This window comes from Myotis yumanensis, unplaced genomic scaffold, assembly GCF_028538775.1.
Source record: "Myotis yumanensis isolate MYYU_CA2020_CCGP unplaced genomic scaffold, mMyoYum1.0.hap1 SCAF_5, whole genome shotgun sequence".
NCBI lineage: Eukaryota > Metazoa > Chordata > Mammalia > Chiroptera > Vespertilionidae > Myotis > Myotis yumanensis.
Genome location: NW_027223756.1, coordinates 68249200 through 68393378, shown reverse-complemented (window position 1 = coordinate 68393378; position 144179 = coordinate 68249200). Strand labels below are relative to the sequence as shown.

General features: G+C 41.4%; 2 protein-coding genes, 1 long non-coding RNA gene and 1 pseudogene across 6 annotated transcripts; 3 read left to right on the top strand and 1 right to left on the bottom strand.

The window, feature by feature from the left end:
• Positions 1-34574: 34574 nt before the first annotated feature.
• Positions 34575-57307, top strand: AADAT (aminoadipate aminotransferase). 2 transcript variants are annotated; one of them, XM_070415468.1, is made up of 13 exons: positions 34580-34953; positions 35550-35718; positions 37289-37421; positions 39771-39845; positions 42804-43013; positions 44877-44942; positions 46642-46724; positions 47535-47631; positions 49035-49096; positions 49348-49412; positions 50876-50982; positions 54022-54123; positions 55806-57307. In XM_070415468.1, the coding sequence occupies exons 1-13, from the start codon at positions 34887-34889 to the stop codon at positions 55845-55847; spliced, it is 1278 nt and encodes a 425-aa protein (XP_070271569.1). In that variant the 5' UTR covers positions 34580-34886; the 3' UTR covers positions 55848-57307. The 2 variants fall into 2 exon arrangements, with proteins under 2 accessions (XP_070271570.1, XP_070271569.1); XM_070415469.1 differs by lacking the exons at positions 46642-46724; positions 47535-47631 and having other exon boundaries at positions 34575-34953.
• Positions 52711-83757, bottom strand: LOC139010687 (uncharacterized). Its single transcript, XR_011471559.1, has 3 exons — positions 83606-83757; positions 57805-57972; positions 52711-52823 (listed from the first exon to the last, which is right to left on the bottom strand). It is a non-coding gene; the product is annotated as an uncharacterized lncRNA (long non-coding RNA).
• Positions 80756-81101, top strand: LOC139010059 (protein BEX4-like; annotated as a pseudogene).
• A 125-nt stretch (positions 83758-83882) lies between the features above and the next one.
• MFAP3L (microfibril associated protein 3 like) lies at positions 83883-131963 on the top strand. Of its 3 annotated transcripts, none has more exons than XM_070415466.1 (3): positions 83883-84382; positions 113102-113530; positions 126156-131963. In XM_070415466.1, the coding sequence occupies exons 2-3, from the start codon at positions 113233-113235 to the stop codon at positions 127133-127135; spliced, it is 1278 nt and encodes a 425-aa protein (XP_070271567.1). In that variant the 5' UTR covers positions 83883-84382; positions 113102-113232; the 3' UTR covers positions 127136-131963. The 3 variants fall into 3 exon arrangements, with proteins under 3 accessions (XP_070271567.1, XP_070271566.1, XP_070271568.1); XM_070415465.1 differs by lacking the exon at positions 83883-84382 and adding an exon at positions 84810-84996; XM_070415467.1 differs by lacking the exon at positions 83883-84382 and adding an exon at positions 99246-99261.
• The last annotated feature ends 12216 nt before the right edge of the window (positions 131964-144179 follow it).

The following is a 144179-nucleotide window of genomic DNA, read 5'->3' as shown; positions in this document are numbered from 1 at the left end:
TATGGAGTCTACGCTGTTTTTTCATATTTGCAAGAATATAAAACTCATTGTCATAAGTAGGTAAACCAATATTTCAGTTGCTCGTTTTGATTATTTTAAATGTGAGGGGAAAACATTTCCCCTGGCTGTACAACAACTTGGCTCTTAACTTGTTATAAATGAGCAATTTTACTAAGTTCCCTTTCACCAACTGCATCTCCACTTCTATCCCCTTCCCCAAAGTACAAAGAAGTCTAGAAATTAACAAAAACAGAAAGGGTTTGTTATTTGATTAGCTCTCTAACCACCCGCAGCACAACATGCACACACACAAATAATTAAAATGAGGAATAGTGCCTGAGTAGCAATCTGAAAGATACACAGACATATTAATAGCACTAACATTTGCAAATGTTCTCAGCAGGCGTTTATCTTAATGCATATGAGACCCCACTCCACAGGTGGAAGAGTCAGATAAGACAAGGCTATGTCTACTTTCTCTAACCTTCTAGAAGGAACAAATTCATTCACTCCTGAGAGAGAATAACAGGACTGTCAGGAAAAGAACCTGCCTTTCGATGCTCTGAAATCATACACATCACTCCTTCAATTCTTCATTCTCCCGGCGCCCATAGCCTGAAACACAACGCATACACAGGAAGCCCTTGAGATAGTGCCCTGCATTGCACACCTCACCCGAAAGACAGGCAAAATCAGGGTAAGCGTAAGGTCCCAAAGATGCATCCATTTTGATGTCTAAAATGAAAAAAAAACAGAGTAAGTCGGTGATTCCAAGAGTGTAGTTTGATTTTCATCCCATCTAGTAAGCATGCTCTCATTGCTACAAGAGGTCGTATCTCTTCCCTCAAGCTGCATGAATCATTGTTTGCAAAGCTCTTCAAGGCAAGCTGGGAAAGCATGTTTGGAAAACAAAGGACCTTTTAATTGCTGCTGACATGAATGAACTCTCTGGAACAACAGCTGTGTCTTGAGATTGCATTACAAGGCATGTGAGCAGGATGCAAAGCATCCTCATAAAAAGACAAAGCCAAAGAAGCCTTTCATTGTTTCTGAAAAATATTCCCAAGCCTCGGATGCCTAATTTCAATTCCTGCAGGAAGCAGCAATCATATGTTTACAGAAAGAAATTGAGAAGCAACCTTTCTATCTTCTGTGGCTGATAAAAAGCAAAATCCAGGTAGACAGTCTGGGTAAGACTAGGACATCAGTTCTGAAGGTTATCCTGTGCACGGCCTAAAAGCTGGTTAGTGACAATGACATTTGGCTATTAAAATATTGGCCCAGGAGATTATTTCCTTTCTGTCTTTCTAGTCAAAGAATGTCTGCCTCGAGGTATAAATTATGGACAAAAGAACTCATCTGGAGAAATATTGACCCAGTCATACTTCATAGGTTTATTGCTACCCTGAGAGAAATGAACCTTGCGAAATTATAACTGCTGAACTACAACCAAGATCCTTTCAAAGACAGACCTCCAGGGAAGGGAAGAGAAGGTTAAGGGTGGGGGAGAGGAAAATCAAGAGTGCTTAACGAGGAGAGGAAAGGGCCAAGGAGATGGGAATTTAGTGAACATATCAATGGATCTGGCACCAAGGTAAGGATTTTAATACTATTTCTGTAATTTCATTCATCAAGCAGCTTTACTGCAGATATTCAAATCTTCAGTTTAAATGTTTCCACCAAAACTGCACACAAAATGGTGATGAGAGTGCATTTTCCCTTAACCTTCATCACATTCTCAGAAGGCTCCAGAAACTCAACAGTTAAGAACCATTGTAGGAAGGATTAAAGAAAGCTGCAAGACCTCTGGTCCTCCTTCCATGGAGAATTGGGTTCTATTTTCCCTCCCCTCAATCTAAACTGGACTACGGCTGCTTCCACCAATAAGGAGCTTCAGGGATGATGAGACTCTAGTTCCAGGCTCAGCCTGGACAAGCAGCTTCTGCACTGGTGTTCTGAAGCCCCGAGCCACTATCCTTAGACCACTGTAAGTGAACGGCTCAGACCACATGCAGAAGGCCCTAGAGCAGCGGTTCTCAACCTGTGGGTCGCGACCCCTTTGGGGGTCGAACAACCCTTTCACAGGGGTCACCTAAGACCATCGGAAAACACATATATAATTACATATTGTTTTTGTGATTAATCACTATGCTTCAATTATGTTAAATTTGAAACAATGAAATTGGGGGTCAACACAACATGAGGAACTGTATTAAAGGGTCGCAGCATTAGGAAGGTTGAGAACCACTGCTGAAATGCTGCATGGGAAGAGAGGCCAAGAAGCACCAAGGCATCAGCTATGTGAAAGGAGAAGCTACCTTCCAGCTGGATCCTACAGCCCAGTGGCTGCCAAATCAATCAGAGATGAATCACCAGCCAGGCCCTTCCACAATTCCTGACCCACTGAGTCATGAACAAAAAGAAATGGTAGTTTTGTTGTTGTTGTTGTTGGTGGTGGTGGTGGTGGTGGTGGTGGTGGTGGTGGTGGTGGTGTGTGTGTGTGTGTGTGTGTTTGTGTGTGTGTTTAAATATATTTTTATTGATTTCAGAGAGAAAGGAAGAGGGAGAGAGAGAGAGAGAAAAATATCAATGATGAGAGAGAATCATTGATCGACTGCCTCCTGCACACCCCATAATGGAGACCAAGCCCTCAACCTGGGCATGTGCTCTGACCAGGAATCGAACTGTGACCTCCTGGTTCATAGGTTGAGGCTCAATCATTGAGCCATGCCAGCTGGGCATGAAATGGTAGTTTTAAACCATGGAAATCTGGGGTAAGTTGTTTTAGAACAAGAGATAATCATAACACACTTTTGAAGAGACTTAATACTGTGGTATAAAACTTAAAACTTTTGGGTAGTCTGTGAAATTATAAACTAAAACCTAATTCTAAACCCAAACTTTTTATAAGGTGTTCCTATACAATTTTTGCCTTGCATGTTGCTTGCCAATGACTTACTTAACAACTCTTTATTTTTTTTTAAGTTGCCAAAACAAAAACATGTAAAAAATAAGAACTCATCAACTTCAAACTACCTGTTTTCCATGCAAATGATATTTAGTTTTATTAACTTTACATTGTGCCTGATTTCTTTCCAGTCCTCAATCTAACTTCTTTGTATGTTCTGCTCGCTGTTGTTCTTTGTTGACCTTGCCTTTTGATACTTTATTACATGAATTAATTGATAACGCTTATAAAATACTTTTGTTCTCAGAGGACTTACAGATGAGGTTCCTTCTTGAACAACCTGTAGATTTTTTACTGCCTAATAGATAGTTCTCATTTTATTTTGCTAAAGATTGGTTCAGGTAACTTGCTAACACCGAAGGATGAAATCCTGATATTTTACTTGTTTAAGTTTAAATCCTATTTTTTCTCTATAATTTCTTATGACATTTCCTTTCTAGTCCTTTGTGACAAAAGGAAATGTTAACTATGAAAGTCTCAACCTGATTAATCTGACTACATTTGCATATAATTTCCTATCCTCCCACTTACCTGGAATGAAAACTTAGAAAGATTGGGTAAAACTTATGCAATTACATGTCCTACAACCCAATTTAAAACTCCAATCCTGATTCCAATTTTAAAACTGGATTGTCTAATTCCATATAACAATCAAAACTCCATATTTATTTTTACATTAATTTCCCATTTATTTAGTCAGAGCCTGCTGCAAGTGAAAAACCTAAAAACATCTCTCTGATTTTTCTTTGTTTCCCATCAATTCTTGCCTTCGCCTGCTAACTTTGGCTTCTGCATCTTCCAATGATTTGGGGAGAGGCGAGTGGTAGAAGAGGAAGAGATCATGAGGAAGAGCTCTTACCTAACTGGCATTGGTAAGGTTGCTTCATGCTTTCTGGACTGAGCCGTTTTTATAGCCCACTCTCTCTTTCGTGAGGTTCTTCAGAAATTCCTTCATTTCTGCAGTACCCTGGATGTGAATCATGCACTCACCAAAGTGGACATACAAATGGCCAAGAGACATGTGAAAAAAATACGCAAAGTCACTAATCATCAGAGATGTGCAAATTAAAATCACAATGAGGTATCACCTCACACCTGTCAGAATGGTTATTGTCAACAAATCAACAAATGACAAGTGCTGGCAAGGATGTGGAGAAAAGGGAACCCCAGTACATTGCTGGTGGAAATGCAGACTGATGCAGCCACTGTGGTGAACAGTATGGAGTTTCCTCAAAATAATTAAATATGGAACTTCATTTGACCCAGTGATTGCACTAGAACATTTTTAATGTGGCTTTCATCTAGGCTCGTTTTGTAAAAATATTTTTTTTATTGATTTCAGAGAGGAAGGGAGAGGTTGAGGATCCAGCCCTTGAGTCCACACAGGCTGACGCTCTATCCACTGAGCCAAACCAGTTAGGGCCCACCTAGACCAGTTTTTCAAACCCTGTGACTCGACTGCCATCTAGAGAAGACTAGAGATACTGACATTGATGGGTTTACTATTCTCTAGCCCTTTGGTGAAAAACCATAAGGAAAAACAGCTGAAACAAGAAATGCAGAAAATATTTAAATGTTTTATTGTGGCTTTGGATGGTGTCATTAATTTGTTCTTTTACAAAGCAATATGCAGCAATTGCATTGTTCCTATGGAGAAATTACACTATTAGTGATAGCAATCTGCTTGCCTTCAAATTTATTTTATGAATTCCTTATGAAAATATACACCAAGGTAATGTAATTATTGTATCTGCACATTTGTGATGCTGTAATTAAAACTGGGTGGTTGTTCTCATTAAATTCTCCAGATTGTTTGTGGCTTATTTCCTCCTGTCATAAGGGTTTTTATCTTAAGACAGGTTTTAGAACATCTCTAAGCTGTTCTTGTCATATTAGTGCTGATGTTACTGGATAAGAAGTTGCTTCAGCTTTGTAAAACGTCCATTTAGCAATTTTATCATGAAATGGGTTCAATAAAACTTAAAGACACAGGAAATTAAAAAATGATTTCTCACAGAAAATCACCCAAAAGTTTCTTCTGTTTATATACAACAAATATATGTATATATTTTTTTCTTGTGGCTTCGACTACCTAGAAACTAAAAGAATTGTCTTACACACTATACTAGGAATTATCTGCTACTCAAGTGCCAAGAAGTTAACACTTAAACTTACTGAAATTCTGAACCATTTCCACAACAGGATTTTTGTTTGTCACAATTTGCAAATAATGGTGATGAGAGTGTTAAATTCAGGAAACTGGAAAACTGAAATGCATTGGGATGAATTACAATGAATGGTACACATCTTAAGTTTGTACATTGAAATAAGAAAGCATGAAGGGACATGAAGAGTTCACAGAGTATTAACAAAAAAAACACACAAAAACACACACAAAAAAAACAAGGACTAAATTTTGATCCCCTCCTACCGTATGTTGCCAGGTGCCCAATTTTTTGAGCGTTGCATCCTCTTCAAAGGTTTCAGATTTAAAAGCTGAGTCACTTGAGTTTATGCGAAAGAGAATGCCTATTTGTGAAAGAAAATGCATCTTTGAACACCTATGGATGCAAATGTAGAAAATCTAGAAATTGTAAATATTCCACTTTTCATCTTCTATATCCCAAGGACATTGGCTTATTTTTAAATATGATTAAAGCAAAGTGTCATTAATGCACCATTGGTATGGGAAAGTTCTAGTACAAGGTAATTTATTTTATGATTGACTCCAGGTAAACTTAGATGAAGGTGCTCCCAATAGGGGTCAGCAGACTTTTTCTTGAAGGTTCGGGTAGTAAAAAACCGTGACTTTCCAGATGATATGGTCACAACTAATCAAATGCCACTGTAGCATGAAAGCAGCACAGGCAACACATCAACAAATGGGAGTGGCGGGGATCCAATAAAACTCTACTTACAAAAACAGGCAGCCAGAGTTTGCTACCACTGTGTTAGAGCAAGCATCTTTCACTTGCCCAATGTAATGACTGTCAGATTGTAAAGCCTAGGAATTCTCTATATTCAAAGAGTCAAAACTTAATTCAGGAGATTTTAAGTGTGGTTTACAGTGGAGCCAATCTACTAGAACTAGTCCCTTTTTTTTTTCATGCTTCTGGTATATCTTCTAACAATATCAAACTTAAAATAGTCTCAGGAAAAATAACTTTTTCTCAGATAGTGAAGAATTCAACAATCTCAGAGAAACTCAGCCACCTCCCCCCCCCACACACACACACACACATTCTTCTCAGATTAGTAATGAAGCAGAAGGTGAAAGACAAGTAAATGTGGGGTGGACAAATATTTATCTATTTATGTGCATCTCCAAACCTGTTTTAGATTACCAGTAGTATCCTATGACTAGATTCTGTACGAACTATCAGATGCATTTTCATTTTAGAACTTAACATATTTATTTCATGATTGGTATTCCCCCATAAGGCATGCCTATAAAAAGGACCTCAGGAAAGAATCATTCCCCTAAAAAGCTAAATACCGGAGTAACTGTACTGCACTGGGAATTTCCTTAGAGCCCTTGCACCTAAACAGCTGCTGCTATCACATGAAGCACATCTGCCGTCAGGCTATGGAGCAATTGTAAACTAGCAGAATAAAAGAAAAAAGAAAACAAGCAGAGACTGACAAGTTCTGCTTTAATCAAGTACAATATTTTCCATTGTTTGTTTGTTTTGTCAATGTTTTACCATCTCAAAGACGATTAAGAGCAAGTCTGATCGCCAATTTGATAGATTATCAGTTTCACCTTTTTTTTTTTTACTCTTTTTATAACTGCCTCCTTCCTCTCTGAAGGCACACTACTATGAATACCTATGATCCTTTATGCCAGTGATACTATCTTCTTTCTTCCTGTTAGTGGCCAACGCGTGTACAGACAGAGCACACACTGTAAAGAGGACAGAGCTGAGCTGAAATCCCTGCTCCTACCCATTCTTGCCTGGGACCACGGGGGTGCCACTGCACTGAGACTTGGTTTTCTATGTATAAAATAAAGATAATATTAGGTATCATGCAATATTTTGTTAAGATTAAATGAGAACATTTTGTGAGAGATCCTGAATTGCTCAATGAATGTTAGTTTATCTCTTCTCTATCCCCAACCCCCTAAGACCATGGTCGGCAAACTGTGGCTCCCGAGCCACATGCGGCTCTTTGGCCCCTTGAGTGTGGCTCTTCCTAAGCCTTAGGAGTACCCTAATTAAGTTAATAACAATGTACCTACCTATATAGTTTAAGTTTTAAAAATTTGGCTCTCAAAAGAAATTTCAATCGTTGTACTGTTGACATTTGGCTCTGTTGACTAATGAGTTTGCTGACCACTGCCCTAAGACATAGATGGCTGAAGTTGGGCACTGATTTATTCATATCCCACCTCCCTATGGTGTCAGCTACTAGATTGGACACAGAATAGGTGCTTCATGAGTATTTTTTGAATAAGCAGTGGATTTTCATATTTTCCACTGTTATTGAAGATCTTGCCATTTTAAGCTGCTGTGAAGATGAGTCAAAAGGTATTTTCTGAGTTATGTAAAGAGAACATGTTTCATAAATAAAAACAAACAAAAGAACATACTCATAACATACACATGCTACCCATAGAATAGGTACTGATATGTAAGTGTGTGGATTGCATTAAAAAGATACAGCCATGATATTTCACTCTGCTCTTAAGGGAGATATATGATCCACAATATTACCAAAACTGAGGAATGACAAGATGCTTTATCATGAGGTTTTATTACTTATTGTTAACTTCTGTAATTCACACCATGGTTCATTGGTCAAATTTATACACTGCTGAGTATTGTCCAAGGAAGAATATTTATGTTTATGCTTCCTGTCAAAACTGGCCTCACTTTTTTTTTTAATCACAGAGTACTAAAGGCTGAAAAGTTAGTGGAAATGTCATTCAGGGAATCAATCATCAAGATTACATATGACTAATTTGGAGTCATCCAGGCAAAGGAGCTTTGATCAGAAGAGGATATTAAACTAAAGGATCATCTGGGGGATAAACATGGGAAGAGAATAGGACCCAGAAGTTATATAAGGGCTTTATCATGAGGAAAAGAAATTGATCCAGAGTTATTGAGAATGTGAAAAAAATCACTAGCTGTGGGACACATGAACAGAGTAACTAAGATGCCAATAAAAATAAAATAGGATTTGTGAAATACCTAAAGGTATATAAAAAGAATCCAATTCAATAGAAATGTCTCCTTTGTTTTTCTGTATCCATCCTGATTCTAAGGAATATGATTACAAATTTGTCTCCTTCTCTTTGCATTTCTAGTTCTAGAAAACATAGGAGAATTGAGTTATGCTAAATAAGAATTAAATTTTTATTAGCCACTTTTCTAACTTGAATTTTTCCTGTGAAACACAACTACTGCCTGTTCTGGCTATCATTGTATATATGATTTTCTAGAGTAGCATCATGAAAATAAAGTTAATTGTCATACGTAAGTTACATTAATGGACCTCCCAAACTTGTATAGTCCATGCTGTTCAACATCCCTTATTAGTCTGGCCATAAAAGTCAGCTGATGTTTGCAAAAGTGATTTTACTTATCAAGAATCTCGGAGGGAAGGGGAGGGTGGGTGATTAACCAAAGAACTTATATGCATATATGCATAAGACACGGACACAGACAATAGTGTGGTGAAGGCCTGGGGTGGGGGGGAGTGCAGGCTAGAAGGGGTCAATGGGGGGAAAGGGGGCATCTGTAATACTTTCAACAATAAAGACAAAATTTTTAAAAAGAATTCATTATCATTGCATCCACTTTTAAAGGGATATTTATGTTCTTAGGGGTATTTATGTACACAGAAAAAAAAGATTTCCATTCTAGCCCGGTGAAAATCCTAACTGTTCATACATACCCCTACCTACCTACAAGTCATTGTACAAGTTATATCTGGACGACTCTGTGAAATGCTAACCTCTCCCGTCATTTAAAAACTAACTATGCATTGCTTTTCTTATTGACTCCCTCCTATACTGGACAATAACCACATATCTAAAATGTGAGGGCACTTAAGAAAGAAAAAATTGCAGCTTGATCCACTAACAACTTTGCTTAGGAGCAGTGTTTGTTTTTTTTCCAGAGAAGTAAAAGTCCATACAAGCAGCAGAAGTCACTCAATATCTGTTAATTGTATTAGGTTCTTCAGAATAACTGATATCCTAACTATTTTTCAGCTAAAACAATCAGAGCTAACACTCGTGGATTGTGTATCATGTGTCAAACACTGTTTTAAACATTTTTTACATCATGAAGTAATCCAGTGTTCACAGGCACACCAATAAATAGGTTATTACTACTATTCTCATTTTGCAGATGTAGACCCTGAGACCATATGGTTAAGTAGCTTATGAAAAGACGCACAACTGGTAGTCAGGCAGTCTGGCTCCAAAGTTCACACTCTTAACAGTATTCTCCCAGGCAGACTGCTGAGGGGATGGGGATCTAATATCTTAGCTTTTTAGAAACCAGCTTAGTACAACCTAGTATTACAAATAAATACAGAAAGGAAGGGAAAGGAAGGGAAGGGAAGGGAAGGGAAGGGAAGGGAAGGGAAGGGAAGGGAAGGGAAGGGAAGGGAAGGGTACCTTGCTGTAAAGGAATTTTTAGATAAAATTAATGAAAGAAAGGAAGGAAGGAAGAAAGGAAGGAAGGAAGGGAGGGAGGGAGGGAGGGAGGGAGGGAGGGAGGGAGGAAGGAAGGAAGGAAGGAAGGAAGGAAGGAAGGAAGGAAGGAAAGTTAGCTAGATGAGCATCTTTTTAATATGGTTCTAAAAAGAAAGAACATGAGTGGAGGAAAAGGCTTTACCATTAAAACCTTAATAACCCACAAATTTCTCCCAAGGCCTGTGAGTATTTTGCTCTTCAGAAACATAGTCAAACTTCTGTGTCCCTTTCAGTTAATCCATGACTCAGCATAATAGAAAATGTCCCACAACTCAATGTCCTTAAAACAAAAGAAATTAAACAAATCACAAAAAGAGGAACTCTCTACTTATAGTTTAAGCAATACAAGAAATGCTTCAACTGAAGGTTACAATTAACCAAAGGCCTTAACCCAAACTGATGAATCAGCAACAGTAAAATTTTTAAAAATAAAGAATCATTGGTATCAAAGAGTGATATATCTGTCCTTTTTTAGTCAGGCACTTAGCCAGTGTTACATAAATTTTTATCAACACACTAGAGGCCCGGTGCACAAAATTCGTGCACTGGGGGGTCGGGGAGGGCGGGGGAGGGGGGGCCTCAGTCCAGCCTGTGCCCTCTCACAGTCCGGGACCCCTCGCTCCTTACCACCCACCTGCTTGCTGCTCCCTACCTCTCAGCTTGCTGCTCCTTAGTGCTGCCACAAAGGATCCTGCCACCGCTGCTGCACTTGTTAGCCGTGAGCCGGCTTCTGGCTGAGCGGTGCTCCCCCTGTGGTAGTGCACTGACCACCAGGGGGCAGCTCCTATGTTGAGCGTCTGCCCCCTGGTGGTCAGTTCATAGCGATCAGTCATTCCACCGTTCAGTCGATTTGCATATTAAGGTTTTATTATATAGGATTCCCCAAGGGTTTAAAGAAAGAACTCAGGCAGGATAGTGGAATTTATTTCCCAATTTAAACATTTTAAAAGAGTTACATCTTACCCTTAGATTGCTTTTTCATGTATGCCCTCTTCTTATAACCGTAATATCTTTTTGTAAGATAACTGCAAGCAATTTTCCAACAATAATCATCTTGAATGATCTTGAAAACCTAAATTAAGGTTTTGATCTTGTTCACAAATATCTTCCAAGTAAATTAGTCTTTGTAGTTATACAACAAGAAGGAATAACTGCCCTACAGAAGCCAAACAACTCCACTATGGCCCTGGTTTGTACTTGCTGTCAGATTCAACTCAATAGTAGCTCATAGAATATCAATCCTTTGAGCAAAAACTCCACTGGATCCCCACTATCGGCAGAATGAAGTCAAACTACCCATGGAATCCCATGATTCCTCTTTCAAGTTTAATTCCCATCACTCCCTTTCTTGTTCTCTTCCAGCCAAGGAAACACTATAATTTTTCATACATACCCTGTTTTTTTTCTCACTTCCATCCTTATTTTCATGCTGCGCCTTCCATTTCCAATATTCTTCCTCAACTCATTCTTGACAATTCAGCTTGAGTACAATTTCTTGCACATACACACATTTCTCTAGCTATTTGTATGTGTGGTTAATTTTATATGTCACCTTGGTGAGGCTGAAATACCCGGTTTTAGGTCAAACACAAATCTAGATGTTGCTGTGAAGGTATTTTTTTTTAGATGAAATTAACATTTAAATCAGTAGACTTTGAGTAAAGCAGATTACTCTCCATAATTTGGGTGGGCCTCGTCCAATCAGCTGAAGGCCTTAAAAGAAAAGACTGAGGTCTCCTGATTGGAGTGTGCAACATCAAGTCGTTCCTAAATCTCCAGACTGTTGGCATGCCCTGCAGATTTCAGACTTGCCAGCCCTTCACAATAATGTGAGACAATTCCTTACAATAAATGTCTATCTCTCAATAAATACCCAGAAATAGACCATGAACATAGATAGATTGAATGATAAAGAGATTTATATATACACACCAATAAGAGGTTGTGTGTGTGTGTGTGTGTGTGTGTGTGTGTAGGATATATATGGCCAGATTATAATGACCACCTGATGTTTGTAGGCAAATTAGCTATAATTTCGCGCTGAAGTTGCTAGAGGGCCAGACCATTATAAATAGGGAAGCGGGTTGTTTACCATGACAGTAGAAGTGATTTTTTTTCTGAAGATATGGGTAAACAATGCGATTTAACAGCCTTTGAATGTGGGATATATTTGAACGTGAGTGGCCAGATTATTATGACCACCCCATCAGTACTTCATTGGGCCACTTTTTGCCTTCAATACTGTAGCGATTCTTCTTGGCATTGACTCCACGAGATTTTGAAAGGTGATGCGAGGAATCTGACACCATGCCTGATGAATAGCACTGTCTAGTTCTGTGAGATTTGATGGTTGTGGAACCAGCTGCCTGATGGCTCTTTTAACTTTGTCCCACAAATGCTCAATTGGATTAAGATCTGGTGATTGTGGGGGCCACTTAAGCAAGGTAAAGTCTCCCACATGTTCTTGAAATCACTCCTGCACAATACAAGCACCGTGGCATGGCGCATTGTCTTGTTAGAAGAAGCCATCTCCATTGGGATACGCCATCAACATGATAGGATGAGCTTGATTAGCAATGATACTTAGGTATGTTGTGCTATTCAGACGTTGTTCCACACGAATTAAAGCGCCCAAATCATGCCAGGAAAACACGCCCCAAACCATAACACTGCCCCCACCAGCTTGAAGGGTTGTACTCATGCATGTGGGGTGCATGCTTTCATGCTGTTTCTGCCAAATTCTCACTCTGCCATCTGCATGATGCAACTGGAAACGTGATTCATCGGACCACATGACTTTTTTCCAATGCTCGACTGTCCAATCCTTGTGTTCCTGTGCGAATTGGAGACGTTTTATTTTGGTAACTGCAGACAGCAAAGGTGTTCAAACAGGCCTTCGGCTTCCGTATCCCATAAGATGCAGTGTATGGCTAATTTGCCTACAAATGTCAGGGGGTCATAATAATCTGGCCGCTCATGTTCAAATATATCCCACGTTCAAAGGCTGTTAAATCGCGTTATTTACCCATATCTTCAGAAAAAAATCACTTCTACTGTCGTGGTAAACAACCTGCTTCCCTATTTATAATGGTCTGGCCCTCTAGCAACTTCAGTGCGAAATTATAGCTAATTTGCCTACAAACATCAGGTGGTCATAATAATCTGGCCACTCAGTGTATATATCCTATTGTTTCTATTTCTCTGGAGAACCCTGACTATACAGTATGATGTCTGATTTCTCTACTGGGCTGTCAACCCCTCAAAAGCAATCACTTTTATATTCCTCAAAGAACAAGGCTTTAATAATAGAGTGTGTTAAGGAAATAATAAATTAATAGATTGACTATTTAGATAATAAATGAATAAGTATTTGGTTACTTCCACCTGAAGTATAACAAAATTTCATTCTCTCTTTCCTTTAGCAGTACTGTAATTCATACACTTACCCTCTTTATCTACATTACTTGAGATTCCAGACCCTTGCAACCCCTATCCAAATGTATCCTTCACATTGCCACTTAGGATTCTCTAGAACCCCTCTATAGCTCTCATCATTTCCACTTTGCCTTCATGGCAAGCGCATCTTACCAATCTCTCTTACACAAATGCTCTTAATAGGCTGCTTGGTTAAAAACAAGTTATCTGTGTGCATTATGTATCTTATAACTATCAAAAGTAACTGAAGAAAAAGTGATTGAAACGTTTTAAGCTATTTCCACTTTAGGAAGATGGCCCTTATTATAAACTGTCCCAGAAGGCTGGGCATTTGGGCTGTGTGCTCTACCATCTTGGCACCTACGTTGGCCAGACAGTTGCTTACTTACCTTTGAAGTTATGAGGTTACTGCCTCTGTGAGCACTTCCTTCCCTTCCTCAGTCACGTGGTTGCTCCTCCATCTCCCATATATATGTTCCATGTATTTTTCATGTGTTTTCCACCTAGGATGTGAGTTCCTCCCAGAGCCTATTCTCATCTCATTTATTTGGAATCCCCAAATATCTAGCCAATTGCCTGAGATAAGCCCCCAACCGCTCCCTAAAGTAATTTTATGTTTTATAAGCATGCAGGGATGTGTTAAAGTCAGTTGAAAAGCATAAATTACTGGCTTTTCCTTGGAAATTCTTTCCTAAAACCAGGAAAAAAAATTAGGCAACACAAAGAAGCATCTGATGCTGTGCACCGATGAACAAACTACTTTTTCCCTTTTCATCGGGGCATTTTGACATGGTATTGAAATGATAACCTCCAGGTTTCTCATGTTTGATGAGAATCCTGCAAGAATCCAAGAGTTGTCTCCTCTGCATCTAAGAAAACCAACTGCCATTAGTTTACACAAAGTTTAAAGTGTTGTCTGTGGTGTGTCATCCAGTCAGTAGCCGTGAGTTTGTCAGGTTAAAGAGTTAACATCGCCATTTGTTAGAAGTACCGCTGTTTTGTGAATGCCTAACTTTTAAGATGGCTGAGCACAAACAAAGCCAGGTACAACGCTGAAATCTTTTGATAAATGTAAAGTTGCCATTAGAATGCTGCTCATTGACTTTAGGGCACAGTCAATTGTCATCACTCTCACCAAAGAAGCAATTGCTTCCTCTCGATACCTTGACAGATCTGCGTGGGTCCACAGGTTATCACTGCCCTCGGAACTATCATGCTTAGATCTGTTGAAGTATGAAAAAAAAATCAAGTGTGCTTCACAAAACAGGACTGTAAAAACAAATTTGGCTTCAGCTGTCTTTGATGGAAGATTTTGAATCATGCCCCATACAAATAAATTTTTTTAAAAGATGGGGAAATCAGCTGAAACATTCATGTGCACTAAATGCAAGAAGACAGGACTGTTCCATTAAGGGAAGACAAACATCTGATACAAAATAAAACCAAACTTTTGAGGAAATTGCTGTGCAATATTGTCAGTATAAATTAATCTACATTTGAGCCCTTGTACAGCTTAGATGAATATTATATGCCTTAAAGGTAAATGATTAAATACTGTTTTCATTCCACATACAAAATGAGATCTCTTCAGTGCCTTCTACTTTACGTACTCGCTTAAATAGGTGAAGTCTCATTATTTCTCTGTAACACATTCTGACTGCCCATGACACATGGGTGCTTCTCACTTGCTTTCTATACTTTTCCTTTCATCCACACTACTTATCAGTGTGCTTTCTCACAACATTATACGCGTCCCTAGACCTTGTTGTCACTAACATTTTATTAGACATGTAAACTGATAGGATGAAAATGTAAAAGGAAAGCTGAGTTGAACATAAGAAAAAGCAATGAAATTTAGTCACTGAAAACACGCTATTATTTCATGTCTGGTTAAGATCATTGTAGCAGTAAAAACATGAAATTCAGCAATCACATTGTTTGACAGAAGATAAGGGAAGGGAAGGGAAGGGAAGGGAAGGGAAGGGGAGGGGAGGGGAGGGGAGGGGAGGGGAGGGGAGGGGAGGGGAGAGGAGAGGAGAGGAGAGGAGAGGAGAGGAGAGGAGAGGAGAGGAGAGAAGAGAAGAGAAGAGAAGAGAAGAGAAGAGAAGAGAAGAGAAGAGAAGAGAAGAGAAAAAGGAAAGGAAAGAGAATGAAAGGGAAGGGAAGGGAAAGGGAAAGGAAAGGAAAAAGAAAAGGAAGAAAGGAGAGGAGAGAAGAGGAGAGGGGAGGGGAGGGGAGAGGAGGGGAGGGGAGAGGAGGAAATCAATAGGCACTCAGAGATGCTGAGCTGTAGAAAGGGAGGTGGGTCTCGAACTCCCTCTGTGCCTTCCCAGTCCAGGTGCCGCAATGCTCGAGCATTAAGTCTGCCCAGTGCTTCCTCTTGTCTGTCATACCGCCGGCTTATTGAGCTGCTTGTGACGACCACTAATGAGAGACATGCATGCCCTTTCCATTGTTACCTCAAAAATATGCAAAACCGCTCCACTGGGCTCTCAGCCTCTCCTAATTTCCCATCAAAGAAATGGAACTCCAGCTACTTGACTGACTTTTCATATTGAATTCTGAGACATCAGAGATGCTTCATGTATCTGCAACACTCGAGGAAATAAAATAGCTCACGCTTGGTCATATTTGATGTCTGGATTCACAGCCCTTTCGATTTTAACATAATTCATCACTCTGCTTTCTATTTTATTTCCCCTGGTCTTGATTCAATATCAGGATTTCTATCTTTTTAACCTCAAAAATTTACCAACTATGACAATTGCAAATATATCAAAGCATAAAATTAATGCCAACTTCATTTATTGGCTGTGTGTATGTATTATGTTTTAGTTCGGTGGGTATTGTTTTGACAATTTTGGAATTTGTGGGGTTTCTGAATAAATGATTTCTATAGAATTATGTTTATGGAAAATATTTTAAACCTCTCAGATTAACTATTAAAGATGCTGTTACTTCTGAATTGAAAGAAATTCATTATCCTTATATTTGGAAAAAAGTAATCAAATGGCACTTCAGTGACTATACATGACAAGAATGAGCTTTGTCCTTCTTCCATTCCTTTATGTGACAAAAATGCACACAGTCATAGATAACAAAAAAGAAATACAAAAGAATAAAATGCTAATAAACCATAACTGCTAATCTACCAGAGCAGCTAGGGAAAGAACTAATCAGGCAAAAGGCCTGATTCCCTGGGTGACTTGTCACATAAAGAACAAGACAGACCCTATCCTGTTTTGCTCAGTGGTTAGAATGTCGGACCTCAGACTGAAGGCTCCAAGGTTTGATTCTGGTCAAGGGCATGTACCTCTGTTGCAGGCTCAATCCCCGGCCCCAATCGGGGTGCATGCGGAAGGCAACTGATTGCTGTGTCTCTCTCATATTGATGTTTCTTCCTCTGTGTCTCTCCCTCTCCATTCCACTCTCTAAAAATCAATGGAAAAAATATCCTTGGATGAGGATTAACAACAACAACAAAAGAACAAGAAAGAAGTCAGCAACATGGAAATGAGGATGAGAAAGCCAAGAAGAATTGAAATTCAACCAAGAAAATGGACACTGACAAAACCATGGTGAAAACATTGAAGGAATGTTTAAGACTGAGACCTACTGATTGATTCTTCCACTAAACTACACTATGAATTTCCGGGTAACTGTGCTAGAAACTACCAATAGTCAGACTCTCTGTCCTCAAGGAGTTCATAGTCTAGGACAGAGACAGAAGAGCAAACCAAATACAATGAGCAGAGGGCTCAATACAACAGAGATGCACATTCAGGCACAGCCAGAAGAGCAAGTTCAATTATTCTCCCAGCTGGTGAGGAATGTTTCTTACACTTCCTGTTTAGAGATAAGTGAGTCTGTGGACTAAATTGTGTCTCCCTGAAATTCATGTGCTGTAGCCCTCACCTCCAATGTGATGGTATTTGGAGGAGGGGCCTTTGGGAGGTAATTAGAGTTAGATGAGGTCATGACAGTGGGATCCTCATGATGAGATTAGTGCCCTTACAAGAAGAAACACCAGAGAGCTTGCTCTCTCTCTCTCCCCCACCACATGAGGACGTAAGGAGAAGGCCACTGTCTATAAGCTAGAGAGAGCTCTCGCCAGAAACCAACCATGCTGGCACCGTGAATTGGACTTTTAATTATTTGTTGTGGGTATTAATCCTCACCGGATGGTACTTTTCCCATTGATTTGTAGATAGAGTGGAAGGAGAGAGTAAAGGAGAAGAGAGGGAGGGAAAAAGAGGGGGGGGGGGACAAGGGAGGCAGTAAATGGGGAGAGAGGGAGAGAGCAGAAAAGAGAGGGAGAGAGGGGAAGAGAGAGAGAGAGACATTGATGTGAGAGAGAGACTCATTGATTGGTTGCCTCCCGCACATGCCCTGACCAGGGGCCAGGAATCCAACCTGCAACCCAGGTATGTGCCCTTAACTGAGAATCAAAATCGAAACTCTCCAGCACTGAGCACACTGGCCAGGGCTTAAATTGGACTTTTAGACACTAGAACTGAGAGAAAACAATTTTTTATTATTTAAGCAATCCAGTCTATGGTGTTTTGTTACTGCAGCCCAAGCTGGCTAAGATAGCATTCTTTAAAAATTAGAAAGAGCCCTGGCCGGTGGCTCAGTTGGTTGGCGCATTGTCCGGTACACCAAAAGGTTGCTGGTTCAATTCCTGGTCAGGGCACATCCCTAGGTTGTGGGTTTCCCCTAGGGAGCCTCAGAGCCTATACCCCATGCATGGTGCAGCACAGAGCACTTATCTGGCTCTGGGAACATAAAGTAGCTGAACCCATGATGAACTGCCACAGCTTGAGGAAGGTGTTAAAGAAACATAAATCCTGATTCCAAAATCTGGAGAGTTTTCACATAACAGCCCTCCAAAATGTCCGAGCACTATCTCAAGGTTGAACATATCTCCTCTGATGTCAACAGAGACTACACAGCAAGCAATTTCCCACTCACTGCTGCCGAGGAGTGATTCCATAAGACAGCAGACACTCTAAGGCCAAGGGTAGAACTGGAAAAGCTCAGGAACCCAATTCTTTGTTTTTTCCAAACTCATGGGGAAAAGTAAGAATCCACTGCCTTGGAGTCATAGTTGTAAACATATATATTTTATTTCCAGCCTAGTTAGCTTCATTTATTTTCTTTTATCATCCTGTGCAAATCCTCTATGATCTGTAGCACTCTCCTACTAACATGCATTTAGATCCTTACCTCTGGGAATTTGCCCATGACATCTCTCATCTAGACTGCTTCCTACTTTCATTTGTCTACCTACTTCCTACCCAGCCCTCAAATATAGTTTCAAATTCTATCTCATCTTAATAGTCTTCTATAACGATTCTGCAAATGATTTCTTCCTTCTATGGGCTTAATAGAATTAGTGTTGGAGCACATCTGATTCTATAGTTCACATTTGACTTTTAATTGTCTACTTCATAGGGTAGTTTTAAAATGAAATTGAGAGCTAAAGTAATTAATGTAAAGAGTTTAGGACAGTTTGTGACCTACAGGAAGATTTCTGTGTTGCTATTATTATAATGATTTCTGATATTTCTCCCATTTACATTATTAAACTATGATATTTTATTTGATTTCATTATAGGTTTCCTTTGCACTTACAACAAGAATAAAATCAATATTATATCTAATTTTCCCATAATTCCCTAAATTCCTAACATTGCACTAAACACAAAAAGTATTAGATGGTTAAAAACAGAACACTAAATTGTTGACAAATACTATATTTTACTCTCTGCAATTTCTGAACCATGTTCAGGTAGTAAAACAGGTGGGACATTCTTACCAAAGATTTACAGCACAAAATAGTTGTTAAAATCTCTGTCAAAGCAATAAACTGTCATTCCAAGTAATAACTAGGTGGTCTTGACCCCAAGATTTCATGTGAGCTGTAAATCCTAGGGAGAAGATGATGTATAGCCGACCATCAATCTGTGGACATGTTTCCACATAAAATTGCAGTAGGATTGATTGGCTCACAAATTTTATCGTCAGATGTAGTCCACAAGATTCTAAAACTAAGGAGGCAGACACATTTGACAATGTACATAATTGTGTTTTAGAAATAACCAATCTGAAAACAGCTTAGAAGAAATGAATTGCATGTGGAGCTAAAAACAAGAAAAACATTGGAGGCTACTACAAGGGCCCAGATGAGATACATTGAAAGCCTGATCTGAAGGAATGCAAGTGCTAATCCAGAAATCTGAAACGCCACTCTCCTGTGCCTTTCCAAATGCTACTTTCTCTATGCTCAAGTCCCGCTCCTTTACGAAGGATTTCAGTATCTGGATTCGGAGTGCAATGAAGTCTACCACTATGGAGGTCATGTCTCCCATCATAGACCTCTAATTTTTCTCTTAGCTTACAAATTAACGTATCCTTAGAATTCATTGATATCACTCAAAGCACAATTCAGCACTGAGAATTTCCATTTGATGTCTTCTTTTTATACAGGTCTCATCAAATGTTCTCAACCCACATGCTTTGTTTGCACTTGTGGAAAGAGGTGGACATTGGAATAATTAGAAAAAGAAGAACTATAAAAAGAAATAAATAGCTGGCTAAAGTCATGAAAAATGGAAGTATATTATACATTATCTACAGAGGTACATGGTACTGTTTCTAGGTGTCTCTAAGTAAAATGGAAAATCTATTTGAAATGCACACAAAAAAAACAAACTTTAGGTAGCAGACAGTAATTGTCAAAGAAACATTGTGAGTCCTCCATTAATTTAAAAATTCTTGAAACAAATGTGATTGAAGAAATCTCAAAAAATGGAAAGATATCCTATGTTCATGCATAGCAGAATAAATATTATTCAAATGTCCATACTACCCAAAGCCATCTACAGATTCAATGAATCCCTATCAAAATTACAATAGCAATTTTCACAGAAATGAAAAATACCCTAAAATTTGTATTTGTATTTTTCCAAAACCCCATGTAAATTATTTTCTAAAAACGTAAAAAACAAACAAGAGAAATTACCTAATCAGGTATTCATTTCTTACAAAAACTTTCTGCTTAGGACAAATCACTGACTCTCAAGGTTAGAAGAGTCCAATCCACTTTCAGCCCCTGAACACCTCCCAACCGCATTCCTCATTAGTGACCATCTGCTTGTGCTTGTGCCGCCAAGTTCAGGCCACTCTTGCCCTGGAGTCACTCTCATCCGAGTTGTAATGGCCCTGGCAGTGACAAGTGCTTCTGCACCACACTGTCTCCCTATAACTTCAAACCACTGCTACTAAATATTATACTGTAGAGGCACATAATTCCTCTTCTCTTCATGACAGGCCTTGAAATATGTGCAGAAGTTTGAAACCCCATTTTTCTCTTTTTATTTTCAATTATTCTCTTGCAAGTTTCTCCAATGAAAGAGTTTCTAGCCCCTCCATAAAATAAAATAAAGACGCTCTCTTCTGAACATACTTCATGTGTCCGTGTACCTCTTCAAGAATGATATCAATCCCCTTTTTATCCAGAAGTTACACTCCTGAGAACTTTCTCCAGGAAATTTACAGTTCTAAGAACCTTCTCCAGGAAATTTACACTTCTAAGAACCTTCTTTAAGGAAATAGTTAGGAATATGAGCAAATATTTACATATCATAATGTTCATCACAGCATTCATTACTTACAGTATTTTAAAGTAATGGTATGGTCTAATATACATACATGATAAAATTAAAAAGTATGTTGAAGAAGTAATTGAATGGCATTGAAATGTTTACTATATGTTGTCGAGTAGGAGGAAAAGATTACAAAAAATGTGTAAGATCACTTATGCTTATGTATGTATCTCTGTGTGTGCATAAACCTGAAATAATATACAACAAAATGTTAACAATAATTCTCTCGAATCAATTGGATTATAGATGATCTTAACTTGATGTATTTTTGGTATGTTTCAGATTTTCTGCGGTGAAAACACATTACTTTGTAATATAAACAAATAATATTCTTTTTAAAAGAAAACTGTATTGTTAAAAACAAAAACTGAAAGATGGAAGTAGATTACCACCCCCTCACTCTAACCCATTTCTACTAAGATGTATAATATGCTGATGCTTTTGCAGCCACTTTCCACAGTTAATTCATTTTGAGAATAGTCTTCATTATAGCCTCTAACACATTTTCAGAAATATGACTGCTGAATTTCCTTCATCTTGTTCTTGAACATTAGTTGTTTTTGGGGGTCTTGTTGGGGGGCTTTTTGAAAATCATAAAATGTTTATTCTCAAAATAAGTGACTTCCATTAGCTGGCTTGCACCCCCACCAACTCACCCAAGCCTGCACCATGCCCAACACTGCAGCGTTCAGCAGCAGCTTACCCCCACACCTGTCTCAGAAACTGGGGAAGAGGTGGGCCTGGGTCTGAGCAAGGTGATCACCGAGTTCAGCAATCAGGACACCCAAGTACAGAGTAGTGACAGTGTAAGAGAGAAAGCTGTCTATATCATAGGGTGTGACTGTGAATAAATTAGGATAACTCGGTGGAACCTATTATCATAACTAACACTTGCAAAATTGCATCATCATCCAAAAGGATGTTTCCATCTACCCAACAAGATAAAAAAACAAAACAAAAAGAAAAACCAGGAGCTATGCTTCAATTTCTGCAAAACTTGTAACCAATACCACTTCAGTAAGGAGGGAGAAGGAACACTTCTCAGGCAGAGTTTTGGGTGGTTTTTTTTATTATAATATTCCTGCAGATAGTTTATATGCAGAATCTACAGTCTGCAGTGGATTCAAGAAAATGCTGCAAAGTAGAGGAAGGTATCATTACTTCTCTTCATGCAAGTGGTTCCAAACGTGCTACCTAATTGCAGATAAACAGATTCAATGTGGAATGTACTGTGATTCACAAAGAGAGAAAGAGAGTCAACGAGATAGATGGGGTGGTTTTGTCTGTTATGTCAAAAAGTGTGTGACTACCCTTGTGAATGACTAGACGGATGCTTTCAGCCAGTATGCACAATGTAGATAAGCTACCCTTGATTGGAACAGTGAAAATTGAAGCTATTCTTACTCATGGAATCTTCTCTCCCCAGCTGTTTCCAGAGTATATAAGTTGACTCTGAGGCTGTCATTGTCAAAAATGTAGTTCTCAAAGAGGACAAAATGAGGCAGTTGTCCAAGATTCAGGCTGTTGCTCTTTTAATGATCTTGCTGCGGTCAAGGTGAATCTGTGTCTGATCTATTTAGCCATGTCCCACTGTAAAATGTTGTGTTTTGAACCACCACACTAGTCTAATAATAAAATATGAGTTTTAACTATATAACTATGTCTATATATATATAAATATAATGTTTTGAACTAATATACTCTGATATGCTTTGCTTGTGTTTCTTTTTGTTATGCTTTTAATGATGAGATTCAATAATACTGAAGCAAAAAAAAATCCACACAATTATATAGTGCTTGCTATTTACTCCTATCAAACTATTTTTAAAGTTTGGTTCATCTCTCTACCACGTGAAGGCCTCTTTCATCTGATTCTGTCATTTTGGTTTTTTATTAATCCTCTTGACTCTGCATCACTCACAGATTTGATGAGTGTGTCCTCCACACGTTTATCTAAATCCCTGATGAATGTATCAGACCGAATATGGGCCAGGATAAGCCATGACACCTGCAGAAAGCTGTCATCGGATCTGACACCTCCTGGATGCAGGTATTCAACCAGAAACTCATCAAGCTGGCAGCATTAGGATTCAGACTATAATTCTCCCTCTGTGTAATGTCACACATCAACAACAGACTTTACAGAGACGATGTGACTTTTTAAAGAAATTTAGAAAGTGACCTTTTTGTTTCACGCATATACCAGTGAACTTGGGTCAAAAATGTATTAAAACACAGCAGAGGTCTACCTGAGAATTGAAGAGACCTGTCTCAAATAGGCAAATATTTCACCAATGCATTCACTTCCTGACCTGACATTTCACCATAGACGCACAGTATTTCTTCTGCCCCATAAATATGAATCAGACAGAAGGACCGAGTCTTATTCATTTCCATTTGTTCCACAATGCCTAGCACACAGCTTCATACATGATGCTCCGGTCCAAATAGAAGCTCCTGCCACTGCCCATCTCACTGGAAGTCCAGGAATCATTGCAGAGAGAATCACATGTATAGGATGCCAAAACATGTGTCATGCTCAAGGTATGGGGCATAACACTGATTCCCCACTTAACAGATTTGAGATAATTTGCTAAAAATATCTGTATGTGTAGGCAGGGAGAAGTTGCTACCACTATCCAATGAACATCTTAGTTGTTGATATTAGCTGTAGGGGACTTTGAATGAAGTAGCATAATGCCTCCATTTATATTTGTTGTTGTTGTTATTGTTAGTCCTCACCCGAGATATTTTTCTATTGATTTTCAGAGAGTGGAAGGGAAGGGGAGAGACATAGAGAGAGAAATGTTGATGTAAGAGAGGTACATCAATTGGTTGCCTCCTGCACGTGCCCAGACTGAGCCTATGATGCACATAAAACACAAACTCAGTAAATGCTCTGTGACTGAATCGATGACACCACATACTGTATATAAGAAACCGTGGACCTACTGAGTTAAAAGAACTGTGGATAGAAGTCTAGGCATGTTACATGAAAAGAGATTTCTGAGAAAAGAAGAGCAAAAAAATGTCAGGTTAGGAAGCAGTGAAATGGGGAGAATCGGGGCATTCTCTCCATCAATCGACCAGGGAGCTGCAGGGGAAGAAGGAGGGGTAAGCAGGAGACTGGCGCAAACCTCAGAGAAGAACGTCTCAGTGCAGGGGAAAGTGCAGAAGAATCTAAACCAGCCGAGCTGAACGGTGTGGGCAAACGCAAGTGCGGGGAGACATCTAGTGTTCCAACGCGCAAACGCAACTCGGTCTGACCGCTTCCTTTCCACATCCGCGCTCCGCACCCGCGCACAAAATACACAAATGGATGCGTCAGAGATTAAAGCGTCAGAGGCGTCTTTAACCCGTGGCATTTCATAGCCCATCCACTCCCTTTAGATAGGGGAGAACAATTCAAACGAGAAAACAGCTTGCTATATAGAAGCGAGACGCGAAACCCGCAGGACCAGAACCCAGACCGCCTTCCCTCGCTCTCCCTAGGCTTTGCCTCTTACTTGACCACCTCCAACACCCCAGTAGTCTTTTCAAAGTAGTCTGCTGTGGAAACTAATAAAAGCAGTAAACGGCTGATGAAATATATTTGTGTAAAATAAATTTTGATTTCCTCTCTTGAGCTCACCTTGAGAAGATATTAAACCCAGAATTGCTATCTTTTTGTTTTTTATATTTTAGTGTTCAATTATAGTTGACGTACAACATTACATTAATTTCAGATGTACAACCCCGTGATTAGACATTCATATAACTTACAAGGTGATCACCCAATAAATCTAGAACCTATCTGACACCATATATAGTTACTACAATCTTATTGACTATATTCCCTATGCTGTACTCTACATCCCCATGACTATTTTGTAATTTCCAATCTGTACTTCTCAATCCCTTCACCTTTTTCACCCACTCCCTACCCCCTTCCCAGCTGGCAACCTTCAAAATGCTCTCTGTATCCATGAGTCTGTTTCTGTTCTGCTTATTTATCTTGTGGTGTGGTGTGGTGTGGTGTGGTGTGGTATGTGTGTGTGTGTGTGTGTGTGTTTATTAGATCCCACATGTAAGTGACACCATACTAAACATGTTTCTCGGAAAGTTAGCCCTGTACTTTCCCGGCCGCCCTCATAAACTAGGGCTAGTTAATGGCTCCCTCCACAGCAATGCTAATATGAGTGCATTAAAAAAAGAGGTTTCTGAAGGAAAAGGCTCTAATGCAGACATATTGCTTAACTATTATTAATAGTTATTAATAACAATATCTGCTGATTCCACATTGAGGGCTGTATGTGCTATTCACTGTACTAAAGACCTGATCAGTATTATCTCAAATCTTTACAGCAGCCCTGCAAAGCAGACATTATCCTACAGAAATTCTATGTGTGGAAACTGCAACTTGGAGAGTGTAATTTACCCAGACACATATCTAAATTGCAGATTTAAACCAAGGTCTGTCTCCCAAAATTCAGGTGCCTCCCATATGCCCCACTTCCTCTCTGGACTCTGTGCAGTGTAGGAAAACTGGTCTAAAGGGAACATGTCATCATGGACATTTCATGATCTCTTTTCTCGTTAGAGGTGTCTCTCTCGGGGTCTTTCCACTTATTTCTTAGCCTTCAAATCAGTATACACCAAACATCATTTTAACAACTCTTATAATTTTATTAGCACTTATTTCTATATTCATTTTCAAATGAAATATTTAATATTTCTTCTCAATTAAGGCTTCCTAATTTTCCAAAGAAAACTTAATTAACTTACACCAGCTAAGGTCACACAACCAAGCCAAAAATACATCGTTACAGTAAGTCCTCACTTAAAGTTCTCAGGGTTTTGAAACTTTGGCAAGGTGAGCCGGCCAGCATGGCTCAGTGGGTGAGCATCGACCTATGAACAAGGAGGTCACAGTTCTATTCCCAGTCAGGGCACATGCCTAGGTTGCAGCCCAATCCCCAGTGGGGGGCATGCAGGAGGCAGCTGATCAACGATTCTCTCTCATCATTGATGTTTTTATCTCTCTCTCCCTCTCCCTTCCTCTCTGAAATCAATACAAGTATTTTTTTAAAGCATCCGGGGGAGATGATGGTGACCCTGGGTTCTGAGGTTAGAGAGAAAAGTTTATCCTCTCAGCACCATTCAGTCCTCAAAACAAAGGAAGCTCTGCTGTCTTTCACACTGTAAGCTTCTGGTTGTCCTCTTATCTCTCAGACTGTTTTATTTTAGGTTCCTCTAGTTACTGGCTGAAGTGGGTTAAATAATGACCCCTCCCCCAAAAGCACATCTCTGCACAGAAGCTGTGAATCTGACCATATTTATAAAGAGGGTCTTTGCAGAAGTAATGAAGTTTAGATGAGGTCATCCTGAACCAAGTTGGCTCTAAATCCAATGACCAGTGTCCATATAAGGAGAGACACATAGCATTCAAGGCCATGTGAAGACAGAGGCAGAAACTGGACTGCTACAGCTACAGACCAAGGAATGCCAAGGATTACAAGCAACCACCAATGTCCTACTCTGTAGCCAGAGGGACCTTTAAAACACAAAAACGGATCCAGAGACAGAGAAGCATCGATCAGACCATCAACCCTCAGAGGGAAGGTAGGGGAGGGTGGGGGGGTAAGGGAGAGAGATCAACCAAAGGACCTGTATGCATGTATATAAGCCTAACTAATGGACACAGACACCAGGGGGGTGAGGGCATGAGTGGGGGTTGGGGCGCAATGGGGGGATAAGGACACCTATGTAATACCTTAATCAATAAAGAAAAAAAGTTTTTAATTAAAAAACACACACAAACACAAATCTGAACACAAATGCCGCTCTCTTGAATAAAACACACCCTTTGCAAATAGGATAAACACTAATATCTTCAATACAGATAACAAACCCTTTTGGAATCTAGCCTGCCTACCACCCCAAAGTCAACCGTCAGCACCCTCTTCACTACTCTTTCAACTCCAGTTATACTGGGCTTCCTCTGGCTCCTCAGAAGAAGAACCATGCTTTGTTGCCTCTTCTTACTCACCTTCTATTGCTCAACACACGTTTAGTTATGTGTGTAATGTATAAATTCCACAATTGCATAGACTGCATCTGTCATATTTGCTAGGATATCCCCAGTGCCTACCATTTACCTGAAAAAACTGCTCACTAAGCACTTTTTGAAATAATGCCACAGAAGGCAATCACATTTCCTCAAGTTACACTAGCCCAAACCTGATCAGAGGTATTTTTCCCATAAATCCAAGTTTCAACTCAGAATAAATGTTAACAGAAATAATGTTTGAAAAATTAAATCACTATTTATAACATTGTTTCTAGGGGAATAACAATATTAAGTTTCATTCAAGCAGCCAGAGAACTAACTTTGGCCCACCATCTGTTTGAAAATCAGGAACTCTCTCTACTTAAAGCATGCTCATTAATCATTACCACCTTGCCTTATCATTCAAGCCAAATCCTCAAGCTAAACATGTACACATGCATGCTTTGGGGATGCCAGGTAGAACCATAGGTCTTAACCCTTCCTGACATAGGGTGCCACTACCCCAGAGAGTTTAAAGACCAGGCAGAAGGACAATGGGCGTCAATATTTCTCAGCCTGACAGGGGAAGCACATTACTCCATCTTTCCCTTCCTTCCTTCCATTCATTCAAACAGTAGTATCAGCTCCACACAAACACTAATGTCAGCTGATAGCTTCGAAGAGATCTCTGCAAATAAATATGGTCCTTTTTTTTCTCTTCTCCTTTACTGCATCTTTCTATTACTTGCCCAAACCAGCAAGAAAAACCAATGCAAATCCTGTTCTCACCTAATCCATTCAATACATTTGTGATTACAATGTCCACCATCCTTTGCCCTGATGTCCTAACATGTGAAAGTAGTAGAAGCACTGTCATACTCGCAATAGTACCACTCAAATCTAACCTCACCCCATGATCCCTAACTCAGTTAATAGTACCACTGTCCACCTAGCTCTGCCAATCAGAAACCTCGAAATCATTTTGTCACTTCCTTCTCCCTTGAGTCCATTTCTAATCCATCAAGTACTACCCACTTTACTTCCTAATCTGTCTACTCCTCTCAATTTACACCATCATAACCAATTTCAGCCAAAATAGACTCTCATCTGGATTATCAGAGTGATCTCTTAATTGATCCTTCTTCATCTACTTTTGCTTCCTCTAACTCATTCTGCACGTTGAAAGCAAAATGCACTTATCATCTTGCCCCTCCAATCCTTCTATATCTCCCACAATATCTCTTCCATCCTCCAGCTTGAACTCTTCAATATTTTCCCTTACTCTTGGGATAAGAACTAAAATTTTCACTAGAGCCTAAAGGATCAGTGAGATCTGACTTCTGGCTATCTCTCTAGTCTCAGCTCTTACCATCAACTCTTTAATTTCTAGCTTCCTTTCACTTCTTAAATAAACCATATTTCACTCACCCAGGAAGCACTTGCACATTCTCTTTCTGCCCAGGACAAGCAAAGTTATGCCAACAGAGCCGCCTAAACCCCCAGCATTCCCAGCAGTGTGCCACGTGATTGGGGATGTACCACCACACCGCTCAGAACGACGACGAGCTGGCCTTCAGTAACGACCAGATCATCAACATTCTCAACAAGGAGGACCCCAACTGGTGGAAGGAAGTCAACAGACAAGTGGGGCTCTTCCTGTCCAATTACCTGAAGCTGACCACAGGCAGCAATGAATGAATCATATGTTGTCCACCCCCCACTCAGGCTTAAAACTCCTCAGAGACTCACTTTCCCATATCACTACCTGGAGAGATGATGGGAGATGCAGCCTTGATCATGTGACTTCCAGCATGATCACCTACTGCTTTCTTTTTTTCTTTTTTAATATATTTTTATTGATGTCAGAGAGGAAGAGAGAGGGAGAGAGAGATAGAAACATCAATGATGAAAGAGAATCATTGATTGGCTGCCTCCTGCATGTCCCACACTGGGGATTGAGCCCACAACCTGGGCATGTGCCCTTGGCTGGAATAGACCCAGGACCCTTCAGTCCGCAGGCTGACAGTCTAACCACTGAGCCAAATTGGCTAGAGCAATCACCTACTGCTTTCTAAGTAGAAGAACTCACTGCAGAGCAGTTTACCTCATTTGCCCTTAGCTGCATGTGATGGCAATGTGGAGTTATTACTTATAGAGATAGAAGCAAAAATTACAAAATCACACAGGGTAGTGGTTCCTTTTGTGGCTTTCTTGGTGACTAACACTGACTTCCCCTCACCTTTGCACAGGTGCTTCCTCAACAGTTTTTTAAATTTTTTAAATATATATTTTAGCCTTTCAAATAAATAAATAAATAAATTGCTCTCTCACCCACTCTATTTTTGCCTACTTCTACTCAACCTTTATATCTCAGTGGAAACATCACTTTTTTGAGGGACTATCTCCCTTCAAACCCTAGGACTACATCACTATGCCATCCTATATAATAAAGGCTAGTATGCAAATTGACCAAAGGGCACAATGACCGGTGAAATGACGGGTCGCTATGACATGCACTGACCACCAGGGGGCAGACGCTTAATGCAGGAGCTGCCCCCAGCCTGCAGGCCCCAGGCCGGCCAAGGTGGGTGCCAGGAGGGGCCCCCTGATCGCCCCACAGATTGGCCCTGATCACCGGCCAGGCCTAGGGACCCTACCCTACCCCGTGCATGAATTTCATGCACCAGGCCTCTAGTTATATATATAGCACTGTGTGCCTTTCTTCTCAGCCCTTACCAGTGCCTATTAAAGCACTGGACATAGGAAATGTCAAACAATTGTTTTTCAAATCAATCCTTGTCCTAGGGGCTTTGATTTGAAAAAAAGAACAATATCTTGCTGCCCACCTTAAATCTTGCTTCAGCTGTCACCTGCATACTTCTTTTTGCCAAGAAAAAAGTCAACAGCCCACAAACCCCTATTTCTGTTCTAAATTAATGTCCATACTGCAGATCTGATAACAGAGTACATGAGATAATATTGCACATCTCTCTTTGCTACAGATTTTAGGCCAGAATGCTCACAATAAATTTGGTTGTCTAAAACTTAAATCTCTCTCAGATTATGGATAGATTCTGTGATAAATGTGTTGAATGAGAAATAAGTATCTCCTTTAAAATTAATCACTCCTATCTCTGTGTTTTATATATGTACTCTGATCAGAAAATTGTACTTTTCACGTTGTTCTATCATTATTTGTTGACTTTTAGCACCCACTGGATATACCTACATGTATACTTGCTCATCAAAAATAGGAACTCGATGTTATTTGTCTTAGTAAACTCAGTCCACAGTTTGTATTTGGTAAGCATTTGATACTTTGTTTTAGTATAACTGATTTACTCCCCTTAAGATTTACTAAATCCTTGAGATAAATCTTTCTTAAGTAGTATTTCTCAGAATATTCTGAGTTACCCCTTTTATCATTATTACTATTGCCAATAATAAGAATGAAAATAGCTGACATTTATTAGGCACTTATTATATATCAGACCTGCAAGGCAAATTATATGCACTTGATACTCATAATAATCCTATGAAATAGGTAACAATTTTATCTTATTTTACAGGTTAGGTGACTTAGACATAAAGAGGTTAAGTAATTTGCCCAAGGACACACAGAGTGGTAAGCCTAAGATTTGAAACAGGGCAGTCTAATTCCAAAGCCATAACCACTAACTACACTATACAGTCTCCCATCCCTTTAAAAAAAATCCACAGCCATAGGTTTACACTTTGGATGTAATCAAACATGTTCCTACTGGACCCAAACCTCCTGCAGCTAACAAATATAAGTTCTGTGCAAAATACAAAAAGGAAGGAAAGAAGGAAGGAAGGGAAGGAGGGAGGGAGGGGAGGAGAGAGGGAACAGAAAGAAGGGGGGAGGACCCTGAAGTTTCCGGAAAGTAAACAAAAGCCTGAAAAATCCTGTGGGAATCTACACTTGGGAGAAGAGATCTTCGTTTTTACAACTTCCAGCAAAGAACAGACTAAAATCAACCCTTCCTGAGGCAGCTAACTCCAATAGAAAACCTCCAGTCTCTCTGGTCTAAAGAACGAACGGATAAAAAGTTCAGGGCAACTACAGATGCTGGAAAATGAAGGGCAAAACCCCATCAAGGAGAGACACTGAGAGGGGGCATCCCAAATTCTCTACATAAACTCTGCTCAAGTCCCTGGCTGATCCTTGAGCCATGTATGCACAGCGAAGACTCAAAGCAGCCGAGCTAAAGGCAGAACAGCTGAACTGAGATTTGAACTGCTACCCAAGAGATAGGAATTACACTTTGATTCCAACCAAGGTAATTACCAGCTAAAACAAAAACCTCAACACTCTTTGGAGGAAGATAACAGAATTCAGAGCCTCAACAGAATTACATTCACAATGCTGAGGTAAATTCAAAATTCCTCAACATGTAAAGGACCAGAAAAGTATTACTTAGTATCGGGGGGAAAGACAAAGGAAAGTAACATCTGAGATGACCCAGATGCTTGAATTAGCAGACAATGATTGGAAGTAAGTATTATAACTATGCTAAGCCAACTATTAGTGTTTTCCTTGGCCCAGAATGTTCTAGGAAAACATGCTTCCATGAATGAAAAGACAGTTAATCTCAACAGAAAAAAAGAAACTTTATAAAGGACTAAATGGAAATTATAGAACTGAAAAGTACATCATTTGAAATTTTTAAAAGGAATAAGGTAGAACTTTATGCCCCAGAAGAATGGAGAAAAGGGAAGCCTCGTGCACTGCTGGTGGTTATGCAGACTGGTGCAGCCACTGTGCAGAACAGTATGGAGTTTCCTCAAAAAATTAAATATGGAACTGTCATTTGACCCAGTGATCCCACTTCTAGGAATATATCTCATGAAATCAGAAACACCAATCAGAAAGGATATATGCACCCCTATGTTCATAGCAGCACAATTTACCATAGCTAAGATTTGGAAACGGCCCGAGTGTCCATCAGCAGATGAGTGGATAAAAAACCTGTGGTACATTTACACAATGGAATACTACTCAGCTGTAGTAAAAAAGAACCTTTACCATTTGCAACAGCATGGATGGACCTGGCTTATTTCATTTATTATGCTAAGCGAAATAAACCAGTCAGAGAAAGATAAGTATCACATGATCTCACTCATATGTGGAATCTAATGAACAAAATAAACTGATGAACAAAATAGATCCAGCGACATAGAAACATGGAACAGAGCGCAGAATCTCGGAGGGAAGGTGGGGGTATGGGTCCGGGAGGGGAGTAATTAACAAGGAAACTTGTATGCATATATGCATAGCCCATGGACACAATAGAGTGGTGAAGGCCTGGGAGGGCAGGGTGGGTGCAGGATAGAGGGGGTCAGTGGAGAAAAAAAATTTGTAATACTTTAAACAATAAAGATAAATTTTAAAAAGAAAAGGGAAATTTGGACACAGAGACATGCACAGAGGGAGAATGATGTGGTGATGATGGCAGAGATCGGGGTGCCACAACTATAAGCCAAGGAACATCAAAATTTGCCAGCAAAACACCAAAATCTAGGAGGGAGGCACATTACAGATTCTCCCTTGCAGTTCTCTGAAAGAGCCACCCTGTTAGACCTTGATCTTGTATTTCTAGCCTCCAGAACTGTGAGACAATAAATTTTCTTTTTTTTTTTTTTTTTTTTTTTTTTTGGTACTTTGTTACATCAGCCCTACAAAATGAATACATTGTGTGAATGAACCACTTTTAAAAGCAGATAGATCACCCAATCCCAACCAGGCTTTCAGATGACTGCAGCCCTGACCATTATCTTGACTGACACTTCTTGGGACACCCTGAGCCAAAACCACCAGCCAAGCTGCTCCTGAATTCCCAACCCACGAAAACTGTGAGATTAATGTTTGATGTTTTAACTTCTGTTAAGGACTTAATGTGTCCCCCAAAATTCATATGCTGAAGTCCTAACCCCCCCCCCCCCCCACAGTGACTATATTTGAAAATAGAGCTTTGAAGGAGGTAATTATGGTTAAATGAGGCTGTTAGATGGGGGCTAGTCCAATATGACTGGTATCATTATAAAAAAGAGGAAGAGATAGCAGGGATACGTGCTCACACAGAGAAAAGGCCATTGAGGACACGGTGAAAAGGTGGCTATCTACAAGCCAAGGAGAGAGGCCTCAGGAGAAACCAGACCTGCCAACATCGTGATCTTGGACTTCCAGCCTCCAGAACTGTGAGAAAATTAATTTATGTTGTTTGTCACTCAGCCTGTGGTGTTTGGTATATGTGACATAACTAAAGACACAATCTACCTTAAAAACGATCACATAGTTTCTCTAGCCAATAACATGCGAAGGCTGAGTCCTTAAGTTCTGCTAAAGGCATTGTTACTACTCATCATAACAGCTAATATTCACTGAGTGCTTTTGCAGTGTGCCAGCCACCATGCTAATCAGTTTAATAAGGATTATCTCATTTAATCCTGCTAATAGCCCTGTGAGAAAACTGATGCACAGAAAGATTAAGTAAGTTGGCCAAAGACATCCAGCTGGTAAGCCATCAAGTGGGATTTAAACTACTTCAAATCTCTGAATCCAGAACCCTACTGCCTCTTGGGTTTCTAGCAGCTTTACTAAAGCTATTCCCTTGTTACCCAGCCGTTGGCATAAAGATTTTGCCGGTTACCTCATCTTTCTGTTGCAGTGACCTAGATAAGTACAGTTAGCTAAGTCTTCTCTGGACCAATCTACAGTACTTACCTCTAGAAGGGAGCCCTGTGGCAGTGTCATTACTCATCCAGGAAGTACTTAATCAAAGTTTACTGAATGAATGAATCCAGTTTTGAATTTGTATATTTTTTTTAAAGTAAATGACTTTTTTTATACCCATTGAAGAATATGAGAGATTGTCTCAAAATCATTTCACATGTACTCACATGGAAACCCTGTGCATCCCCTGTTGGTGGTTCAGGAAGGAGAAATCACGGAGAAAACCGGGTGGCGAGGAGAGAGGTAGAAGGCAGGGAGGATTATTCTGTAAGAAAAGAGGTGAGGTGCTTGACTCAACTAGATGAATCTCTTTGGACATATGCATCTAACCTAAGGCCATATGAATGGTCAAAAAATTCAAGGGGGAGAGACACTCTAAAACTTGAGGAGACCCTCAGAGTGATTCTTCTAACATTTCTATCAACATTCCACCCTCTCCCTAAAATGCTCAGATCTTGGAGAAAGTGACACTGGCAATCATCTTCTCCCCGTTGCCTTCCCAGAGTAGTGCCTATAGTTGTGTTTTGTTTTGTGTGTGTGTGTGTGTTTTGTTTTAAAAGGACAGTATTTTACACAACAGTGGTCCAAGGGTAAAATGCACTGTCTGCGTGGCCAGAGACCAGCCAGATAACCACCAGTGCAGAAAAGCTGCGCGCAGCAAGCGCCTGGCTGAAAGCAGTTCGGGGAGCGGCTGCAATGGACCATAGCAGCCGCCAGGTGGTACTCACGGACCAGGATGGCGGCGGGGGTGGGGGGGGGACTTCCGGGCCCCACTCCTGGGAGCCTTTCGGCAGGAGGCCACCCGGTTGCGTTTGCCTACTGGGACGCTTCCTTGCAGCGATTCCCAGCCGCAAGGTCAGGAGTCGTACTCGCTTTGAATGGATTCAGGCACCGGCCCAGTTCTGCAGGTGCCTCGCCCCCAAGGCCGGTGCATCCAGGGCCATGACCCAGGCGGGGCGGTGCACGCGGCCCGCCAGCTATAGGCTGCGGCGCGGGGCGGGAGGGGGCGCGGCCTCGGCCAATGCTGCGGCCGCAGCACGTGGGGTGCGGGATCGCGAGAACGAGTGGACCGATTCTCCGCCGGTGGACTTTGCTAATCTTGCCTCGCGCCCGAGGCCCGAGAGAACCCAGGCTCGCGGTGCCGCCTGGATCCAGCCCGGAGTTTCGGAGGCGCTCTGCCGGCACTGCGCTCCAGGACCCGGGCTAAGCCTGGCGGTCAGCCACGTCGTCTTTTCAAGATTGAAGAGGCAGCCCTTGGCGCGGCTGTTCGGTGGTTCTAGTCTGCAGCCACTGAAGAAGGCGCCTGGTGCTTGGGAATCGGAGACATGAATTACGCACGGTTCATCACCGCGAGGAGCGCAGCCAGACGGCCTTCTCCCATCCGCGTCTTTAGTGAGTGCTGGGGGCGTCCCTCCCCCCGGGGTGCGGGTGATGCCTACAGTCACCACTTGGTTGCATTCATTCAACCGTGAAAGCTCACTGTGAGCCAGGCTCTGAGTGCAGACATGCACTGGAGTTAGAACTGAAGGCGGGGAGGGAGCAGCAGCAGCGAGAACTGGCTGTTGTGGGACTTGGCCCTGTAAGGTAGAGGATGTGCTGTCTACAAAGGCTCTTCCCGGGACCTAAGGAGGGATTAGACACAGTGTGCAGCCGCGTGCAGTGAGGATGGCCTGGTAAATTGGAGAGAAAAGGGGAAGCCACGAAGCTAGACAGACAGGTGGGGGCTAAATGGAGCAGGGTTTTCTGGTATTGTGGCTCTTTGCTTAACTAGATAATCCTGATCACTCTGCCTTCTTAGTTGGACACCTCCACTCCTCAGCTCCGCCACCGGTGAAGTAGGTCCCGACAAAGTTATTTTATGTCTATTTTAGATTATCATCCTATCACTAGAAATTGTTTAACTTGACAGTGTTATTGAGCGTAATGCAACATACAGAACTAGGAATGTGTTCCGTGCAAGTTTTTCTTCTCTTCCATGTTCATTGTAGCTGAGCTACAGAACAGGGCACCGAAATCTGTCATCTCCTTGGCTACTGGATCACCAAATCCAAACACGTTCCCTTTTAAGACTGCTGCTATCACCATAGACAATGGGAAGACCATCCAGTTTGATGAACAGATCATGAAGAGAGCCCTTCAGTATTCTGAAAGTGCTGGGTAACTATAGATAATACAATTCTGCTGGCTCATTTTCAATATTCTAAAGGCCACTGATAAAGTGACTTGTGTCTTTTTTCTTAACTGGAGTATTCAACAGTTAGGAAGGTTTGGGGAAGAGTTTTCAAAGAAGAATGAAAAGCAACAGGATATTGAATGCTCCTTGGTGACTTCTCACCAGAGACAGAGAGAGAGAGAGAGAGAGAGAGAGAGAGAGAGAGAGGGAGGTGAAGAAGCAAGTTAGAAGAAGGGAGGAAAACGATGATCCAGGAAGCAGCAATTTTAAATGCTGGGCAATTTTCTAAGAAGTTTGTTCCCTTCCCAGCTATGCAAACACATTGCCTCAGTTCAAATGTCTTTCATTCTTAAAGGCAAGCTACAACACATTCTTTAAGATTTTCCTTAGCTGATCCTATAATGATAATTTATAGAGTTACTGTGATAGAAAACTATATTGAGATGTAATATAGGTTTTATACAGAGTATCCCCCCAAAATGTATACATACTTTAACAATCTGATAGCTCAATTTTGAAAATGCAATGTATTTTAATGAACACTGCCTTTATAATTATTCAAAGTGTGTGTATGCATTTTTGGGGATGCCCTATATATATAAATTACTAGGGGTCCCTCGGCCTGGCATGCACCCTCTAGCAATCTGGGATGTTGGATAGCAGGTTTCGGCCCAATCCCCTCAGGTCCGATCCAGACAAAAGGGAGCCCCATCCTGTGTGTTAAGCATCTGTCCCCTGGTGGACAGTGCACATCATAGCAACCAGTCGTTTGGTCATTCGGTCGCTTAGGCTTTTATATAGATAGACTAGAGGCCCTGAGTGCACAAATTTCGTGCACTCAGGGGGCTGTCCCTTAGCCTGGCCTGCACACACTCACAGTCTGGGAACCCTCAGGGGATGTCCGACTGACGGCTTAGGCTCACAGCAGTCGGATTTCCTTAGTGCTGCCACAGAGGCAGGAGAGGCTTCCGCCACTGCTGCTGCGCTCGCCAGCTGTGAGCCCAGCTCAGGCTTCTGGCTGAGCGATGCTCCCCCTGTGGGAGTGCACTGACCACCAGGGGACAGCTCCTGCGTTGAGTGTCTGCCCCCTGGTGGTCAGTGCATGTCATAGCAACTGTTCATTCCTCTGTTTGGTTGATTTGCATACTGGCCTTTTATTATATAGGATAGATACATATTATATACATAGACCTTCCCTTCCATGATACAAAGAACTTTGGGGGCCTGAATTTCTAGGTAGCTTATGGAAATTTTCCTGAGTAGAACAAAGAATCAATTATTAAGTGTTTGCTCTATTGTAAAATAAAAACTATAGGTCTTTAGACTAAGAAAGATGTAGATTCAAATATCAGCTGACTGACTTTATGTGAATCTTTTAATCTCTACATCTGTTGCCTTATCTTTGAAATAGAGAATATTAATATTGGCAAAAAGTGTTTGAGGATTTTGAAATTGAATGTATAAAGTACCTAGTATATAGCTACCATTTAATTCCTCTCTACTAATATTATGACATTTACTTCTATAAATTTGAAAATACATTTTATGCTTTAGAATCCCAGAGCTGTTGTCCTGGCTAAAACAGTTACAAGTAAAATTGCATAATCCTCCCACCCTCCATTATCCATCCAGTCAAGGACAAATGGATATATGTGTCACAACTGGCAGCCAAGAAGGTCTTTGTAAGGTAAGACTGAAAGGTACCACACATTAAAAATCAAGTATTTCCATAAATACAGTCATCTCTCACTGACAAGCAAGAGGATCATGTTTTGTGAATTTCTGGTAGTCTTCTTGTCTTTACTTAGAATTATAAACAGGGAACTTAAAGACATCCACCAACCTGATTTTTCTTACACCTAGAACATGTGGTCACTGACTGAGAGCTATGAGTCATTCAAACAGGTTCCCACTAAAGGAGTACTCAACTCCTACCAAAACCATTAGTGATCATTGCTTAATTTTACCTGGCTCAAAGATTTGGGTTACATTTTGTTCTATGTTATTTTAGTTATGAGATTTCAATATAATTTTTAAATTCTTTAGAGGGCATATCCTGATACTCCTCCGGTGAAATGTGATGCCTTTGCGTGTCTGCTTACATAAATTATCTGTGCTCACCACTGCTTGTATCTTGTCTTCCTCCTGGCTGTGCTTCTCTAGCTCTATAGGGTGTCCCCCAAAAAATGTGTACACACACCTTGAATAATTATAAAGGCAGTGTTTATCACCCAGCCAGCATGGCTCAGTGGTTCAGCATTAACCTATGAACCAGAAGGTCACAGTTCAATTCGCAGTCAAGGCACATGCTTTGGGTTGCAGGCTCAATCTCCAGTGTGGGGCATGCAGGAGGCAACCGATCAATAATTCTCTCTCATCCTTGATGTTTCTATCTCTTCTCTCCCTCTCCCTTCCTCTCTGAAATCAATAAAAAAGTTATACTTCTTTTTTTTAAAGGAGATGTAGGTTGTTAACATGATAGAAAGGAGAGGCTTGAACCGGGGATTGTGAACAATACAAGGCAAGAAAGGATTATTCCATGATTTATGTAAGATTTAGTCAGAATAGACCCCTTTGATTAGGCTGGAAAGATCTATTGTCTGGCTCTATTGATGTCAGTATGCATCATACTGACTGCAAAACCTCCTAAGATTTCTCAACCTTTGTCTTACTTGACCTCTAAATATCCTTGAACACTGTTGACCTCCCATCCTTTTGAACTGCTCTCCTCCTCTAGTGCTCTCAGCACCACATGGAACAGCTCTCTGCCGGCCCACCTGCCTGCCTCCGTGGCAGTGCTCTCTACACAGCCATTATTTATTGGAATTCCTCAAGGCTCAGCCCTGGAAACCCTGCTCCCCTTCATCTGTTCACCATCTCTTGGTGCTTCCATTCACATCCATGTGATCAATCAGACGCTAGTAACTTCCAAGCTCCTTTCAAGTCCATTTGTGTATCTGTCCACCTGACATCATCGCGAGATGTTTTGAAGACACCTCCAACCAAAACACACTCCTCAGACATGGACAACTTTTTGGGTCTGCTTTTCAGTGAATGGCACCACTCCCACCATCTATCTAGTTCCATTGCCAAAAATCTAGGAGTCATTCTTGACACCTCCTCTTCCTTGTGTCCCTGTAGTCCATAATTATGTTCTGTTGGTTTTGACTTCCAAAATACCTCTCAGTTCTCCTCTCCAAATCCACTGTCGTTACCCTAGTTCAAGACTACTCTTCTCTGTCCCAAATAATCACAAAACCTTCCCAAACTCTCTACATGTATTCCATTCCTCTTTAATCCTGTTATATTACAGCCAGAATGATCTTCTCAAAAAGCAGATCTGACCATGTGATTCCCCCTTTCCACACTCTACTTAAAATTCTTACTGGCCTCAGTTGGCCTAGTGCCTGCATGGTATGGGTTCTGCCCACTTTTGTCTCATCTCATTCCATTCTCCTCTTTACACTCTGCTTCATGCCACAGAATTCTTTCAGTTTCTCAAAATGTACCCCTACCCCAACTCATCACTTCCTCAGGGAAACCGTCTCTGAACACCCTCTATGACGGTAAAAACTATGTCATTATGTTCATCATTCTGTCATCATACCTTATACAGGACTGGCTTATGGTAAATATTAATACATTTTCAAAGAAGAAATAAAAGGATAATATGAATTTTGGAGGCCAAACCAGTTGTTATTTTTCATCTAAACCTAGAACAGAGGTTGGCTACTATGGCTTGAGAGGCAAATCCAGCCTTCATCTGATTTTGTAAATAGGGTTTTATTAGAACGTAGCCACACTCACTGCTTTACATATTGTCTGTGGCTCTTTCTTACTACGGAAACAGAGATAAGTAGTTACCACAGGGACACTATGGCCCACAAAATATGTACTCTCTGACACTTTACAGAATATTTGCCAATTCCTACGCTATAATCCTAATGAGTTAAATCTAAAATGGGGGGTGGTGGAGGGAAGGGGTTCTAAGAATGGAAACAATACTATGCAAGCCAACCTATTCTTCTTTTGTCAGGTGTTTGAAATGATCATTAATCGTGGAGATAATATCCTCCTAAATGAACCTGTTTATTCAGGAACACTTCAAGCTGTGAGTATACATTTCTATAAAAGGCAGCTCTCTTTCTTATACTAACTAGGAAAAAAGCCATTGCATCATTAGAATGTCCTGGCCACTGAAAAATAAAATATGTCTTCCACCTGTAAACAGGAGAATCGTAAATGACATATGACTATTTAAATATACCCTCCACTTTATACATTTCTTTTTACCAAATTTGAATGAATACATGCTTAAATTAGGTTGTATAAAATCATGTCCAGTTTTCTTAATATTTCACTTGAAATGTGATTTAATTTACAAATATTTATTTTTTCAATACCATCTTGAATTGCCATATGCCAAAGTATAATCATGTTATATGTCAGTTTACTATAACTGTAAACTAATATAGTATAATTAAGACTTTCCACTCCAGTGATTAATTAATGGGATTATAATAACCAGAAAGAGGAACTGACCATCTGGCTCTGCTGTGCACTGGTCAGAACATACTGCTGAGAATTAGGATCGTTTGGGGCACAATACTTTAGGATAGATATGTTCACAAACTAGAGCAGTCAGAGAAGAGTAGTCAGAGTGAATAAGGAACTGGAAACTATACCGTATGATGAATGGTTTTAGGAACTGTGGCTGTTTTCCCCCAAAACAGAAGACTCAACAAACATAAGAATTATCCTCAAATACAAAAAAGTTAGCCACGTGACAGAAGAATTAGATTTGCTTGTGCATGTCCTTAAGTTGGGAAAGGCTGGAAACTATAGGGAAACAACTTCAACTCAGTATAGCAACTTCTAACCATCAGCCTTCCCTGACTCCCTGGGCCTTCCCTGACAGCCTTATCTGACTGCCCCTCACTGCAGGTGCTCAGTTACCCTTGACTGCCACCGAACACAAATGTTGCTAAAGTAATTCTAGCCTAAAATAGGGGAGTTGAAGGAGATGACTTTTATGCTTTATTGATTCATATTTCATTGGTTCTCTCTTTTACTCAAATTTAATATTATCTTTACAAAAATAAATATATAAAGCAGTTAGCTAATCTTAATGAAAGGCATATTTTCTCAACATTCCTAAGTAGAAATCAAATTGATATTATAGCCCTAGCTGGTTTGCCTCGGTGGGTAGAGCATCAGCCTGTGGACTGAAGGGTCACGGGTTGGATTCCGGTCAAGAGCATATATCTCAGTTGTAGGCTTGATCCCCAGCCAGGGTGCATGTGGGAGGCAAACTCTGTCATATAAGCATTACTCTCTGTCTCTTCCCCTCCTTTTCCATCCCTCTGAAAAATCAATGGAAAAATATCCTCAGGTGAGGATTAACAAATAATAATAGTAATTGATTTTATAAAAATTTCTTTTTCCAGTGAACAATCTGAAAAGAAAATTTAAATACATTTTACATTTATAATAACATCCAAAAGAATAAAATACATCACCTATTTATGGGTTGGAAGACTTAATATTGTTAAGATGCCAAAATTGCCAAAGTGATCTACAGATTCAACGCAATCCCTATCAAAATGCTAATAGCCTTTTTGTAGATATAGGAAAGCCAATCCTCAAATTCACATGGGATTGGAAGAGGCCATAAGAATCCTGAAAAAGGAAAACATGTTGGAGGCTTCACCCTTCCCCATTTCAAAACCGACTGCAAAGCTACAATAATCGAAACAGTATGGTACTGGTGTAAGGGTAGACAAATATTTCAATGGAGTAGAATTGAGAACCCATAAGTAAACCCATACATCTGTGGCCAATTGATTTTGACAAAGGTACCAAGTCCATAAATAGGAAAAGAAGTCTCCAACAAATTGTAATGGGACAACTGGATTTCCACATGCAAAAGAAAGAAATTGGACCCTTACCTCACACCACATAAAATTTTAACTCAAAATGGATCAAAGACCTAAATGTAAGAGCTAAAACTATGAACTCTTAGAAGAAAACATAAGGGCAAATCTTGACCTTGAATTTGGCACTAAATTCTTAGATATGACAATAAAAACACAAGCAACAATAAAAATAAATAGATAATAGGGCTTCATAAAAAAATTAAGACTTTGAAGCATCAAAGGACATTATGAATAAAGCAAAAAGACAGCCTAAAGAATGGGAGAAAATATTTGCAAATCATATATCCGAGAAAGGCTTACTATGCAGAAATTTTATAAAAATTTCTTTTTCCAGTGAACAATCTGAAAAGAAAATTTAAATACATTTTACATTTATAATAACATCCAAAAGAATGCCCTAGCTGGTTTGCCTCGGTGGGTAGAGCATCAGCCTGTGGACTGAAGGGTCACGGGTTGGATTTCGGTCAAGAGCACATATCTCAGTAAAGACCTCCTATAACTCAACAACAAAAGACAAATGAATTTAAAAATAGACAAAAGACTTGAATAGACATTTTTCCAAAGAATATATACCAATGGCCAGGAAGCACATGAAAAAATATTCAATATCATTAGTCATTAGAGAAATGAAAATCAAAATCACAAAAAGATACTATTGCACACCACGATGGCTTTTATTTTTGAGTGGAACATAGTAAGTATTGGTAACTATGTGGAGAAATTGAAATCCTTGTACATTGTTAGTGAAAATGTAAAATGGTGCAGCCACTGTGTAAAACAATTTTTCAGAGAACCACAAGCTGGATTTTGAAGCTTCTGCTTGGAAGGAACACACATCACTTCTACCCACAATTTATTGGCCAGAGCAAGACACATGGCCAAGCCTGAGCAAGGAAGTAGGATCCTTACTCTGGAAATTGACAGGGGATATTGTTGAACAATAACGGAATCTGGCCCGGGGCAACAATAGAATTAGAATATACAACCTAAACCCTCGGGCGGTAGAGCTGACTGCAGGTTACATGTTCAAGGGCATAAAGGATAACATTCTTAGTTATTATAGGAAGAATCAATGACACATTTTGTAATCAGGTCTGAATCTTGGGCTTTCTTTTTTTCTATGTGCTCAACAGCTGCAACCACTGGGCTGCAACATGATTAACATTGCCAGTGATGAATATGGGATTATTCCAGACTCCCTCAAAGAAATACTTTCCAAATGGAAACCAGAAGATTCAAAGAACCCCGAGAAAAACACCCCCAAATTTCTTTATACTGTCCCAAATGGCGACAACCCTACTGGAAAGTCATTAACAAGTAACCGCAAAAAGGAAATCTATGAGGTATTTTAAAAGAATGTGTTATGTAGCTATGTTCCTGTTTCTTTTTGACCTTTTAGAAGAGCACTATGCAAGTTTCCTTTCTTATTAGCCTCTTGCTTTCAAGGGAGATAATTTTTAATAAGAGGGAGTCATCTATGCCAAGAATCCTAATAAATTTAAACATAAGAATTTACTACAGCCTTTGTTAACCCTAAGATTTTTCTTTCCCTTTGATATTTTCATAAAAAGAAATAACATTCTTGGTCTGATGTTGAATTCTATGAGGTCATTTAGTATTTGACCCCAATATTTGACTTTCATTATTTTATATTTGTATTTCCAACTTGTCCCTTTTCTTTCTTGCTCATTGTCACTTCAGTTTACAAAGAAATTCTTTGAAAAATAAGAGGCATGTGCCTTATATAAAGTCTTTAGGGACCTGACAACAATGCCTAAGCTTTTTATCATAAACATTTTTTAAAGTATCAAGCAAATATGCAGCTATGCGGGAATCTTTGAAAAATAAGAGAGATATGCCTTTCTGTAAAGTCTTTTTTATGTACCTGACTATAATCCCAAGCCTTTCACATGAATAGTTTTTCAACGTAAGTACCAAGCCTATGTTAAAGTAATATAGAATTTAATCATTATAGTGGAATCATAAGAAAGATTTCAAAAAATTCATTTTGCTGAATATATGTGTGTGTGTGTGTGTGTGTGTGTGTGTGTGTGTGTGTGTATTGCCGTATTCTTATTTTTCACACTCCTGGCTCCATCACTCATCCACTTGTGTGCCTGTAAATTGCATTCTACGATGGAGATGCCTGAACTCCAGATTCTCTATCCAACTTCTGTATCCAGCATCCCATGTAAATGTCTAATGGACATTTCAAACCTAACATAGCCACACCCCAAACCCCTCATTCACAACCCCTCCCGTTCTTCATCTCCATACACTGTGCCAGCATGATCCATTACCTTTTATTCCTCTCGTTCCCCCTCTCCTCCCCCAACCCACTACATCTAATCCATTCTGTGGACTCCCCTGACGACATATTTACCCAAATCCACCGTTTCTCTCCACTACCACTGCTCTCACCGTCCTCTTAGACACCAACTTCTTCCCTTGCTGGTCTATTGGGATGTTTCCTCACCGGACCCCACTGCCCTCCACTCTTGACCTCTGACCACGCAGCAGCCACTCATGTCCTTCCCCTGCTGAAATGTAAATATAAAGCCAGTCTCTGGTCCTGCTTACAGGCCCCCAGTGGCTTCCCCTTGCATTGAGAATAAAATCCAAAAGCTCGGTGACCTGGTCAGCTCTTCTCAGGCTCTTACCATCATTGTTGCAGCCCACTGGCCTTCTCTCTAATGTGCCAAACTTTTGTCTCACCCAAGGGTCTCTGCTCTTGCTCATCCCTCAGTCTGTAAGCTTCTTCTGTTATATTTGCACAACTGGCTCCCTCCTGTCATTCTGAGATCTTGTATTATCTTGTCAGGAAGGGCTTCCCCATGATTCAACCTGAAATAGCTACTCTGTTTCTCTCTCTCTCTCTCTCTCTCTCTCTCTATCTCTATCTCTCTCTCTCTCTCTCTCTTTCTCTCTCAAACATCACCCCGTTTAATGCCCGCCTAGCCTTTAAGTCCCCCACCCAATATTTCTTCCGTTCATGATCCATGGGCTTATGTATATTCTGTCCCCACTAGAATGTAAGTTCCATGAGAACAAGAGCTTTTGGAGCCTTGTCTCTTTATCTTCATTGTTTAGGGCAATAGGCACTCAATAGCTTCTTGAATGAATGAATACAAAGAATTATGATTCCAAATACTTTTAATTTTAGATAGCTCTTAAGAAATAATTGTATTACTTTAACCTTTTCTTAGCTCGCAAGAAAATATGATTTTCTCATAATAGAAGATGATCCTTACTATTTTCTCCAGTTCAACAAGGTAAGTAACGATGTGAAGTTGTTTCACAATTAAAAGATAAATTGTAAGTTATTGCTCTGCCTTTGAGTTTAACCTGGCTGCTAATCCACTTTTATATTAGAATTTTAAAAATGATTGTTAATTTGCTACCACTTCAACATATTTAATCTTTTAGTTTTATTATGGAATTAGTACTTTTCATTTCTTGTATTACACCTCTTTCCAGAAATTACTTAGCTTAAAAATAGTATCTGGTTCTGTCTACCATACATTTGGAGAGAGGAAGTCAGGACTAATGGTCTTGACCTCCAGATCCTAGTGCGTAGCTCCTTAATCATAGTACCAGGGATCTAAAGTGGGTTTCCTCTTGGGTGTCAACTACAGTCTCTCTCTCTCTCTCTCTCTCTCTCTCTCTCTCTCTCTCTCTCTTTTGTTAATCCTCATCTGAGGATATTTTCTTCATTGATTTCTAGAGGGAGTGGTGGCAGGGAGGAAGGGGAAGAGAGAAAAAGAGGAATATCGATGTAAAAGATGCATTGATTGGTTGCTTTCCACACATCAAGGCCAGAGATCAAGTCTGTAACCCAAGTATGTGCCCTTGACTGGGAATCAAACCCATGATCCTTTAGTTAGGACCAATGTTCTAACCACTGAACACACCAGCCACGCCTCAACTCCAGTCTCTTGATAGTAATTGACTGGCATGATGTCTGAGAAGGATTTGGAAGCTGTGTTCAAGCTGAAAGAGAAGGACTGTGCTCAATGAGTGATGTCCATTATGGACATAGATAAGACGTTACTGGCAGCAGGACACTTTTGCCAGTCCTGTCATGAAAGTCCTAGATCATACCTGCAGAAGAATGGGTTTTTAAGTTTCCTTCCCACTCTATATGTATGCCACTTTCTATAATCATTTTTTCCTCACGGACAGTAGTAGTGACACATGATCCCGATGCCTGATTTTTCAAAATCAAACACCATCTTTAGTTGCTCTCAGAGCTGCAGAGAACATATACCTGGACTTGGTTCCTTCTTTAAATCTACAGAAAAAAAACCTCTTTATTTTCCTACATGTATTGCCTGAATAAATATCATGTCTGCCAACCTGCACCCCACTCTCAACATGATCATGCCCCCTTTTCTTGTGTGCATCTACTTCTTAGGTAAAAACTGAAGTCAGTATTTCATGTTGACTACATTTCTCACCGTTGGTCTCATCTTTGTATCTTTCTAGTTCTAAGAGGCAGCATTCTTTCTGTAAACAATCCTGAATGCTGCTGGTTCCCTCTGCTTATATCTTATCCAAACTAGTTTTTCTTTTTTTATTGAGATGCATTTTATTTCAACAATCAGGCCAGCCAGGCATCATAGGGACTTTACAGGATTTCAGAACCTTGGTTCTCAGCAAGGCCCATATTTTTTTTCTTCCTCTAAATCTGTTCATTCAACCCCTGGGGCAAATTCATAATAATGGATCTTGAGCAAATGAGTAAACCCTTGTGTGCATTTTTGGCAGAAAAGTCATGAAGACAGGCAGATACGAATAAAAGAACACGCATCTGTTTTTATTCCATTTGAAAGGGTTTGGATAAAGGTAATGGAAATGATGGTTGTGCTACTGTTATTTGAATCCATATCCTTTCCAGTCTCTACATGAAGGAATTCCATAGTCACTAACAGAGTTCTCAGACCAATAGTGTTTATCTTTTTCCATATCAAGCCCTGGGTACCAACGTTTCTTTCCATGGACGTTGACGGGCGTGTCATCAGAGCGGACTCTTTCTCCAAAGTTCTGTCCTCTGGGTAAGGCGCTGTGTCTCTAACTTCAGGCTAGATCTAACCGAGATAGAAACTGTGCCTCAGTAGCTTTCTGTCCAAGCAATTCTCATTTAAGATGCCTGTATTCTACTTGCCTTAAAACACCAGTTAAATTATTAATATGAATATAGGCCTTTTCTCTCTGTGTCCATCTCCATTGTCAAAGGAACCTGGCATTTATCGAAAGTTGTAGAGCAGTGATTCCCAAAGTGGGCGCTACCGCCCCCTGGTGGGCGCTGCAGCTATCCAGGGGGGAGGTGATGGCCACAGGTGCATTTGTTTTAACTTTTTTTGTATTACCTTTCTATTCTGAGTTCAATAAATAGTTTCATAATTTCAAACTTCAATGTTTCTAATTTATACCTTTCTTTACTATATTTTATGAAAAAGGTAGAAACATTAATACATATATCTTTCTGTTTAATTGCTATTAAAATTTTAAAAAAATTAATTTCCAGGGGGCGCTGAGTAATATTTTTTCTGGAAACGGGGCGGTAGGCCAAATAAGTTTGGGAACCACTGTTGTAGAGGAACTGGTCAGGTTTGGAGTTTCATATATGAAGGAGCACATTTAGAAATGCTTAGTCAGACTTGCATTATGTTTTAAATGTACACTTGAATTTTATGTAAGTAGTAGTTGATTTTATCAGGATGCTTTCATTGTCTAGACTCTAGGTTCATTTGATCCCAGGCCACAGCTCTCTTCCTAATGAAATCAGGAAAATGACATGGATTCATTGTTAATACAGTAGTATTATACCTTTTCTCACTCTCTTTTTTTGTGTGTGTGTGCAGGTTGAGAATAGGGTTTATAACAGGACCAAAACCCTTGATAGAGAGAGTTGTTTTACACACACAAGTCTCAACATTGCACCCCAGTACTTTTACACAGGTAAGGACAATTTAGAAGTAGAAAAAGGTTGTAATTAGATAAGAATAGAAAATAGCTCTTGACAAGTAAGATTGAGTTAAGGTGCCAGGTAGGGAAATCACAGATATTGAATCTCTAGTTCCAGTATGTAGTGAGTCAGCAAACCTGGCACTGCAGGCGTTTACTCTTATAGACAAACTAGAGGCCCGATGCACAAAATTTGTGCAAGAGTAGGCCTTCCTTCCCCTGGCTGCTGGCACTGGCTTCCCTCCAGCTGCCAGCAGGCACCTGGGACCCAGGCTTCCCTCGCAGCCCCGGCTTTGTCCAGAAGGATGCCCAGAAGGACGTCCGGTCTAATTAGCATATTATGCTTTTATTATTATAGATGAGAATCAAATTAATCTGGTGTTATTTTGTGGCATAGACTAAACTCCATGAGAGTTGGCTAACTTATTCCTCTGCTGTCCCTCGCATCCATAAAAACTGTTGAACTTCACATAACGGAAATGGGCTTGATGCAGTAATATAGTTTGGGCTTCTTTGTCTTAAAGTTTGTAATGAGAACAAGAATTGCAAACCTGAATAGTGATTCATTGCCTTCACTGCACATATGCTAACCTGTCCTAAAGACACTGATTGGTATGTACTTTAATTTTAAAAAAGTTAATTTTAGAGAATGTGTAAATTTCCTCACAAGCTTTGAGAAATTATTGGCTCTATCCCTAATGCAACCATAGAATTAGATGTTAAGGATAGAATTGCTACCTAACTGCATAGAAGAATTTATGTAGAATAGGATGTTTGTTTGATATTTTACTTTCCATAATGTACTTTATCATGTTTGGGAATCTCTCTCTCTCTCTCTCTCTCTCTCTCTCGGTATCTGTTACTAACAAAACTTCATTATCCATTCATGACATTTAGAACTTCCATTTTAGATATAAAATCTCCAAATATATTATGTAATTTTATATATTACAACTACTATGTGTTTTTTATATGTAGAGAGGAAGTGCAGTGAGGTAATTAATGGCATGGATCTGCAGCTGGGCCCTCTGACTCGAATCCAGGCTCTGTGACGAGCTTTGTGACCTCAAGAAAGTTAACAACCCTTGTGCCTCATTTGCTCATCAGTAAAATAGAAATAATAGCCTGCCTAATAAGGTCATTACAAGTTAAATTAGCTAAACTATTTTAATGCATTACAATAGTTTCTGGCACAGCAAGTACTCTATAAATATTTGTCACTTTATTAGCATTGTCTCTGTTATTAACATTTATTCTAAATCACTGACTGACTAAAGCTTGGTTGGGTCAGCTTGTTCTGTTTTCTTATGGTGGTTTACATAGACTCAAGAGTGACTGGCAGAAAACACATGGTAGAGGATGAAGCATGACACCTCTTATTGTCTCACCTCTTTCAGCTCGTGGTATCACAGCTTCTTCACCAGTGGGGACAGGAGGGCTTCCTGGCTCACATAGAGAGGTATGGCATTTCAGGCCCCGTTTTTCACATAGAAATGGACTCTGCCTTATAATTTTTGATTCTTAATTATTCCACAATAAAGGAAAAAACATAGTGGTAAAAAGCTTACCACCAGACAAGTCAAATAAGTATGCTCTATTTCCTTATATGGCTTTCATTTTCAGCAAGATAGAAAATGGATTCTTATAGAGCCTCTTAGTTTCTGTAGTCAGTGTACTAAACACATCTTTTTCACTGTTTTCTTCATCTAGGGTTATTGATTACTATAGGAAGCAGAAGGATGCATTACTGACAGCTGCAGACAAGTGGTTAAGTGGTGAGTAGAACATATACCCCTGTCCTTCGATAAACAGCAGTACCTAAGTAAGTGGGTGATAAACACTGCATAGTATTGTTAATAATCCCGGGGAAAAGAAACAAGAGTCCAGGAGTATTCTTGTCAAGAAAATATTACCCTATAAATAATCTCAGAAGGAACAGTCTGCAAACCCTGACCCATTTCTACCTAGCTGCTGCAAAGAATTTGTCCCTTAAAAAAAAGACCAATTAGTCTAATAATCAACCAGCAATAAGTTAGTTCAAGCTAAATAACATCTATACTCAAAAATTTTTAGAGTTATTTCAAAATTTTCCTCTAAATAGAAGAAGAATTGTGAAACAAACAACATAATCTTTTTCTAGCTGGATTATCTAAAGACAAAATACTAATACAGTCTACAGAGGATTTCTCATTACAAATGACTTGCCTTTTAATCACTAACCTCATTTATCTGTCTAATACTCTCTATTGCTAATTTAATTGCAGGGTGCGTTTAATTTTCTATGCAAAATAAGAAAGTAAAATGAATTACGTGGCTTTAATTATATCATGAAAAATACCTCTGGTATGAATAACAGTAAGCAAAATATATCAATTCCTTAATACGGTCATAGCTTATTTCCTATGAATTATTGATAAAAATATAATTTTTTTGATAAAGAGTACTATTCTACCATTTTGTACAATGGAGCTGAAGAAAAGGTTTTAATCAACAGCAACAAAAAGATAATTAAAGTCAAAATAATTATCCTTCCTTCTTGGTTTCTCTATCCTCATACTCAATGAAACATAAAGCCTACAAATGCAGCTGGAATTCCTGATTTTAAGTACTTCTTTTCATAATTAATTACATTCTGATAAAAACTTTACTCTATGGGACTTCTAAACTATTACCTAAATGATAGCATTGATTGAAACACTGGAAGAATCTAGAAAGAGTTGAAGAATCCTCTTCTAAGATTGAAAGAGTCATATTTGGCTCAGGTATGGTTCTAACTAAAAGAAGTAGACATAGACACTAGACTTCTGGTGCCGCCCTAAGTCTGACTAAAATTGTAAATAGGCACACACGAGTCTCCCTCCCTGCCTTCACCCCCTTTCTCACTTTTTTTAAAATTTTTATTGAGAGTGTGAGAGACATCAATTTGTCTCCTTTTACTTATGCACTCACTGGCTGAGTATTGGTTGCGCCCTGACCAGGACTCAAACCTGCAACCCTGGAGCATCTGGACAACGCTCTAACCAACTGAGCTACCTGACCAGGGCTTACTCACTTTTTAAAAAAAATAAAACTCAGACCATCAATTTTCAGGACTCATAAAACTATATATTTTTAAATGCTATCACTGAAGGAACTTTTATGGAAATACTAGTTTATAGTCATTGTAATTATGTCATTAAATGATATGTGATATCAAATATAGCTTCAGCAGATATTTATTCCCTTCTTCTATTTGTAGGTTTGGCAGAGTGGCATGCTCCTACTGCTGGGATGTTTTTATGGATTAAAATTAAGGGCATTTCTGATGCAAAAAAACTGATTGAAGAAAAAGCCATTAAGAAAGAGGTAAAAAGGCAGAAATAGTTATACTGTTACTTTAATGTAATTTCTTACTTAAATAAAAATGGAGAGAGATATTTATCATTGCCTACCACCCCAACTCATCATGTTTTAATATCAGGTATGTTATCTCATTATTAAAATCATAATAGATTTTTGGCTTACATAATTATTATTCTGCTCTAAATTAATGGAAATATAGTCATTGATCTCAGCTGCTGGTTGGTTTCATGGCTAAGAGCACAGTCCCTGGAGCCATACTCCTTAGGTTTGAATCCCATTTCCACCCTTTACTGGATGTGTGGCTTTGGGTAAGTTACCCTCCCTGCGTTTTAGTAATAATGAGACTTTCTCCCTCATAATGTTGTTATGATAATTTAGTAAATATATATAAAGCACATACACTAGGTATTAGCCTTTAGTATTTAAAGTAGAGCCCCTTTCCCCCCCCCCCCCAATTATGAAAGTAAACCATATTCATGGTAGCAAACTTAGAAAAATATAATGAAAAATTTTTAAATAGCTCAATTTCACCACCCAGATTTTAAGACCATTTGTGGTGTATTTATTTGAAGAGCCTGTATATAGCTGATATTTTGGCTACACAATTATTTTACATGGTTAAAATTACCCAGAAAAGTTTTTATCCTGCTGTTTTTACTTCAAATTAGCCCATGATGATTTCTTCCATGTTTTTTTATTCTCCCTTTGTACTTAAATCATAAGTCTATTTAGATTTCATTCAGGGGCATTGAGTAATCTCAGAAATCCAAGTATTTTTCTGTATAGCTTTCCAATTTACCAAATAAATTATCCTTTTTCCATTAATTAATTCTCTTACCATATTTATCAGTCTTTTGTAAACACTAAGATCTATTTCTAGTATCATTTTATAGTATCAATTTTTGCCATGAAGCAATAGAATAAATGATACAAAGGAACAGATTGTGTTGATTGTGGCAAGTGCCCTGCTAGTACATAAGAGATGAAGCAGTCTAAAGGTTAGGCCTAGCAACTGGCTGGATTTCTGGGCTAGCCCCACTCCTTGAGAAACTCATTCATCCTCTCTAACCATCTTACTGGAGGGAAAGACTCATGCTTTATGCATTATTCTAATCCTAGTAACAACACACAGTAGGTACTTACTAAATATGTAACTGGTTTATTTCAAAGAAATATATTTTAGTATAACAAATCAATTTCATATTTTCTTTGGTTTTCTATCAATGCCATTATCTTTAAGAACATTTGATAAGTGGCTATTTGTATGTATCTCTGAGCTACATGCTAAGGATATAGACTTCATATTTTATTGCACTTTTTTTTTCAGTCCTCTTCATTTATTCCTGTACCTTTACTTTTTCTAAATAATCTCCAATTTTATCACCACTGCCTTAGCTCAGACTTTGGTCATCTTGCAGAGAGATTTTTACCACTCCCTCCTTCTCGTACAGCAATTTTTTTCTAGCACACCCCAAAACTTTTTGGCTAAATTGGGAAAAATGATTTTTATTTTATTGTTATTAAGAACACAAAAACCTATCTTCTGCCTTGAAATCTCTTCCCCAGAGTGCCCCCAAATCATTCCATTCCCTACTCCTCTTACCTTAGCAGACAGTGCCCAGATTTGTACCATGTAACAACAAGCAGTTACTAATACTTTTGAATATCATGATTGTACTACATTAACAATCTCAAAGATTTAACATAATTGACGTTTATTTCTGACTCACATAAAACTTTCAAGTAACTGATCTTTAGGCAACTGAACTCCAAGCAGTGATTCAGAGACCCTGGTTCCTTCCATCTCCTTGCTCTTCAGTCTTCAGCACAGAGAGTCCACATGGCTACAAAGTGGAAAGAGCACGGTGGATCACACAGGGGAAGAATTTTATGGATCAGGCCTAGAAGTAGCACACATCACTTCACATCCATTGACTAGGATTCAATCATGTGTCCACGTATAATTAGAAAGAGGCTGGGGAATAGAATAGAATATATTTGTTGCCCAGGGGCAGAGGAAATGTGCTTTGCCACAGTGAGCTATCTGCCACAGTGGTCCTCAAGAATCACAGTGGTTTTCACCACTGCATCTTGACACACTTACTCAACATTGTTATTCCTTTGCTTTATATATTAAATTTTTTACCTTCTTTCAGTTCTTTTCTTCCCATCTCTGGGCCTTTACACTCTGTATCATCTCCCTAAAATATTCTCCCCCTACTTTTTGCTTGGCCAACACCTTTCAGATTCCAGCTTAAAAGTCACTTCCAAATTTGATAACTTAAAAATGGATCTCATTGTTTGAACTTAGTTTTCTAGTTAGATTAAACATGTACTCATGGTTGTTACTGTTTCTATTTCTTTTGTAAGCTGCCCTTTGCCTATAAAAGCTAGAATTCTGGTGTTTTTCTTCTGTTTGTATGCATTCTTTTTTTTTTTTTTAATCCTCAACCGAGGATATTTTTTCCATTGATTTTCAGACAGAGTGGAGGGGAGGGAAGAAGTGAGGGAGAGAGAGAAACATCGACATGAGAGAGACACATTAATTGGTTGCCTCCCTCATGCACCCTGACCAGGGCCAGGGATCCAGCCAGAAACTGATGTATGATGTGCCCTTGACTGGGAATAGAACCCATGACCCTTTGGTCCATAGGCTAACACTCTAAATACTGAGCCAAACTGGCCAGGGCTCTGCATTCTTTCTTTTCTTTTTCTTTTTTTTTTTCTTTTTGTCTAAAGTTTTACATATGTCTCCTGTTTCTGCAATTGACACCCCCCCCCCCCCCACCCAGCCATTCTGCATTCTTTATATGTGAAGATGTCATATTTGCCATATTTATTGTAAACATTTTTCCAGTTCCTCTGTGTCTATTTTTGTTTATTGTATGATATACAGGATTTTTACATAAAATTATTTTTTCCTTGTGATTTAATTGCCTTTAATTTTAAAAAGTCCTTCCTCATTCTGAGATTTGATTTACCTATATTTTCTTTCAGTTTTTCTTTAATGGTATGTCCCTTATTTTCCATAAACTCTCTTAGATATTAATGATTCCTGGAAATGCTTTCTACATTGACAGCTCAGCTCCTAGCCCTTACTTTAGAGCATCCTTCTCGTTGGCTTCTCCAGAACAAATGGATATAGTAAGTACAGTATTCTCTTCAGCGTAACACTAGATATCAATTCTATTTTGTTGTTGTTGTCAATCCTCACTTGAGGATATTTTTTCCATTGATTTTTTAGAGAGAGTAGAAAGGGAGGGAGAGGAAAACATTGATATGAGAGAGATACATCTATTTGTTGTCTCCCAAACATGCCCCGATGGGGCCGGGGGTCGAACCTGCAACCCAGGTACGTGCCCTTGACCAGGAATTGAACCCACCATTCTTCAGTGCATGGGCCAACACTCTAACCATTAAGCAACACTGGCCAGGGCTCAATTCTGTTTTTTGGTGCATGTGTTCATTTTATGAGTTACATTATGCTTTCAGGTCTTGGGTTTCGGGGGGGGGGGGCGCGGGGGGAGTATTAGTTGAAAAGTCATGAACTACCATAAAAAGACACATTTACTTTGTTGCTAGACTTCTATAGACAAATGAAGATACTGACTTTAATTTTTTTGTTTTCAAGAATAGTTTTCAGACCTACTAAACAGTGTTCACTGATCACCAATATATTATGAAGAAAATATCTTCCCGCCGAAACCGGTTTGGCTCAGTGGATAGAGCGTCGGCCTGCGGACTGAAAGGTCCCAGGTTCGATTCCGGTCAAGGGCATGTACCTGGGTTGCGGGCACATCCCCAGTGGGAGATGTGCAGGAGGCAGCTGATCGATGTTTCTCTCTCATCGATGTTTCTAGCTCTCTGTCCCTCTCCCTTCCTCTCTGTAAAAAATCAATAAAATATATTTAAAAAAAAAAAAAAGAAAAGAAAATATCTTCCCTTCCTTCATAGAATTGAAATGAGCCCAGAGGGCAAATTGAGGCCAGTCTCCCTCATTGAGGAAAAAAAATAACAAGTCAAAGGGAATAATACTCTCAAATTAATCACAAAGTCTAGCTTTAACCAAAATAATAAGAAGCAAAGAAACAGGTTCCTTAAAACTGTATGTCTGGGAATCCAAGCAGAAGACCCATAAATTGAATGGTGCCATTAACCTTAAAATGAGTTGGTACCTATCTTTGCAGATGGATTGATTATTTGCTTCCTCATGTCATTAAATATGCTTTTCATAAGTTTTATTTTTTTGTTTCATTTTTCACCCAAGGATATGTTTTTATTGATTTTTAGAGAGAGAAGAAGGGAGAGATAGAGAAAGAGAAACATTGATGTGAGAAAAACATCCATTGGCTGCCTCTGTAGGTGCCCCAACCAGGGATCAAACACACAACTTAGGTATGTGCCCTGACCGAGAATCGAACCCACATTTACAGGGTGATGCTCCGACTAATTAAGCCATTCGGCAAGGGCTTATATATTTTTTTATATAATAGATTTGGGCAATTTCAACTACATATAATGTATATGCAGGTGAGAGATTACATAAAAAAAATAAAATATGTGGTGTAGAGAAAATCGAAAGGGGTGACCTTGAGGGCCACACGAACAACAAAATAAAAATCCTGGGAATCTGATATGCTTATATCTACATATATTATGACACTGACGGCATCTGACCATGATAAAACTGATGTTACTAGTAAACTTGGTTTTCATTGCCTTATCTCACCCTCAGAAGGATATTCTGTTTGAATTTTTAACATTCTGACAAACTTTTCCTAAATAGTACCCTACTTTCATTAATTCTTATCTATTTTCTATTTTAGGCCTTCCAGAGATTAGCTGAACTTATAAAAGAATCTTTGTGAAGACATCAAACTCTTCATAGTACTCATGGACTTTCTAAATAAATTACTTCAATGTTTTAGCAGCAAGAAATGATCATTAAGTCTTACAGATTGTGTTTCATCAAACATGTCATCTCTGTAGTCATTAACTAGACAACTTTTAAAGTGCCCTTAAATCCACCATATTGCCAAAATAATCCATGTATACCTTTTGATAAATTTTCAACTTGAAAAAAATGATTTTTATCATGAATTTTATTGTTAAGAACTTTGTAACTGCTTTATAATTCCCCTTAAATTTTCTTTGAAACTAACATTTGCAGTAAATTATTTTGAAAATGTAAAAATATAAGTCCAAAATGGTATGTAATGTAAACTTTTTCTATGTTTTAGGAAAATATAATAAAATCTTGTTGCAAAAATTGTTAGAATTTGACCATTATAAATGATTTCAGTAAGAATACCACAGATATTGTTATGCCATAAAAATCCCTTTAAAATAAAATTCTGAAACTAAACATACCTAAAGGCATCAGACTTATTAATTCCAAGTAAGGAGGATAAATCAGGACTTAGAAAAATGTACTACATTGCTTTTTCATAATACTGCTAGTTATGTAATTCGAATCTATTACAACCCCTTGAGGTATTTACATGTTAATTTGATTATTTTCTTTCTCACCTTTTAAAAGGTTTATTTTCCCCATCAGATTACTAAAGTAACATACGCTTATTTAAAAATTTCAAAACAAGCCAGGAAATGTGAGGAATAAAGGGAAAGCAGCCACTTACTTTCTCACCCCCCAAAGACAATTGCTGTCAGCATTTATCACTGGTCCTTTTGGATATTTTTTATACATATTCATGTAACATATAAAAGAATAGAATCTCGTTATGGTGGTGTATCATAAATACCCTGTATTTTTTAATGCTGTGTAACAAATTATCACATTGTTTCAAGATCCAGTAATTGTAAAGTCATAAGTTTCTTAAGGAATTAGGAAATTTATGTCATCCTTTGTGTGTATAAACTTCAGTATTATAATTTTTTTTCCTGGCATCCAGTTAAGATGTTACATCTTCCTACAGTTAAAGCTCTTGAGCAAAAATCTCACCTCAGAGCTCAAATCAGCTGGCTCAAATCCCTTTTTCTAAGACAACCAATGGTAGTTATTTAGAATATTGTATAGACGCAGAGGCTGTTGGTGGATTGAGATGGAGAACCTAAGAAGAAAGTATAACTTAGAAAGTTAATAAAAGTAAAACTAGCCTTCCAGCCCTGACCGGTTTGGCTCAGTGGATAGAGTGTCGGCCTGCAGACTCAAGGGTTTCAGGTTCGATTCCGGTCAAGGGCATGTACCTTGGTTCCGGGCACACCCCCATTTGCGGGCACATCCCCAGTGGGGGGTGTGCAGGAGGCATCTGATCGATGTTTCTCTCTCATCGATGTTCCTAGCTCTCTATCCCTCTCCCTTCCTCTCTGTAAAAAAATTAATAAAATATATATTTTTTAAAAACTAGCCTTCCACTTACTTTATTCAGTTTTTAACAATAACCAAAATTGCTTAGCCTGTATTATATAAATGAGTGCCTTGTTAGTCACCAACATGGAGTAATTGATTTATAAGTTGACTTGTAATCCCCAGTATTAACCACAATCTATAGGAATCTGTTTCTTCCAAGAAAAACAGAGTGACAGAAAGGCAGAGAACACAGGTGACGACGAGACTGTCCCTTAATATTTATGTTTGTCCATTGACATTACCTTCCCCTGATACTAAGAACTAGAAAACTAGAGCCTCACTTGTCATTGCCATTGCAAATGTTTCCAGACTTTTAAAAAAAGCAATTGGGCAGTATCGAGGAACATTAAAATGTTTATGTTCTTTAACACAATGTATGAGATACTGTGGATTGACTCAGCATAAATTCTGATTTCCTTCTTGTGTCTTTGAGCACTATAAACGTGCAATACTACCTTTGCAGACTCCCTTGAAGTTCCGGGTCTGACTGAAATTCCTTTCTCCAGGTGCCTGGATTCCAAACTGAGTTAAAAGGGGGTCCAGGAAGGATGTAAGCATCCTCTTGCTGGCATAGTTGAGGCAGCATGAGTTCATAGCTGGCCGCTTCTTGGTGGTTTCTGCTTCTGCAAGAATGAAATTCTGGGGCTAGAAATTGTTCCTGGAATCTCCATCTACTTTTTCAGCCATTCCAACAATGTTGGAAACCACAGAATACATGATGATAAGCACTTTTGCCTAAACCGGCTAGACTAGTTCTCCTTATTGGCAACTGAAGGCCATTGGGCCAGTGTGTCAGGAGTCTCCAAGACCATCCTCAAGCTTGGCGTTTCCCTAAAAGGACCCAGAGGATGCAGAAGTTGTTGTTTTTGAGGTACAGTTTATTACAGTGAAAGGATATAGTAAGATCTCAAAGGGGAAAGGTGCATGCAGCAAAGTCTGCAGGAAACCAGGCATAAGCTTCCAAGAGGCCCCTCCCGGTGGAGTCACACAGGATGTGCGTGCGTCCTTCAGCAATGATGTGTGACAACATGTGCACAGTCTTGTCAATAAGGGAAGCTCACTTGAGCCTGGTCGCCCAGAGCATTGGGGGTCAGTCGCATATGCATAACCCTATATGACTAACCTCAGTTACTGAGCTCCAAGCCCACAGAGGGCAAGCGGGTGTTCAACATGAATCACTTCGTTAGTATAAACCAGTTGTTGGCAAACCGAGGCTCGTGAGCCACATGCGGCTCTTTGGCCCCTTGAGTGTGGCTCTTCCACAAAATACCATGTGCGGGCACGCACGTAGAGTGCGATTGAAACTTCATGGCCCATGCGCAGAAGTCGGTTTTCGGCCTGGGCGAGTCTATTTTGAAGAAGTGGCGTTAGAAGAAATGGGGGGGTGTCAGTCGGTCGGGCGAGCGATGGGAGACGCGGTGCAGGCGGGCCGCGGGATAACACAGCGCGGGGGAGGCGCGCGGTTCATGCACGAGTCCAGTGAGCCGGTCAGTCAGCAGTCTCATGTGCAGTGGGTAGTGCTAGTCACGTCCGCAAATCGTGCGCGGGTGACAAAAGTACCTACTCAAGCATGAAGTTACCTGTATTTTTCCAACCAGCTGCAAATCCTACAGGTATTTTTGTCATCAATTTAAGAATTGTAATTATTTTGTGTTGGTGGCTTTATTGTTATAAAATGAAACATTTTTTAGGTGCCCTGTTTGAGATGGATACAAAGAAGCAAAGAAAAATGAAAGACAAAAACCGTGAATTTAAAGTTGAATGTACCTACCTATATAGCTTAAGTTTTAAAAATTTGGCTCTCAAAAGAAATTTCAATCGTTGTACTGTTGATATTTGGCTCTGTTGACTAATGAGTTTGCTGACCACTGGTATAAACCACCTGGAAAAGCTATTCTAGCATGGCTCATGACCCCACGCATGCAAAACACTCTCATCAGTCAGAATATTCCAAGAACTCAGTTTCCAGGAACCAGCCACGGGCCAGTCATGAAACAGCCTTTCTAGGGAATGTGTACTGTTTGGATAACCCAGAGCTGCTGAGTTATCCTTCCCCACCCACCAGAAATCAATCCTATGTCTAGACATTTATAATAAAGAATGACCCAAAATATGGAAAAAACTAAAAACCACAAAGGTAGTAATTATAACTTAAAATTCTCTAACATGGCCCTTTAGTTTTATCATTTAAGATTAATGTTTTTAATATATCTTTATTGATTTCAGAGAGGAAGGGAGAGGGAGAGAGAGGAAGAAACATCAATGATGAGAGAGAATCATTGACCGGCTGCCTACTTCACTATTGGGGACCGAGCCCGCATCCCGGACATATGCCCCTGACCAGGAATCGAACCATGACCTTCTGGTTCATAGGTCAATGCTCAACCACTGAGCCACTGTGGCCAAGCTAAAAATAATTTTTAATGCCTTAAGCAAACTAGTCACACTTGTTTCATTTGGATAAACAGAGATTCTTAAAGGCAATAGTAAAAAATATTATCTGTCAGGACTAGGGGGTAACTGCCACATAATGGAAAATCAAATTGGAAGTCATAACCACACAACAACCATCACCAATTTGAATCTGGTCAAAAATTGCATAGGTTTAATTTCCTGTGGTTAGTCTATGTAGCTTCTTTATGGCAGCCATGGGTCACCAATCATGGTCCCCAGTTAACTGAAGCAGCTGGAAGCAGATGGCTATTTCAAGTTGGCCTAAAACAGAACAGTTATCACTTGGCATGGCTCTCTTTTGATTTGAATTTGAGTATTTATTTGTGGACATTGGGAATTTCCTCCCCTCCAACTAAGAAAGTCTTTAATGCTTCCCTAGAATACTTTTACATCAGAGTGCATCTTCAAGTTCCTTTTTAAATGCTAACTAAATCTTCAGTGGGTAGCCAGTATTAATTTTATCAAAAGTGAGTGTAACTAAAAATTTTAGAGAATCTAAAAATCTCCATGAAAATCAAATATTGGCTGAACTTCTCATTTCAACTAGTGATATGTATTTATGAAGAGTTTACGTTTCCTGTGGTCAAGAACTTCCTTCTCTGGCTAAATTGCTTTTCTTTCCTATTCCTGCCTTCAAATTGTTTAATCCCCATTTTATATCATGTACTTTTTGTAAATAGTTTAATTCTTTTTTAACTTGTAATTTACAATTGAAATTGAGAAATGTAAATACTAACCTGAAATATGGTCATAATTTCAGCAACACTTCGTATTTCAATAGTGCCCAGACACTATAATAGTGTGTTCATTGAAGTCCTTGGAAAAGCAATAGAAATTAGAACCTAACAGAGCTCTTACTGTTACATGTAAGGCAGAAACTAAGAGAAAAGAAGAATATTTTTGCCTACACTTCAGGGATATGGGAACCTGATGTGAATGTGCAGACCTCTGGCTACCCTCCTGCTTGTGGCAGGGCAACTGTCCACCAGCCTCAGCCCCCAAAGACTTGCCACAGGGTCTTCTTTCCAAGGCTCCTGGAATCCCACCAGAACCATCTCAGGAAGAAGGCAACAGAGTAGCAGGGCACCTATAATTCCATAGACACCTAACTACCACCCTTCCAGCAATGTAATTCATAGCAGAAAGTTAAGAAAGAAGAAGGGAGGGCAGACCTGCGCACACTTGACCTGGCAACTTTAGTTCCAAGAATTTATCTTAAGGAGATAATTTAAGGACTTCCATCACAGTGTATATTAGTGAAAGAATGAAACCTTCTAGATGTTCAGCCACAACAACCTTCCTTATAGTGCCCCTACCTGGCCCTACTTCCTTCCCCTGCTAATCCCTACTCACCCTATAAGGCTCAGTTTAATTTCCACTTCCTGAAGGAACCCCGCCCTGGGCTCCAAGACAAGGTAAGGGCCTTCTGTGAGCTACTCACATAGCCCCCTATCTTTCTGTAGCATTTACCACAATAACAAGTAATTAATTGTGCAATTATTAGTTACTGTCTGCCTGTTTGCTTCTCCTCCCAGACCATAATCTTTGTGAAGACATGAATTGTCTCCATTTTCTTTACAGCTATACCCTCAAAGTCTGTCACAGTGCTTGGCAGGTAGCAGGCTCTCCAAAAATGTTGCTATTGGATTGTTCACTCTAAATGGTTAGAGGGAGTGGGGGAAGTAATACAAACATTAAAAATAAAAAAATGGGTAAATTTTATGGTATGTAAATTACATCTCAATAAAGCTATTAAAGAAGATGTTACCATCCTATACAATAAAACCCTAATATGCAAATAGACTGAATGGCGGAATGACAGATGGCTATGACGCATACTGACCACCAGGGGCAGACGCTCAATGCAGGAGCTGCTCCCTGGTGGTCAGTGTGCTCCCAGAGGGGGAGCACTGCTCAGCCAGAAGCCGGGCTCATGGCTGGTGAGAGCAGTGGCAATGACGGGAGCCTCTCCTGCCTCCACGGCAGCGCTAAGGACCCTTTGGGGGATGTCCGCCTGCTGGCTTAGCGGGGAGTGGGCCTAAGCCAGCAGGTGGACATCCTCCGAGGGTCCTGGACTGCAAGAGAGCGCAGGTCGAGCTGAGGGACCACCATCCCCCCACTCCCACCCCCAGTGCACAAATGTCATCCACCGGGCCTCTAGTTCAAACATAAATTAAACATTAAACTAATAAAAAGAATTACTATTTAGTGGCATACAATGTAATTAGAAAAAAAATATTTGGGTTGTGTGTCTGTTGGCATGGGAAAATATTCAAGAAGTACTATGCAAAAGTTTTTATAAAACAGTTTATATATGATCCTTTTTTGCTTAACAAAAAGATATATCCATGTATTTAACCAATATTTACTGATTGCCCATATTTCCAGCACAGGTCTATGTGTTTGTGATACATCAATGAATAAAGATCCTTGTTATCACCTGGCCTCGTATGGCTCAGTGATTGAGCATTGACCCAGGAACCAAGAGATCACTGGTTGATTCCTGGTCAGGGCACATGCCCAGGTTACAGTCTTGATCCCCAGTAGGGAGCATGCAGGAGGCAGCCAATCAGTGATTCTCTCTCATCATTGATGTTTCTATCTCTCTCTCCCTCTCCCTCTATGAAATCAATTAAAAAAATATTTTAAATAAAGATCTTTGTTATCATGGAGCTTACATCCCAGCATGGGAGATTGACCACAGGTAATAAACATAAGTACATACATTATACAGTATGTGAGAAGGTAAAAAGGACCATGGGTGGCAGAAGAGGGTTTGGGAGTGTTAGAGAGAGGCATGCTGCAGGGGGATTTTGTTGTTGTTTTTATGTACATTTATAATGTTAATTTATTTCAAATTTCACACATCAGGAGAGGTGAGCTGTGTCTCAGAAGATGGAATATAAACAGATCTATTTGGGACCTCATTCAAGAAGTCAATTTATCAACAGTATTAAAAGTACCTCAATATAACATGGTCTGCACATGGCTTGTGGCAGGCACCATGGCAGGTAGCAGGTTTAAGTAGGAAAGTTAGCTTAATCCAGTGATAGCGAACCTATGACACACGTGTCAGAGGTGACACGCGAACTCATTTTTTGGTTGATTTTTGTTAAATGGCATTTCAATATATAAAATAAATATCAAAAATATGTCTTTGTTTTACTATGGTTGCAAATATCAAAAAATTTCTATATGTGACACGGCACCAGAGTTAAGTTAGGGTTTTTCAAAATGCTGACACGCTGAGCTCAAAAGATTCACCATCACTGGCCTAATCCTTTGAGAAGGTAAACAAAGACTCAAGAGAGGGAGCTAGCTAAGCAGGTATTTGTGTAAGCAGCAACCCCAAAGCAGGTTTGAGCCTCACCTGTTCCGTGTGGCTGCTGCAGAGCAAGCAAGAGAGAGTGCATTAGAAGAGAGTGGGGTGGCTGGAGAGTGTCTTATTGCCAGTGTACGGCTTTCACTCCGTGAGGGGTGGGGAGCCATCATGATTTTGACCCGAAGAGAGAGGTCTCCTGAGAGAATGGTGGCTCAGACCAAAGAGAGGGCAGAATAGGTGGTTAGGAGAGGTAAGTGTCCATAATTTTAAAAATAGAGCCAACTGGATATCCTACGGATTGAATGTGAGACATGAAAGAAAAAGGAATCAAAAACAAAGCGTTGGGCTAAGCAACTGGGGAATGGCGTTGACAATAACCAAGAGGAAGGCAGAGCATGAGGCTGACTGCAGAATTGGAGTTTAGCTTTGGATGAGTTATTTTTGAGAAGTCTAGACATCTGTGACAGTTTGTTTTCAACTCATTATCAGTAGCACTCTCTTCTGAAGCACAGCAGGTCCTCAAATAACGCTGTTTGTTCGCTCACATTTTGTTATTACAGTGATGAAAAAAAATCGATTCCTGCTGGCCTGAGGCCACTGTCTGTGGAGTTTGCACAGTCTCCCCTCGTCTGCATGGATCTTCTCCAGGGTCTCTGGTTTCTTCCCACATCCCCACGTTGCACAGGTCAGTGACTGGTATGTCACCGTCTGAGTATGAGTGTGGATGGGAGTGCACCCTGCAATGGAAGGGTGTTCTGCGTGGGTCCTGCTTTGCACCCTAAGTTGCTCAGAGAGGCTCTGACCACACAAAACCCTGAACTGGAATAGCAGGTTGGAAAACTTGTTTTTATTAATCTTTCATTTACCTGCCCACATGTATCTGATAAGAGATGGGACTATATTTATCAGAGCCTCCTTCCCAATCAAAGTCAGCCAATGAGAAGCCTGAGATTTGAAGCCCCTGTCCTCTGGAAGTTGTTAAAGCAGGAATGAGTTCCAAGTGGCTTCTGAATGAGCTCTTTGAAAATTGCCCACATCAGGGATAGTTGGTGGGTGCATGCTATTCCAGCAGCTCCACAGCTTTGCTGCTGCCTGAGAGAGTTATGGGGGGGGGGGGGGGGGGGGGCCACGGGGGGAGATCCTGCAGTGCTTACTGCAGGCTGAAGCAGAAGTGACAATTCTTTCCTTGTTAATTTTTATTGAATTTATTGGGGTGACATTGGTTAATAAAAGTATACAGGTTTTAGGTGTACAGTTCTATAATACAGCATCTGTATATGGTATTGTGTGTTCACCACCCCAACTCAAGTTTCCTTTCAACACCATTTATGCCCCTCTACCCTCTTCCACCTGCCCCCACTCCCCTTTCCCTCCAGTAATCACCATACTGTTGTCTGTGTCTATGAATCTTTGACAATTCTTTTGCCTGCCCCTGCCCCAGCCTTCTCACCATTGTTTTAACTTCCAGACCCCTTTATCCAAGCCCTTCATACTCAGATGCATAGGGGTCTTCTGATTTCCTGATTTATAAAGTATCCAAATGGAGATGTGAACTCAGCAGTTGGGAATGTCCATTGGGAGTTTGGGAAAGAGGCCAAGGCTGGAGATGAGATTTGGGAGTCGTCAGCAAATATGGATGTTTCAACCTGGAGCTTGAATGGTCACCAAATGTAGAGAGAAGTTCAAGAACTGACCCTGGAGCAAACCAACACGGACAGTCCAGTACAGGAAAGGAGAGACCGAGTCAGCTGAGGAGGAACCAATGAGGCAGAAAGCCGGGCCAATGCAGTGCTCAGGAGAGAATCACCAACTACGCCAAGTGCTGCTGGTGGATGAATTAGCCAAGGGCCCATTGGATCACGCAAAGTGGAGGTCATTGGTGACATAGACTAAAGAAGTTGTGTGAAGTAGAGGGGGTTTGTAATGCTGGTTGGAGTGGGTTTAAGAGACAATGGGATGGCCCTGGCCTGTGTGGCTCAGTTGGTTGAGTGTCCTGTGCACCAAAAGGTTGCAGGTTTGATTTCCGGTCAGGGTACATTGATGTTTCCCTCCTCTCTTTCTCTCCCTTCTTCTCTCTCTAAAATCAATGAAAAAACAATTTTTTTAAAAAAAAGAGAGAAAGAATGGGAGGAAAAGAATTGCCCTCAGCTGTGTGCACTGCCGAAAGCGCAGTGGTATACATGAAAACATGAACAAGCAATAGCTCTGGGTTGTGAGGTTACAAGTAAGGTTTTGTCTCCTGTATTTTTTTATTGATTATCTGAAATGAACATGCAATCCTCCTATAATAAGTAAAAATTATTAGCAACATCCCTCTCTTAATGCTTCAACCACTGGCCTGTGCTGGCATGAGGCTGACTCTTTAGTTCCAAGGGTTCAGGTCTTAAGAAATAAAAATAGAAAGTTCTCAGGTGTGAGTCTCTGTTCCCTTGCTCCGCCTTCCCAAGAACACCAAATGAACATCTAGGCTGCTTTTCCCCAACTTCAATTACTGAGCATCAATTATTGAACATTTTGAAATTAAATGACAACTTGAAAATTATTTTTAATAAGTAAAACAAATGTTTATGGACCACTTTCCATGTAGCAAGAACTTGCTAAACACTACATTTAAAAAGAGGAATGCACTAGCTGGTTTGGCTCAGTGAACAGAACATTGGCCCATGAACTGAAGAGTCCTGGGTTGGATTCCAGTCACGGGCACATATCTCGGTTACAGGCTCCATCCCCAGCCCTGATTGGGGCTCGTGTGGGAGGCAACCAATCGATGTGTCTCTCTCACATCAATGTTTCTCTCTCAGTCTCTCTCCCTCCCTTCCACTCTCTCTAAAAATCAATGGAAAACAAACAGTATATTAAGGGTGTACATTTAAAAAATAAAAACTAATTTTCATAATATTCTAAAAAAATAAAAATAAAAATAAAAATCAATGGAAAAATACCCTTGGGTGAAGATGAACACACAGACACACACACACAGACACACACACACACACACAAAGAGGGATGTGCATGGCAAATGCTTAATTTACACCACGAACACCATTTACTCAGGAGAGCCAGAGACCTATCCAGCTGTTAACTCCATTGAGAAAAGAGGGCTAATATGAGAAATTTCAGGCACTTGAAAGTTGTAAGACCTAAAAAGATAAAAAAGAAATCTTGGGACATCCAAATGTGACATTATATAATAGCCAGGAACGTCCCCTTACGGGGATGAAAATAGCTGGGAGATTTTTGGGAACTGCTTCTACAGAGGGGCTCTTTTCCTCATCTTGTATTCCCAGCAGCTCTCCCAGTAACTGCATATGGTTGGCACTTATTAATATTTACTGAACTAATTACGTTACTTGCTCTTCTTTACTGAAGTCATGATGATTATCCCCTCTTTCTGGCAAATATAAAGTTGGGTTTAATGAGCACACTAATTACAGATGAGTAAAGCTAGAGAAGTTTCCGAGGACCCACGGGGGCATTGCTCTCCAGCCTCCGGATGATTTCTGGAGGCTGTCATGCTGTGTTGATGTGCTAAGTTTCTAGTTCCTGGGATTGCAAAGTCTGTCTGGCAAGGAAGGGGATCTTCAAAAGGGAAGAAAACAAAGATAAAAAAATGGATTAGGCACCTGGCTGGTGTGGCTCTGTGGATTGAGCATTGTCCCATAGACCAAGAGATCCTGAGTTCGATTCCCAGTCAGGACACATGCCTGGTTTGAGAGCTCCATCTCCAGTAAGGGGCGTCCAGGAGGCAACCAATCATTGATATTTCCATTTCTCTCTCCCTCTCCCTTCCTCTCTGAAATCAATAAAAATGTTTTTTAATGGATTAGGTAATATAAATGAGATGGAAAGTCATAGTCATATCTTGGTGAATCTTCTAATTACTGATGATAGACAAAAAGAGTAAAGTCTTCTAAGGCTAATAATAATAATGAAGCTAAGTGCTGTTCATGCATTTCCTAATTTAATGCTCAACACAACTGGAAGCAGAATTATTACCCATATTTTACAAATGAGGAAACTGAGGTTCTTGGGTGGCCTGAGTAATGGGTGACCCCAAGGCTGTGCTTGGAGCCAGCCAGAGGAGTGGGGGACAGTGCAGGCTGGGGTCCTAGGTGGGGACACAGCAGCATTCCCAGTATGTTTAGGCAGTTTGGTCAGAAAAAGAAGAGGCCGAGGAGAACAATTCTTCAGGTTTAGCAGCACTGAGCCACCTCTCGCCTACAGGTATGTTCTTGGCACACAATTACTCGAGAGTAAAAGCCTAAATCAAACTTAGACTCTACAGCAGAAACTCAGAAATATATAGCCATAGATTTGTTATTGATGGTCATCAAGAGGCAAGGATAAACAAGAAAGGCCTGTAGTTATGACAATTATTAGAACATTGAGCTTCAATACTTCGTAACAACCTAGGAAATCTCAAAAGTCTGTATGTAGGATTGCTTCAGACTGTGTTACATTCCTGTGCTGTGATGAAAATGTCCTTTATTTGAAATGTAAAATGAAGTAACAAATCTCAACCAGCAGGTGGCAGGCTTACCCCACAACGTCTTTAAAAGCTTGCAGAAAGGATTACATGCTATTTGATAATATAATGACCTGGAGATTCATGAGTAATGTTGACTAAATCTGTTCATTTAATTAACTGCAGGAGTACAAGATCATACATTTGGGTATTGATATAAATCATCAAGACATTTCTGTACACTAGATATAAAGTACAATGTCTAAGCCATTCTAATTAATAGTATGGGGAAAGGCATATGTTTAAATATTGATTTTCCTATTAATATACTTAATATATTCTGTCTTCTTATGTGAGATCTGTATAATTTTATATTACATACTCCTGTTTCATTTAATCCATTGAAAAATGTTTTCATTCATTCTAGAGGAATATTAAAATGTATTTTTAACCTTTCCTAAAGGTTAATATGTTCTTTCAATTTGTACAAATATTTAAAAGTACACTTCACATACTGTTCAAAGTTAAAATGGCAAATCTCCTTAGATAATCATGGTAAATGTATGTTTACTCAAAATATTTGCTAAGTCTAGTACAGTGAGATAACACATTGTTCGTCTACTGACCTTATCTATATTAAGACAATCTCTGGCTTCACTATCCAACACAATAAGTTAACCATCATGCCCCACCCCTGCAGCATGCTGGGCACTTAGAAGGAAAAGAGATGGTTCCTCCCGTCAAGGAGCACATAACCTTCTTACAGAGACAAGGCCAATAGAGTGTAATGTCCCTGGGAGCTTTCTAATATGATTACACATACATTCCCACCAAAAGGCTTACATCATCAAAGTGGAAAATGGCAGCTAGTTTGACTTTGGGGTAAGGAATGGTCAGCTGGCCACTCATTAACTCAGCTACCCTTACCACCTCACTCCACAGCCCGACCCCCACACATTCACACAACTACTCCTCAAAACTCAAGTGATTAAGACACATATCTCAGAAAAGTTTCCTGTGCCTATCGGAGTTCCTTTTAATAATAGAACCAGAAAATGTTCAATCTACCAGTGCCAGGAGTCTTATAAATGCATGGCATGATAAAAACGTAAGGTGATAGGTACATCTCAAATGTCAGTTGATACAAATCAGGAGACAGAATGGGCCACGTTGCTGAAAGTTGCTGGCATAGAGTGCAGCGTTGGGCAGTCTGCTGGGGAGAATAGCTAAGGGAGATTGCCCGTGGCGAGGAAGGGGAGCTGGAGCAGGGGGAGATTCTGAGAAAGAGAAAGAAAAGGAGAAGGATCACATTTGCATTGGGAAAGAAACATGAAAAAAAAGAAAAACTTTATTATGGAATATTTTGAGGACCCTTTACCTAATTTAATTTTTAAAATATGTAATATGCCCTTTATTGCCCAATGATCCCATGTGGAAAATAAAAGGGTTGCAGCCAATAATCTTGCAGGATCCTACTAGTGCTAACCTTCCATAGTTGATTATCTTCATGTCAATCACACCTTTAGGGGCTGAACTGTGCCACCTCCCCAAACTGATATGTTGAAATTTTCACTCCAAGTACCTCAGAATGTGACCTTATTTGGAAATAAGGTTGTTGCAGATGTAATTAGTTAAGATGAGTCACAGTGGGGTAGGGTGGGCCACTAACCCAACACAAGTGATGTCCTTACAAAGGGGAATTTGGACATGGACACGCACACAGAGAGAATGCCACGTGAAGGCTGGAGTTGTGCTGCCACAAGTCAAGGAACTACCAGATGCCAGGAGAGGCTGGCACAGATCCTTCCCTACATCTCCATAGGGAGAATGGCTCTGCTGACACCTTGATCTTGAATTTTTAGCCTCCGGAACTATGAGGCAAGTTTCTGGGTAAGCCACTCAGTTTGTGGTTCTGCTACAATAACCCTAGCACACTAATCATACACCTCAACCAAAATTCACTGTCTTTCTCTCAATATTTCCTATGTATAAACATAGACCGTGAAATCCAGCATAAGTAGTCAAATGTAGTCAGCACATTAGAATTGCAAATTAGGGGGAAATTGTTTCATGCAGAGGCTGTATACATTCAAAAACTGGGTAAATCCTCCTTTGCCAATTTAAAATGAAGTGTGGCCAGAACCGGTTTGGCTCAGTGGATAGAGCGTAGGCCTGCGGACTCAAGGGTCCCGGGTTCAATTCCGGTCAAGGGCATGTACCTTGGTTGCGGGCACATCCCCAGTGCGGGGCGTGCAGGAGGCAGCTGAACGATGTTTCTCTCTCATCAATGTTTCTGGCTCTCTATCCCTCTCCCTTCCTCTCTGTAAAAAATCAATAAAATATATTTTTAAAAAATAAATAAATAAATAAAATGAAGTGTGGCTGCCGATGGAGGCCAGTGACATAGCAAAAGGGACCAGATTGCAGGGTTTCGAATCATGTGGAGGGCTGGCTGCACCGCTGTTCTACCAATCAATAGCATGTTTGAGACAAACATCAGCTTGACTCTCAATATTCACTGCTTTCCTTGGTCACTCTCCTTGTTCCTGGTCACACAGAGCATCAGCTGGCATACGGAGCACCAGGTGTCCAGGACTGGCTGTCCCCTGACGGCTAACCTGAAAGACGATCATTCCACACCCTGACCCATGACTCTCCATCTTCGGTGGCAGTACTGTGTTCATCTGAAACACTGTCCACATCTCTTTGTTTGGTGATTTATTTTACTGACCTCTCTATTTCCAAGAAGGACTTGAGGTGACTTAAAAACAAAAACACCTGGCCAACACGTACATTATGAACTGTGTGGTCTGAAATGGGCAGGGTAGTTACACATAAAGTCTGTTTGTTTGGGGGTTTGTTTGAAGAATTGAAAGACTTTCTCAGATACCTAATGAACATGTATGCCTATCTGTGCTATTAGAAGACATGTACTTTCAAACTCTAAAATAATAGGTTTTATCTGCCAACATTATCACATAGAGCAGATAAATCAGAGGTAAACTGATCAATGTAAATGGCAATAAAAGGTGGGGGGAAATGTTCTCATTTCTCATTTCTCATTCATATTATCTCCAGAGCACATTTCCCTTTAACAGGCTCAGTGACACAATAGAACTCCCTATGCAAGAAAACTCACTGTAGAAATGGTGCTTTCTCTTTTTCGTTTGTTTCTAATTTGTTCTTGTACTAACTCTAAATATGATAAAACTAAAAAATATGAGATAGGAAAAAAGTAAGATAATGGACAAAGATATAACAGGAAAACAAGGAGTATAAAGAACAGGAGAAATAAAATAATTGAGTGAATAAGTACTTTTTTTCATAGAGAAAAAACCATTCAAGCACGACAACTCCTTACAAATATTTACACAGAGAAATGCAATTCAAGAAAAGAGGTAGGGGTGAGGAGTGACTTCAAAGTTTAAAATTTTTTATAAATTGATTTTTTAAAGAAAATTTTAAAGGAAAACAAGAATTTTGATGAGAAAAAAATACTCATAGTCCTTTTCTGTAGATTCTCTGAATCATTCTAGTGTCCCCAAACAAACAAACAACAAACAGAACTATTTATTCAAAAGACATATATATATGCCACGGTTGCATTCTAATCACAGTTCCATATATACCACGTACAAACTACTCCATGGCAACACAGCCCACCCTATTCTGAAAGCTGCATTAAATTGCATCTTTACAAAAGGAAAGCTCAGTCCTTCGTCATAGCAGCACGCTGCATTAGCATGGCACAAATGTTGGCTCCTCCTTAAATTGTTCCTTGGTTGTCCTGATGTAAGCCAATTCCTCTGTATTGGGAAGCATGAGTCAGAGTAAGGATAACACTATGTACTAGACAAATGTTTTCTGGCACCAGACCGTCTGAGTCACTTGGGGCTGCTTTAACAAAATGCCGTAGGCTGGCTGGCTTGAACGACAGACATTTCTTTCTCTTAGATCTGGAGGCTGTAAAGTCCAAGCTCAGGGTGCCAGCATGGTTAGGTTCTGGTGAGATTCCCCTCTTCCTGTCCTCTCACTGGATCCTCACCTGCAGAACGAGGATCCTTTCTTAACTCTTCTTCTAAGGGCGTTAATCCCATCATGAGAGCTACATCCTCCTGACCTAACTACTCCTGATACCATCCTAATACCATCACATTGGGGGTTAGAGCTTCAACATATAGATTTTTGAGGACACAGCTCAGGCCATAGCACAGATACAGGACTAACCCAGTTTGCCTGCCCTACGAGGTCCTCTCCCATGTAAATTACAGCTGGCACACCAACCCAGCAGGACTCAAACCAATGGGTTTTGAGTCTGCACCTCTGCTAAGATGGAACTACATGTGTCGCTCAAACATGGTGGTATGTTGTATGCATTTGTGTAAAAAGCTTTAAAATGAACATTTATACACCATACAGTCAGGACAGTCCTACACAAGACCACAAGCACTTGAGAAAAGGACCACTGTGCCTGTTTTGTAAATGAAGAGCAAGTCAAATGGTGAGCACCCACAGGTGGCAGGAGAGAAGTATCCATGGTAGGCCAGCCAGAGGGCAGTGGCAGGATTCACAGTAAGATAATGGACAAATATATAACAGGAAAACAAGGAGTGTAAAGAATGGGAGAAATAAAATAGTTGAGTGTATAAGTACTTTTCTATATAGAGAACTAGAGCCCAGTGCATGAAATTCATGCTCGGGTTGGGTCCCTAGCAGCCACCGGCCAGGGCCTCCCTTCCCGTGGTTGGCTGGCCCACCCTGCCCCCCGATGGGGGGGTAAGGCTAATCGGGGGCAGGGCCGGCTGGGGGGAGAGGCTGCAGGCAGTTGGTGGGCTACTCCCCCACCTCGGTCCAACTCTTGGTTGAACTCTCCGTCAAGGGGACAATTTGCATATTAGGCTTTTATTATATACGATTACTCTCACTCTTGAGTAATTCAGCAGCTGGAGGTCCAGCTACTCTGCCATCATGGAATGCCAAACCTGTCAGATAGGAGTTCATTATATTCTACTCCAGGTTGTGGATATTAAATGTTATTAAATGAGAAGAGCACAAAAACTCATGGAGCTCGGGGAGTCCATGCTCTCCATCATTCAGTTTTCACTCAACAACATGGCACGTAGCAGTGCTCTTGTGATCCCCAGAAAACCATTCTGTAGCTGAAGCTCAAAGTAAATCTGGTTGCTAGAATAAGCCAGCATGGGCACTGATATTAGGAGCCTAAACTTAAGTCAGAATTCCTGGCATCTAAACTGTGAAGTTTCAGGAAAAATCTTGCAATGGTTTTGGTCATCCAGGTTCCTTAAGCAGGTGACAAACAGCACTGGATAACACTTACATTAGTGAGGATGTCATTAAAGGAAAGGCTGGGAAGCATACAGTGCACTCACACGAATGGAACAGAAATAATACATCTTCTGTCCAAAACCATTATTAATAATGAACTTCAGACAGATAATCAGCTTCAGTTGGCCCACCAGATTTTACATTTTTTCTAATAATGGTGACAAGCTGCACTAATCCCCTACGCCTTATGCAATCTCCCATGTGAGACTATCTTAAAACGGTTAGACAGAGGCTCCCTAAAACCAAAGCAAAGTGAGATTAAATCCCAAACATAAATGATGTCTCGGTTTTACTGCCCCACTGTCGTATGTTGGGATCTGAGAGCAGTGACCCACTGAGCAGGCCTTCATCAAGCAGTTCCAGCTGGAGCAAGACCTCTCTGTGCCACCCCTGCTTCAGAATAGGTACAGCATGGAGCGCCAGCAACTACCAAGTCATTTCACTGAATCACTGAATTGCCCTGGACTTCCAGTTTCCCTTCACACCATGAGAAAACTCTACAAGACAGAGGCAGTGGAGTCTCTGACTTCAGCATCTGACCCTACAGAACATGTAAATCCTTGTTAGGTTGAACCCTCACAGTGACATGTATTAAAGTTATAGGTGTGATATTAAGACAGAATGGAGTAAACTCTGTGGGCAACAGGAACTTTCAGGTGTCTCTCCCTAGCCTCCATTCACTTGGGATCTTGATAGATGTCTTCAAACAGATGGATCTGACTGCCCAAACATTTGTATAGAGACTCTCATTTCATCCCTCCCTTTGGAAATAGGTTATATACTCAAACGTGTATGCTAAATTTTATGGTCAACGTAAGGGATATTCTAGATTAATTTTTACTACATACTAATTTTAGAACCTAAACCTATATGAGAAGCCACCCACCCCCAAATACCAACTTTCTTCTAGCCAAATCCTCATTCATTCATTTATTTATTTATTTAGTAAACAGCTATTCAAATTAAAATCATTGCCTTTCTTTCATTTACTTCCTTTCCTAATATAGACTAGTTTGTTTGAAAATTGTATAAATCACTATGAAGCTCACATTTTATTCAACAGACATTTAGCAAGTACCTACTATGTGTAGGGTAATACCCTGGATGCAGAGGCTGGATGTGGCCTCTATCCTCAAGGGGGTTTAACTAGTTTGGGAGTATAGGCAATGTATGTTAAAGGTATTTTGCGTAAGACAATTTTAATGTACCAGATAAGAATAAAATCACTTAATCTGCTGTTCCATAAAATTCTTTAGACTGATTTAAAATGTAACATTTTATATTTTTATTGTTGCTGATATTTATTCTTACCACAGTCTTGTCACTGAAAATGTATTCATCATGCTCAAAGTTTTTATTAATCTTCTACCATAAATAACTCAAGGGACAATAGCCATTCTCCAATGTTCTTTTATCATTTAAAAACAAAGAGCATTCTAGTTCTTTTGTAAATGAACTGTCACAACAAATTATTCAATGTTCCTAATTTGTTACACAAATCCGGCATATTTATTTTATAATAAATTAAAATGTATTCATTAGAGTTGATTTTTCCATTTATTTTCAATATTAGTTTCAGTGGTCCAAAATACTTCACTAATCCATTCTAAAACTCATTAATTATATGGCTAGTTTCTTGTGATGACATTAAGAGCCACGTGTACTGGAGCCCATGTAACATTGCCCAGTTTACTACTTCATCACAGGAGTGCTGGTGATCTACAGTCATCTTAATGTTTAGCATGACACCAGGTGACAGTTAAATGCAACAAAAGAAAAATGTTCTCACTCTAAAACTATCAATATGCATTTATAGATATTAAAAATATTGATCGCATTTCAAGTTGCACTCAGTTGACAAGAGTAGAAAGTGAAGATACACATGCCCCCTTCTTAACTTCCTCTTTCCTGTCACTCTGAGGTCCTGCCTATAGCCTCTCAAGGAACTCATGGCTCTAACTGCAACTCCAAATTGAACAACTCTGAGAGGCCTCCTGGCTTTTGAGGGGCTCTGATGAGATCCCCAGGAGACTAGGTATCTTTATCAGGACTGGGTCGGGTGTCAGTGACAGGTGCTTGGTGAAGCAGAGATAGTAAGAGGACAGTGGGGGAGTCATTTCAGCCCCAATACCAGGCTTCAACCTGGTGCCACCATGAAGGGTTGGGAGGTTGGAGGGAAGTTAAGGGCAATGGCAAATGACCACTACATTCTTCCATCACCCTCAACCCTGATGACAATAGTCAGGGGCCATGAAACAGGTGGAGCCTGAAGCATGACAGAACACTCCTCATCCAGGGTGACCTTGGGCACGCAGAAGGTCTCAGCACCCTGTTCCTTTGTCTTCAGCTTCTTGGCCTCCAGACACTGACTGCAGGGAGGTGCACTTAGACCATGGCTTTCTCCTAGATGAAGTGAGAGTCTAGCAGACCCAGGGGCAGGGGTGTCATTGGGGAAAGCTGGGAGATTGGGCAAGGAAAGCTTAAGAAGGGATTTGACAGTACAGCAGCCTCATGGTAACTAGCAATACTGATTTGCTAATGTAGATTCTACAATTAAATGCATTAGTAAGCCCAGCGTGGCTCAGTGGTTAAGTGTCAACCTATGAACCAGGAGGTTCGATTCCTGTTCAAGGCACATGCCTGGGTGTCGGGCTTGATCCCCAGAAGCGGGGCGTGCAGGAGGCAGCTGATTGATGATTCCCTATCATCACTGATGTTTCTATCTCTCTGTCCCTCTCCCTTCCTCTCAGAAATCAATGAACATATATTTTTTAAATGCGTTAGTAAGTAGATTTCACAAATGCAAAAAAAAAGTATATTTTCATACAAAATGCTGGTGTCAAAAAGCCAGCGATCCTTAAATTACATAACTTCTTTGACTTGCCTGTCATATCACATTTTGAAATCTTAGGTTAGATAGATACCTACTATTTGAAGGAAACCTATGCTGAGTCAGAATCTTACGAGAAATGATTCAATTCAACCATGTAAGCACGTGGTATTTGGGAACTGTCCTGGAGGCCAGGCCAGCAGGAATGCTGAGGGCTACAGCCTGGCTTCCAACAAGTTTCTGGGATCCTTCCAGTAACGACTTCGGTTCCTCATTTCCCCGTTGATCTTCTCATGAGTCTTCCTTAACATTATGAAAGGAAAGCAATTAACACTCTCAAGAAAAATAAATAGCATGAGAGTAAATACAAGTGAAAGTAAGAGACAGTGAGAGAAAACCAAATAAGACCTTTAGAACCAAAGCACCTGGTACTGAAAAAAGTGCACAGGAATTTCAACATGCCAACAATGCCAAGCTGAAAATCTAGAGTAAGGCAGGATAAAGGGGTATGATTTTCCCAGGGATGATTACTGTGCCGCTCTTCTGTAATACTAACACCTTCCAAACTGTTTTTGGTTCTCCTGCATTCCTGGTGCCCTCGGGAGCAGGGGTCCAGTGCTGGGTGAATGACAGGTTGGTAAAGGCCTGAAGATGACAGGCAGTTCTGCTCCAAGCGAACTCATTACCTACCGTGTGCCTTATGGGTAATAGGCAATAGTGGACTTTTAATGTAATTAAATGTAATATTCATGTAACAGTAGAAGATTCCTAAAGACAGGCTGGGTATTCCCCTTTCAAGTGTAATCCATTTCCAGTAATTAGTACTACAGGCCAAAGCACACACAGAGAATGATTAATCACTGCAATCAATCACATCAAGGCGGGTCTGCAGAGTCCTTTTATACCGTACTGTTTTCTCCCTGTCATTGCTACAGCCAATGTCATTATGCTTATTAGCAATTCTTAGCTGCTCTTCTGAGACACCTTACCCTACTTTGAGCAGCAAATAGTAACTTCTATTCAGCTTAAGGAAACTGGCCCATTTAGTTCTTAAATATTCCTCAAGTTTTAGGGATGGTTAATTTCAAAACACCTTTAAAATTCCTATTAATGCAAAAAAGGAAGGTTCATTGAAATTAATAGCAGAAATGCTGTATTACAATAGAGAACCCATGAACCATGATACTGAAAAATAGACACCATTCCTTAACCTTGTTCTTTAAATGTGTTCATGTGTGTGGCTGACTCATCCACATTTATGATCAGCTTTGCCTTTTTCATCAGTTGACCCAGCCAAGGAGAAACACGCTGGTAACAGGTCTGAAACCCTCTTCAGAAAGAAAAGCAGAATCAATACCATGCAGACTGAGGCCAGAGTTTGAATGGCGTTTCAGAAAACCAAGTGACTAATGGTATTTGGATTTTAAAATGCCTGCCTCCGAGATACTCCAATGTGTAGTTCTAGTACCAATCTCCAGCACATAACTTAACAAAATTTACTGGCATCTTTATGTGCCAGGATCTATACCAGATTAAATTGAAAAGACTACTAAAGAGAACCTGCAGAGCATATAAATGCCTGCGAAGCAGGTGTGATCCAAACAAAGGAACAGATTCCCTCGGCCAGATAACTGCAGTTCTATTATAACCACCACGTGGTCCATAAGTGAGGAGAAACTGTTCATCCATATGGAGAACAAGCCAAGCACAGTCGTTCCTGTAATTACAGCCAGACGGGCAAGGTGAGATCATACTGAAGGTGAGCACATTGTGGTCCATGTTTTTTGTGATGGGGAAGGAGAGTTTCAATTACAGGAGAAGCAACAGTAAATTTTAGTCCCCACTTCAGTCTTTTCCCATGGTGACAATTCACTAGTAGATGTCCAGGGCCTTCACGCTCCCCACTGTGTGGTCTCTCAGGACAGGACCTGGCCTTTGGACAGCAGCTTCCTGATCTACCCAAACCTCACCCCGCAGAGGGGAAGGCCCGAGGGAGGAAGCCGGACATCCACAGACAACAGCGCTTCTGAGCCTCCTAGGGTCCTTCAAATCTTACCAAGCGAAAACCAGCTCCTTCCACCTACTGCCAGGCCAGCATGGCATTCTCATCACTCCTGCCTCTGTAAGTCTACTAAACCCCCAAAAGGGCTCCTACTCCCCTGGCATTCAGCTGGCCCTCCGACCTCTCTGTCTTGGCCACACACCAAGGCTTCTTCCCAGCCTCCAACCTGGCAAGAACCCCCATGTCCACACCGAGACTTTTGGTGTCACATGTATGCATAGTATAAAAAGAAAAAAATATGGAAGTTACTATCCTCTTAATTCTAGTCAATAACTACTCATATAAGAGAGAGGCTTGAAAATCACCAGCACAGAAAATCCCAATTCTGCATCCCGTATTTACATTGGACATTTCTCATCATGCAGGTTTCTCTGGTTACTCCTGCTAAGGTTGCAGTGAAGGTGCAGAGGCTCACCTGGACTCAAGGGGCCCTGTTCTTTTATTTTAATTTTTTTTATTGATTTCAGAGAGAAAGGGGGAGAGAAACATCAATGATGAGAGAGAATCATTGGTTGGCTGCCTCCTGCACACCCCCTACTGGGAATTGAGCCTGCAACCCGGGCATGTGCCCTGACCAGGAATAGAACAGTGACTTCCTGGTTCATAGGTCGACACTCAACACCAGTCAGACCAGGGGCCCTCAGTTCTGAGCCATGTTCTAAAGTGGGTGCTATGGCCTCCCTGTCAAGTGTTGGGGCAAAAGATTATCCTTGTGGGCCACGTTCCTGGGCATCATGTTGGCTTCTTTGGGTGTCTGTTTTCCCACTTGCTGACCAGTGATTTGTTTGTCTGTTTGATTACTTGCATCACCCGACTTTGACCTCTTCTATCCTATGGTGATGAAGTGGATGTCTGGCCGTCCGTCCTTCCTGAGGAAATTATAAACTAAAAAAACAAAACTTCAAGCTATGTACATGACAAAACTTTCCCAGAATCCAAGGTAAAGCCCCTGCGAAGTCAAATGTATACAAAGGAGACTCCCTCTAGGACTCACTCCATTTCCCCAGTCAGGCTCTCCAGGCCCCTCTTCACAATCTCTCTCACAATGAGAGTCCCTCTTCCAGCCTTCCTATGCAAATATCCACCCACTTTCAGGAAGTCCCTACACACAGGAGCCTTGGCTGCAATGCCCAGGAATGTCCCAGGTTGGGAAACTGTCCAGCAGAGCAGGGCTTTGGAGTGGTCCCACAGGGAGGCCCAGGAAGGGCATGCTCCTTCCAGCGGGGTCTCCTGCCCCACGTGAGCTGCAGGCACACCATTTGCTCTCCTGATTTTTGCAACTGGCTCACTGTTTAGACCACACACGTGCACACACACCTCCAAAGGACCAACATCAATGCTCAACCTAAAGCGACAATACAGAAGGGCATATTTCCCAAATACTGACTCAGACTTTTTAAGAAGCGTTGTTCTCTCCAGCAAGTCACAAGATAATAGAGAAGTGTTCGTTTCCTTTCCTTCCTCCCCCATCCTCCTTCCTAATTGTGGCCTTTCAGTCTCCCAGGAACCAGGAAAAAGCCTAATGTAGGGTTGCACATCTGTGACTGTCCTTTTCCAGGAAGGAGGTAAAGTCAGAACCTTCACCGTCCCATCACCCTCTGTCAGAGGAGGCTGACTTAGGAAAGAGATGCTGGAGAAATCCTAGGCCTACATGAGTCACTAAGTAAAATCCCCCTGCAGGTCAACACATGGAAAAACAAGCAGCCCCCATTCTACATACGTACAGTCTATATTCTCCAGACTCTCTAACATGAATAAGAACAAACATGAATAACATGTTTAATAAATAGGCCAATATTCTTCCCACCCATATATATCTTTCTGCCAATGAAAACCAATTTAGGAGCTACCTGAAGTTTTGAACTAATAGGTTTTTTTGTTTGTTTGTTTTCCTTTTATTCATATAACGTAAAACTGTGTTTCTCGAGTATATAATGAGGACCAACTAGAGGGGCTATGAACATCACTGTCCCTGGCCCACTCTATTCAGGAGGTCTGGAATGAATTCACCATCTCTCCTTAACCTAAAGGAGGCAGTCCGTCCATCCACAGTTATCTCTGGGTGCTCTCAACAGGCAATGGGAGCTGGTAGAACTATAAAAATCATGTTCATTCCTAAATGATTAATCTGCCCTTCCAAAATGCCACACTTCCAACAACAAAAAATAAACTCTGTTCTAGGAAGTAACCCTATAATTATGAGTTTATAACTACATTGTGGAAGGAAACCCAGTAAGAGAGAACAATGGACTTTGTGATTAATTAGCAATACCATGCTGGCTTTGTGCAGTTACAGGCTGCTGAAACAAGCACATCAGACTGGCTCACAAAAATACTTCCTGATTTCTGAAGCTGAAGAAAATCAGTGGGTTTAAGGTCACATCTGAGATCTTGCTTTTATTACTCAGAGGAGCATAACCATTCAGCAGGTTATATATGATGTGACTGTTCTGGTATTTTTTCTTTTCATTCAATCTACTATTCTCAGATAGAATTTTAAAAATTAATATACTTTAAATATTACGTGAGTATATATGTCTATTATTCATTTATCAAGTAAAATTGTATTGAGGACTGAGAACAAAGATACAAAGACTGTTGAGATGAGCCTTTGTGGTCATGTTGCCTACAATATGACAAAGGAAAGTAAATCCAGGTTAGGTGTCAAAATGGAGACAAGGCAGACCAGACTGGGCAGTCACTCACACCCTTCTTGGTTCATTTTCCCCCGTGGCCCTGAGTCACCAAGTAAAATCCCCCTGTAGGTCAACACATGGAAAAACAAGCAGCTTCCTTACTACATACCAGTGATTGTGTAGGAGCCCCAAGAGTAGGAGGTGGAGGCGGAGAGGGAGCAGGTTTTCAGGTCCAAGTGTTTCGGCAAGAATTGTGAGGAGGAGCAGACAACAAGGATAGGCCCAGGAGTGATGGCATCCAAAGAGGTACAAGCAGTAAAAATATCTCAACAAGGAAAATGCCCAACAGGAAAATGAAGGAGGGACTGGCCCCTATGCAGAATGAGGAGGAACCACGCCATTTGGAGGAGGTGAAGCCCAGAAGCCTGGAGGAGATGTCTGGCTCGGGTGGGTTAGGTGACTGTCCCTAATTTTCCATGGGCCCTAACTATCAAGCCTGTTGATCACAATGAAGTGGGAGAGAGTGTAGAAATGAATGGAAATCAGAAGAAAGACTAGGGAGCAGCAAATGAGGCAGGATATGCACGTCCAAACTCCTGAACCTGGTAATCATTATGACTTTTACCTTATACTTTGAATCTGAAGGCTTTCCCTAAGGTTAACAATGTGGCCTCTGCCAAGTAACAGACTGACAAATCTAGGAGTGGAGGGAGGGGATCAGAAGAGATAAAACAAACAATTTACATGCTTATATGCATAGCCCATGGATGCAGACAATAGTATGGTGAAGGCCTAGAGGCAGAGGGGTTGAGCAAAGGGGCCAAGGGAAGGGGGAGGAATGGGTAACATCTGTAATACTGTCAACAAAAAGTATACATATGTTTTACAAATAATAAAATAATAAATAATAACATAATATGCAAAAATAATAATAAAATAACGTGGCCTCTGCTCTAAAACTTAGTAGTTTTGTGATTTAGTTTTCTGTAAACTTGTTGGTGTTTCCTCTTACCAGTTTCTAACTGAATATTGTATGGCCTACGTGTAAAACTCTGTGTCCAGCAGGTCAATTTCATTCAGTTTTTGGGGAAAAAATATTCTTTTCATGATGTGAAATTAATAAAGCAGTTAAAAATTGAATTAAAAATGAAGACAAGGTATATGATGCAGGTGAAGTATTCAAGAGGAAGTCATCTTGGGGAGGTCAGAGGAGACCCAGCCTGAACTGGGTCTTGAAGATGTTGCCAAGGGATGGACAAGGGGAAAAGACAGAGGGAAGAGTAAAGGAACCCAGAGGCGTGAATTTGCACGACAAGGAATTCGGGTTGCTAGGATGTGGGACCCTAGGGGACACTGGCTGGAGGCTAATCTGGAGAAGGACACAGGAACCAGTTCAGGTTTGAAACTTAGATTCTATCCTGAAGGCACTATGAATCCACTTAAGGATTTTTAGCAGACATATTGCAATATGATTTGCTTAAAAAGAAAATCTAAGGAGGTGTGGAGGATGGATTGGCAGGAACACAGAGAGAGAGAAGGGGAGAAGGAGGTGGAGGTGGAGGGTCTGTATGCAGAGATGTCTAAGGGCAGGGTGGACAGTACCAGTGACTAGCAAGATGATAGGGGAAAGGCAGATGGATGAATCTAGGATAACATCCATATTTGTGGTGTGCATAGCTGAGAATTTGGGGGTCCCAGGAAACAGACATATAGGCAGAAGAGCAACCATAGCTCCCGAGTTCTGTTTGGGACATACTGGGTTCAAATTTCCTTAGGGTCAAAGCAATTAGGATATTTGGTAGATTACATTCAAGGGTCTGAACTCGGGTAGATGTGTAAAAGAGGTTATGGTTTGGGGCAAAGATAATATTCAAAATATTACCAACTGGTATGGACGAACAGTCAGGCATAGATCATCAGAACAGGTGCCTGGTGGAGCAGAAAGGATCCCAGCAATAAACAACTAGCATGGTCACACATGCACACCCAAATGAACACCACCTTGGAACTGACAATCATCAGAGCTGATGAGAGCCCTCAGAGAAATGAGAAGGGAAGAGGCCACAGGACCGAACACCTACAATGGGGAGTGGTGCCGAGGAAAGGAACCTGGAGAAGGAACTGTCAGACAGGTCATGGAACACTGGACCGTAAAGTTTCAACTGGGGAGGAGTGGTGGAATGGACTATTTAAGAGATGTCAACCTTTCCCAGGCTAGGTTATCTGTGATGTGGATGTCTATGGGCACCTGGGGAAATTCAAGAGAAGTGCTCAGAGGTACCAGCCACAATGACGTCTGTCTGAAAGCTCAGGGCTGAGGATGGCTGCAGCACAGATTAGAAGCCTAGGGGGAAGTACTTAAAGATGGTGTCTCCAGCCATGCTTATGCTGAACTAGGGCTGCACAAAGGGAAGACACCGAAATGGAGCCAACCCTCACTGAGGGTATTTCCCACTGTCACCCCAAACCTCACTGGGCAGCTGTCCCATGTGCCCGTCTTCCTCCTCCCCAGACAAAACAGACAACTGTCCTGTTCCTGCCCAGACTCAATGCAAGGCTCTCTGGGTTCCCGAGTTTATCTCAAGCCTATAAAATCTCTTCCCTGGAAGCTTACTCCATTTCAGTCTCCTCTTCTGTGACAGAGAATTAAAAGCAAATTCCCCACACTGCCTCAAGTGTATTTAAGACAGTATGAGAACATTCTGCAGGTTCTCAGAATTTGAAAGGGAGGCAGGAGAGTGAATGCAGTACAGCCTAGATTTTAAAAAAGAAATATAATATTGCAGAATTGAGAGTGAGGACAAAAATTTAATCTTTGATAAAACAGGTGAAATTTTAGTGTTTGAGTGCAACTGTAAAGAATGCCTATTGAATACCTTTAAAAATGTATATGAAAGGCGGTTTAGATTGCCTGAAAGCAAACCAGGCTGAAAAATTCTTAGAGCTAAAATGTGTTGTTATTTGAGATGTCATAAAAAGTGATGTTAAAATATCATTTCTAATGTCAGTCTTTTAGGGAAACCAAATGTCCCGCACCCCCATCCTTACACACACACACACACACACACACACACACACACAACCTCGTCCCCGTCCCACCACGGGCCTCAGCAGGGGCGACCTATCCAGGCTCTCGCGCACCTCTAGTGCCCAGCTTCCATCGGCCTCCTGACCTTCCACGTTGTGATGAGCGAGCAACCTTGGGCAACCCCGACGCAGCCTTTGCGGCTGCCTGGCACTGCCCAGAGCATGCTCAGTCAGGTCCTGACCCACTTCTGCGGTCCGAACTCGGGGCAGGGGGTCGGCGGCGCTATTTTGTCTCATTGGCCAGGGACCGGGAGAAGGAGGAAAGCAACTGGGAGTCTCTTAAAGCCTCCTTTCTCGGTGACAGCCGTCCCTGACCCGGCGGCGGAACAAGCCCAGTCTGCCTGCAGGAGCCACGAGCGTCAGCGTGCAGAGTCCACCTTTCCGGGTTTTGGCAGCAACCGTAGGAGAAGGGGGAGGTACCGAAGTAAAAAGATGGGTGTGGGCGAGGCCAAGGGCGGGCCTAGAAGAGCCGGGGAAAAGGAGCTCGGTCCTGGCCCCAGAAATTGACAGTGCCTGGCAAGTCAAAAAAAAAAAAAAAAAAAAAAAAAGAGTGGGGTGCGCAGAATATTGCTGCCAGACTTCTGCAGGAGTTTTAGACTAACCTATCTTATTTTAAAAGCATCATATTGTACATTAGAAAAAAACTTAGAAACGACAAATAGTAAAAAAATAAGTAATTTTAAAATCCCTGGAACCACACCACTCAGAAGACGCCAGTGAACGTCCTGCGTGTTTTCTTCCAGCTTGTTCCGTGCGGGTTTTAGAACTGACAGCAGAGTCGCCCGGGGCCTCTGATCGCAAGATGGCTTGGCAGGTGGCCTTGGAGACGGGGTAGGTTCGGGGGTTGTGTGTCCCGGGATGGGATTCTAAGAAACCTCTCCCTGAATAACAGTGCGACGCGAAGCTCAACAAAGTTGCAATAGAACCCCTGGTTGTGCCCTGCATCTCAATGACCAGTCATGCTGCCCGAGCACGACGGCATCCGAAATAAATGCCCTCCGCTCCGAAATAAGCTCGGCGTCTCGCAGCGGAGGCCGGCGCCAGAAGCTGCGGGGACCCACTGGGGGACTCCCTGGCACCCACAGCCCGCCCCCTCTTCTGCGGGAGGATCCGCGGCTCCCACAGGTTGGCCCGCACCGCCCCGCGCCGGTGGCTGCTGCGAAAACCCGGCGATGACACCGCACCCGGTTCCGCGCCTCCGCGCCGCCCGGCGAGCCGCACTGGGCATGCTCAGCGCCGGCCGGCTCCGGCTCCAGTGGGTGGGAAGCGCCGCACTCCCGGCCGCCCGCCGGCGACGCAGCCCTCGCGGCACGGAGCTGGCGGAGGGGGCTCGCCCGCTGTAGGCGCTGCGAGTCCTCGGACGGGGAGCGCGGCGCGGCGGCCGCTCTCAGGCTGGCCATGGCGAGCGGTGCACGGGGGCCACCTGAGTGGCACGGCGGCGTCAGGTTAGCGGGGGCGCCCGGTGAGACCGGGCTGCGAGGCGCGGATAGCTGGGAGCCCCACACCTGGTGGGCGGTCGAGTCGCAGCTGCGGCTGTCACCGCGGAACTTTCTCGGGCACTTAGGGTGGCGGAGCCAGCGACGCAGGCTGCGCACTGGGAGGCGCAGGGAGGTCCCTGCAGCGGGCTCCCGGGGGTCGCAGGATGCTTCAACATACTGTGGGGCGGGACCCGGGGAGGGGGGATGGATTGGGGACACCGCCTCTCAGGCTTATACGATAAGCCTCCTATGGCGTGGAACGCGGTGTCTACCGCGCGCTACCGAGGAGCCTCCCGGGTCTCCCAGGGGAAGGGGACGCCAAAGTGCGCTGGGGGCCTTCGCCTGACTCGAGGTCGCTCCGGTCACCGTGCCTCAGTTTCCCCGAAATAGGGGGTAAGGTGTATTGTCCTGGCCCCAGAAGGCCCTGAGCGGGGGTTCTGGGTCCGGTTCCGGGAGAGCGCCTTGTCCTGCTGCTGCAGGAGTGCGGGAAGCTGTGGTGCCTCCAGCCGCCGCCTCACGACTGGAGCTCCCTGAGTTTGTCGCATTTGCCTCCATAGCAAGTTGACACAGAATTGCTTCATGACGTGGCAAGGGAAACGTATTTCATCGGCTTAAAAAAAATAAAGTATTTGCAGAGCTGATTTATTTTACGCTCGACCATTAACCTGCCTTCCCCATCCAAAAAATTGGAGCTTGCAAGTTGCAAGATTTATAAAGCAAGCTAGCAAAAAAAAAAAAAAAAAAAAAAGGAAGAATGTTTGTAGGTCCATTATCTGCTTACACTGTAGAAAATAACCTTTTATGGTTGAATTGCCATTGTTGTTAAGAATACTTGTTACAGAAAAGTTTGGTTACTGTAGCAATCTTTATTTTGTGTTAGCTTTATATTAAGAAGCTGTGAGGCTATCGTTGCAGAAGAGCAGTTTTTTGTAAAGTTTTCTCACTTTTGTTTCTACATGAAACACATTTTTTTCCAGTTGCTACTATGCTGAACATAGTAAAATTGTTCAATATGAAATGCAAGATGGAAGATTCATTTTCAGAAAAGTTAGACCAATGTAGTTTTACTGGCATTTTACTTATATATTTTTTAAAAAAAGACAATTTGAGGATCCCACTGTGGTTTCTACTGTTGGTTCTTCCTAAAATATTTAGTACCATTACCATTACTAGGATTTTTGGACCTATTAAGAGCAAGGTAAGCCATCCTTGTTTTAGTAGGAACTAGTTCTACCTCTAAATTAAAGTTATGTCCTCAAACCTATTTCCATAAGTACCATTTAGTGGGTTCAGTTTTTTCTTTATTAAGCTTATTATCTTGTTTGTATTCTTGATAGACCTTAATAGATTTTCAAGGTGCATTGACTTTTCATTGGGCTGTGAATAGCTTTTAATGTTTGTTCTTGCCTGCTCTGGTTCCCGCTGTAATTCCAGCTATCCTGGATGGTTTTCCCAAGTGTGCTCTATGCTATGCCTAAACATAACCAAGATTTAATAACAGGAAAGGCTTGAAATTTCCAGACAACAACAATAGCAACAATATGATTTCTAAAAGCTAGGCCCAAAGTCCTCCATTTTAGCCAAATAGTTTGGTGTTCATCGCTCCTAAATGCATTTCTAAATACATTTATAGATAACTTTAGAATTCAGTGGTTCTCAACCTTCTGGCCCTTTAAATACAGTTCCTCATGTTGTGACCCAATCATAAAATTATTTTCGTTGCTACTTCATAACTGTAATGTTGCTACTGTTATGAATCGTAATGTAAATATCTGATATGCAGGATGGTTTTAGACGACCCCTGTGAAAGGGTCGTTCGACCGCCAAAGGGATTGCGACCCACAGTTTGAGAACCGCTGCTTTAGATAATTGAGAAACACATATTGAGAAATTGTGCTTCCCTTTTCTATAAATATGCACCAGGTTAAAAATCTGCCATGAAGTAACACATATGTGTACAACTTATCCTGTACAGCAGGTTGGTTGGGTGTTCTCAGGCTGCATTCCCAAGTGGAAGTTAGTACTGGCTCTGCTGACCTTGAGGAAGCACTAAGCCTTTGTGAATGTGAGGTTTAATATAGATCAATAGGCCCCTTCTAGATCTATATATATGGTTTTGTTTTTTAGTTAGGAAGGACAATGAAATTTAACAAAAGACATATTTAAACTCCACATTCTCCTAACCTAAAACTTACAAAAGCAACAGGGTTTAGATTCAAGAGGGATTTTATTATTGCTAACGAAGAGAAAGTAGCAAAGTAGATTTTTGTATTCAAATTAGAAAACAGGTAATAATTTCTTCTCTTTTGTACCTAACTGTTGGGTTCTTGCAGCTCAAGTGCCAAGCACATAATTATTTTTTCATGTCTTTAGATTTCTATACTTTATAGAAATTAGTAACATTAGATATTCATAGCAAACTATTACCTTTAAAAATATAGTCAAATCTCACTTCTGGAACATCTCCCATCTCAAATAATTTGGTTCTCAACCCAACAACCCTTTCAGACACCTGTATGATCAGTCACGCGTCTCTTAGGTGACAAAGGAGAGAATGTATGAGTATGAGTCAGTTTACCCCTAAATCTCGAGTTGTTAATTGTGCTGTATTTTTATGTGTTTTTTTTTGGTGTCGTTGTTGCTTATTATTATTAAACTAGAGGTCCGGTGCACGAAATTTGTGCACGGGAGGGGGGCGTCCCTCAGCCTGGCCTGCACCCTCTCCCAATCCAGGACCCCTTGGGGGATGTCCGACTGCCGGTTTAGGCCCAATCCCTGCAGGACCGCTGGCTCCTAACCGCTCACCTGCCTGCCTGCCTGATCATCCCTAACCACCTCTGCCTGCTGGCTGGATTGCCCCTAACTGCCCTCCCCTGCCAGCCTGATCGCCCCTAACTGCCCTCCCCTGCCGGCCTGGTTGCCCCTAACTGCCTCTGCCTTGGCCGCCGCCACCATGGCTTTGTCTGGAAGGATGTCCGGATGGATGTCCGGAAGATGTCCAGTCTAATTAGCATATTACTCTTTTATTAGTAAAGATACATACAGTAAGACACCATGGGTCCTAAGAAGATTAGTAATAGCAGCAAGGTGAAAAGAAAACTTGTGAGAAAAACGATAGAACTTAAGAAATAGCCCTGCCGGTGTGCTCAGTGGTTGAGCACCAACCTGTGAACCAGGAGGTCACCAGTTCAATTCCAGGTCAGGGCACATATCGGGTTGCGGGCTCAATTCTAGTGTGGGGCATGCAGGAGGCAGCTGATCAATGATTCTCTCTCATCACTGGTTTCCATCTCTCTCTCCTTCTCCCTTCCTCTCTGAAATCAATAAAAATATTTTTTTTAAAAAAAGAATTGCAAAGTATGATAGAGGTGTTTGTGTGTCAGACCTGGCTACTAAGCATGGCATGGTGAAATCCACAATTAGCACAATTTTAAAATAAAGAGGCCATCCAAAGTGCTGATGTTGCTAAGGGTGTGAAAGTGCTCACAAAACAATGATCACAGGCAATTGAGAAAGGTTAAAACAGGGAATCACTTGGGGGTCTGGAATGGATTAATTCAATTTACTTTCTTTCAGATGGGGAAAATGATTCAGTTTTTGAACAAATGGTTTCTTGAACAGCCTTTGGGAATGAATTAAGTTCGAGAACCTAGGTTTCACTGTAGATCTTCCCCGCCACCCCATTCACATGACCTTAATTTATTCAACTCCTTGTTTGGCTTGCAATTTAAATATTTGAGGCTATATAAACTTGGCTTAATTTGAACTTTCTGTTCTATGTTTTTAATGCAAGAACTTCCAGACACTGAGATACCAAATAATTATTGTGGCACAGTTGCCTTTAGCCTCCAACATAGTAGTCAGATTTGTTAGATGAGTGTCATTTTCTTTTCTTTTTTTTAAATTCATAAATCAGGCAGATAATATCTGCACTAACTGGACATCTAACTAAGCACTTGGCGTGTGGCCTGTTCTTTTCTAGCCAAGCCCAGGACACATTTTGTGACCCCTGGCAAATCATAATGAAGTTAAACATGGCCTCAGATGCAAATGGTTGCTCTAATACCTCCTTGGAGTGGTTAAAGGATTAAGGGGTTTGGTTGATCATGTGATGATAACCAGGTAAGAGCTGTCAGAAATAGTTTCTAAACTGTACTCAAAACAGAAGTCCTCTGAATTTATTGGTCTTGTGCCTGCCTCCACCTGAGGTCTTTTCTCACCAAAATATCACAATTCATTTTTCTTCTCCACAATCTTTTATAGTTAGTCCCCTGAGGCTGCAAAAATGAATAAGACAGTGACTCACACCCAGTCAGCGAGACATGCTTGAGGACAGATAAACTATAGTTCAAAGCAAGTGCTGCAGGAGAGGTGGTTGTACATGGAACTGAGGAGACTTAGGAATGAGCCCCTTGGGTTGGAGGAAGAGGAGGGGTCTCATGAAAATAGTGACATCTCCATGGGACTTTAAGGAAAGCCTAAGGAATTGGGTGGGGGCTTCCAAGCAGAGAAGGAGACTTTCCAGGCAGGAGGAACACCATCGTGGTATTTAGAATGATAGCTACCCCTCCCCCAAAAGATACTCCCTTTGGGGCTTGGCAGATGTGATTCAGTTGAGGATCTTGACATGGAGAGATTTTTCAGGATTATCCAGTGGGCCCAGTATAATCACAAAAGTCCTGATAAGTGAAAGAGGGAAGCAGAAGTCAGCCTCTGAGTGATGCCACGTGGGAGAGACTTGACCAGCCCTTGCTGGCTCTGAAAGTGGGAGGGGTCCATGAACCAAGGAATGAGAAGCTGGAACAGGCAAGGAAATGATGGTCCCCTCTAGAGCTTCCAGAAGGAATACAGCCCTGCCAACTCCTTTATTAACCCGTCATGACCCATGCTGAACTTCTAACCCACAGAACGGAAAGATAATAAAGTTGAGTGTTCAGTCACCAAGACTGTAACTTAAGTGCCGTAGAAAGGAGCCATAGAAAGCAAATGCAGCCACACACAAAGAAGGATTTGGTGTGATGGAATAATAGGCAGGGGCAGGAGAAGGGGAATGAAGTGGTCCTTTCATTGTGAGAAACTTGATGTCATGCAAACGAGTTTGGATTTTATCCTATTATAGATAAACAGCGGGAAACCAGCAAAGGATTTTTAAACAGGAACGTGCAATGACGACTGCTGCCAGATTCATCTTCAAAAAAAAAAAAATGCAATGTACAGCTGAATCTCAGGTTTCACAGGGCATTTTGACAAAGGGTGTCTAACCAGAGGTGGGCAGTGATGGATAGAGATCTGGAATCAGCATGTTATGTGATTCGGTTCTCTGAGTTGACCTGAAAGGACATGTCTAGGCATGAGTTAAATTAATAACTGAAGGAAACTCATTCACAATTTCGAGTAGAAGAAGGACATAGTAAAGCAGAAAGGCCAAGTAGCACTTGACTGCTTTGTTTCTGCCAGGCAGCTGCTGAGCTGGCTACATACCATGCAGACATGAGCAGAGAGCTGGGAAAGCTCAAATTTAACATAGTTAACTTGGGAATGATGTTGGGTCATCTGGACCAACTCTGACTAGTGGGTAGTAGCTGCTTGTAGTGCTGTGGGCTTATACAGGCTCAGCTGAGGTGTTGCCATGATCAATTAGCAATGTTTGCCATGGGCTCCATATTTGCTGGGGCTGGGTGACAGCTATAATACTAGCTGACCTAACTTCTGTGTTTAAATATATGGAATGTAATCATTCTTTCCAGACATATTTATTCGGCCCCTTTAATGTTCAAGGGCTTAATATCTGTCCTGCAAAACCTTACAGTCCGGTTGAATTGACATCTCTGTGTGTCCGAAAACCTACCTGTGTGTCCGAAATCTTCTACCTTAGGGTCACAAGAGTGGCTTTGAATTGAAACTAAACTATATGTCAGGAAAAAATGAGTAAGAGATAAACAAATTTTTCAGGAATGATAAAGGAAGCCCTGGGCTGGCAAAATCTGATATTGGAAAGAATAGTAAGGCTTGATTAAGATTGATATTAATGAAAACAAAACCCTACATCTGTATTGTGTAGCTTCCATTTGCATAACTTGGTAAGATTTTTACCCAAACTTCCCTATATAGTGATGCAATAATTGTTGTCCACTGCAAAAGAAGAGCTCAGCATGAACTGTTCCTCTTTTTTGAATCTCTTCTGCCTTAGTCTCTGGGATGTGCGCCTTAGATGTTTTTTGTTTTGTCATTATTTTCTTTTTTTAAAAATATATTTTATTGATTTTTTACAGAGAGGAAGGGAGAGGGATAGAGAGTTAGAAACATCAATGAGAGAGAAACATCGATCAGCTGCCTCCTGCACACCCCGCACTGGGGAATATGCCTGCAACCAAGGTACATGCCCTTGACCGGAATCGAACCTGGGACCCTTCAGTTCGCAGGCCGACGCTCTATCCACTGAGCCAAACCGGCTAGGGCTGTTTTGTCATTGTTGTTTTGTTGTTGTTATTTTATTTTTTACATATTTTAATTGATTTCAGAGAGGAACAGAGAGGGAGAGAGAGAGACAGAAACATCAATGATGAGAAAGAATCATTGATCGACTGCCTCCTGCACACCCCACACTGGGCATCGAGCCCGCAACCCCGGCATGTGCCCTGACCGGGAATCTAACCGTGACCTTCTGGTTCATAGGTCCACGCTCAACCTCTGAGCCACGCCGGCTAGGTGTTTTGTGTGTGTGTGTGTGTGGTTTTTTTGTTCTTCCTCTGAGTGTTTGCCTTTCAAATTTCCCTAGCTTCTACCTCACCTTCTCATCTTGTGGCCCACTGTGTTCTTCCCAGGTAATTTAGTTTTTCCTGAACTGCAAGAGTCACCCATACACCACTGTCTCCAAATCTGTATTTCCAGAAAAGCCTCTCTTATCTATTCAGTAATTAATTCATTATTTCATTCAATAAATATTGGTAATCTGAGAGTTTATAATCTAGTGGAGGATCAAATGTGCAAAAGACAATTACAGTGAAAATGTGGAGTTATGGGTAAAGGTCAGTGAGAAAAGGAGTGTCTGGGGCTCCCCAGGCATCCTGGAGAGCTTTTGAACCATGACTTGAAGGCCAAGTAGGGGTTCACCAGATGTGCAAGCTTATGGAAGGCAGCATGGTGAAAGACACAGAGGTTCTGGGGGACTTCAAGGAGTTCAGGAAAGGGAATGTGATGGGGACCGGGGAGGGGATGCTCCAGAGATGAGGTGAAAGAGGCCATGAAGGATCATCTATGCCCTGCCGAGGACTTTATAGTTTCATGCTTCTGACAAAATGAAGACATGGAATATGTTTTAAATCAGACATTTTAGCATCAGCTGACTTCCGCAACAACATGGCGTATGGACTGGAGGACTGGCAAGACTAGAGGCAGGTCAGCAAGAAAGGAGTCTATTAAGTGATGCCAGTCAGAGATGATGGGCAGGTAAACCAGGGAGTGGTAGCCATGTGGGCTGGAAAGGAAAGGATGTCATTGGATGACTTGGGTCAAGTACTGCTGATGTGTGGCAGGCACACCCTCTCAATGGATTTCAGGCTTAGAGCAATTCTCAAGGGCTCTCCTACCAAGTGCAAGACTTTGCATTACCGGAGGGACTAACTTCCACTGCACTGGCTTAGGCAGAGGGACCTAAAATAAGGACAGAGTGTACACAGAGCTGCGAGTGAGGGAAGAAGTCGGAACTTCATCATCACAGGGCACAGAATTTCGTAAGAGAGGATGGAAGAGAGAAGGAATTAATTCCCTGATGGCTCTCCAGCTTCCCGACAGAAGCATTTGGGGTTTGCTGATGAGACAGAAAGAAACTTAGTGTGGGGTGGGCTTCCCTAATTCTGGATCACAAAGTAACTGTTTGAGAGTCTGGGCTGAACTTGACTCTTCGTAATCAGTGGGAAAGAGGAAGCTGGCTGAGATTTTTAAAATATAATCCCAATTCTTTCCTTCCATTGAGGATTTGAGTGGCTCCTGGTCCCAGGAAGAGTATAAGGGAAGGCTTTGCCTCTTAAGGAAATAAATGGGTTCAAGTGCTCCTGAATTACCCACTGAAGGGGCCCATCCAGTTCCAACAAGGCCAGAGCAGCCTGGGGCTAATTCAAATCATTCTTATCTGTTTATTAAAGCAGTGCCTCTCATAGACAAGCTGGGAGGCTGCTGTTCCGGGTACCCTCCTGAAACTAGCGAGAGCTCTCTATCTGTAACAGTGGAGACCATCCCAAATTGACCAGCAGTTAACTCTTATCCCAGAGGCCAGGCTCCTCTATAAAGAGGTAGGTAGATGCCTAGGGACTGTGCTTTCTTAAAGACCACTTTCCCTGGTCCTCAGCAGAGGGAGGTATTTGAATGAAAACTGCATTAGTGTTTGGCTCCAAGAGTCACTGTTTGGCTCCAAGAGTCACCCAAGCCTTGTAGTAACTATTGATGTTTCTTGCTGCTCAGCTGCTATTGCTAATTTTGTTTTGTAAATTTCTGCTTCCCTAGGGAAAGGGTGGGCTGGGCTGCTTTGCCATGTTACTGGGCAGCCTGCACTTCCGCTCTTGCTCTCTCCCAGCCATCTTTTTGTCATTCCTGCTGCCAGTCCCAAGTGGGAGGGAAAGTTTTTCCCCCTGAAGGTTGGTTCAAGCCTGGATTACTTGGTCTCTGAGTGAGTCTAGCTCCTGTTAGACTTCCAAACGTTTTTCTCCTTTCTAAAACACTTTTGAGGAACTTGAAATTAACGAAAATATTTGAGTATCACCAGCCCTTTGCTTTACTGGAGGCTGAGCATTTCTCCCCCGTACATCTGAACCCAGGACTTATAGCGGATTTCTGGTCCTTTCCTGCCTTCATAGGACATCTCATTCCCACCTCCAGGTTATGGCCATCTATCTCCCCTTCTTTACTGGGTTGGTAGTTTTTACTTCCTAAGTAATGGATCATGTATCCCAAAGTCTTTTTTATTGTTTCTCCTAAGAGCCCCTAGAGGCCTCTTATTAATAGAATTTCTGGAGGGGTGCCTAATATCCAATAGCGTTCTAGAGATGGGCCTTGCTAAAAGATGCTGTAACAGGTTTTTATTCTTAATTGGCATGCCATGTTTGTTTCCCCCCTGCTAGTCTAAACTGCCCTATCACCTTTATTCATCTTTCAGGACTTGGTCAACCCCAGGAACATTCTGTAACCTTTCCAGCTAGCCCTCCACTGAATTTCTGTGGTATTTACCCAGTTTGGTGCTTAATTATATGTGACTTCGTATGCAGATATCATCAAAATTCTAGGCACCTCTAGGGTAAAGACCTGGTCTTAAAATGTTTTAATCTGCCCTGGCCAGTGGGGCTCAGTTAGTTGGAGCATCATCCCTGTACACATCAAGGTCACGGGTTTGATTCCCTGTCATTGGGGCACGTATGGGAGGCAACTGATCTCTTTCTTTCTCTCTCTCTCTCTCTCTCTCGCTCTCTCTCTCTCTCTCTCTCTCTCTCATTAAAACACACACACACAAACATGTCCTCAGGTGAGGATTAAAAAAATAACAAGTTTTTTAATTCCCACAGGAATTGGTACTAAATTGATAATAGTAGCCTCATAAATACTTTGAGTTCAATTAATTGATATGACTGGCTCCTAATTGTTTTCCTCGCTTGCATGAATCTGACTGCCCAGCTGAGAAATGATTGAGAACACCTGGAAAGTGTGCTCAGCCTAACAGGGCCTTTTCCCATCAAAAGTGATAGAAAAGCAAATCTTCCTTCAAAAGTTCTCTGTGGAAACCCTCGAATCTACATTTTCAACTATCTTCTGATGTTTCGTTTAGTATATTTCCCATTGTCACATTGAAAACCACTTGACTTGGGGGAAAGAGTGATCTTAGAATATGCACTAAAGTATTGCTCTTTGTACAGATATTAAAACAATACTTTTAAAATAATAAATAATCACAATATTTTTAATTCTTTTTTTAAAATAATAATTATGACAGTTTGGAGGTGCACAAGCTGTGGTGTTCCTCACTGATAACTGCATGCAGATAGCTAGAGTCCTGGACTGAGTCAGATGTGTTTCTACGAGGGTTGGTGGCTTGGCCTCTGCTCTTTTCAGTGCATGATGGATAGAAACACATAAGCCTGCGTGTGTCCTGAGACAGTGGTAAGACCCAGAAGGCATAACTTCTGCGGTGGTGTTATGTAAACCAAAAATGCTAGGGGAACATAAGGGACATTGTCTCATGCTCATAGTAAGAATCAAATCGAGTAGAATATAAATTAAAGAGCCCCTTTTGGTCTGTTTTTCAAGAGGATCCAGTTCTTAGTGAATGTCTGTTAAAAATATTTGTCATGAGTGATTTGGAGAAATGCTCATTATGCAATTCCACTTTGTGATAATGGGCTGGTAGAGAAAGGAAACTAAAAAAAAAACACACTCGCCCTAACCAGTTTGGCTCAGTGGATAGAGCGTCAGCCTGTGGACTGAAGGGTCCCAGTTCGATTCCGGTCAAGGGCATGTACCTTGGTTGCGGGCACATGCCCCGTAGGGAGTGTGCAGGAGGCAGCTGAATCGATGTTTCTCTCTCATCGATGTTTCTAACTCTCTATCCCTCTCCCTTCCTCTCTGTAAAAAAATCAATAAAATACATTCAAAAAAAACAACACTAAAGCTTTTTAAACTACCCTCTCCAGTTATAGAGCATATTTTTTTCAAGTAGATGAAACTTTATTCTGATAAAAGAACAAACCCCGAGTGATCCAGATCTGAACTGTGGCTCTGAATGGCCCCAATCATAGAGCCAAAGAGACAAGGAATGCAGATTGGTTTTGACATTTTGAAATCTAAATTAAGTAGGCAGTTGCTTTTCATTTCAACAGTGGGAAGAATGTATATTTTGGGGGATGGGGAAACTTTCCCCTTTCTTTCCCTGTTAGTTCTTCTGACTGGTCAAATCATTAAAATGACATAAGGCAGATTGGAGGGGAAAATCAAATTTGCAAAGTGCTCACAGGGAATTCACACAAGCAAGAAAATTCCTAGGACAGTAAGGCAACCTGAGGTATAGATGTCATTCTGGATTAAGGAGGGGGAAGAGGGGGGCTAGGACTTTAAAGGGAATCAAGCAGGTCACAGGGAGATGAAAAGAGTTCATGTTTAGTAAACAAATATTTGTTGGGCCCTCGTGAATCAAAGACACTGGGTGGACTTTAATGAAATAGCTTTGCTGGATTCCTCCCTGTTACCACTCCTAGATCAAGTTAAACTATAGTTATCTATGAAGATCGTGCCTTCCTGAAGCAGGTATTCTAGCTTAAATTCTTTTAGGCAGTAAGGGGAAGGCCAGAGGGTCTTCCTGATCCTGCTGGACCGTGACTGTTTCTAGCTCAGAATAATCTGCCTAACAGAGTGACACATCTTAGGGCAGCTCATCAGAACCTACACAGGCTTAGGAATTATTCCCCACAAACTTACTCATCTCAGACCACAGCCAGAGTCCAAGGACAGGCTGGATTCCCAAAGCCTCCTTCCACGCTCCCTGAGCCTCACTCCCAGGGCCGAGTTTGGAACACCACAGCTGTCACGGCTCATATTAGGATAAGGTGCATTTCCCAAGACTGACTTTTAGAGAAATCTTTGTTGATATTTTAAAGTTAGTTTTGTCCTCGAGAATATTTACCTAGATTTTCTAAGAAATGGGTGGAATTTGTCAGAAATGCAGGGCAAATGTAGCTGCCCGGTAAATTAGTAATATGTCTAAATGAAAGGGCCCAGAAGTAATATAAGTTCAGGTGCTTGGCTATGTGCAAAGCACGTCTCCAGACATGGGGACATGACAGTGAAGAGTGTCTACTGCAACAGAAGCCCAGCCCTCTGGGAACTTATATCTTCGCAGGGGCAGACACGTGCACACATACATGGTAGAAAAGGGCAGGGTAAACGTGGACAGTGGGTGATGGGGTAGGGCCCACTATCTATAATAATAAAAGCGTAATATGCAAATCGACTGAATGACCAAACAGCAGAACGACCGTCCAGACCATCTTCTGGACGACAATCCTATGACACACACTGGCGCCAGACCAGCCAAGGCGAGTACAATGCGATTGGTCAGGGGGGCCCTGCCATCACCCCAAGATGGCCCCGCAGAGGGAGGCCCAGGCCACCCTCTGCAGGGCGATCAATGGGAGGGCTCCCTGATCAATTGCCCCAAAGAGGGAGGCCCAGGCCACCGGCCAGCAGGGCGATCTATTTGGGGGAGGGGAGGGGGCCTCCTCGATCACCCCAAAGAGGGAGGCCCAGGCCACTCTCTGCTTGGTGATCAATCATGGAGCCCCAGCCAGGTGGGTGGGGCCCCCCAGCTGGCAGCCACAGAGGGAGGCCCAGGCCACCAGCCAGCAACACTGTGGCAGGTGTGCAGGGCTGGCCAGTGATCACCCTGCAGAGGGAGGCTCAGGCCAGCCAAGCGATAGCACCCCATGTCTTTCACCTGCAGAGGAAGGCGACCAGTGGTGGGGGAGGGGGGGCAGCGCCGCACAGATGGCAAGCAGTGGCAGCAGCGGGGGCGGGGCCAGCTGCCGACAGCCAGGGGAAGGAAAGCTCTGATAGGCCCTGATCGCCAGCCAGGCCTAGGGACCCTACCTGAGGAGTCCCAGATTGCGAGAGGGCGCAGACTGGGCTAAGGCACCCCACCCCCACCCCGTGCACAGATTTCATGCACCAGCCTCTAAATAGTTCTATATAAGATGACTAAGGAGGGCCTGCTGAGGAGGTGTCATTTGAGCTGGGACCCGAGGAGTCAGAAAGGAAGTGTGGGAGTGAGTCTTGTAAGTACCAGGGGCACTGCTTCCAAATGAAGGAATAGCAAGTGCAAGGGTTCCAGTGTATGAGGCATATTCTAAGATTAGCAGAGCCCAGTGTGGCTGGTGGGAAGTGAGAAATGAATACTGCGAGGCAGCCAGACACCAAATATCCTAGAGGCCATGGAAGGGCCTTCTCTAGCTTTTACCCTGGAGTGAGGAACCGTTGCAAATGTAGATTGTAATAACTAAAGTGTTAGTGTTTTGTTTTAATTTTCTTTGAGGCATTCCCCATGCACATATTGTTACTAATCATTCAAAAAAAGAAAAGTCATTCACGCCTCCTGCCTAGCACAGCCAACAAATATTTGAGCACCGACCACATTTTGTTATAAGGGAATTTTCATGATAAAAATTATACCTCAAGTTGTAAGAGCAGACACAAGACTACTCTGTAGTGAATTATCAAGTGAAATCTCAAGGCCCCAGATGAGGGTTGTGATAATCATCAGCCTCTCAGTGGTACAGCAAAGATCTTTGTGGTCCTTGGTCTGAAGAGGAAAGGTTGGGTAAGTGGCGTGGCCACAGGTGCTAGGGTGATCATCTCCGGGTAGCAAGGTAAGACAAGCAAGGCTCAGTCCTTGTACTGAGCTGCCCCAAGAGTGGGGTTGAAGGGAGAAGCCTGCATCAATAGCCGTGAGGAGCATCCATCTGTGCGTGGCAGCCTAGCAGCTGGCCCATCCTGCCTACCTTAAGCCCTAAAGCAGTGGTTCTCAACCTTCTGGCCCTTTAAATACAGTTCCTCATGTTGTGACCCAACTATAAAATTATTTTCGTTGCTGCTTCATAACTGTAATGTTGCTACTGTTAAGAATCGTAATGTAAATATCTGATATGCAGGATGGTCTTAGGCGACCCCTGTGAAAGGGTCGTTCGACTGCCAAAGGGGTCGTGACCCACAGGTTGAGAACTGCTGCCCTAAAGGAATCTGAGCAGATTCACCTCTGTAGTTTGCTGAGGACAGCTGGAGGTTGCGATTGGGGGTAGGGGAAGGGGGTCCAAAGGCTTTGGAAGCATGGGTCTGTTTTCTCCCTCATCATACTTTCCAGGATGTAAGGAATACACAAGAGGAGGCTTTTTCTATGGAGAACAAGTTCCCTTGTACAGTATGGTATACAAGCTGGCTCCTGGGCCATCCATCAAGTCACAGATGGCTTGGCAATCACAGTACTTCGCCCTGGTTGAAGTCTCTGTAGTGGGATCTTTATCTGAATATGAACAACCCCCTTGCTCTTTCCCTCTTCTCTCCTCACCTCGCCATTTCTTTCCTTCGCCAGCTGCAGTCACACCCCTGGCTGTGTGGTCACAGAATGGTAGATTTGGAAGGGACCTAAGAAAGAGAAGGGTCTGTGGCTCCGAAGATCAGCTAACTGCCAGGGGCCATTTACTAGTAAGTGGAAAAACTGAGGAAAGGAGCTAGTAGGTCTTAATCCTAAAAGGCTAAACTGGTCCTCTCTTCACACCTCACCTCCAAATTTCTGTTCTTGATCTTAACCTTAGGGCCCATCCCATGTTATATCTCAGGAACTTAATTCCACCCTAGGCCACAGGGAGACTTGTAGTTGTCACTTGGAACATTGGCTATATTCCTATTGCTACTGTCTGTCTTGGTTAGGCACTTATTAATACTACTAGTGGCCCAGTGCATGAAATTCGTGCACAGTAAAAGGGAATTAGAGGAAATATTTTAATATTGCTATTTGCCCTTTCTCTATAATAGAAGTGTCAGAGATGAAAGAAAATTAGTATATGAAAATCTTCCTCCTGTCAGAGTCTGGGGCACTCTGCGGGACCCAGAGTCAAGTCCCTGCCCACCCGTGTGCACCTTGAAATCGCGTGAGCCCCAGACCCGGCCAGCCCCACCCCCATTGGGCGAGATCCAGACCTGGCCGGTCCCACCCCCGTCAAGCCCCACCGGATGGAGGGCACACCCTCAGGTCCCTCAGCCTGGCGCCAGGCAGGGGCACAGCCTCAGGGCCCCTGTCAAGCCCCACTGGGTGGGGGGGCATAGCCTCAGGTACCCTGTCAAGCCCCGCTGGGCAGGGGGTGCAGCCTCAGGTCCCCCGGCCTGGTGCCGGGCAGGGGGCGCAGCCTCAGGTCCCCCAGCCTGGCGCCAGAGCAGAGGGCATGGCCTGAGGTTCCCTGGCCCAGCGCCGGGGCAGGGGCCGCAGCCTGAGGTCCCCTGTCAAGCCCCGCCGGGCGGGGGAGGCGCAGCCTCAGATCCCCCAGCCCGGCGCCACACAGCCTCAGGTCCCTGCTGATCGCTTGTTATGGCTCGTTATGGGAACCCTGCCTCCACTGTGGGCGCATCTTGTGTTATGGGAACCCTGCCTCTGTTGTGGGTGCAACCATCTTTGTGATGGAGTGAGGGTCAATTTGCATATTACCTCTTTATTATATAGGATAGGATCCTTCACACTCAATAATGAGATAGCTTTATCATGGGAAGTCCCACCACATAATAACCAACCTTTTTAAGAGTGTTCCTATGAAGAACCGTGCTCCGAGGTCCAGACAAGTGCTCTGTGTTTGGCTGATGGGAAGCCATCTGTGTATAATCAAATGCGGGGGAGAGGGTTTGAGAAAGGCACTTTCACTATCAAGGCTTAAGAGTTTGCAAAGTGTGCCAGAATCTGCAAAAAATGTAAACTCACAGTTGCATCAGGCCATGAATCATATTTAGGAACGCATGGTAAGAATATTGCTCTCTGATTTATAGACCTGTGTATTCTGCAGACTGCCCAGGTTGGGGCGGGGGGAGGTGGGGGGGGGGCATGGGGTTGCCTCCTCCATCCAGGCAGAGTGCTGGCCTACCTGGACTTGCAGGCAGGCAGTAAGGGGCCAGCACTTTAATAAAATAGCTCCCTGATGCATGGGACGCTCCGGCCATCTTCCCAGCCAGAGGTGAGTTCTGACTCATTGAGATGTGCAGGCTTCCAGGGATCCCTCAGCTCCTACCTGGCTTTACTCTGGATTTAGGTGCTTTTGTATTAGATACATCAAGATCTTGGGAAATGGGCCTGTGATGAAATTAAAGCAAGAATTGAAAATTGGCAGAAGCAGTGCTATAGGTTAGCAGGTAATAGAAACTGGACTATAAATGAACATTTTAATCTCCCTATATACATCTATAATAATAAAAGTATAATATGCTAATTAGACCGGATGTCCTTCCAGATGAAGCCGGGGCTGTGAGGGAAGCCTGGGTCCTGAGTGCCTGCTGGCAGCCGGAGGGAAGCCCGGGTTCCAGGTGCCAGAGGGAAGCTGGTGCCGGCAGCCAGGGGAAGGAAGGCCTACTCTTGCATGAATTTTGTGCATTGGGCCTCTAGTACTCTAATAAATGAGTAGGGAGAACATTTTGAAAAGACACTCTTTTCTTTGGGGTGGGGACACTTTCTTTTTTAAGATGCTGGGGAGATGCTGAAAAACTATGTAGTGGAAAAGACTGGCCAAGCAGGACAGAAACAGCTAGAGAGGCTTCTGAACCAGCTTTGGGTGGACTAGAGAATCTGGTAATGATGGTGATAGAGATGAAAAAAATGTTAAGACAGCATTGCCAGCCCTTTCATCTACATGGTTATGTGTTTGGGGGATTGGCTTGGGCAGCATAAAGGCACCATCCGCCAGTGCTTCTATCCCATTTGTATTCCGTTCCCAGGTTTGATTTATTTCCTGGACCATCAGACTTCTGAGGAAACATCTCTCTGATCAATTAAGGATTTACATTAATTGGGCCCAAAACTATTTCAGGCAACTCATTTAGAATGAGAATTTGAAGAAATAAATACACACTAAAACATCAATAAACTCTTCTAAAAGATATACCTGATTAGAATAGCCCTCATTGCATGTCTCAACTGTTAGAGCCACGTAAACATTGCCTATGTAGCAAGAGATTTTAATGTAATATCAGACCCCGTCTGGGCAGGAACTTTGTATCCTGGTTCTATCCTGGGACTCTTGGTCATTGCTTACGTTCTCTGGGCCTCCCTTTCTTTTTTATTTTTGTTAATCCTCACTGGAGGATATATTTTTCCATTGATCTTAGAGAGTGGGAGGGAGTTGGGGTGAGGGAGAGGGACACATCTATGTGAGAGAGACACACTGATTGGTTGCCTCTTACACATGCCCTGTCTGGGTCTGAGGATCAAACCTGCAACCCAGGTAATCGAACTCGAGAGCCTTTGGTGCTCGGGGCGACACTCTAACCACTTTGGAACACCAGCCAGGGCTGGGCCTCCCTTTCTAATATTGTATAAAGAAAAACCTATGAAAAAAATCCGAGTTTTTTTTCATACTCAAATTCTAGTTTTGTAAACAAATATCTAAGGTAGACCTATTTTATCTGGCTTAATGATAATCATTTTATTTGTAGAGGAAAGCCTTTAATATCTTCTTTCCGCTTCTCCTTTTATAATCATTTTATTTCTGAGAGCTTTTTATATCATTTTTACTTTTAATCAGAAAAACATACCACATGAGGGAAAAATGTGATGAAGATCCAGAAATGGTTTCTTAATATTTTGCAGCATCAAAAATTAAGTACCAGAAAGATGGTATCTGAGCCAATAGTTCATTTTTAGGTTTGAGAAACAGTGTCTTAAAACAGATCAGTTTTTTGAAAAGTATGTGCCTTTTGCGTATCAAAAATAGCAGCATAAAATTCTGCACATGCTTGAACATTAGTGTAGTCCTGTGATGGCGAACCTTTTGAGCTCGGTGTGTCAGCATTTTGAAAAACCCTAACTTAACTCTGGTGCCGTGTCACATATAGAAATTTCTTGATATTTGCAACCATAGTAAAACAAAGACTTATATTTTTCATATTTATTTTATATATTTAAATGCCATTTAACAAAGAAAAATCAACCAAAAAAAATGAGTTCGCGTGTCACCTCTGACGCGCGTGTCATAGGTTCGCCATCACTGGGTAGTCGATAGAATAGAATGAGATCTTTTGTTCTAGCTCTTTCTAAATTATTCGTTAAGCTTAAAGAGCTCCTCTGGTGGTCATTCACAACAGTCCAGCAAGACAGGGTGTATATTTCGTTCTCCCCATCAACTATCTAAATCATCCTAATACCACACAGTTAAAAGGAAAGGGTGTACGAAGAATGCTATGAGGTCACCTTCTCTTGGTCTCTTGTTCCTCCTAGGGAGTGACTATTTTCCTAAGATAGGTCCTAGTTCCTCCCATGATATGCTGCCTGCCATGTAGCTCTCCATTGGTGACAGTTCATAGATGTAAGAGGCGCTGCTGCTGCTTGTCATCACGATTCCGTCCATCAGTCAGGGGTTCTGGAGAGAGAGGCGAGTGGACCAGGCAGGAGCCACCATGGTCTGCTTGGTCACCGGCAGCTGGCAGGCCCTCCTCCACGTGCAGCAGCGCCTGTGCAGTGCTGCCCAAGGGAGTTGTTAGGTGAAATTGCTCATTTGTGTACTTATGTGCATTCCACTTTCAGTGCCAGGCATTGGTTCTGGACACATGAGGCACTCCTCTCTGCAGAGAGCTGTCTGTATAGCCATAGGCCCCGCCACTCGGGAAGTCTGGTGTTACCTTAACCTGCTCTGCAGTCAGCCAGTCATTAAGTCTTGTATATTCTAATTCCTATTCCTCTTCAGGATCTGCCTACGTCTTCCTTCCCCACTGCTTTTAGTTCAGGCCCCTCTGCTTTCCCTTTCCTTCCTGGATATTGTTGTAGGCTCCTAGCCATCTCTACCTCGTCAGCCACACTATGAACAAGGTGATCTTTCTAAAAACAAAACTGGCCATGTCACCGCCCCCTTTCAAGACCTGTGGGTACGCCCCATCCTCGGTATTTCATACCATTCCTTCCTTATCTGGACCAGCCTCGTTTCCGGTCGCTTCCCCTCCCTTCTGCACACTATACACGGTGCCTAATCTACCCTAATAAAAGAGAAACATGGTAATTGGCGTACGACCGCTACCCTTCCCATTGGCTAATCAGCGTATCCTTATGCAAATTAACTGTCAGCCAAGATGGCGGCCGGCAGCCAGGCAGCTGGAAGCTAACAGGAGGCTTGCTTGCTCCAGTGACTGCAGACTGCAACATTCCCCGCCTGACTTGCCGGCCTCTGAGCTGGCAGTTTGAAACATTCTAACAAATATAGGCCGGGATCTCAGAGCTGGAGTTATACATTGTTTCGATTATAGAATGCAATCAGCAGCGGAAGCCTCAGAGCTAGAGCCAGAGCTAAAGCTGGCCCAGAATAAAAGAAAAAAGAAAAAAGAAAAAAAGGAGCGGTTGGGAGCTTCAATCAACAACCGCCAGCCTGAAAGCAGCCCTCAGCCCCTCACCCAGACTGGCCAAGTACCCCAGTGGGGACCCCCACCCTGAAGGGTGTGTGACCAGCTGCAAACAGCCATCATCTCCTCATCCAGGCTGGCCAGGCACCCCAGTGGGACCCCCACCCTGATCCAGGACACCCTTCAGGGCAAACCAGCCGGCCCCCACCCATGCACCAGGCCTCTATTCTGTATAGTAAAAGGGTAATATGCCTCCCAGCACCAGGATCAGCGGAGCCACGAGGCCTCCTGGCACCGGATCAGCGTGACAGGGGGCAGCACCCAAACCCCCTGATCAGCCCTGCTCTGTGTGTGACAGGGTGCGGTGCCCCAACCCCCCCCGCCCCCCGCCACCACCACCACCACAGGTCCTGCTCTGTGTGTGACAGGGTAGAGCCATAACCTCCCCATCGGCCCTGCCCTGAGTGTGACAGTGGCGGCGCCCCAACCCCCTGATCCGCCCTGCTCTGTGTGTGACAGGGGGCAGTGCCCTATCTCCCTATCGGCCCTACTCTGTGCGTGACAGTGGGGAGCTCCCCAACCCCCTGATGGGCCCTGCTCTGTGCGTGACAGGGTAGAGCCATAACCTCCCCATCGGCCCTGCCCTGAGTGTGACAGTGGCGGTGCCCCAATCCCCTGATCCGCCCTGCTCTGTGGGTGATAGAGGGCGGTGCCCTAACTCCCCTATCGGCCCTACTCTGTGAGTGACGGGGGGAGCTCCCCAGCCCCCTGATGGGCCCTGTTCTGTGCGTGACAGGGGGGAGCTCCTCAACCCCCTGATGGGCCCTGCTCTGTGCATGACAGGGTACGGAGCCCCAACCCCCCTGATGGGCCCTGCTCTGTGCATGCCAGGGGGCAGCGCCCCAACCCCCTGATTGGCCCTGCTCTGTGCGTGACAGGGGGTGGTGCCGCAACCTCCCCATCGACCCTGCCTTGAGTGTGACAGGGGGCGGTGCCCCAACCCCCCAATCAGCCATACCCTGTGCGTGACTGAGGGTGGCATCGCAACCTCCCGATCCGCCCTGCTCTGTGCATGACAGGGGGCGGCGCCCCAACTCCCCAATCAACCCTGCTCTGAGCCTGACCAGGGGCTGCACCTAGGGATTGGGCCTGCCCTCTGCCACCCGGGAGCAGGCCTAAGCCAGCAGGTTGTTATCTCCTGAGGGGTCCCAGACTGCGAGAGGGCACAGGCCGGGCTAAGGGCCCCCCCGCCAGTGCACAAATTTTTGTGCACTGGGCCTCTAGTTACATATATTTCCCCAATTATGCCAGATTCTCGCTAATCAGCATTTCTTGGAATATGCTCTTCCTCTTTTTGAGTCAGCTTCCCTTCCATGTTGTACTTGGTGAAATCCTTGAAAATTAAACTAAATGGTCACGTCTTCTAGGAAGTTCTTTCTGGACCCCAGGCCACTTGGGTCTTCTTATCTATACCATGATGGGTCTTTGGCACCTCCTTGATGGGGCAGTCATCACACTGTGTTAGGATTGTTATTTTACTTTTCTCTCTCCCTCTCTCAGATTCTTGGATGATAAGTATAGGACTATGTCTTACCTTTGTTTTCCTTACCCCTGGCATTGTGCCTGACAGAGGGAAATTTCTTAGTTAATGTGTATTGATTTGGCCCAGCCAGCGTGGTTCAGTGGTTGAGCATCAACCTATGAACCAGGAGGTCATGGTTCAATTCCCGGTCAGGCACATGCCGGGATTGTGGACTTGATCCCCAGTGGGGGGAGTGCAGGAGGCAGCCCACCGATGATTCTCTCCCATCACTGATGTTTCTATCTCTCCCTCTCCCTTCCTCTATGAAATCAACTAAAAAAAATTTTTTAAAAATGTGTGTTGATTTGAATTGAACTGATCTGTCTGGATGCTTCTAAAAGTAAAAACGATGCTCTTCCATACTTTTGTGTAATGATCACATTTGCCATCTAGGTCAGGAATTACCTTTGTGTGATTAGAAGTATCAAGAATCTCTACCCAACCCTGGCCAGTGTGTCTAAGTGGTTAGTGTCAGCCTGCACGCCAGAGGGTCATGGGTTCCATTCCCAGTCAAGGGCACGTACCTGGGTCAAGGGTCTGATCCGCAGGGCCCCCTTCAGGACATGTGTGGGAGGCAACCAATCAATGTGTCTTTCTCACATTGATGCTCTCTCTCTTTCTCTTTCTCCCTCCCCCCTCCCTCCCACTCTTTCTAAAAATCAATGGAAAAATATCCTCGGGTGAGGATTTAAAAAAGAAAAAGAATCTCTACACAAATAGATTCTTGAACATGGATAGGAAAGAAAATGGACAGTATGAATCTCTTTCTGTAATATGACTTTGGGCACTGAGCTAACACTTAGCTGATTTAGCACTTAAATGATTTGATTCTAGACGGCAGTAATTGCTACAGGGACATTCTTCTCCTATAAATTTCTTGACCTTTGATTTGGGATTCCCATAGTCCATATTCAGACATCACTTTAAAACTCAGCATATGCTGATCTTGAAAGAAGTTAGGGGAGAAATAATGGGCTAGTGAGAATTTTGTTGGCACATTTTTCTTAAAAATTGCAAAAGAAAATTATTTTTTAAAAAAGACTAATGTGTATAGTTTTCATTAATTATGATATGTGGGAAAGGAAGTTGGAGAAATATATCCATAATTAGGTGGCTACCAATTTTGAGAAGTTAGCATTTATGACATAATGAGTATTTCAGTGCCTCTCTCCATTTCACATGAAGTTGGAATTTCCCCTTCTTGCTTCAGGAGTAGAAACATTGTGAGAATGTCTTAAACTAAAAGGCAGCCTTGTGGTTGTGGCATCATTTATGCACAAGTGAGAAGAGTGGAAACTCTCCGTAGATGTTGTGAGAAAATCCAGTTGTGTAACTATAAAATTATTCATCATAGTTGATGGGAAAATGCCAGCATGGACACTGCCAAGAAAAAACAATAATGTATATTCATTTAGTTCAAAACACCCTTAAACAAGGGGCCCTTTTCCTCCCAACTCCAGAAATACATGGTCAATGTTTTATTACTGGTAAAGAAACAAATGAAAAATAAGATTCAACAAAGCATATTGTTAAACATTTTTAGATAAAATTCATTTGTTGGGAGGTAAGGAAAAGAAAGGACACTTGATGTTTGCTACATATTTTCTCTTTTATTTTAATTATAGAAATATTCTGTGAAAGTTTTCCCTAACACACAAAGCTTAACAATTTGTCCATTGTTGCTTCTGGGAAACCCTGGTTTTGGAATCGGTGGCCTTGGTTCTTGGTATTTTGAAGGACTGCATTTCGAGCTGCTGGATTATAGTCCTCGAGGTTGATTCCTTAGCGGCTGACATGTCTTTCACAATGCTGTATAGTGTGATTAACTGAACTTCTCATAATCCGGTCTGTAAAATCTGACAAGCTGAACAAAGTACATTTATTTGTAGGCTATTTCCCCAGTGTCCAAAGTGACATGATGTCATAAACAATTGCCATCAGATTCCACATAAGTGTGGCTTCTTAAGACAAGTGCACAAGCATTCCTGTGGCCTCCCAGTATTGGGGAAATTCTAAATCGAGGAGCTATTCTCGTCATTGAAGATGTTTCCTCAAGACAAAATTGAGACAAGGGCAAGCTCCCGTGCCAGGGAGGAGTGTTCGAAGTTTGGTATAAGCTGCAAGTGCCATGGGCAGATTAGAAGACCTCTGAGCTGTGGGATTCGTGAGAAGGGGAAGGCGGAGCTGGGAATGGATGCTGGGTTATGGCCATAGCTTATGTCTGGTTGAGCTTTGTAGGACTCCCAACCCACCCACCCCCAAACCGCTGGCCATGTGCCCAGCACATAATAAATACTTTAAAATATACATATGAACTGAAGGGTGTGTGGTATAGTAGAGTCTTACCAAAAATGATTAATGTATTAGTGTTAATTTAATGCTTGATTTTCAAAAATAAATGTTCACAGAGAGGTTTAGGATAAACATGCTTTGATACAAACAACCTATAAATTACACATTATGTTTTCTGTATCTTAGTAACTTTTCAAAATGAAAAAGGAGGAGAGAGAATGGGGGGAGGGAGGAATGAGTTTGCTAACCGAAATTCTTGCATTCGAGTGACAATCTTTCTCTGTACATCTCAAGGTCTCTGAGGGAACTAGATGCAGCTTCAGAAAGGGTTACTTTGTTTCTAGCCCAAAGCTCCTACCGACATTATTAAAATAAACTAGAACAGCAAGCAGTATCCCCTTCTCTTTCTTCTTGCTAGCACAATGTGTTTGAAAGTATAACCCAAGGTGGTTGGCCTTTGTTTGAAAACCGCTCTTGAGTTATGCATTTTAATCAGTTTGATCTTTCCATGCGGTGCATTCTCTTTAATTGTGGGGGTGGGGAAAATGCTGCAGTATACTTACTGCACATTTATTAGAACCTATCCTCCACTTTGTCTTGTCTCTCATTCCCTCCCAAGGTATTTAGTTGGGCATCTGCTCTGACCTACGCATTGGGGAGTCCCAGATGAGTGACCCCAGCTACAGTACCCGTAATATGCTCACTGCAGCGTCTGCCCAACGGGGCAACTCATACATTTTCACAATTGAGTCCTGCACAAGGACTCAGTGCTGAAAATCGCTTATAATTCTTTCTGGTGGTAGAATGACAATCAATAATGTCTTAAACAAAACCAAAAATAAGGTCTGTCTTTTAAGTGATACAATTTGAAGGATAAAATAAAAATCAACTTGAGAAGCATGATTTCAATAAAGGATGCTTGGTACATTATGTTGATAATTCCTGTTTATCAAGCCGAGCAATATGTAAATGCTTTGTGGACATTTGGCCCTGAATCATTATAATTGCCCTGTACTTGGTAAGGACTTGGCCAGAAAAACACAGCCGATAAAGGTGGCTAGATCCAGGATCCTGGCCCAGTCTATCTAAAACCTGAGGCCATGCTCTTCACAACCATTCTGTATCGAATAGTTCACATTTACAAACTCCCTGTTCAAAGGAAACCCCGCATTTGGCCAAGTAAAGGAAAACATTTACACAGTCATACCAGGGTATCTGGCATGCCTGACGCCTGTGCTATCTCCCTCAGCCACACGATTCCTGTGGGTGGAGTAATGTACTGGCCTTCCTGGGGCAGGAAGGCACCCTAGTCCAGGCGGGAGTGTGGATGTCTAGAGCGCTAAGAAAACTCCTCTTTCTCAATGAACTAATCTATGGTCTAAAGCTAATTTATCACCCTCACCCCTAGTACCTCTTCACTTTTATTGTCTACAGGATTGGAATAATAATTTCTGCCTTTGGAGAGAGATTCATTCATTCAGCAATTCATTGAGCATTGAAAGTGTCAAGGACAACTTCAGACACTGCAGATACCAAAAAAAAATGAGGCAGATAGTATGGTCAGTGCGGTATTGGCATAAGGATAAACATAAATATTAGTGGAACAGAATAAAGAATTTATAAATAGACTCTTTTCTTTTTTTTACAAGAAGGCAACATAATCCATTGTAGAAAGGATAGTCTTTTTGCCCTAGCCGGTTTGGCTCAGTGGATAGAGCGTTGTCCTGCAGACCGAAGGGTCCTGGTTCGATTCCAGTCCAGGGCACATACCTCGGTTGCAGGCTCCTCCCCGGCCCAGGCCCTGGTTAGGGCGCGTGCAGGAGGCAACCAATCCATGTGTTTCTCTCACATCGATATTTCTCTCTTTCTTTTCCTCTGTCTTCCACTTGCTCTAAAAATCAATGGGAAAATATCCTTGGGTGAGGATTAACCAAAAAAGAAAAAAGAAAAGAAAAGAAAGATAGTCTTTTTACTAACAGAGCTGAAACAACTGGATGTCCATTTGAGAGTGGGAGGGGGAATGAACCTCAATCCATACCTCATGCCATACACAAAAATAACTGGAATAGTCTGGCTGGTGTGGCTCAAGTTGAGCATCAACCCATGAACCCAGGAGGTCACAGTTCAATTCACAGTCAGGGCACATGCCCCAGTTGTGGGCTTGATCCCCAGTAGGGAGCATGCAGGAAGCAGCCAATCAATGGTTCTCTCTCATTGATGTTTCTAGCTCCCTCTCCCCTCCTCTCTTTGAAATCAATAAAAAAACATATTAAAATAATAATAATAATTAGAATGGATCAGTGTAAAAACTACAACTGGGAAGGGATACAGGATAATTTTGGGTAGTTATTGAAACGTCCTCCATCTTATTATAGTAGTTACATTGGTGTATAAATTTGTCAAAACCCATTAAAATGCACACCCAAAATGGGTATATACTTATTGTTTATAAGTTACACCACAGTAAAGTTGATTTTCAAAAATAAATCACATTCTTTGGAGTCATATTCATTGGAAGATCCCAATGAATGTCAGATAAAATCCAAACTCTTCACTCTGTCCTGCAAAGCCCTAGGTGGACTGAGCTTGTCTACTTCCATGACCCATCTTGTCACTTGTTTGCTTTTTATGTTCCTTCTTCCTGGAATGCTCTTCTCCCAGGTCTAGGTGTGGCTGATTCCTAAAGCACCCCAGCTCAGGGGCTACCTCCTCAGTACAGTTATCCTGAATTGCCTAACTCATTACTCAAGTGCATCATGGTGTGTTTTTCAAAGCATGCATCATTAGTTGAAATTACATTCACATGGCATTTATTTGTTGTTTGCTTCACCCCCCCCACACACACGAGAATATAATCTCCACATAATAGGAAAGGTCTGTCTTCTCTACTCTTCTATTTATAGGACTAAAATAGTGTCTGCCTAATAGTGGGTGTTTAATAATTATTTTTGGAGTGAATAAAAAGGGTAAGGAATTCAGGTTCTATAAGGCAGACAGTGCAGAGACATTGAAGGTTGCTAAGTAAAGAAATGGCACCATATAATTTGTGCTGTAGAATGGTTATAGGATTGGATTGGGAGCTGGGGAGAGATGGAAGGCAGATCCTGTAGAAGGCTACCACACCATTTCTGGTAAGAAGATAAGGAGGCCTGAACTAAGGCTCTCTCAGAGGAGACTGAAAGGATGGAACAATCCAAGCAACATTTAAGGGGTGGAATCAACAGCATGTAATTACTGACGTTCTGAGGGTATTGAGGGCAACAGTTGAATTCAGGACTAATACCCATGCATGCATGTGTGGATGGTGCCGCCTAAGCTGAAATAAGGAACCAGGCAATGTAGCATGTTCAGCAGATGAGTTTGTTTGGGAATGTTAATTTTGAGTTACCTTCAGAACATTCTGGCAGGGATGTCCAATGGGCAGTTAGTAACACCAGTCTGAAACCTAGAAAAAAGTCAGGTCTGAGAACATGGATTTGAGAGCTGTTAGGTTGGAGGTGATAATAAAGGCATGAGAATGGAACCTTAGGAAGAGATGTGGGTAAAATGAAAAGAGAGCCAGTGATGAAACACTGGGGGTTAACTAATTTTCAAGGATGAGGAAAAGAGGAACTGGTACAGAATAGTGAGAGCAGGCAGGGGGAGTAGAGTGCAGCAGCCATAGAGAGAGTTTGAATAAAGGAGAGTTAATAGTGGTGATCACCACAGAGATTTGGCAAGAGAAAGACTGAAAACTTGGCAATGAGGAGTGACTGGTGACTTCAGCAAGAGCTGTTTCAATAAAGTGCAGGCAAAATACAGAATTGGGTATTTAAAGTAATTGGCAGGGGAGGGCAAAATGCAGGATTTTTTTTGGAAAAGAAAGTGGGAATTCATGCCTACAATTCTTAGTATGAGAAAGGTGCCTTTTGAGAACAGTAGGAATAACACTGGGCTAAGATGCTTGATTTGAAAGCTGAAGATGTCCATAGCATTGTGAAAAGCAGCTACTGAACCTACGAAGCCCTGACAACCAGAATGCCAGAAATCACCAGAGACCTGGCTGGGGTTGGAAACAGTTCCTTAATTTGGCAATAACGTGGTTGTATGATTCTCTCCAGTATATGCTGGCAGAGTCATGGCAACAGAGAACAAAGGGCAAAGATGTTTGGGATTGTGGTCTACATGATTGGGCCTAGACTGAGACAGAATTGGAATATGAAGGGGGGAGGAAAGAAGATAGAAACTGAGAGAAAATAGAAGGGCTAGAAAGTCCAGTAAGAGGAATAAGAGATCTGGAGGAATGGTAGGGTGCAGTTCAAGATAGTTATTTAAAACTTCAGAATTACTTGGAACTTCAGAATTTAGAATTTGGACAGATGAAAGTTCTAGAGTGTGGCTGTATGATTAGTGGGTCAAACGGAGGATAGAGATGTAGGTGAAAGTTAGATCTTTGATCATGGAAGTACTGCCACCCATCATGTCACAACATACATACTGATGTTCACCAGCCTCTGGGAGGCAGATGAAGAAACTAGGGAATTCAGTGAGTGATCATGAGTCAATAGATAACAAAAATATGAAACAGAGTTGGATGCCATAAAGCTCAAAGGAACATGGGCAATTGCATGAAAGGGAAGGAGTATCCTGGAAGCCATAATGGGGACTTAGGAGAATGCCAGACTGATTCTGGTGGAGCCCTTCCCCATGCTGGCAGGGCTGTGTTCACTGGAAGAAAATTGGTTAAGGAACCACCGAGGTGAACAGTCAGGTCATCCACAATGAAGACAGGTGATGGGGTGGAAAGAGGCCTTGTCATGCTAACCGAAAGAAGCCTGAGTCAGTTTTTGAACTTTCTGAAGTAATGTGATACATTTATAAGAAATGTATGTTTGTTCCTATTAATAGCTACATATTTCAGTAGTAAAAAAAAATATTTGTTATGATTCCTGTGGAAAGAAAAAAAGTAACTTAACATTTGGAACATCTGAATTTGTGCATTGTTTAAACATTTTGTAGGTATTTTAGCTGGGTTTCTAACATTTTATAAATAATATTTTTAAAGTATGAATGCTAATATTTATGTGTGTGGTTTGTTTGTTTTAACAGGTTCTTAATCAAGAACCAGCTTTATGGATCCAAGTCAGGTTTGTCCCATGGCCTGCTCTGAACAGCGTGCTGTCTGATAGAAGATTCCATTGGCAAACCATCTCTGTTGCCTTACAGAGCAAACAAAGAAGATGGATCGATTGAAGAGCCATCTGCCTGTGTGCTTTCTACCTTCTGTGCCCTTTTTAATCCTAGTATCCACTCTAGCGACTGCAAAGAGTATGACTAACAGCACTTTAAATGGCACTGACATGGTCTTGGGCTTTATGCCCGTAATCATTGCCAGAACTGACCACATCATAGTCAAGGAAGGGAACAGTGCCTTGATTAACTGTAGTGTTAATGGCATCCCTGATCCACAGTTCAAGTGGTATAATTCCGTTGGCAAGCTGCTGAAAGAAGAAGAGGATGAGAAGGAGAGAGAAGGAGGTAGGCTTTAAAGTTGGGTCAAATGTCATAAAATATAAATACAGACTATGGAGCCAGCACCTTGAATGTGAGTTGTTCGTATTCGGGTCATTTAAAGACCTCATTTTCTCTTCTGAGGCAAAAGAGTGAAATATCTAGCCTTAAGGATTCAAAGCAGTAATGAATTCATTTTTTTCACTCTCTGACTTAGAAGACAAAGGACAAACATTAAAGCCTTTTAAAAGTCCTCTTGGCATTTTGTAATTGAATGAGTATAAAATATTATAGGGACAAATGTAAAAAGGATTTTCCCTTAAGTGTATATTCCATTTATAAGGGTGTTTTATTTTGTTTCGTGGAACTGGCTCAAATAAACAATATAGCAGTTGTTTATCATTAAATGTCAGTTTAATCCGTGGACTGTAGATTTGAAGACCACACTTCTTAAAGGAAGTCTCTGTGCAAGTTCACAGCCACCAACTGGAGATCAGTCTGGGCTCCTGGGGACCTGGCTGAAGTTTCTAGACTGTCTTGCAGCTGAGGCCAAGAGGGAGGAAGAATGCAATGGCAAGGAATAACATGTACTAATAGGAGAACGCTTGGTTTTTAATAAATGAGTTTCTGACCAAAAAGGGTGAATCACCTCCCTAAACACTGAGCATACTTTAGGGAAATTTCCAGCCAGAGAAAGGATTGATTGGGTTATTGGGAATTAGGACATTTCTTGTTTTAGGTGTGAGAAGTAATTGAACACCCAAGCCTGATCCCATTGACCTGAGGGAGTTAGTGTCCTTTCCCAAGCATTTTCTTTGAGATCAAGTAGGGGGTTGGGGACCAGGGAGTAAAAGACCATTGTTCTGAAGTCACAGCTTATTCATTTCTGTCACCCTTTCCTTCACATTGTCCTTTCTTTCCCACAAGGCTTTAACCAATGAACAATCCCCATAAGAGTTTCTGCTCCAAGGAAACCTACATTTTTAATCTCTTTCCCTCATTTTATCTTAATTGCTCTGAAAAAAGAATAGAGGCTAATGCCTCATGTCTCATTAGGAGCTGAGTGAATGGAGTTTTCTTGCAATTGCATACTTCTGGTTCACAGCCCTGCTCCTAATGGTGAAGGTGGCTCAAAGCCTAACACGGTTGTGCTCTAACTTCCATTGCTTTGGGTCAGCCATTCAAAGATGCACAGCGTAAATAATAAAATCTTATATATTAGGTATTGTGTATATGTTTGCCTGTTTAACCTGGAAGAGTGGAATGCTTTCCCTCCCAAGTTAAATTAAGGGACCACAGAATTTTTTAAATTAGAAGGGACCTTAGGACAATGTAATCCAAATTCCTCTTTTACTTAAAATTTCCCAAGGTCCTGCTGTCAGTAAGTGGCTATGACTAGAACCTTCACTACTGACAGTGGAAAGATGAGACAACCTCCCCCACTCCTCCCTCACCCCCAGCCCACATTTGGTTATCATTCCTATAGTTCCTTCCCCCGAGACTACAAGGCAAAAAGAAGTGACATCACACTTGTGAAGAAGGACAGTAGCCATGGTAACATATACACTCTCAAGTCCCTATAATTCATCAGATCTTTCTGCAGGGCTGGGCCACTTCAAGGAATATCCAGGTGACTGAATTGAGGGGAGCAAGGACTCCAACCTGAATCTACCTTTCCCGTGGACCTTGGAGCAAAGGTTATCCCTGGGTATTAAAGAGTTGGGACTGAGGCATTGAACCCTTAAGTCCTAGAGAGAAAGAAAACCGTGGGAAAAAGCCCATTCCTGGGGCCTTAATTTCAGTCGTGACATCTTGAGTGCTGTCCCCGAGGTAGCTGTTCCTGCTTCCAAGAGATCATGCGATGTCTTAATTGAAAAGGTCTTTATTGCTATTTACTCCATCTTGGCAAGCTGACTCTGTACCCTGCCTTCATCATCTGTTTATTGGGAACTTGAACAATATGGAAGTTACATTTGGCTCTGTATTCTTTTGTTTTATGGGTGCTCAGGTGGTCTACAGTAGCAGCCTGTCAGTGACCCCTGGGTCATGGCAACTGGTGGAGAGCCTTTGGCACAGAGAACTAACTGCTAGATCAGAACTCCGTAGCATCATCATGTTTGTAGCCAGCAGCCTTGCTGATAAATCAGCCAGCTATTTTGAATTCTCAGACGGAAGATGCACAGATTTTTAAAAAGAACTCATAAGACTAGTACTTGATGTTTTAGCTCGGCCTTTGCAATTACAATGCATAATTATAGTAATTTCAGAACATAAGTAATACAGGGCAATAGAAAACACTGTACCTAACAACCAAGTAGAACATCGGAAAGGGTAGAAATGGCTCTCTTCATCATAAAATATCAGAATTTTAGTCCTAGAATAACCTATTAGAGGACCAGTAGTCTTCAAATGGAGAAAATGCCTCTATTATAACACAGACATAGATTTTAATTTTCAGGCTGATAGGCTAGAGAAGTTTATGAGTAGTGTTTCATAACTCAACAAAGTGGTGCTTGAATAGAGAATGAAAAATGATGCTAATATCCTGGAACGTTGCCTAGATACAGAAGACTACTGGTAAAGCCAAACTCACAAAATGAACGTAATTTTCATTATCAGCCACTACCAATGATGAAGCCCCCATACCAAGTTCCCTGCACTATTTCTAATCTTTACAATAAGCATGACAGTGAGGTATTATTACTCCTCATGTTGACAAATGAGCAGCCAGGTGAATGGAGAGGAAATTACACCACAGTGCAGCCAAGCTGGTATTTGTTCTCCCTCTCTGTCCAGCCAGCAACTAGCTGCTCATCCTTCAGGTCTCAGTAGGCGAAAAATGTTGAAGAGCATCTAACCCAGCCTGAGCGAATGAGAGAAGCCCTCCTGGATGGAAGAGGCGTTGTAACCACCGCCATCACAGTTTGACAGTGTTAGGATGCATGCTGTGACATGTACATACAGAAATGTATTCAAAATCATCTGGGGAGTTGCTCCAGGAGCACAAACCATTCGCTTTGTGATTAGTCGGGAAAGGAGCAATTTCATTTCTCGTTTGTGCTGCAAAAGTGAGGTAGCGATTATTCATGCCGGCCCTGCCCTCCTAGAGAGAATGGGGCTATTTCCTGGTATTGGCAGAGGCGCTGCTTTTTTCCCTGGTGCTTGTCACTTCAGTTCCACGGGACCAGGAGAGGCCAGTGTGTAATCTATTTCTGGAGGAAGACTTTTTGTGTTTTTGGTGTGTTTTTTTATCATTCACTGAAGGACATGTTTGGGGTCAGAATTCAAATAGCATGAATAATCAACAAACAGCCGTGCAATGTGCTGGTTCCAATTTTCCTTTTGCTAGAGGTGAGTAGAAATATATAGTTGACCGAAAGTATTATGAAAAAGTCTTAGTTATTTCAGGTACATATTATTAGGTGCATTTCTGCTGTGGCTTGTTACCTTGACTTGAAAACATTTAAGTGCACATTAGCACCTTTATCAGATGCTAAATAACAAGCATTTCCAGAAAGTCTGCTGGTGCAGGCCTTTGTTAACATGTCTGGCTTGTTAGTGATTAAATTTAAAATCTTCCTTAAAGTTGGGTTTTAGACCCTTCTGCGGATTTGTTTTCCGTACTCTTGTAGCATTCTGTCACCAAAACTAATTAAGAATTATCTTTGGAAATAAACATGCACAGGGTAACTGAGCGGAACTATACTCAAAGTCCACACTCGTCACAGCTGCTACTCCAGCTCTGTGGTCATCATTATCAATTTTGCATTTAGCTTATATCACTGTGTTGTTTTTCTCTCTCTGCTTTTCAGATTTTTCACATAGACTATGAATTGCCTTTTAACTACTCTGCAAAGGACATCAGCAGGCTGTGCTAGCCAAGTTTCAACCCTGTAGACACAGTGTAGTGTATCACACCTCCCTACTTAATATCTATGGAAGGAGGTCAGTCCCCACAGCATTGAATGTAAATTGTCTTTGGACTCTAAGATCAGCATGAAGTAGTGTGTTAACTTATGGAAATATTATATTGAATTCCTCTTTTAGTAGATTCAATATTTGAGATTTTAAAAAAATCAACTTATCAAAAGGGATTAATCAAAGTATATGGGATTACTGAATATGTTATTGGAAGTTCCCAAAAAGCACATGATAGTTTTTGTTTGAGCAAGTTCCTTAACTTTTCTTTTTCTTTTTGGTTAATCCTCACCTGAGGATATTTTTCCCATTGAATTTTTAGAGCAAAAGGGAGGGAGGGATGGGAGAGAGAGAGAGAAAATAAAAACATCAATGTGAGAGAGACACATTGATTGGTTGACTCCCGCACATGCCTGACCAAGGCTGAGGATAGAATCTGCAACAAAGGTATGTGTCCATTACTGGGAATTGAACCCTCAACCCTTTGGTGTGTGGGCTGATGCTCTAACCATAGACCCACGCTGGCCAAGGCCCTTAACTTTTCTGAGCCACAGTTTTCCTATCTGTAAAATAGAGACAATTCCTTTTACTACCATGTGAGTATGTGAGTCTTAAATAAACTATTGTGTGTTCAATGCTTAATACAGTACCTGGCACATACCAAACTATCACAAAATGGCAACTGCTGTCATTGGAAATATTGTCCTATATCATCACAATCATAGATTCTAAGAGCTTAAATCTCTGGTTTGTAAAGAAAGGAAATCATTTTCCTGGTAATTTCTTATTCTCTACCTCAGTTTCTCAACCTTTTAAATAAAATTTAATAAACACACACATAAAAATTATATCCCTTCAATGTTAATTTGAAATTTCAAAAGAATATGACTGCCATGATAGCTAGTTTGGAATCTCTCCACCAGCAGAGGCTCGCCCTCCCCTAGCACATCACTTTGTACACACAGGGCCCATTGATACCCAAGAGGCTTCTGTCTGAAGAAGCAGTGTAAGTGGAAATTGCAAAGTATAATACACACAGGGTGACCTTTACATTTGCTGAGCCCAGTTATTCCAGAGATGCTGTTAAACCCCTTACAATGCACAGGATAGACCCCTACAAAGAATTATCCAGTGCAAAATGTCAGTAGTACCCAAGTTGAGAAAGTCTGGTCTAACCCAAAGAAGCACGCTTCTCAGTTAACTAAAGAATCATTGTGAAGTGGATCTTTAGTTGTGTGGACCCATCATGTCTTTTGGCATAAAAGTGGTTTAATTTATGATCCATTGATTCGTTTTCCAAACTGAGTCATATTAAGGGCCAACTTGGCAACAAACCACCATTTGTCTTTCTTTCCTTTCCTTTTCTTTTCTTTTTTTTCTTTCTTTCCTTCTCCTCTCCTCTCTCCTCTTTTCTTTCTCTCTCTCTCTCTCTCCCTCTCTCTCTCTCTTTCTCTTTGTTTCTTTAAATGAGTTGTTCTCCATTTGGGAATGTGAGCCACAATGCTTTAGTCTTAGCCATGAAAAGACCCTTCCAGATCTACCTCAGATAAGGATGACAACTGAGATTCCCAAAATGTAATCCTTTTATATGAACCCAGTGTAGGGTGCTCCTGTCTTAGAAGGCCACCTATAGCTATTGTCAGAAATGATTCTTGCTAATCTGCATGGAATTACATGCTTGGCACTGGGTTGGGGTTTTTTTGGTGCCCTTGACCAGAATCGAACCTGGGACCCTTCAGTCCACAGGCCGACGCTCCATCCACTGAGCCAAACCAGTCAGGGCTGTTTTAAAAATTAAGAATACCAGATCAAATTAGCTGAAGCATATGTTTCCTTTACCAGGAAGTGAAAATATAGGTGCTGCCCCTCGCCACTTTGGCTCAGTGGATAGAGCATCAGCCTGCAGACTGAACAGGCCTGGGTTCAATTTCTGTCAAGGCCACATGCCCCAGTTGCGGGCTCGATCCCCAGTGTGGGCGTGCAGGAGGCAGCCCATCAATGATTCTCTCTCATTATTGATGTTTCTCTCTCTCCCTCTCTCTTCCTCTCTGAAATCAATAATATATATATACATATATATATTTATAAATAAAGAAAATATAGGTGCTTTTCAGATATTATTCATGCCTTTAAGCAGAGCAGAAGTGCAGGATCTGCCCAATCCTTCCACTCTCACCATCCTGAGCTGAAAGCTGAGCTAAACCTATGTTATCCTAGGCTACCATGGCTCCACATGATGGAGGAGCTGGCTAGTTGGAGCTGCCGAGTAGTATTCTGAATAGGTTCCTTGGGAGGACTGGGGAGGGAGGGCACAAGAGCCCTTGCAGCTTGCAATGTTTATAACCTGACTATGCGGTAGCTTTAAGGAGCCGCCGTGTACTGCAGCAGCCCTGTAATAGGTGCAGCCACGCAGTGCTAAATTTGTTTTCAATTATGTTTTGTAAAAGGGCATGGATCCTTTTGCTACAGAAGCCCGTATTTCACATAGTGGAAAATAAGGGCCACATTTGTAGCCACAAACCCACAGTACATTTTGTTCTTACTTGAAGAGCATCAATGCAATGCGATACTCATTCAAGTGAATGTTGTGTTTCATTTATGTTTATTTAAACACTCACTGGAATTCTCACCATCTGAAAATTTTTATTTAAGTTGGTTTCAGGAAAATAACCTCCTTGTTTTGGCAGATTGAACTCTTCCTTCTTGAATAGCATGAACACGAGGAGCTTAAGAGCCTGAGTATCTAAATGGAGTTGTGAACAGTTTTAATCTTCTTATACCACTCACCGGGGACATAGACAAACTGTACATCAGTTTGTTTACACATCCACAGACATCTCTAAGGCAAAAGAAATCCTTCTCTTCTAATACGTAATTTGAGGGAAATTCTAAGAGCTTAGCATTTGGGTATAATGTTAATTTTTAATACTCAGTGATCCGTAGGAAAAGCTGGGAAAATTTAGGATTTCCATAGACATGGTATTTGGAGAAAAGCGGCAATGACAGTGTCTTTGTTGGTTGTGCTCTCACTTTCCTTAGGGTTCTTCAGTTCTAGAAAGTGTTGATGCAGCTTATCTCTGTACAGCAAGACCTGGGTCAGAAGTTGTTTGCATGAGCGACAGTTCTGATCTGGTACCGTATATTGGTTTTACGTTGGGTCACAATAACCCCTATACCATAGAACGTCTTGATGTTTACAGGTTTAACTGTAGTCATACGGTGCTGTTGATCCACTTCTCTGATTGCTAGACAGTCTTCCTGACACTGTCCTATTGACACGATGTTGTGCTGTCTTGAGTGACTTCCCCTCCATGTGTGCATGCATGCCCCAGGGTGGCATAGAGATGCCAGGGCACCCACCTTCCTGGATGGGACTGTGGTGATGGCTTCTCCCAGAGAATGTTGGCAGGGGAGGAAAGCTCTAGAACTATGTCCCTCGAGAGAAAAACTTCTGGAAAGAAATATTTTTCATTTCTTTGATTTTCTTGCATTCATTAATGTTTTCCCAGTCAATCGAGGCTTGCCTGAGTTGAAGAATTTCAAGTCTAAATGTGACTCATAGGTCACATTCACTTTAAATTTTGAGGATTCCTCCAATTCAACCTTCCAAAGGTTTTTAGCCACCCAACTCCCACCTGCAGTGTGGGGGAGTGTCTCTTTCTCTATTCTCTTGGAAATATAATGTATTCTCAGTGTCCCCCCACCCCTTTTATTTGGCACTCTGAAAAGTGAAAAAGTAATGTTATTTAAAATTAATCCCTTTAAATTTTAATTATAAATCATTGGTGGTTTTTTACACTTAGATACCACTTGCATTTCTTTTTTTCCCTGTGACTTATCCATTCACATCTTTTCCCCATTTTTTTTCTTTTGGGTTGGCCCTTCTGGATTATAAAAATGGTTTGTCAGCTACAGAGCGCCCACTGATTTCCCTCTTTTACTCATGTGCTTCCCCTCCCACCAAGCATCTCCCCCCACCCTCCCCCCGGGCCGCTGTCCTTAAAAGTCCTTTCTCTTGACCCTCCCTGCCTGCACCACCCCAGCTGGTCCTGGTCCTGGTGAGTTCCTCAAGCCTCTCTAGGAAGCCTGTCCCCACTGTTCCCTTCCCCAGCCCCTGTCCTGTGCCAGGGAAAACCCAGTTATTTATTGGAGTCCGTGTCCCTCTTTGGCTTGGATGGTTTTCGCAGTCAGGCATCATCTTTGCATTTGCACAGTCTGGTGTGGAAGCTGGTATATAAACAATGTATTCAACAATCGTTACTGAATGCATGAACAAGATTAAAAAAAAAAAAAGATCGCTGCCTTCTAAAGATGTCAGCTTTGTTATGCAGCTTAGCGCACACCACAGCTCAGCTAAGAAATAACATCTGCTAGCTTTTCTCTTTGCAAAGAAGAGATTGTCCCCACAACACTTCTGTTCACGTGTGGGTGATTTCCACGTGTGATTCTAGTGCTTGGAGTTTCTTGGGGAAGACTGTGACAGGTTCTGTGCAAACTCTAGCCTGTCTGGCTCCTTTTTTCCAGTCTCTTCTTGCTGCGTGTGACAGTGTTTTAGCCTGACCTTCAGATGACACTCAGAGGACCGGAGTGAAGAGGGGGGATGGAGGAAGGGTGTTTCAGAGGGGGAACTACAATTTGAGCAAAGCATTGGGGGGGACGTGAACTACCACCAAGAAGGTTCGGGAATACATGTAATCTTTTACGTTCAGAAAGTAATGGTTCAACAGCTGCCTGTTTTATTTCCTCTGAAATCATTGCATGTAGAACTGACTTAGCATCAGCTGCTGACATTTTAGATGTGTGTTGATGCTGAAGTGATGCAATGTAATGAAAATGCAGCACATCCCTTGGACATTCCCTCTCAATTACAATTTAAAACACACGGGGACAGAACAGTGTATACCCGATTCATGTGTATAGCTCTGGGGGTGTTATTATTTCTTTAAATTTCTGACAGCTTAAGTTGGGACCGTTCCAGAATGAGTCTTGGGACAAGGTCTCTATAGGTGAATGGCTCCGTGCAGCACAGAAAATGTTCTCAGGCTGATCCCAGCTGGGCAGGTACCCTGTGGCGATTCTGCATGAGCCTGAGCTCCAAGCTGACGTAGGAGGACCCCCAAGGTGGAATTTGTGCCATCTTCATTGTTTCTAGGGGTCCTATGGTAGTAGAACAAGCAGAAATCTTTATCACTAGTCACAGGTCAACTGAGGCTGAAGCATAATTTAAGTCCTAATTCCTAGGAAGGAACCAATGTATCAGCCTTTATAAAAGAAGCCAGACAGACCTACATCATCTTTGAAGTTGAAATCTTAGCTCTTCTGACAGTATAGTCTTTAGAGAGGTAAGTGTGTGTGTGTGTGTGTGTGTTGGCTTCCAAAGACTTGCTTTGTGATCTGATAATAGAATGTTTAATCCAGGTCACACATTCATTAAAGCCTAAATGTAATAAATATCACATTAATCCATAAAATAAAGATGATGGTTGTTTCAAGAGGAATCTAGTAAAGGATACTAAAGAGATGTCTTGGTATCCTCGTCTTAGATTGGAAACAGGAAATTGCTGGCAGGTAGAGATGTGGTCCCAGTCATTTAACTAGGGTGTTGCAGCTCAGATTATAGGTAATAATCCAAGTGTTTTAGGATCATAACATAGATTCATTTTGTCATAGTTTATAGTTAAGCAAATATAGTCACTTCACAGATACATAGCCGGGCTTCAGAATTCAAGAACAAACTAAATTAATGATTGAATAAAGTATATAAAAGATGTTAGTCTAAAGACCCACTGCCCTGAACTAAGAAGCAGAATATGCTCCTAAATAAGTATCTGCTGAAAATCTGCTTTCCCCCAAAATGAGCCACAAATGTCACCTACTAAGGTTGTGTTTAGTTCCAAATTGTGCCTCTTTTCACAATGTGAAAAGAATCTTCTGAAATGTCTAAATTCTAATCTGCATTGAATTGCTTGGGTCCAGAATAGAGAAATACATGTCAATACACAATTACAAATATGCTTGAAAAGAACTATGAAATTTACGCTCAGAAACATCTTTAAATACCAGAAAGCATTGTCATGTTGTAAACAAAAAATATTGTTGCATTTCATTTGTCTGTAACAAAATACAATATGACTAAAACTATTATGTAGGTGCCAGGAGAAGGTTGTTTATATTACAACTAGAGGCCCAGTGCACAGATTCATGCACTGGTGGTGTCCCTCAGACTGGCCTGTGCCCTCTCATAATCTGGGACCGCTCTGAGGATGTAGCATTGTGGGAAGCGGCAGGCAGCCTGGGAGGAGCCCGAGAGCACATGGCTCCTGCTCATCCCGGCCCTGCTGTGCCTGCCGCCACCACTTGATAGCGCTGCTGAGGAGGCAGGAGAGGCTTGCGCCGCTGCAGCTGTGCTTGCCAGCCATGAGCCCGGCTTCTGGCTGAGCAGCGCTCCCACTGTGGGAGCGCACTAACCACAAGGGGGCAGCTCCTGCAGTGAGCGCCTGCCCCCAGGTGGTAAGTGTGCATCATGGCAACTGGTTGGCTGGTTATTCGATCGCTTAGGCTTTTATATATATAGATTAGCTGCCTGCCTTCCTAGCTTAGTGTTCTTTTCTGCTTTTGTTCTTCTGCACCCAGATTCAGACTACTCTGTCTTTATATTTACAGATTAATTCCTCCATAAAAGGAGTGGCACTGGGGAGGTTAGGAGATGAATAAATTGATTCTAATCATTCCCCAAACAAATAACCTCACCTCCTCACCCTCTTCCCTGTTGTATTTTCTTAAAAATAAAGGAAGGTAAATGTATCACCTGTAATTCCTGGAGCCCAGTGCCTTCCATATCTATAATAAGCTTTCAATCAACTAGAGTTGTTTTGTTTTGTTTTTGTTTTTGTTTGTTTTTGTGTCCCCTAGGCCTGTTGTAGTCTACTCTTATGAAACAAGCAAATTGTAAGAAAATTATAATTTCCCTTGCCTCCTATTGTTATACATTTGGATAAATCTGCAGTAAAAGTATCAAAATTCAGGTTCAGGGAATGAAAGGGGTGGAAGGCTTGCCCCTGCCCCATGTGAATGAGAGAAAATTTCACAGACCGGGTGCTAGGCTTGTTTATTCTTGCACATTCACAGAGACTGAACATTTCGCTAGATTTTCCAAACCAGTGTTTTCTATTCTTGGGGTAAATATACTGGCTGAATTGTTACAAAAGGGTTAGTCAGGGACACCAGGAACTTCTCTTCACAGATGTTCTTTCAGAAAGCAAAGTAATATGACAGCATCCACTAAGAGCATCCTGCCAGATTCCCCAGGGCTAGCAAGTCAGGGACTGCGGCCCCCAGGAGGCACCTCACCGCTCCTGTTAGCTTCCTTCAGAATGTTCCTTGGACTGCAGTCACCATGTGGTAGCAGAACGATGGTGGAATATAGAAGGCCCGCTGTTGCCTTGTTCCTCAGTCCCTGGTCATGTATGTACTCACTAGTTTTAAAAAGGAGCATTTTGCTTGTTGCTTTTGGGAAATATCAGACTCTTAATTAGAATTAAAAGTCACTGCCAGGAGGGAAGAAACAAGTAAAAAGACTATGCAATAATAGATACTTAAGAGGAAACTACATGTTAAATGATCCAGTCTCTCAGGAGAGGTCCTCTAGCTGGCTTGGGGAACTGGAGTGCTTTTATGGAGAAGTATCTGCCTGCTCTGTTCCTTAGATCTCCCCCGAGGCCTAACCTGGGCCCTCCCTTCTCTATAGGACAGTGAAGATAGGTAGAGATGGGATTACAGAAAGGCTCAGATCCAAGACCCACAAGCCAAACCTAGTATCATGTTGTCCAGGGGTCCTCTGACCTATGGATATACAGGCAGACTAAGAATTAACCCAACTAAAGAGTTTTGCCCGACAGAGAACCTCATTCACAAGGCAACACTATGTCCTTTCCAGGCCAAAGAGGGAAGTATTTCTGTTATCAACATGCATTCTCTATCATGTGAGGCTTATTTTCAATTTGATGAGTCTATCATTTATTTGAAAGACTAAAACAAAATGATACTAATTCATACTCAGCCTCCAGATCTTCACATTGTTAGCTAATAACTTTAAGTAGTATGGATAATTCATTGTAGATTCTTAAAATTAATGACATAATCATGTTTTAATCAACGGAGGTCACACAAGGACAACTTCAATGTCAAATATGAGCAACCCAGGTAAATAATATAACTTAATTTGATTTACTCCAGATTTTATGTTGGTCCTAAACTACTTGATATTCTGAGAAGCATTAAACTCCCCAGTGTTCAAGAGAGTCATGCTCACAGGCAGGTTAAAAAATCAGATGCTACAGTGAAGGAATTCTCTAGTAAGAGCACAGTATTTTCCAGATTGTTTATTTTTTTTGTTTTTCACTAGGATATGGAATTACACAGTATGCTTTGGTGGTTTAAGTACAGCCTCTTGAACCCAAGTTCATCTTCTAGCTCTACTACTTCCAAACTGGTGATCTTGGGAACATGGTTTAATCTAATTGTGCCTCCGTTTTGTCATCCTATAAAGTATTAGTACCCATCCCACAGAGTTGTTGTGAAGATTAAATGAGTTTATACATGTCAATGTCTGGCACACAATAAAGGTTCACTGTTGCTATCATCAATAGATGGTATTTCTAGTAACATGCAAGCTTGTAGCCACTTCAGTGGGAACCGTATGACCTTTTTTTGAATGTTCTCTCCCTTCCAACAGGAAAATGGCAGATGCACGAGGGCGGCCTCCTGAACATCACCAAGGTGTCTTTTTCAGACCGAGGGAAATACACATGTGTTGCCTCTAATGCCTATGGCATTGTGAACAACACGGTGACCCTGCGCGTCATCTTCACCTCGGGAGACATGGGTGTCTACTACATGGTGGTCTGCCTCGTGGCCTTCACCATCGTCATGGTCCTCAACATCACCCGCCTGTGTATGATGAGCAGCCACCTGAAGAAGACAGAGAAGGCCATCAACGAGTTCTTTAGGACAGAAGGCGCGGAGAAGCTGCAGAAGGCATTCGAGATCGCCAAGCGGATCCCCATCATCACCTCAGCCAAAACTCTAGAGCTTGCCAAAGTCACCCAATTCAAAACTATGGAGTTTGCCCGCTACATTGAAGAGCTGGCCAGGAGCGTGCCTCTGCCTCCTCTCATTATGAACTGTAGAACCATCATGGAGGAAATCATGGAGGTGGTCAGGCTGGAGGAGCAGGGGCAGAATTTTGTGCGGCACACGCCAGAAGGCCAAGAGGCCATGGACAGGGATGAGGTGTACATGATCCGAAACTCTCTGAAGCGAAGTGACTCCCCCACCGCTGACTCAGACGCTTCATCGCTGCATGAACAGCCTCAGCAGATTGCCATCAAGGTGTCCGTACATCCACAATCCAAAAAAGATCATGTGGATGACCAAGAGGGTGTACAGTTTGAAGATGTCAAAGATGAAGAGGACACAGAACTGTCAGCTGAACAATCCCCAGAAACTGTAGAGCCTTCTACAGATGAAACATCTACAGAGCTAACGCCTGAAGAGCCCACGCCTGTTGAGCCCATGGATGTTGAGCCCACGCCTGTCGAGCCCACGCCTGTTGAGGTATCAGATAGAGTCCCACCGCCTGCTCACCTGGAAACTACAGAACTGGCAGTGGCACATGAAAGAAACACCTGCATTATTTATGAAAGCCATGTCTAATATCAACTCTGAAAAGCTATGCATATTAAGAAAATCAGGGGCTGCTCCTCGTAGTCCAGATGTAGTACGCACTTGCCGCTAAGCCTTACAAGGAGACTCTCATCCCCTAGGTAGGAGTGATGCTATTGTAGAAGGGGAAACACCTGTGTGCAGTCCTTGTGACTGGACCTTCCCCAGGAGAAAAGGATGTAGGAAACATCAGGGTGCAGGATTGATGCTATTGTCCAAGTGATACAAGTTTTAGAGACGATTCTCTGCCAAATACCTTCGCTGGTGATGCCCTTTTGGCAAAGAGTACACTACTGTAAGATAAATTTTGAGTTCAAGAGCCCTGTCCAATGCACACTGCATTGCTTTTCTTTCTAAAAAAAATTACAGGTCTGCTACAATAGCAAATGCACGTATATGGGTTTGTTGCACTTTCTTCTCAGTCTTTGTTCCTTTCACTGTTCCTTGATAATGGAGTAGTTGTTGTTATATTAATACTAATTGCTCTTTCTGATTTGGTCTTCTTTGTCCTTGCTTTCCCCTAGAACATTTACCTCAGAGGCGTTGGTATCAGTCACCAGTACCAGGGCTGATATCTACAAGTCATTTATAATGTTCCAGAGTAGTCACTAGACCCCTTGTTTTTATTATTTCCAAGGCCTATTTTCATACCTTGATTTTTACTTGTTTCCAATGAAGCTGCTGTAAGTGAAACTGAGAAAAACTTTGCCCAGGAACAGCACTTTAATAGCCAAATGAAAACGTGTTTACCTGTCCGATTCTGAGAGCCTTTGTGTGAGCTCAACTGAAGTGTGTGGTGGTGGTAGATTATAAAAGGTTGATTATAGTCGTAATAACCATGAAAAATGCTGTTTTTACATTTAAGTAACATCATCCTCCAAACAAAAACTGATCTTTATCTGGAAAATTTATTGCTTCCTAGGTCAGAGGCATTTGATGAATCCCTGTAAGGTTGTATAATATTAGCTACCCAGAAGGACTTGCAGGGAAGGATATCCTATATAATAAAGAGCTAATATGCTAATTAGACCAAACAGCAGAACGACCATCCGGACGACCTCCGGACAACCGTCTGGACAACCTTCCAGACGAAGCTGGGGCTGCGAGGGCCAAGGCAGCCAGTGCTGTGAGGGCCGAGCCCCTTGCGTGAATTTCATGCATAGGGCCTCTAGTATTATAATAGTATAGGAAACTGTACCATCAAATTTCATGCCAAAAGTATTAAATTAATTTTTAATCTCACAGGAAAGCAGTTATATGCAAGGCAGAATGATGTCATAGACAAAAGACAAAACTAGTCATCCAAAGGCCAACACCTTACCTGACTGTGCCAATAACCAGCTGCCTGGCTTTGGGCAAGTCTGGGTTTCAGTTTCCTTATCTGTCAGAGGCGGAAGACTTGGTGAGTTCTGAGCACCATTTAAATAGTCTCATTCTCTCACAGAACCAAACCAATACTATTATCCTTGTTCTTTTTCACAGTTACTTTAACGATTTTCATTTGTATCTCTAACGTTGTTTATGCTGCATTACTTACTCAAAATGAGTATGATTTTCAAAAATCATAGCATTTTAAGTAAATTGTGGATCTTTTCCCTCCCCCCCCCAATTAATCATGTGACCACTTCTACAGTTTAGATTTAATCATGATGAGAACAAGTGGTATTATTTCATTTTTACTTAAGAGCAGGGAGACACTAACCTTAAAGCAGTTATAAGGGTCATGGCTGATGGGGTCATGACATCGGAGATTAGTAACATGGACCACATTGGTAATGAGAGAGCAGATGCAGATGTTTAATCCTTAATCTATCATTCTCTGGATAAGTGACCTTGGACAGTTCCCTTCTCCATTCTGGGGTTTAATCTTATTACTTACAAAGTATAGGGGTTGTTGTGCTCACAAAATCCCTTCTCGCTCATACATTTAAAGTTTTATGGAAAGTTTGTAATCTCTCATGGTGGCCCCCATAGCAAGAGACATGCAATATTAGGAGCAAAAATGGGTACATGAGATTGGATGCTTTTGCTGTCCAAACTTTACAGCAAATGTCTCTAGCTCTGTAGCTGAGGGCAGTGGGTATGGCTTTAGGAATGGCTTTGACAGTTTTTTTACTCATAGATACCTGATGTTGAAGGCAAACTCACAAGATGTGGAGTTTGCTCAGACATCTCTTAGTCAGGAATGAACTGTTAGCATCTTGGGTGGTCACATAAAGAAATTAGTAGTGAGCAAACAAGAGAAACCATGACTTCTGATTGGGCTCTCCTGACTGGGATTTTATGTATTTGGGTGCAGAAAAGTTGTATCTCCAACTCTCATTTGTTATAGAGGTCAACAAATTCTTACCAGGGATCTGTATGCCCAAAACAATAGAGACTTAAGCTCACTTTGGGGTATTGGGAGAACTGTTTCTCAATGTATTCAGTTTTCATTCCACCCAAACCCATGTGCATATTTCCACATGAAAATTACAGGAGAAGACATCTATTTCGTCTAGACATTGATTCAGGGTAAAACGTTTAAAATGGGCAAATTTTTTACGAAGTAGGAGCAGAAATGTGTGACCAAAGAATGTTTCCATTTTGCTTTTAGCTTCTTTAGACTGAGGAGATTATATAGATTTTCAAAATGTTCTCCCTCTTTAAAGCATCAAAAAGCTCTTGATATAATAATAGCCAACCTAAAGGGAAATTAGCTTACAACAGAGATTTCTCCTCCCAGAAATTCTACACTCTTCCTATCCATTCTATTGCTTCTTACAAAGGGAGAAAGGTTCTCCTGCTAGAATATGAAATGTAGATGACCTTGTGACTTTCAGCTGATTTTCAAAGATAAATAACTGTTCAGATTCATAGAGGTATGGCTGTGTGTGTGTGTGTGTGTGTGTGCATGTGCATGCGCACGCACATGCACAACACACATGTCAGACTCATTTGGGCAGTTTTAAAAGCTTAACACCAAATCCCAAGCCATGTTCCTTGGGTTATATGTAGTCATTCTCAAAATCAAACAATTTCTGGTTTCTGAGACATCTGGTTATATCTCTAGCAATTTTTTCCTTGAAATTCTAAAAATAATTCAGATATGTATGCATATTTAATTCACTTAGGTGATCTGCAAACTTGGATGGTATTTATTGTAAATGGGAAAAAATTATAATGAAAAATCTATGTAATTTATAGTGGTTTTGTTTAATATATTATATTTTCATATCGTTAGGGCACATCTACTCTTCTCATCTTTTTGTATATCATACTTAGTAAAAAGAAATACTAATACTTGACTAAAATCTCTAGGAACTAAATGTGATGCCTAATCTATAGAAATCACTCTGAAAATATGTGAATGTTCTCACCCATACCAAGCATTATTATGTCGTCATTACATCAAGAATGATCTGTCTCAGATGCTTACAAGCATTCCTTTTTCTTTTTTTTTTTTCAAAACTATGGATTCTGGAATCCCCTTCCTTTCTTTTTCTTTTTTGTTGTTTGCTGCATTTTTAATTGTGTATGTTGTTTAAGCTTCCCTTTAAAGGGCAAGTGTGAGATAAAACAACTTAATGGAAAGACAGAATTGAACTATGGCTCTGTAGATTCTTTAATGGACTGGTAACCTGTTTTACATCTAATGCTTGGGTTGTTATTTATTAGTGATCTAGGATCTGCTCACTTGTTTAGTACATGAAGAAAATGTGAGGCACAATGAATATTTGCATGTTTTGTACAGGCACACTCTCAATGTGGTGCAGCCAACACAAATCAAGTTCACTATAGAAATACCAATCCCAACCACGGGAGGAACCGTTTTACAAAGGCAAATCTGGCATCTTTTATTCGCAAATGGAAATATTGTGTCAGTGTTGAAATTCTGAAATGGTTCTGCTAAAGGGGGGATTTCCTCTCAGTGTTTCATTTGGTAAGAAAATGGAGCGTTTAACTCTTCTTTCAGATACTCAATTTTATACTCAGCACAGTTCAACTACTGACCTGTACCTATCTTCCCATATCCTTTTAGCAATCCCTTAAGATTATTATTCCTGTTTCTACTAGATTTCTAAACTAATTTATTGTACTCTTTAAATACCTACCAGATCTCATTGTATATTCCCACACATACTTTGAAAAATATTCATTTTTATATTTACCTATTCATTTAAAATCCCTTCAGTAGATGACAACATTCATTTTCCTAATGCCTTTCTTAGGGCTTCTACAATGATTAATCTAGTTTGGATTAAATAAATCAGTGGTGGTGGTGGGGGGAATCAAGTAAAATAGAATTGCTTATTATGTTTTCCAAAGGACTGAGGGTTTGTTATACAAGAAAATATCATAAGAGGTTGGCAATGATCTTTATGATTCTATAGAGATATCATTTTAAAGAGGCTATACTTAGACTACCACAATCAAAATTGAAGCTTTAGAGAATATAAAACTATAAAACAATTAGCTCTAAGAATATTTTGGCATGAATTATTTTTTATTTAACCTGTAACAATAGCCTTCAAATGTATCTCTCTGACACCATAGAGCTGCCTATAGTGAGTTAGGGTCCAAGAAGACACTTGTATTTCTGTTTGGTTTGCTGTATATCTATTTCTGCATATCCTGTATTAAAATTGGAAAGTAAAAAAATTTACCTGGGGTAAATGTCAAACTGGCGATTTTGTGAACTATAAATGTTCAACCTTTTAAAAGTAATTTAAATATGGAAACAAATGACTGATATTTAAGTTGATGTTATAGTAGAAAAACAAACAAACGTGATTCATCCTGTATTTTGATTGTTGCTTTAATAAAGGGTTTGCACAGGTGTGAGGATTGTTGTATTGTGTCCCACCTAAAGGGCATTTCATTGTGGCCTGATTTACTTTTTGCAATGACATGAGATTTGTAGTCAATTATTTTCCCTACCTTCTGCATCTGCAGCTTATCTTGGGGTGGGGGGGAGGAAAAATGAAATAATTTTTATATAAAATTACCAACTATCCAAATTCAGAAACATTAACTTCATCCTAACAAACTTCATAGCAATTTACTTTTATCTATATCAAGACATAATTTTTGACATGTTCAAGCTTACTGAAGAGAATCCAGAAAGATCAGGAAACTCACATATCCAGAACTTTCCACGGGAGTAGGCATGAGTAATAGGTCTGCCACGAACATCTAGACAACACCCAATCCAGGCCAAATCTAAGAACATGCTAAGTATATCAGTTCCTTTGATGATCAGTAAGCTTCAAAAGCTGAATTCCACTCAGATGAGACACACAAGCAAAACAAGAAAGGAGACTCTTGAATGGGAAAGTAAGGCACATGACAAGGGTAGAAAGTATTTTACTGTGGACTAAAGATGCTAAAGAAGTTACTGAGCAAGTGATACAATAAACCATGCATATAACTAACCATCCATAGGTTCTCTCAAGCGATAAAAAGGGTTTAAGACAGCGGTTCTCAACCTGTGGGTCGCGACCCCTTTGGGGGTCGAATGACACTTTCGTCGCCTAAGACCATCGGAAAACACATATATAATTACACATTGTTTTTGTGATTAATCACTATGCTTTAATTATGTTCAATTTGTAACAATGAAAATACATCCTGCATATCAGATATTTACATTACGATTTATAACAGTAGCAAAATTACAGTTATGAAGTAGCAACAAAAATAATTTTATGGTTGCGGGTCACCACAACATGAGGAACTGTATTAAAGGGTCGAGGCACTAGGAAGGTTGAGAACCACTGTACTAGTGTCCCTGTCTATGCTGGCATTCATGGAAAAATGAATGATTGTGTCCTCATGAAAGAGAAAATAAGTAAGTTTTGTTCTGTCCTAACCAGGTAATTTTAACTGGTGCATATTTTCAGACAAAGAACAAACAGTTACTAAATTATTTTTTGCAGATTTTGTAATGCCATGTTCTCCACGGGCCTTAATCAAAGGAGCTAGAGCTTGATAAAGATTAATATTAATCAGTGATTTTAAAAGGATATAGTCACAGAGTTGGAAAGTAAGTAGGAGGTTATCTGATTTACATACCTTTTCTACAGTGTGCGCAACAAGTCGTAGCAGTTCAGTTCTGCTTGAAAATCTCTGATATCCTTGGCCAAGTAGCTCAATTGGTTGGAGCATTGTCCCGTACACCAAAAAGGTTGCAGGTTCAGTCCTGTGCTCTCTCACAACAATCTCTATCTCTCTATCTCTCTCTCTCTCTCTCTCTCTCTCTCTCTCTGTCTTAAAATCAATAAAAACATCCTCAGGTGAGGATTTTTTTAAAAAACAAAGGAAGAAAAGATCTCTGATAAATAGAGACCTCACTACCTCATGCAGCATCATATTCCATTGTTGATAGGTTTTAAATTGTGAGTAAAAAATCTTAAAAGTAGTATCACACTGGTCCTTGAGCTAGCTGAAAGCATGATTTAGTCCTACTATGATAAAATTGTCTCTTTTGCCCTGGCTGGGTAGCTCAGTTAGTTACAGCATTGTCCTGATATGCCAAGGCTGTGGGTTCGATTTCTGATCTGGGCACATACAAGAATCAACCAATGAATGCATAAATAAGTGAAACAACAAATCAATGTTCTCTCTCTGTCTCTAAAATCAATAACTAAAAATTTTAAAACAAAATAAAGTTATCTTTTTACTGTCAAGATAATTAAAATTATAAATGTATTCATAGAAAAGAGAGGATTAGGAATATTGGGGGTGCTCCTGACAATACTACATTAATTACATGGCATGTGACATTCATTCTTTTGTGTGGATCGTTTCTGCCAATTGGTGTTAGAGGAAGAAGTCAGGTGCTTCCTCCCAACACCTAGACCCCCCCCCCATGCCCTAAGGCTACAGCTCATTAAATAAAGGATGGTTCAACAAGTCAGAACAAAAAGGAAAGAAGCAGCAGATTTGTAGCCTTGGTGATTATGGTTTTGAAGGACCATTAGAATTGACATACTGAAAGAAGTATATATAAGTGTTAAGTAGAATATTGCGGTATTTTTGAATAGCAGTTGAATGAGAGCCAGCACCAGTTACATTTTCACTATGAGGGAAAATGAAGACTCCAACGGTAAAAAGATAATTCTCCTAAAATATTAAAGAACTGATATTAAATAAGCTAAAAATATGAGTGAAGATTGATAAAGCAATATGAATTTTCTCCCAATTTTTCACTACTAATGGAGTGGATTTTCTTTTAATTGACTCATGTTTTAAGGTTCATTATAGAAAAGGAATCCCAGTGAATCATGCAAAGAATCACCTATGTATAGAAGTCAAAATGGGGACTTTTTGTGGTTTAGTGTAAGTGATATATAGCACCTATTTCCTGAAAATTGTCATGAGTCAGATACAGCTGATACATATTGAAGACCTCTGATATGATTAGTGCCTCTGATTTTATTATGATTGATTATTATGTTTGCAGGTGCTGCATACTTCTATGTAGGCATTTGGTGGGTTGTACAAAGTTGTCCCAAAGCCTTAAGAAAATTCCTAATTCTAACCATCAAACTTTTCACATGAAGTGGGGAGAAAATGACAAGTGTGTCTGAAGAAGATAAAATTCTGTCCCAGCCATGCAGCTTTCCCTCATTGCCAATGGTGTTTCCTATTGGAATTCCCTGATGGCATTCCCTCAGTGGTTTGGCCAGTGGACCAAGTTATTATGCAGAAAGTAAAATGCTTGATTGCAGAATAGATTCTATGAGAAAATTGATCTACCATTTACTGGTAGTAGAAGCTTGATCAGTTTAACATAAGAGGTAAATTTTAATATTGATGTTTAAAATTATTTTAAAACTGAAACATAAAAATTATGACCTGGCATCATATTTGTAGAAATGTCTTCATCTAAAGAAGAAGAAATTTGAAGTTGCAGAAAATTTAAATACATTCTATTTGTATGTGAGGGGGAAGGATGATAGTGGATATGGGTATTATGTGGTCAATAAATTTTTGTTTGTTTTGTTTTGTTTTTGTTTTTTTAAATTAAACCTTTATTATTCAGATTATTGCAGTTGTTCCGCTTTTTTCCCCCCAAAGCTCCCCTCCACCCGGTTCCCACCCCATCCTCCGCCCTCACCCTGCCCCGCCACTGTCCTCATCCATAGGTGCACGATTTTTGTCCAGTCTCTTCCCGCATCCCCCACACCACTTCCCCCCTCCGAGAATAGTCAGTCCACTCCCTTTCTATGCCCCTAATTCTATTATAATCATCAGTTTATTCTGTTCCTCAGATTATTTATTCACTTGATTTTTAGATTCACTTGTTGATAGATGTGTATTTGTTGTTCATAATTTGTATCTGTACCTTTTTCTTCTCCTTACTCCTCTTAAAGGATATCTTTCAGCATTTCATTTAATACTGGTTTGGTGGTGATGAACTCCTTTAGCTTTTCCTTATCTGTGAAGCTCTTTATCTGACCTTCAATTCTGAATGATAGCTTTGCTGGATAAAGTAATCTTGGTTGTAGGTTCATGGCATTCATCACTTTGAATATTTCTTGCCACTCCCTTCTGGCCTGTAAAGTTTCTGTTGAGAAATCAGCTGACAGTCGTATGGGTACTCCCTTGACGGTAACTGACTGTCTTTCTCTTGCTGCTTTTAAGATTCTCTCTTTGTCTTTTGCTCTTGGCATTTTAATTATGATGTGTCTTGGTATTGTCCTCTTTGGATTCCTTTTGTTTGGGGTTCTATGTGCTTCCTGGACTTGTAAGTCTATTTCTTTCACCAGGTAGGGGAGGTTTTCTGTCAATTATTTCTTCAAATAGGTTTTCAGTATCTTGCTCTCTCTCTTCTTCTGGCACCCCTATAATTCGGATGTTGGTACGCTTGAAGCTGTCCCAGAGGCTCCTTACACTATCTTCATATTTTTGGATTCTTTTTTCATTTTGCTTTTCTGGTTGGGTGTTTTTTGCTTCTTCGTATTTCAAATATTTGACTTGATTCTTGCGACCCTCTAGTCTGCTTTTGGAACTCCGCAGCATATCCTTTATTTCAGTCAGTGTATGCTTAATTTCTAGTTGGTCCTTTTTCATAACCTCGAGGGTCTCACTACATTTATCGGCGGTCTCACCAGACTTTTTGAGGGTCTTACTAAATTTATCGGCGGTTTCTAGAAAGTTCTTCAAAAACCTTAAAAGTATGGTTTTGAACTCTATATCCAGTCGTTTGCTTTCCTCCATTTCTGTCATTTGTGACCTGTTTCTTTGTCTCCGCATTTTGGCTGCTTCCCTGTGCTGGTAGCGTGCCTTTGTGTGCTAGGTGTCTTATAGGGCCCAGTGGCTCAGCCTCCCCAATTACCTGAGGTGGACACTCTTGGTATACCCCTTTGTGGGCTTTGTGCACAGTCTGGTTGTAGTTAAGCCTTGATTGTTGTAGGTACCACTGGGAGGAATTGACCTCCAGGCCAATTGGCTGTGATATTCAGCTGTGTCTACAGTGGGAGAATTTCTGTGCTGGAGACACCCTTATGAGGCAAGACTTGCTTCAGTGGGGCTTTGGTGCTCACTGAGTCTGCCCCCTGAGCGTGTCCCTCATGGATCTGAGGAGTTGTAATCTGGATGGTCCCACTCTGACCACTGGGTACACTGGCTCTTGGATCTAAGGAGGTGCTAATTTAGCCTCTGCCTGAGGCTACCCAGCAGGAGCTTCAAAGAGATCTGCAGATTCCCCTTCCTTGTTTGGGGCTTGGAGGTGCCCAAATGAGGCCCAGCTGCAGTTTGTTAGGTAATTTTCAGATTGCAAAGGGCCAGGGTATTCATATGCAAAAGCCTCTGCCGCAGTTTGGGTGGGGCAGGGTCTCAGGGAATCAACAGGGCGGAGCAAGCAGCTATGGCTGATCTTCAGCCCTGCCCTAAGGGGCCCCGTGTCTCAGTGTCCCGGTAATCACTGCAAGCACCTTTGAGAGAAAGCCACCCTCCAGTTCCGAGTTCTGCCCACTGCCAGACAGTCCAGTTTCTCCCTGTATGAGTCTGGGTCCCCAGAGACTCACCCGGAACTGGAGTTCAGAGCAGTCGGGGGCTTGTGACTCCCTCCTGATTCAAAAAGACAGCCGAGTCCTCAGTTGCCAGCCCTTGCCGTGTGCACTTCCGTACCTCTGCACTTCCACACCTCCTCTGAGTCTCGGTGTGCTTTTCTCTTTCCTTCTAGTTGTAGAATTTCCACTCAGCCAGCCTTCCTGTGGTTCTGAATGATGTCCGTTTTGTCTTTTAGTTGTATTTTTGAATTTGTTGTGGGAGGCAGCAATTTCCGGTGTTCACCTATGCCGCCATCTTGGTTTCTCCGTAACTAAATTTTTTAATGTGCAGAAAATAGCTTTCCTATTTTTGTCCTTGCAATAATTATTGAGATACATTAATATTTTTAAAACCCTGCCAAATACTGGAAAATAAATTTAACCACAAATTTACATGTATATATTTCTTTATTATGTTACCTACTCTGTAGTAACTTCTCATTCATAATGATTGAGATGATTGAGTTGAGTTTTACATTTTACTTTCTGTGAATCCTTTGAAATCGGAAATTGCTATGTTTCATTCAAGTTTACTATTCTCTATTTTATTAATCAAATATTTTACTCATTTTGTTTTTTAATATAAATTTATTTATTTCAGAAGGGAAGAGAGAGGGAGAGATAAAAACATCAATGTTGAGAGATAATCATTGACCTGCTGCCTCCTACATGTCCGCTGGGGACATGTGCCCCAACTGGGAATCAAACCATGACCTCCTGGTTCATAGGTCAATGGTCAATGCTCAACCACTGAGCAACACCAGCTGGGCCATTTAACTAATTTTCAATCAATGATTTACAACATGATTACAGAAAAATAACAACAGCTGGATGATCTATAAATGTCTTTATCTGAAGCTAAAAATGGAAGTCTTGTGCTCTGACACAAGAATAAGACATTGACTCACTAATTAACTGAATGTTTATATCCACCCAAAATTCATATGTTGAAATTCTAATCCCCAATATGATTGTATTTGGAGGGGGCCTTTGGTATGTGATTAGGTCATGAAGGCAGAGCCCTAATGAGAGTAGTATCCTTTTAAAAAAGATCCCATGGAGCTGTCTGGCCCCTCCTCCCATTTAAGGACACAGCAAGAAGATGGCATTCTTTGAACCAGAATGGATGCCAGGTCTCACCAGACACCAAATCTTCAACATCTTGATCTTGAACTTCCTGGCCTCAAGAACAGTATCTTTCTTGTTTTAGCCACTCGCTCTTATTTTTGTCACAGCAACCCAAATGGACTAAGGTTGTATAGTGGAAAATGACACAATAACACATCAAACATACATGTGTCCTTCAAGTCCTTACATAGAGAGTTGGATTACCTTTGAAAATATTTTCCTTAGATTTTTTTAATCTCTTTTCACCACTCTTATTCAACATAGTACTGGAAGTCCTAGTCACAGCAATCAGATAAGAAGGAAACATAAAAGGCATCCAAATTGGAAAGGAGGAAGTAAAACTGTCATTATTTGCAGATAAGATGATATTGTACATAGAAAACCCTAAAGACACCACCAAAAAAACTACTAGATTTAATAAATGAATTCGGCAATGTAGTAGGATACAAAACACCCAGAAATCGATGGCATTTTTATACACCAATAATGAACTCTCAGAAAATGAAGCTGTAAAAACAGTCCCATTTACCATTGCCACAAAACAATTAAGATAGTTGGGAATAAACTAAAACAAGAAGTTAAAAAACCTATACTCAGAAAACCAAAGACACTGCAAAAAGAGAGGAGGATATAAACAAGTGGAGAATATACCATGTTCATGGACTGGTAGAATTAGCATAATTAAAATGTCCATACTATCCAAAGCAACCTATAGATTCCATGCAATCCTTATTAAAATACCAATGGCACATTTCACTGATTTAGAACAAATACTCCAAAAACTTATATGGAACCAAAAAAAGACCCCAAATAGCCATAGCCATCTTGAGAAAGAACAAAGTTGGAGGGATCACAATACCAGATATCAAGTTATACTACAAAGCCACTGTAATCAAAACAGCCTGGTACTGGCACAGGAACAGGCATATAGACCAATGGAACAGAACAGAGAACCCAGCAATTTGACTCAAGCTATTATGCTCAATTAGTATGTGACAAAGGAGGCAAGAGCATACAATGGAGTAAAGGCAATCTCTTCAATAAATGATGTTGGGATAATTGGACAGGTACGTGCAAAAAACTGAAACTAGACCATCCTCTTACACCATACACAAGAATAAACTCAAAATGGATAAAAGATTTAAATGTAGGTTGTGAAACCATAAAAATCCTAGAAGAAACCGTAGACAGCAAAATCTCAGACATTTCTCTTAGCAATATGTTTGCCGATATATCTCCTAGGGCAAACATGTCAAACGCAAAGGCTAACATAGGCCAAATAAAAAAGGTTTAAATTTATGTGGGCTGCAAAAAAACAAAATTTTCATAGAAACGTAGGTTTATTTCGATAGACATGCTGAATACAAAGGGCTGAAATAAATGAGCAATCGTTAACATAAAATAGAACATTTTAATAAAAATTAATACTTTCTTGAACATTAACTTACCAGACACTGAATAATTGAACAAATTAATAAGTGTAATGCAAAAAAGCCTCTTTTTCCTGTTCTCCGAAAGTGAAATATTTCCTGTTGAGCAAACCAAACAAGTCAGTCCAACACTAATGATGTGGCATTTGCTGCTAAAATATTCGCTGCTAATATTAGAGGAAAGAAATGGTGTGCCTGCGCATAAGGCGAGTAAGGGAAATGAATGCAACACGATTATAGTAATCAGTCATTAGCGAACGTTGTAGTTCGTTATTAATAATTATGTATAACAGGATATTGTAAAAACTAAATTACGAGTTTTTTATTAAAACATTTCTTACTAGTACATACCATTATATTGGTGGGGCCACAACATTAGTTGTGGGCCACATGCGGCCCACGGGCCACGAGTTTGACATGCTTGTCCTAGGGCAAGGGAAACTGAGGAGAAAATAAATAAGTGGGATTACATCAAAATAAAAAGCTTCTGCACAGCAAAAGAAACGATCAACAAAATGAAAAAGGAGCCCAATGTATGGTAGAACATATCTGGCAATAATACATCTGATAAAGGCTTAATATCCAAAATATATAAGGAGTACGTACAACTTAACAAAAGGAAAACAAACAATCCAATTAAAAAATGGGCAAAGGACCTACATAGATACTTCTCCAAAGATGACATACAGATGGCCAAGAGACATATAAAAAAATGTTCAACGTCACTAAATCAACAGAGAGATGCAAATTAAAATGACAATGAAGTATCACCTTTCAGTTGTCAGAATGGCTGCCATCAACAAATCAACAAATGTGAGCAACCAAGATGGCGGCATAGGTAAACACCTGAAATTGTTGCCTCACACAACCACTTCAAAAACACAACTAAAAGACAAAACGGACATCATCCAGAACCACAGGAAGGCTGGCTGAGTGGAAATTCTACAACTAGAAGGAAAGAGAAAAGCACACTGAGACTCAGAGGAAGTGCGGAAGTAAAGTGCAAAGGTACGGAGGCATGAGCAGAAAGGGCTGGCAACTGAGGACGCCTGTGTCTTTTTCAATCGGGAAGGAGTCTCAAGCTCCTGATGGCCCTGAACTCTCTGGGACCCAGATTCATATGGGGAGAAAGTGGACTGTCTGGCAGTGGGCGGAACTTGAGGGCGGCTTTCTCTCAGAGGTGCTTGCAGCAATTACCGTGGGACACTGAGACCCGGGGCCTCTTAGGGCAGGGCTGAGGATCAGCCTTAGCTGTTTGCTCTGCCCTGTTGATTCCCTGAGACCCCGCCCCACCAAAGCTGTGCAGAGAGGCTTTTGCATATGAATGACCTGGCCCTTTGCAATCTAAAATTACCTAACAAACTGCAGCTGGGTCAGAGAGACCCAGAACTTCCAAAAGAAGGCCCAAGGCCCCACAGCAGCTTGCATTGCTTCACAGCTGGGCCTCATCTGGGCACCTCCAAATCCCAAACAAAGAAGGGGAATCTGCAGATCTCTTTGAAGCTCCTGCTGGGTAGCCTCAGGCAGAGGCTAAATTAGCACCTCCTAGAGGTCCAAGAGCCAGTGTACCCAGTGGTCAGAGTGGGACCATCCAATTACAACTCCTTAGATCCATAAGGGACACACTCAGGGGGCAGACTCAGTGGGCACCAAAGCCCCACTGAAGCAAGTCTTGCCTCATAAGGGTGTCTCTAGCACAGAAGTTCTCCCACCATAGACACAGCTGAATATCACAGCCAATTGGCCTGGAGGTCAATTCCTCCCAGTGATACCAACTACAATCAAGGCTTAACTACAACAAGACTGTGCACACGGCCCACAAAGGGGTATACCAAGAGTGTCCACCTCAGGTAATTAGGGAGGCTGAGCCACTGGGCCCTATAAGACACCTAGCACAGAAAGCCACTCTATCAACACAGGGAAGCAGCCAAAATGCGGAGACAAAGAAACAGGTCACAAATGACAGAAATGGAGGAAAGCAAATGACTGGATATAGAGTTTAAAACCATGGTTACAAGGTTTTTCAAGAATTTTCTAGAAGCTGCTGATAGATTTAGTAAGACCCTCAAAAAGTCTAGTGAGACCCTCGAGGATATGAAAAAGGACCAACTAGAAATTAAGCATACACTGACTGAAATAAAGGATATTATACAGAGATACAACAGCAGACTAGAGGATCGCAAGAATCAAGTCAAAGATTTGAAGTATGAAGAAGTAAAAAACACCCAACTGGAAAAGAAAAAAGAATCCAAAAATATGAAGATAGTGTAAGGAGCCTCTGGGACAACTTCAAGCATACCAACATCCGAATTATGGGGGTGCCAGAAGATGAGAGACAGCAAGATATTGAAAACCTATTTGAAGAAATGATGACAGAAAACTTCCCCTACCTGGTGAAAGAAATAGACTTACAAGTCCAGGAAGCACAGAGAACCCCAAACAAAAGGAATCCAAAGAGGACAACACCAAGACACATCATAATTAAAATGCCAAGAGCAAAAGACAAAGAGAGAATCTTAAAAGCAGCAAGAGAAAAACAGTTAGTTACCTACAAGGGAGCACCCATACGATTATCAGCTCATTTCTCAACAGAAACTATGCAGGCCAGAAGGGAGTGGCAAGAAATATTCAAAGTGACGAATAGCAAGAACCTACAACCAAGATTACTTTACCCAGCAAAGCTATCATTCAAAATTGAAGGTCAGATAAAGAGCTTCACGGATAAGAAAAAGCTAAAGGAGTTCATCACCACCAAACCAGTATTAAATGAAATGCTGAAAGGTATTCTTTAAGAAGAGGAAAAAGAAATAAAAGGTAAAGATAAAAATTATGAACAACAAATACACATCTATCAACAAGTGAATCTAAAAATCAAGTGAATAAAAAATCTAATGAACAGAATAAGCTGGTGAATATAATAGAATCAGGGGCATAGAAAGGGAGTGGACTGACAATTCTCGGGGGGAAAGGGGTGTGGGGGGTGCGGGAAGAGACTGGACAAAAATCGTACACCTATGGATGAGGACAGTGGGGGTGGGGTAAGGGCAGAGGGTGGGGTGGGAACTGGATGGAAGGGAGCTATGGGGGGAAAAAAGAGGAACAACTATAATAATCTGAACAATAAAGATTTTTTAAAAATCAACAAATGACAAGTGCTGGTGAGGATGTGGAGAAAGAGGGAATCCTTATACACTGCTGGTAGAAATGCAGACAGGTGCAGCCACTATGGAAAACAGTATAGAGTTCTTTAAAAAATTAAAAATGGAACTACCATTTGTCCCAGTGATCCCACTTCTAAGAATATATCACCAATCAGAAAGAATGTATGCACCCCTATGTTCATAACAGTGTAATTTACAATAGCTAAGTTCTGGAAACAGCCCAAGTGCCCATCAGTAGATGAGTGGATAAAAAAGCTGTGGTACATTTACACCATGGAATACTATGCAGCTGCAAAAAAGAAAAATCTCTTACCCTTGAGAGAGCATGGAGGGACCCGGAGAGTATTATGCTAAGAAAAATAAGCCAATCAGAGAAAGAGAAATATCACATGATCTCACTCATATGTAGAATCTAATAAACAAAATAAACTATTGAACAAAATAGATCCAGTGACATAGAAGCATGGAACAGACTGATAAATCTCAGAGGGAAGGCAGGAGTGGTGGGTGGGTGGGAAGAGATTAACCAAAGAACTTATATGCACATATGCATAACCCATGGACACAGACAATAGTGTGGTGAAGACCTGAGGGAATAGTGGGTGCGGGGTGGAGGGGATGAATGGGGAACAAAAGGGGACATATGTAATACTTTTAACAATAAAGATAAATTTAAAAATAATCATAAAAAATAAATCAATATAAATATATAATTATAAACCTTCATTTTATATTCACTAGCATAGAAAAATTATAATATAGTCATGATTGTCCTGTTTATGTGCTCTCAAGAGCATGGCTGCACCCGGTAAGTATAGCTAACTGGTTGAGTGTCCCTAGTGTGATTCCTGCTCAGAGCACATATCAGAGTTGCTGGATCCCCTGACAGGGAGCATACAAGAGGCAGCCAATTAGTTTCTCCCATCATCCATGTTTCTTTGTGTGTGCGTGTGTGTTTACTCATTTTTTTATTTTTATTTTTATTTATTTTTTATTGTTTAAAGTATTACAAATAGTAGTACATATGTCTCCTTTTTTCCCCCATTGACCTTCCCCTGGCATCCCCTACCTCCCAGCACATGCCCTCACCCTCCACCCCCCTCCAGTGTCTTGTGTTCATTGGTTGTGCTTATATGCATGCATACAAGTCCTTTGGTGATCTCACACCCCTCCCCCAACACTTCCCAGCCTTCCCGCTGTAATTTGACAGTGTGTTCGATGCTTCTCTGCCTCTGTATCTATCTTTCTGTTCATCGGGTTATAATGTTCTTTATTATCC

Bases quoted from the DNA above. Each gene is read 5' to 3' on its own strand.
- AADAT (XM_070415468.1), top strand. From the start codon at position 34,887: ATGAATTACGCACGGTTCATCACCGCGAGGAGCGCAGCCAGACGGCCT. The intron at 34,954-35,549 runs GTGAGTGCTGGG...TGTTCATTGTAG, and splicing joins TTCTCCCATCCGCGTCTTTA to CTGAGCTACAGAACAGGGCA. The intron at 54,124-55,805 runs GTAAGTACAGTA...TTTCTATTTTAG, and splicing joins CTCCAGAACAAATGGATATA to GCCTTCCAGAGATTAGCTGA.
- MFAP3L (XM_070415466.1), top strand. From the start codon at position 113,233: ATGGATCGATTGAAGAGCCATCTGCCTGTGTGCTTTCTACCTTCTGTG. The intron at 113,531-126,155 runs GTAGGCTTTAAA...CCCTTCCAACAG, and splicing joins TGAGAAGGAGAGAGAAGGAG to GAAAATGGCAGATGCACGAG.